We start from the raw sequence: 144179 nt of genomic DNA on the forward strand, positions 1-144179 counted from the left end.
ATTTACATTTACAAAGGTTGCACAGCTCGGAAACGGGCCATTTGGTCCTTGTTGGTATTTATTCCCCACATGAGCCTCTATCCACCCCTTCCCATACCGGAAATTTCTATTGGGAGCAGAATTGGTAGAATTGGGAATACTGGCCACAGGTCCCGTGAGCCTTCATCAGATTACGGCAGATCTTCTAATCCCTCTTCCACATTCCTCTGGTGAAAAATTGCCAACATGATTGTTTAATAAGGAATCCCCCCCCCGAGAAAAAATAATAATCATTGCATTGATAAAGCGCCTTATCACATCTTCGAGTCGTCTTAAAGCGCTTCACGGGATATACTGTAAAGTGTAGCGACTGGGTAATTTGTGGGCCCAATCCTGTAAATTGGGCCCCAATTCTACTGTTTCAGTTCCCTCGTTCATCACACGTCGTGAGTGACGCAGTTACAAAAGAAGTGGGGCGCAACCCCTGATCTCGTACGAATCAAATTGGTTCAGTTTTTCAAAGAAAACGAAAGGGTTTAATTCGACCTCTTTTAGCACATAATTAACAAACAATTCCCCCCTAGAAAACACACTATTTTCTTTCTTTCAGTCATATAACTCCTGAGCTTATCAGTCGCACGTGCTGTGTTAAACTCGAAGTGGGGGGTGGGGGTGGAATCTTTACAGCGTTTCTTAACGGATTTTTTCGATTCGGAATTCCGTTGATTCCCGGGAACCCTGCCCCGAGTCGATTTATTCTCGGATCAGACTTCCCTCGAGTCGGAGTGAGGTGTGTGATGTGATGCTATTGCCGTTTAGCCGAGTGTGTGAAGAGTCCAACCCCCACCCACCCACTTCCCCCTGTTTGGTTTCCTTAATGAAGAAACACCGCAAACTTGGTCCCATAGAAAGTGAGCTGGAAGGTGTGAATGCGACTCAGAAAAGACAAGTTAGAGTCGTATCTAACCTCTTCAAATCAACAGAAAAATCAGGGATTTCCAATGACTTGGGGATGAAATTCCACCTGGGTCTAGTTTTACTTTATTGACACAGCATTTTTCAGTGGCCAGAATTTGGCAACCGTTCATTTTGAAGCCAGTTTTCCGTGTAAGTTTCTTTTAAGAGCTACAGAAACCAGACTTCGAAGTTAAAGCCGATTTCTACATCTTGCCGCATTCTGGATGTTGTGAAATGGTACGTCAACTGAGTAAATTTCGACCCTATGACTTAATCGCAAAGAAAACAGTTTGCTTTTCTTGTTCTACGAAACGCCCTTCACGAAACCTTCTTGTATTTACAACCAAAGGAAACAGCTTGGGAACAGCAGGGGGGGAAAAATCTGCCTACAATTCAACGGTTGAGTCTGTCTGGAATAAAAACAGTTATACCATACCAATCACAATCAATGGTAAGTTATTGCACTCTGTAAATAACTGAGGCAACTGGCAAGTGAGGAAGGTAATCAGTGCTGGCTTCTTCTAACAGACATTGTCTATAATACCAGACACAGTTAACAGCAGAATCACTCTTGGTTTGCTAACTTCCCCTCCCTCCCTCTCCGTGCCCTTCCCCATATGTGCCACTCATGTTTAATCCATTTGCCCCTGTTAAGCCAGGAGGAATCTTGAATACCACAGAGGTTGCTGTCTGCCATCTGGGAACTTACTGAGGCTAAGCAGGTGGCCTTGAGTCATTTTGAGAACAAAAGCAGAACCTCTCTTCCCAATGGAAAGTGAACGGCAAGCAAGAGAAAACTGGAAATCAGATTGGACCATTAGACTTGTTCATCCAGAATCCGTGGATTAACCAAATCTCTCCACCACTCTCCTTTGTCTCGAAGGATCCTCTGCTCTCTTCTTAAGCCACGTGGCAACCCAAAACAGTTACACTCTATAATACTTCAATCTCCTTTATACAATACAAATGTCACCGTACAGTGTGTTTCACGTCGGGAGAACGCCTCAGCTTCGAAACTCGAAAGCCAGGCCCGGGGGGGGGGGGAGGGGGGGCGGAAGATGACCAAAAACGTGGGTCAAAGAGGTAAGTGACCTTTGAAAGTGGGAAGGAAGGGAGAGTGAGTAAGTCGCCAGTTTCAACCTTTGCAAGATCTACTGATCCAGCTCCCTTGTAGAGGTATCAATTGACCCAGATTTGGCTTCGTAGCGCCTGTTCCACTTATCCGAGTGGGAAAAAATAAGTCCAGCTCATGGCTTTGTGAATTTTGTATTTGTGTCCTCTAACCCTATGGTCCCAGTTCAAGTTAAACAAACTGCTGTTTAAATTAAATAATCAACCTCATCTGTACACATCTCTAAATAGCTGCATTGTGTCTCTTGTCCAGAAAAAAATAACTCCGATTGCCTAAATTTTCCTCTTTAAAACCTCAAAATGTTTTCATTATTGTTCTGTGAACCCCCGTCCGATGCCTCTATGTTCTTGGTTGAGGTAAAGTGCTCACAACGCTCTATGACTGACCTTGCCAGTGATCTGTATAATGTCACAAGGGAAAAAATGATCCTCAGAACTGATTTCCTCCAGTCTCCTCCTCGCCTGAAGACAATGGATTTGTTCCCTCTTGGTTGGGTGAGCTTCCATTTGCCTTTCTCCTTCACTGACGTCTGGGAGGCTTATTGGGGAGCTCCGACACTAGTTCCTGGGCTAACCATAGCCCATTTCCCGTCGAAGGAACTTGGAATTTCGTGGCGACTTCCCACCACGACAATTTGTTTTGAAGCCGAGTTAAATCCTCTGATTTCCCCAGTGAAGTGGCGCAACAGGAATCACTCTGGCCAACTAGCAGACAGCAAACCGCCAGGTTCAGGCAAATGCTTAACGTCCTCCACTCTAACCCAGAGAGGATTCCCAGGTCCTTGTCCCCCGACCTCATGGAGAACAAATGAGAAGATGGAGCTGGGGATAGTACTGTCTGAACCTCCTTCCTGGCTCATGGGTACATCTCGAGACTTTACATGAAAACCGCTCGAGTTATAAAACTGAAGATTTCCTCCCGTCCCTCACAGATAATCTTACAAACAATAAAATCCCACACCTCTGCAGAGCCGAGAGGAATGCTTGAGTCAGTGCTGCTGACTTTAGCTCACACAGTCGAGGAGAGGAGTCCTCCGCAATGTTCTCCGTTGCCAAAGCGAGACACAGTTACTGAATCACAACAGGAAAAGGAAGTGGGATGGTGAGGAGAGAAGAAAGAATAACTTTGATCTCATCGTCTTCCTGCTTCAGTCACGTCACACGAATGCTGTGTGTCCAATCCTCTGAGCAGCTCGCTCCATAGATGCTCTGTCTGTTCCTCAATCGTACACGTGTGTGTGTGTGTGTGTATGTGTTTCATCCAGTCAGTCTTCCCCTGTCCTCAGTGCTCAGACGCCACTGTGTAAATGATTGCTTTCAACAGCATCTTGCCTCGGCGTTTTCTTTTGTGTACTTTTGCGTGCTTGTGTGTGTGTGTATGTGTGTGCGAGCGTGCCTTTTGCGAGTTCACAGAATGCGTTCTGCCAGCGTCAAACCTGAACCCCTCGTCCGTGCATCTGTATAACCTGCGCCCGTAAAGTCTGAACGCTGCTCAGGATCTGTTTCTGGTGTTCGACACATGTAATCCCCAGACTCATTACGTCCCTGCAGGAGGAAATCAAACGGGATTTAGCGATGACGGCTCTCTAGCATTCATTCCCATTACCACTGGTACGAGCAGGCTCACCCGTTGATTGGATCAAAAGGCAAACTAAGTAAAATGATCATCGTGACATGATCAGTTTGTACAGATTCCTATTTCGACCGGCATCTCATGCATTAAATTACCTGCCACGGGGCTTTCTTGAAATCTCTTACAAATGACCAGAACTGAAAGGAGTGGAGCTCAGCGGAGGCTGATTTGGAGCTGGAAAGCTTTTTGGTTAAACGGTCCTTGCTGAGGTGACGGTTTTGATGGAGATGGATATGGCAACTGGACAGGTTGTGGAATGGAGAGGGATGGGGAGGGGGCGGTCAGGGGATGTGGAATGGGGCGGAAGGCAGGCTCGCTACTACATCTGCGGTGTTATATAAATGCAAGCTGTTATCTGTTTAACTCAATTTACCGAGCTGCAAGTAGGAACCCGGTTGTTAGTCCATTGGCAGATCGCACAAGCGGTGGTAATAATCCCTACTCCGCAAAAAAATTTGATCAATCAATCCACGACTGTTTGTGGGACGCTGCTGTGTGTAATTGGCTGCCACATTTCGCCCACAAGATGTACAGTCAATTCATTTGAGAAATTTTGTCAAATTCAAGGATTATTATTATTATTACTATTATCTGTCAAGGATGGAAACGCTCACATCACCCCCGAGATCCTCTAACTCTTTCCTACGTTACACATTACAAATGTCTCTCGCCATTTCTTCCAGTGCAGAAAAACTATTTAAAACAGGATTGCCGATAAGCCTCGAAACATCTCGAAGCATTTTGCCGTAACAACTGTCCGGTATTCTTTTTTAAAGCAACTGCAGCGTGCAGTTTGCTGACAGCAAAATCCCACAAACAGCCTTGAGGTGAAAGATCTATTTTATCTGGAGGGATTGTTGGTCAGGGCTCGAGGCAAAACTCCCTTCTCTAATAGTGTCCATGGGATCTTTAAATCCACCTGAAAAGGCAGAATGGGACCTTCGTTTAAGGAGTCATCCAAGGGACGACACTTCCAGTAATGCAAAGTTCCCCACAGTATTGCACTGGAGCATCAGCCTAGATTGGGAGCTCAAAATCTTGACGTGGGGCTTGAATTCACAAACTTCAGAATCAGAGGCCCTCGTTTAGCTGACAGATGAGCAGCTGAGAACCTTCCAAATGCAGGGTGAGATGCTAAGGCGGGTAACCTGGGGGGGAGGGGGGGGGGATCTGGCAATCGCTGAACCCAAAGGGGATTCGGAACCCCTAATGTTCTGCCTCCCCAGATTGACAGACACTTACTGCACGGTCATTCTGGCCACAGACTCCAGGTAACAGTAGCCGGCGGCTGTGAAGTTGTCCTTGTATCTGCCCATGTCGATGGCGTCCAACCACTCGCCCACCGAGTCGAAGGAAGGGAAAGCCGGGAAGCTCTGGTCCAGGAGAGGGATGTGCAGGTTCTGAGACCTGCTGATGATACAGCAAAAGACATTACTGTGGTTTGCGTAAAATCACAAGAGAGGTCCCTTCCTGATCCTAAACCACCAGCTCGGGTGCGGATCCCTGACTGACCAGCGCCTTGGGACGTCCTCTTGACATGAAAGGCGCAATCCAAATGTAATTTGTTGTTGTTGTTGGGATAAAGAAGGCCCTACAGGCCCGTTTGATCTCAACCCACAACACGCACCTTACCATCCTTACCCTCACACCATCAAGCTGTTGCTCAATTGAGCCCAGAGTCCTGGACTTCACCACTGTTAGAAAGGGAAAAGTGTATTTTGTTTGAGTTGCTACATAATTCCCCCATGTTGTAAAGGCTGCTGTTCACTTCCTGGTTTCTCTTCTTCCTCCATTTGCTGTGGGCCTTTTAAACTCTCACAGATGTGTGAGCAAGCAACGACACCAAGGGTTAGATACAGAGAGAAGCTACCTCCCTCTACACTGTCCATTCACACTCCCAGTTGAGCGACAACATGAGTTAGATGTAGAGCACAGCTCACTCGCTCGCTCGAGACTGTCCCCTAATTGTGTTAGTATAAATCTTTTCACTTCTCACACATCTCGTCCTTTAGCAACTCGCCTGTCGGTGGTTGCACTCTCTGTATCTGCACCAAGTAACAGGGTGAGAATATTGAAATTCCTCTCACAGAGCAGTCTCACAGACAACAGATAAGAGACCTTCATCCTGGCCTGGATTCAAGCCCTCATCCCAAAGGCAACTGTTCAAGGTTCCAACTGACTGTACCCACCAGTGAGCGATTCCAATGGATGTTATTCAATAAAGAGTCTCAATGGCTCTGTGCAAAAACACTCTCCGTCACTCTAATCAGCAGGAGCCCGCTTGCTCTGCCAGTGATGGCACCAGTCAATGCAATGTGACCAGAGAAACCTTTGTGGAACGTGAGTTAACACATGACAACTCAGAAACATACAAACCCATCAAAAATACACAGTTAATTCACTTTACAATACATTCTGTGAAGCCCTTTGAGACGTCTCAACGACGTGATGAGGTGCTATGTCAAAATGCAAGGATTATTATTGTAATAATAAAATTATCCGGCTAGCCTCGATTAAGCGAGCCAGATGGATGATGATTAGGCAAAGGCAATGGGACTTTAACAGTGAAAATTGCAGCCCGGCTGCTGTGCTTCTTTTATCACTAATAAATTTAATGCCATAAAAGTGAATTAACTCATTAACCCTCCCACTCTCACCGGTTTGCACCTCTGCGATAAGCAGAGGTACAAATTCCACTTCCCCCTCTCTCTCAGCTACCCCAACATTCCCCCTCACCCCATCAACTCACGCCTGTTTCATATCTCCCCCAAGCCCCACATCAGCAACTAAGCTTTCAGTCACTTTGTTCACATTCTCTGGAACCCTCCCTAAACTCCTTTGGCTCTCTCTCTCTCTCGCTGCTTGCAAACCCATCTGAAAACCTACCCCTATGTTTTGGGGGTTACCCAGGTGTCTGACATGTGCACCATACTTAAGATTATATAAGCCAAACTGAGATTCACCTACACATGGAATGGAGTGCGCACTCTCTCCCTGACGTACTTTGCTTACCTAATTCCGGGGAGTGTAAGGCACAGGATGGCAAGAACCAGGTCTTGGGGAACCCAGACCATGTGTTTGGGGGTATTTGCTGGAGTTTAACCAGTTAAAAATGCTTAGCTCACTGCCTCTCTTACCTCGTTCAAGACGCATTTCAAAACAAACCCCCCCTCCACCCCCACCCTCGACTCCGATCCCCAGCTCAGATGTCCGTTAAACTTTGTTGAGCACATCAAGATGCCCTCCTGATATGAAAGGTGCTGTAAACTGTGCTATAATAATAATAATTCTTGCATTTGATATAGTCTTATCACGCCTTTGAGACGTCTCAAAACCCTTCACAGAATATACTGTAAAGTGTAGTGACTGTGTATTTTGTGGGGGAAACAAAACTATAATGTATTGCGAATACTGTCAGACAAGATTCCCTCTGCTTGTCCATCTAGGACTCCTCCATCCTACTGCAGCCCCCTCTCACCACTCCATCTTCTCCCCGGCTACCCTGTTTGGGCCTGGCTCTGCCACCCCAATGTGCTCTTAGACATTTTGGGATGTAAAAGGGTCTGTTGTAAATTGTCGTTGTCGTGCAGTGTACCGCGCACGGTAAGCAAAGTCTGGAGGCCCTGCGTCTCCTGCTACCTGATGCTGGTGCTGGGGGTAGATTTCAGGTTCTCCGGGTTGCGGCCCATCTTGTTGAGGATACTGAGGATCTGAGCAAATTTTGGCCTGTCGGTGCGTTCCTTCTGCCAGCATTCGAGCATCAGCTGGTGGAGCCGGGACGGGCAGTTCATCGGGGCCGAGAGACGGAAGCCCTCCTCGACAGCCTTAATCACCTGCACAAAGCAAGGGCAGTGAGGGAATTACCAACTCACAGTGAGAGCAAGCGACCCTAATGCCCCGTGATCGATTAACAGAGCCGCAGTGATCAGTGCCACCCAATAAACTCTCCCCTCTGTGCAAGATTTTACATCTGGATACACGACGACAAGGACGCCCAATTATACAGATGAATCCAATTGCGCCACAATCAAAAGTAACTCGGCTCCTAGTATCACCGCACTAACGTTTGCGGTATTCCTTAAGCGTTCCTTACTTTATGTTGGTGTTGGTGTACTACTGCCACAATTAATGGTGTTCAGTGTGAACCAATATTCTGCGCTTGATACAGCAGACGCTGTTATATGATGACTGTCCATTCCTCCTCTTCCTCCCCCGCACCCCCGGAAACCTCCCATTTTCAAATTGACCTGCCGCCATCTTGGTTTCCAAGTGTTGAAGTAGTAGATCAGAAGAAGACCCCTTGGCCATCTGATTTCATGCCTCCAGAATACCCATCTGACCTCCCATCACAGCATCAAGCTGCTTTATAAGAACATAAGAACATAACATAAATGAGACCCAGTGTTCTGGCCTCAACCACCATTCCTGGCAACCTGTTCCAGTCGTTGATTGCCCTCCAGGGTAAAGAGAAACTTGCTGGTGAAATTGCGCTTTGCTATCCTGAACCTTTGTACTCTTGCTCTACTGTTATGGCACAAACTAAAGTACCGTTGTGGGTTTGCTTTTTTCAATCCCATTAAAAATGTTATACACCTCCATGAGATCCCCTCTGAGATGTCTTTGCTCACGACTGAAGAGTTCTGGCTTGTCTAATCATTGCTCGCAGCTCATTCCTCTAACACTGGAGTTTTGTTCTTTGCCCTTAGAGAGCGATGTAGGTTTGTATTTGGACTTGTTTTCTGGCCTGAATCTTTAAGCGAGCAGCAAAATTCCAGCTCATCCCCAGAAGGGGGTTGGGTGTGGAATCTCAGGACACTACAACCTAGTGGTGACTCATTGTGTTACAAGTTTGGTGTGATAGCTTAAACGCCACTTGTTGCTGCGTTAATTAAAGCCAACGTAAACATATAATCAGAGAACCATTCAGCACAGGAGGAACCCATTGAACCATTGTACCAGCTCTCTATAAAAGAGATTTCTTTAGTTCTACTCCTCGTCATTTACTTTTGTCTTTCCATCATCCTTCCCCTCCCCAAGCCCCCGACTCCCAGCCCCATCCCCAGCCCAACCACTACTGTAAAGGGCTTTAAGACTGCAACTCGATGCGAAAGGTGCCATATCAACGTCAATTGTTCTGTGTTCACCCGGTGCCAACTTAACGTTTCCGTTTTCCAATACTTGTCTTCAATATATTTCCAATATTTCTTTTAGAACGTTTTATTATACTTTTTTTAAAAAGATAGATGTCTACAGGGGTACAGGGAAAAAGGCAGGTTAATGGGACTGAATTTAAACACTGTTCTTTAAAAAGAGCCCGCACAGATACGATGGGCCCAAATGGCCTTCTTCTGGGCTGTAAGTATCTACAGTTCTACGGTCTTAAGATCTATCTTTTCACCTGGGCTCTCAGCCACCTTTCCAACCACCTCTCCCTCCCAAGCTCAGGCTTCCAGTCAGCTGTGGCATGTCCTGCTCCCGACATGAGAGGCGCTGGATGAATGCAGGTTGTTGTAAATCCCTTTTTAAAAGCTATTCTGGATCCTAACTGAGCCTCTGTGTTAACAAGAACAACTCCCAGTGTCTCACTGTGCTTTCTCTGTGGCTGAGGTTACAATCTCCCCACTTTGCTGGATGCTCAGTGCCATCTGAAGCGCTTCCACTCCCCCCCTCCACCGCACCCCTATCAACTCACATCTTGGTTGGACATGTCCCAGTACGGCCGCTCTCCGTAGGACATCATCTCCCACATGACTATGCCAAAGCTCCACACGTCACTGGCCGAGCTGTATCTGTGGTACTGAATGGCTTCTGGAGCTGCCCACAAGGCTGACGTCCTCCCACCCTATATCGGGAAGAGTTGGCAGAGAGACTGAAATGTTACATGGCTGAAAGATATCACTGAGCAGCAGATGGCAGAGACTGGCAGAGACTGGCAGAGGCGGGCGTCATGAGCTGTCCTTCCGGGATTTCTGGAGACACTTTAGTGCGATGGAGAATAAACACTTTTACCTCAACAACACATTAACAGGACACTTACTGTGAGCAAACTTTAACCTTTATTTGGTTCCTTGTCAATATTCTGTATCCTTTTACATTTCAAAATTGCTTGTTTCTTTAGCTCTCAGACACTGGGGAAACATTGTTTTGGAGGATGATTCAGTCGTCGAAGCTTATTTATTTAAGCTTATTGTTTAAATATATTTCATGGCTGTTTGTGAGACAAATGTGCTGTTCCGTTTGCCTACAAATACATAGTCATTCCATTTCACATTAATTCCGTGAATGTCCTTCCGATGTGATAAGGTGCTAAACCAAATGCAAGAATTATTATTATTATTATTAATTTAGCATTTATTAATGCAGGCAAATAGAAGAGGTGGTCACCTGCAAAATCCCTGTGCATTACAGGGAATTAAGCACTTTGAGACACCTCAACCATGTGATAAGGTGCTATATGAAAGGCTAGCGTTATTATCAAGGATAACAATTAATCCAGGCCAACAACATTTCACAAACAACACTGAGCTTAGTTTTGGAATTGGACTGGGACAAACTCAAACCCACCACCTGTGTACAGATTGCATTTCAATACTTCTCTGTTGTCAACAAGGAACAAGTGACTTGAGGATTCACAACTTTTAATTGAAGCGTCAAATTAATAGACGTACATTCCTTGCTAATAATGTACAGCGTAAAGTACCTTAGAAAAGTAGCACAATATTTACATTGCACCACTCTTGTCACCATTTGCATTAATCAGTGCTAATTATCTCACGTTACTGATGATAGTTAATAAACAGGGTGGTTGAGTGTTTTCCAGGGAAAGACAGCGAGGTGGAAGAGTTATATAGAATGAATAAATTAATTCTTGAATTTGACATAGCGCCTTTCACATCAGGAAGATGGCTCAAAGTACTTCACAGGATTTATTGTTAAGTGCAGTGACTGTGTATTTTATAGGCAAGCCCGACAGGCAATTTACACACAGGAGTGTCCTACAAACAGCTAGGAAGTGAATGACCAACTTTATCTGGGGGATTGTTGGCCAGGACAGTGGGAGAAATTCCATGCTTTTTTGTCAAGTAGTGCCAAGGGGTATTTAACATCTACCCGAACAGGCATAGAGACCCTCGGTTCATTGCTTTGACCCAAAGAGCGGCACCTCCAACAACATAGTGCTCCCTTCGGCGCTGCATTGAGGTGTCAGCCGAGACCACGCGAGTTCAAAGCCCCAAGTTGGAGCTTGAACCTCTAATCTTCTGACTCGGGGTGAGAGCGCTAACCGACTGAGTATTAGTATTATGCCGAATACTTTCCGGAATTGGGTGAGCAGGATGCGTCCCTCCAGGGAGAGAGAGAGTGCGCGCATTCCATTCCAGTAATCTATCTCTGGGATTCCTATGTGTAGGTGGGATGCGTGGAATTCTCAGCTCGGTTTGGATACTCTTGAGCACGGTGATGGGTTTCTGCATGTGTCAGACACCCGGCTGACCAAAAAGAAACTAGTCAACTGTGCCAGACTGAGACACAGACTTAACATAGACTGTGCAACATAGAATCAGCGCTGTTGGGTGTTGCTCTGCTCACCATAGTGGTGAACACCAGGTCCACTTTTTCGTCCTGGGATTGCCTGAAGCCGGCCACTTTGCACACCAGGTTGCTGTTGACCAGGATTTTGTGGGCGGCCAAGGTTTTGTGCACGTAGCCCATCTCCGAGAGATACTTCATGCCGGAGGCTATTCCGCACAGCATCTCGATCAGCTGCACAACTGTGAACTGGCCCTCGTGTTTCTACAGAGAAAAGGTGGCAGACATGGACAGGGATCAGGCATGGCTTTGTGTGACAGATTGAGGTCTGAAATTTCACCCAATCTTAGCCTGTAAGACTGTTAAAAATGAACATCAAAGACACATGGATAACACGGATGGTAAGAAAGATTAAAAAGCGTATAGGTCTATTGAATTTGCTTCTACTTCATCGCCTTCAGAACAACCACCCACACATCTCTTACTCTAACTGCCCAATGTGTGCTCTCCTGGAAGGAGCAAGAAACCAAGCAACACACTGTGTGGAATGGTGTATGATTCTTCAATCCAGTCTTAATTCAGAAACCCTTTTAAGAAATGCAGGAAACCAACTTAATTCTTTGAAGATTCTCTGTGACTTTACATTTGAAAACCAAATGGCCTTACCGGTTCATACAAATAGCCTCCCAGGCCAATTGTTTCCATAATAACTTGACCAATTATTTGCACAAGCCTCTAATTTGCAGTATTTCTGAGATACACCACAGTGAGCAGCGGTGGGAGCACCAGCTGGCCTTCATTTGATAACTTGGTTGCCCTGAGGCCAAACATAGCATCTCTAACTGGGATTAACTAATTCAGCCCAGCTCAGGGTCCAACTTGCCTTGTTCTGCTCTGTGATGGTCAGTTATTTGGCAAGATGAAGCTCCAGAGAAGTCAAGGGAGCCATTGGACTTGGGATACTGGAGGCCTTCTCCCCGTTTAACCTGCCATATATTCAGCAACAGCTTGCATTTACCCAGCCCTTCACACTGGATAACGTCTCGGAGCATTTCAAGTGGTAGGGTTGGGTGCCAAGCAAGGGAGAAAGGGAAAGTGACCATAAACAAGAGGTAGGTTTTAAGGTCTACTGACTTAAAGACAGATAGACAGATATTCCCTTCCTCGCCCAAAATTATCCTTAATTCATACTAATTGGCTGCTAGTCCCATTGTTGTCTATGGGATTTTTTCTACCTTGACATTTCTAATCAATTATACTTTGTAAAGAGCTTTAAGATGTTTTATTTTATTTAAAGGCACTGTATAAATTCAAATTAAATCATTTAATCAAATGGCATGAAAGGTATTTTTAAATAAAATGAAGGGAGCATTGAAGGAGCTCAGGCAACAGAAGAGAGTGTCAAGTTAAGACTTCAAAGTGCAAAGGCCTGAAACAGTACAAGAGGCTGAACTAAATTGATGCTTCAGTCAACGCAGAAGCAATGGGGTCAGAATCTGCTCGACACAATCTCCAGACAGTTCAGGGAACCATCGAAGTCCCAGATGTGATGAGTCAATGAGGTTTCAAGCGGATAAATATTTGAAACCACAAGATTAATAATTTATCAGTCGTCTTGCTTAAACTACGAGTTCAGTCTAGGTGTCAGACTGGGTTCCCTCTTCCTTCTGAAGGCATAAAGACTCTCCCGAAGGGAGAGGCAGGGAGCCATCATTGAACAAAGCTGATAACAGTCACGTTCATCCCATGGGTCTATGATGTGATTTGAATTAAACCGTGTCTGACAATAAATGGTCACCAGAGAGTTGCTGTGTTGATAATGAGAGCGTGCGATGTGGGAACTCTGGCCATGTGGGAATTAGGCAGTGAATCCCCAGTGAGCTGGTCACTGGTGGAGGCCATTCAGCTCGTCCAGCTTGTTCAGTCAGGACCTGCCCCTCACTCAGGACTGGCCCACATCCCACCCCCACACCATCCCACCCTAAACCAGGACTAGGCCAAATGGAATGAGACATCCGACTGAGTAGCCCAGATGTTGGGGCTGATTTGCGAAGTGTTTGCGTAATTTACACACTTGTGGAGCAGCCGAACTTTAAGGTCTAAATCTATTGTTTCGTTATGTTCAAACTTTGATGTCTCTGCTGAAGTACCTTAGCGATGGAAATCGACTAAGTGGGCTTATTTAAACACGATCGAGTCCAAATTTACTCTCAAATTTACTCTCACGTGGACAAAAGCTTACCCTTAAGAACGAGTCCAGCACTCCGTTTGCCATGTATTCAATGACAATCATCATGGGTTTACCTGTAAACAGCGAATCATTGTGTTAATAAAGTCACAACACACAGAGGCACACAAATGACAACAGAGTACAAGTTTGAATTTATATAGCGCCTGTCATGTAAAAGGGATGTTTCGAATCGCTTTGCAGGATTTACTCTAATGTGGAGTGACTGGACTGCGGGCATGATAAGGTGCTTTCTCTGAACTGGCTCCAAGGTGTCTTGGCCGTGGAATGTCAAATCTCTGTTGTGGTCTTGCTAGTCCAGTTCCTGAGCCAGGCAGAACCACAGTACTCTAGGGGACTGCTGATGACAACTCAGCCAGCTTGGCTTCTCTTCTTTGGGAGCGAAGGAGAGATAGTCAGACGTGGAACCGTCCAAAGGCAGAACGATTCACACGCCTTCTGTCAGTTTCAGAGTTTACCCTATTTACACATGCGGTTTACACGCCTGAGTTTACACAGTGAATCTGCACAGTGGTTGGCACATGTGTATTGCATGTGAGTTGGCTTGGGGTTCACACACGATGTATCATTGTGCTGAAACACTCACCTCTTATGAGAACCCCTTCCAGGCGGATGACATTTGAATGGTCGAACTGTCCCATGACGCTGGCTTCTGACAGGAAGACACGCTTCTGTTTGTCCGAGCAGCCGACCTTCAGTGTTTTGATGGCCACCAGGAGCTCCCGCTTGCTCGGCAGCTTGAGACAACCTCTGCAGACTTCACCAAACTCCCCTGCAAGAGACAGTGACACAGATATCAAACGGGACACCAGCCTTGGGAGTTGGGGGTGGGTGGGGGGAGAGGGAGACATCTGTTCTCCCCAGTGTAACTATGACGTACGTAACATGAAAACAAGCCACAGATGGGGAGCTCGATGGATGAAGCCTGTACAGGTGTTGAGGTGCAACATAATAGCCAGACATTGTGGAGGCAGGTGTGGAGCTGAACATCACACAAAATGTTCATTCTCCCCTTCCGCCCAATTGCTTTTCTATATAAAAAAAAAGTGGCTCTGAGGTTCAGACCGACAACCGTTCTCCAGTGCCAGTCTATGCCTGAATAGTACGGAGAGCTGCAGAGAACCCAGTAAAGCAGACAATCGGGTCTGCGAGTTTGTTTCTGCGGGTGGTAAAGAGCAAGCCATTACTGCTTCAGCTGGAGCGGAGAGGAAGGTTAAAATAAAATATTGTTCCCTGCAGGCTTTGCGCTCAGTCACCATCCCTGTAATCAGCCGATAGTCACCTCCCAAGCCACCTTTACACCAACAACAACTTAGAATTTATTATTACTGCATTTGCATGTTGGGACATCTCAAAGCGCTTGACACTGCTGCCTGGGCATATGAACTGGGGAAGGGGAGCCAAGGATGGTGGGGAGGGGAAAGATGACTGAAAAATGACAGTCAAAGAGGTGGGTTGTGAAATGTGCATTTATACACTTCAACTCCAGTCCATTACCTCCTCCAATAACTCGCTCTATTTTGATGCAGGAAAGGTCCAGTTCTTTGGCAAATAGGTGCACGGCTTGGACAGGATCCTCACAGGTCTCTGGATCGATGTAGGTTCTTCGGCTCGGGATCTTGACTGAAACAAAAAGGACGTTCATACCGAGGCCCAGGCAAGTCGCCATCGTCAACACACACCTAGACACAGCTGCCGTCCTTGGGAGGAGTTGTTAAACCAAGGTCCCATCTGTGCCTGTTCACGTAGACATTAAAGATCCCATGGAGCTATTGGAAAAGAGAAGGGACTTTCTCCCAGTATCCTAGCCAACAAGCCCAGAGTAAAATTTGATCTCCTGTTTATAATCTCTTTCTTGGGAATTCTCGCTCTCTTTCTCTATCTTGTTCTCTATCTTTTTTTCTTTCTTCAGGGAGGGAGAGAGAGAGAGAGAGAGAGAGAGAGAGAGAGAGAGAGAGAGAGAGAGAGAGAGAAGAGAAAGAAGAAAGAAAGAAAGAAAGAAAGAAAGAAAGAAAGAAAGAAAGAAAGAAAGAAAGAAAAAAAAAAAAAAAAAAAAAAAAAATAAATAAATAAAAAAAATAAATAAATAAATAAATAAATGAATGAATGAATGAATGAATGAATGAATGAATGAATGAATGAATGAATGAATGAATGAATGAAGGAAGGAAGGAAGGAAGGAAGGAAGAGAGAAAGAAAGAAAGAAAGAAAGAAAGAAAGAAAGAAAGAAAGAAAGAAAGAAAGAAAGAAAGAAAGAAAGAAAGAAAGAAAGAAAGAGAATAAAGGAAGGAAGGAAGGAAGAGTCAAAGAGTTAGAATGCTCAAGGAGAGATAGAATGACACAGGGAGAGGTCGAGAGAGAAAGGCACACGCAGAGAAAAAAAAATGCACAAGACAGCAGGATAAAGAGACATCAAAGGTTAGGGGCACAGTTGCTAGAGAGATTCAGAGAGAAACACGAGAGGAAAGGCAAGATAAAGATGTAAAAACTGTCACTTTCACAGAAGTGTTCATTAGGCAGTGATCAATGCTAAGCAAATCCTTTCAACTCAATTGATGTCAAATGGGCTGGCGAGCTCTCTCGGAGCATACACTGGGATTACTTGTAAAACCATCGTTTATAACCTCTTTTGCTCCACCATTAGCCTGGGAACGTCAAGTGCTGCTCACAGGCATTTTGTTAGGAATTCCAAGCTACACTGTTTATGGGCTGATCAATAAATGCAGCATAAAACCGTACACTGACTCACTTATCATAACCATCCCTAGTGTTTGCCTCACGCTGAATTCTTAACTTTGCATTTACTCTCATCCCTGGATATTTCTGTCGTGTTTGACTGAATTCATACCCTCAGAAAGAATTTTCCTTCAGAAAATGTAATATTTTAACACGGAGCACAATTTAGTGTGTACCATCAGCATTCCAAATGATAAAAACGATTATTTTAAATCAACAACAACTTTCAAAAGGGAATTGGCGAGGTACTTGAAGAGGACACATTTGCAAGGATGTGGGGAAAGAGCAAGGGATTGGGACTGATTGGGTAGCTCTTCCAAAGAGGCCGAATGACCTTGTTCTGTGCTGCAATATGCTATGATTCTATAAAATCCAGCACCCGGATTCCTGGACCTCATCCTCTCTCACGTCGGGGCAGGTGTGCGTAGGTCAGGGCAACAGGCGCGACGTTGTACGAAGGTGGACTAAGAGAAATCCAAATTGTTTTGCGTTTTCCCTCCTTTGTGGTTCAGTCGCTCGGAATAGGCAGACCTTTAACCCCCGCGCAATATTATCACCACCTTAAAGACAGACCTACATTGACCGCTTATTTCTCAGTGGTTGATATTAGTGCTCGCTCTCGGACTTTCTTTCTCTTCTTACAGGCAAAGCTATATCTCTGGTGCAGCTCTGCACCAGAATGCAGTCGGCAGGAATTGCAGTGGTGACACTCTCTTTGTTAAACACCCAAAAGGGCACCTGCTGGAGATTAATCAAGAGAGAGACAACACCTGCAGATGACCCGAGATAATAAACCAAGGTTTGACAGGTGTTTCCTCATTCCTGATATCTTGTAGTCTTTGATACCAGATTACCTGCCTGGTCAAGAGTGCAGCTGATAAAAAAGTATCACTAATCCCCATTCAGTGTCTAGGTGGAGAGTCTGTCTGAATGAATTCAGTGCAGTGTTTCAGATCACAAGATAAAGGGATTTAACAGTGTTCAGCCTTGGCTTTTCACTGAGGCTAGTGATAACTTTGGATAGAGATCAAACAATGGCCAGGGTGGGAATGGTGGAATAAAGACTATAAAATTAGTGGCTCCCTAAATTAGCACTCCTTAACAATGTCTCTGTTAAAACACTAAACCCACTGTGATACACTGACCGACCAGTGGAGAGGGGGGTGGGGAGTGCAGTGTCCAGCCACTCTGCCCTCAAGTTCTCAACCTTGATGACGAAGCAGCATTTTGTGGGCCAGGGAGAGAGTGTATTTTGTCGCTCACTTAAAGATCTAACCCACAGAGTAACACGACTGGAAGTAAAACCCCACCACACTCACTCAGGGCCGAGAAATGAGAAACTCCGACTTTCCTCTTCGAGGACGGAAATCCAAGATGGTGACGGATCGGTTTGGAAATCAGAGCGCTCGGGGGAGGGGAAGAGGGGGCCAGTTGGTGTAGCACAGCGCGTTGTGTGTGAAGCCAAGAATGTTGATCACATTAATCACCAGTAATGGTGGGGATAATTCACGCTGGTGTTAATTTGAAGAACATAAAAGAAATACCACAAATTTTAACACCAGATTCTGTAAACCCCAGGATCGGGGTTTGTAAGTGGGGGCGAATGGGGGGGGAATAACAAATAGTACCAGTGCCAATGCCCTTTGTAGCATCGCTTTTGCAAGAACCTTTGCCCGGCTCAGCTTGTAGCAGTCTCGTCTCGTGAGTTCAAGGCCACCATCAGGACTTTGACCTCATATAGTCTAGGCTGACAATCCAATGTATTGCTGGACCAGGGGAAGCTGTATTATGGAAGGTGCTGTCTTTTGGGTGAAAAGTTAAACTGACCCCCTCACCCACCTCGGGATTGTTCAGGTGGTTAGATAGATCCCAAGTCACCATTCGAAAAGAGAAGGGAGTTTCTCCTGGTGTCCTGGCCAACAATCCCACAGATAAAATCCGCCATTCTCTTCACAGGGTTACTGCTGTGTGCAAACTGGCCCTGTGTTCACCCACAAATACACAGTCACTGTACTTATAGTTTAATATTTGCATTTGATATAATGCCTTAGCACATTGTTAAGATGTGCTCCACAGGGTTCTCTGTAAAGTGGCTTGACTGTGTATTTTATAGGTGAACATGGCAGCCAATTTACGTACATCAATGTCCGACAAACAGCCATGAAGTGAGTGACCAATTTTTTTGGGGGGGATTTTTGGCCAGGACACTGATCTATCTTGGGTTTATCCTGTGAAGAGTTTTGAGATGTTCGTCTGATGTGAAAGGTTCTATATCAAAGGTAAGGATTAGTATTATGGTGGCTATGCAGTTGTCAATTCTGTTGTCTCTGGAGAGTTTGACTGCATAGCTTCACACCATGATAGCAGCCTTCAAAGGCTATAATTACATTCAAAACCACATCAACTATCGCTGCCCAGGAAGCATGTTATTAAAGCAACAGTAGAGTTCTAGTGATGGTGAAATTTAGCTTTTCTGTCTCTCTGCAAATAATAATAAATAACAATAATCTTTGCACGAATAACAACAAAATACTTTACAGGGAATTGTGGTAACACACAGTGACTGGGTATTTGCAGGCGAATACGATAATCACTTTGCATTTGCTGTTAAGGATTGTTCCTATTGTTACTTTGCACACAGTAATTTATCGCAAGGAGCCATAAAGTGAAATGACCGATTTTATCTGGAGGATTGTTGGCCAGGAAACTGGGAGAAGAAACTCCCTTCTCTTTTTCAACAGTGCTGTGGGATCTCTTAACATCCACCTGGACAGGCAAACAGGACCACGGTTTAACGTCTGATCTGATTTTCAGTAGAGATCCTACTTACAGTGAAAGTACAGCTCCTCATCACCATCTTGACTTGCCTTACTATAGCCACAGTGTCTGAAACAGAACAGAAGCAGCATTAAATACATGGTAACAGTCTACCTAATGGACCTAAAGCATTACAATACTGATCTCTAGACAGACTGGGCTTTAACTCAAGCCAATGGTTAACAACAACTTTTTTGTTGTGTGGTTATGAAGATGATGGAGTTAAGGATTAGAGGGTGGTCACTGCATGGACAGCTTCGACCATTAACAAAAGTAATCATTTATTATTAAAAGAAAAACTTAACAAAATGCAATCTCGGCCATTTGCAATTAGCTCTTAAATTGATTGTAGTTGGACCACAAAGATCACAAATGAGTCTGGTGCTATACCCCAACAGCAGAACAAGAGGACACTGGTTCAGAGGTGTAGAGGGCAATTTCAGATCCCAATTCACAGCTCTGTCTAACAGGTCAGGGCATTAATTACCTCCTCCATATGATGAATCCGAAGACCATAGACACAAGCACAATCAGGCCCGCCACAGAGACCACAGCGATGATCATCACCGGGTTCTGCTCACTGGAAACCATGGCAACTGGAAAAACAAAAAATAGAAAGTTACACATCCACCCACAGGCTTTAAACTGGTCCTGACACAGATTGCAGAGTCTACAATGGAAGTCAAATTGCTTGCTGTGTCTATACCAACTGTTCCGTCAGAATGCCTCAAAAATGTTTTATAAGGAATTGTCAAGGTTAATGACCCAGTATTTGTAGGAAATCCAATTTGTGATTAGCCTTGACAGGAATTTTGATCTGGGGGGATTGCTTGCCGGCTATCACGGAATCAAAGGAGATTATAGCGCAGATGGAGGTCATTTAGCCCATTGAGTTTGCACTGGCTCTCAGAGCAAGCTCTCATTCCATTCAATCCCACTGCCTTGCCCTATCCCCAATTCTCCTTCAAGCCTTTGACGTTCATATACACTCTACCTTCATAAAGCGCTCTGGGATGCTGCCCCGCGTGAAGGGTGCTACATAAATGCAAGTTGTTGTTGGCGTACCTCCCTCTTGAAACCCACAACGGAACTCTGCGCGGGACACCGGGAGAAACACCCTTCCTTTTTTGAATTGTGCCATGGGATCTTTACCGTTCACCCGAACAGACAGATAGATAGGACATCCCGATATACCTAGACATAGACAGTCACTACACTCGATGGCGATCACTTGTGAAAGACTCAGAGATGGTCTGACATTAATAGGAACTCTGTTTGGACGTTAGTTCTCCTTTATATTAATGACTAAAATAAAAATGTGTCATCTGTAATGGTAATGCTCTGTGAAAATTTATTTGAACACTTTGGCAGCGACAGTCAATGTTTTAATGAGCTAATTCCAAAGTTAAAATCAACTGAAACTTCAGGTATTTAATGTCCTGTTACAATTTATAAATTCTACAAGTGCCAGATCTTTTATTCTTTCAGCAGATTGCTTCATAAAGCAGATTTTAATAGCGCCTGGCTCTTCCGAACTCTGGCAATATTCAACAAGAATTGCAAGCTCGCCTCTGTGGAGCCCTGTTGGAACGCAGTAATAATAATAACCCTTGCATTTGATACAGGAACTTGTCATGTTAAGTCGCTGTATCAAATGCAAGGATTATTATTATTGAGGCATCTCAAAGCGCTTCACAGAATATACTGTATGGTGAATTGACTGTATATTTTGTGGGCGAAACACGGCAGCCAATTGCACACAGCAGCGTCCCACAAACTGTCATGGATTGAGTGACCACATTTTTTTTTGAAGGGATTATTAACCCCGGAAACCCCGATCCGCCAATCAACTAACAACCAGGTTCCTACTTACTGCGAGGCAAACAGAGGTGTGCGGAGTGAGGAAATTTGCCTTACATTTCGTCCTGCTGGGGAATCGAACCCGGGTCCTTTCGCTTGCGAGGTGAGTGCTCTAACCACTACGCTACACGACTCCACATGGTAAGTGTGCAGGGGAAGGGGATGGGGGGGAAATCAAAAAAATTCCAACCAGGGTCATAACCTTTTACATTCATCGCTCGCATTTTCACACATACTGCTAATGCATGACGAAAGCCGGGCAGCTTCCTGTACTAAAAAATGGTCGACTTGCAGGCCAACTGGGACGACATAAACATAAGCTAACCAACAGCAGATTTAACAGGGAGTTTAGGAGGAACCTCTTCACGCAGAGGGTGGCGAGATGGTGGAACTCGCTGCCGGAAGCTGTGGTTGAAGCAAATGTATTTTAGAGCAAACGTGATGCGTTCATGAGTAAGAAGGGAATAGGAGGTGTGTGGACTCACACGGATCATAAGCAGTATGCAGTGTGAATACTGGAAAAGGATGGCATGGAGATTAGGAAAATGTGCGCTGAATTCCCTTCGCGGCAAAGCCGATTAATTTGAGAAAGAAATTCAAACAAGCTTTGTAGAAACTTGAAAAAACTATTCTCTAACCTTTACACGGTGTCAAAGAAATCCACACAATGCGCTTGTCTGCACACTCTGCGGAGATTAAAGCTAACAAGGCTTTACATTGTCTTGATTTGCCTTGAAGCCTCCATTTGCAAAGTGAATTGCTTGCTGAAAGCCTTATTAAAATATGAGTTGATTTATTTCTCTTGTAATGGGCTGACGTCGGAGTGATATTGCTAATGTTTTAATCGGGTGTTTGCCACAGTTTCTGGGAATGGTTTGGGTGTTTTTCTGGGCAAACGATAAACAACCCAGCCAAGCCTATTTAGCCACACGCACCTCCCTAGACCTGACAACAGGTTTTGCCAAATTATAATCCTAGAAACAACAAAATAGCACAGGCTTAGGCCATAAATCGAGAAATATTCAATCAAGAAACATTTGTTTTTGGCCAACCAAGGTCTATATAGAGAGATATAGGAGAGGGTAGAATAGGAGGGGTGAAGACTCATGTGGAGTGCAAACAGTACGGAGTATAAATATTCTCTAATATCCTATACCACTGTTCCAATGTCTCATTCGACGGCAGAGTAGAGGAAATGGGTGGGGAGAGAAACTGAGCGATCAACAAGACGAGGGAAGCAGACCGACTGTTGGGTGGGAGGTGAAACAGGAGAGTATTTTGGGACACGACGGAAGGCAATGGGCCTTTGTCAGCTCTTTCCTCTCTGCGATTTGCCGAGCGGTAAAGAGATTGCTTTTTTTTTTGAGAGAAAAAATTGTTTTCCAACCTTTTCGATGAAAGGAAAGCTGACAATGACAGTGAGAGATTGCAAAGCTTCTGGGCTGTGCCATATGCAAACGGGTGGTAATGACAGAGTTAGGCTGTAATTGATGAATCTACATCCCATTCTCCCAGTATGAGTTCAGAAAGTATTTCATAACTCATGTTCATTTGTGCGTGTGCTGAAGTCAAGTTTCAACAACATTTCGTTAATATATTAATAATAATCCTTGCATTTGATACAGCGTCTTATCATATCATTGAGACGTCTCAAAAAGCGCTTCACAGAATATACTGTAAAGTGGATTGACTGTGTATTTTGTGGGTGAAACACGGCAGCCAATTGCTCACATCAACAACAACAACAAAATTACATTTATAGAGCGCCTTTCACATCGAGAGAACGTCCCAAGGCGCTGGACATCAGGGGTCTGGACCCGAGCATGGGGGAGGGGTGGGGTAGGGGTGAGGGAAGGCAGAGAGGTGGGAACGTGGGAAGGTGGACAGGCCTTGAAGGGGGCGAAGGAGGAAGCGAAGCAAAGGGACTGTGGGATGGAGTTCCAGAGTGTAGAGGCAGAGCGGCTGAAAGCCCGGCCACCAATGGTAGGATGGGTCGGGCGGGAGACATGGAGCAGGCCGGAGCCCGCTCAATGGAGGGAACGGGCAGGTGGGTAGGGAGTCAGTAGGTCAGAGAGGTAGGAGGGGACAAGGCCATGGATGGCCTTAAAGGTGAGGACGAGGACCTTGAACTCGATCCTCTGGGGGATGGGGAGCCAGTGGAGTTGGGCGAGGGTGGGAGTGATGGGGTCACGGAGCCTGGTGCGCGAGAGTACACGAGCTGCAGAGTTTTGGATGATCTGCACCTTGTGAAGGGAAGAGTTGGGAAGGCCGATGAGGAGGGAATTTCCATAATCGATGTAACAAATGTGCGGGTGAGGCAGGGGCAGAGTCTGGCAATGTTGCGGAGGTGGTGGTAGGCAGTGCCGATCATGGCGCGGATGTGGGGGAGAAAGAACAGTTCAGGGTCAAACAAGACACCCAGGTCCCTGACTGGCTTAGTGAGGTTGAGTTTGCAGCCGTGGAGGCCGATGCTGCCAGCGCCCGAGTTGCGGAGGGGCAGGCGCGAGCCAATCAGGAGGGCCTCGGACTTGCTGACATTCAGCTGGAGAAAGTTTTCCTTAGTCCAGGATTTGACGTGGGACAGGCAGTCGGTCAGGACGCCAGTAGTCCTGGCATTGAGGGTGGAGGCAGAGAGATAGAGTTGGGTGTCATCTGCATACATGTGGAAATTTACCCCATGTCTGCAGATTATGTCACCAAGGGGGAGCATATAGAGGGTGAAGAGGAGGGGATCCAGGACAGAGCCCTGAGGAACACCGCACGAGACGATGCGGGGGCTGGAGGAGAAGCAGTGTCTCACAAACAAACAAGCAAAAATATATACAAAAAGGAGTTACGTACATATACATCTATATTATGTAAATATATAAAAACACAGTCAATAAAATACATTTAAAATGTTAAAATACATTTGACTTTTAATTTTTGGGGGATTAAAAATTTTAGCGTGTCCAAATTAATTTTTGTAAAGAAAAAGTGTGTGTGTGGAGGGGAAATAGGAGAAAAGTGAGATGTAACAGATAGCTCTGCATTGTTAGAGGTGCCGTCCTTTGGATGAGATGTTAAACCGAGGTCCTCTCTGCCTGTTGAGGTGATGATAAATATTCTGTAGCACTGCTCAAAAATGGTAGAGCCCAGCATAGGCTGAATGGGCTCCTTCTGTGCTGTAAATTTCTTTGGTTCTTTGATTCTCGGGAGATTTCTCCTTTCAGAACATTTCAGATCATGTCACAATTCAAGTTGGCTTCCAGTATCACTTTGCACGCCGTTTAATTCACCTCGATTGTCTGCAATTACCCAAGCGCGCTGAGCATAACATTTAATTACCAGGAAAATGAACACCACTTAAGACTTTTTTTTTTTAATTAAATTATAATAGTAAAATCGTTTGCAGATCCCGACATTGAACTTTAGCGTGGAGTCATACTCCACTGCAAATAGGCAGCGCTGAGCTCCGAGATGTAATTCACAAATCTACTGAGAGAAAATGACAGACATGGTTCCCACCTAGAAATTCCACTTAGTCTTAACCTGCATCGCTCAATTTTGTCTTCAAATTTAGGATCATCCAGATCTGGGGACAATTATTAAACTATTAAATCCAGTCAACATTTGGAAGTCAGTTCTCCGCAGCTCTTAGAAACAGCTTTCAAAGTTCGCCTGAATTCAACAATTTACCACTGTTCTGTCCGATCTTAAATGTGACGGCTAAAATGTTTCCACAGGATAAGACTGGTTGACATTTCAGGCACCTCTTACGGGTTCAGAATAACGTGCGTTTGGATTTTTTTGGAGGTATTTGACACAGTGGCATGTGAGCGACTGCTCCAGAAGGTAAAATAGCAGCACACGGGAAGTGACATCGGTAGCGACCCAATGGCCAATTTGGCTTCCTGCCCGCCGGCCGTTCGCTTTTGAAGCAACGCCGGGGTCCACCCCCCAACTGCGCAGTAAGAGAAAGCGCGTTACAATGAAGAACATACTAACGGAGCTCTATTGGATGTTGACATCGAACAAAAAGGGTTTATATGAAGTTTCTACTTGCTGTTTCCTTTCAGTGTTACTTACGCTCCCCTAATGTTTGCACCTCAATGCTTGAACTGTAGCTCCCATAGTCTGAGAATGGAAAGGCTCGGATCTGAAACACGTAGACTGTCCCCGGCCTGAGATTATTCACGGTCACCGTTGTGGACGAGGTTTTGACCGTCGAATACGCCTGGTCACTCTCATCCTGCCGGAAAAATACACGTCAGCAGCAGCTCAGTCACTGTGACAACAGAAAAGGATGCATGCAATCAAGCGTCATAGAAACAGGAGTCGGCCATTCAGATCCTCCAGCCTGTTCCGCCATTCTATAAGATCATGGCTGATCTGTATCTCAAGTCCAATTACCCATCCTTGCCCTGTATCCCCTAATACCCAGCCTGACTTAGTTGGTAACAATCTCACTTCTGAGTCAGAAGGCAGTGGGTTTTTGTGCCCAAATCACAAGATTGGTTTGGTTGAAGAAAACCCTTTGCCAGAACACCCACTGTACTGCTTCCCCATCACAGCATTGAGCTGTTTTGAAGTGAGTCCTAGTGTCCTGACCACCATCACCCTCCCTGGAAAAGTGTTCCATTTCAGAACTGACAAACTTCCTGGTGTCTGTCCTGATATGACCCTTTGCAGCTCTCGACCTGTGTCCCCTTGTTCTATTTTAGAGGGTAGTGAGGGTAGAGGGTAGAGAGAGTGTGGAACTCACTGTCTAAAGTGGTGATTGAATCTAAAGAGGAAGCTAGGCCTAACAGTGACGGAGCCGGATGCCGAGCCGGAGGAGGGAGGAGGTGAGACCGTAAGCTCGGTCGAAGCGGAAGGTCTTCAATTGTGATCTAAAACAGGAGAAGGAGGGGGCAAGGTGGAGAGATTGTGGGAGAGAGTTCCAAGATTTATGTAAAAGGGGGAAAAGAATTTCACTATATCCACCAAAGGAATAGTTGAGCTGGGAATTCATTTCTCATTCACATTAATTGATTACAACTCCAATCCGGCAAGATTTATAGCTTTCGGTTACATTTTGCCAATACATCTACACCCGCTTCACAAATCGTGAGCATCTAGGGGACGTGATTCAGTAACTAGTTCGATAATTAAGTGATTTGGAATCTAATTTTCAAAAGCTACCAGCTAGCGTCAGCAGCAGGAATGTGGTGCAGCAGTTGACAAGGTGAACGCTTTATCGCTCAGAGCGCTGAAGTGTCGAGAGCGGTGCTCTTGATTGTTACTTACATTCAGAAAGATGCAAGAACAGTTTACCTTTGAAGTGTGACTGTAAGACTGATCTCCCCATGCTGCAGGGACTGAGCTGTGAGGAAGCACTGGATAATCTAAGCCATTTCAGCCATCGAAATAGATGCTTCCAAAGGGATCTTACTTGGTAACATTCACACCTCTGAGTCAGTAGATTGTGAGTTCCAACCCCATGAGAACTCGAGCTCACAGTCGAGACTAATGCTCGCGTTTGGTATTAGGGGGACACGGATATGAAGTAACCACTAACAATCTAACAGAGGGTTTAGGAGAGTATTGTGAGAAGCCCATACCATGTCAGAGCGATACAAGTAGTAATCAGCACCTTGCAACGTCCTCCTAATGTGGTATAATAATAAACAATCCTTGCATTTGATATAGCGCCTTATCACGTCTTGGAGATATCTCAAAGCGCTTCACAGGATGTACTATAAAGGGAACTGACTGCCTATTTGTGGGCGAAACTCAGCAGCCAAGTTGCGCACAGCAGCGTCTCACAAACAGTCGTGGATTGAGTGACCAAATTATTATTTTTTTTTCTTGAGGGATTATTATCAGGGGTGTGGAATAAGGAAAATTGGCCACGGTTTCGGCCTGCTGGGAATCGAACCCAGGTCTCTCGCTTGCGAGGCGAGTGCTCTAACCACTGAGCTACGGGACTCCAGAAGCGCGATACAATTATAATTTGTTGTTATTGTTGTACCCCAATTTTTCTGCCTGGCCCCTTTGCTCAGCTAACACTGGCACGCTGTGCTCTCCCAAACCCCACCAAGTCTTCAGCCACTATATCTCTAATCTACGGTGTAAATGTGGTGCATTGACTTCTGTGTTCCAACTGTAACTCCAAACCACTGACTGTCCAGTGCCTTGGGACATTGCCCCAACGTGAAAGGCTCTGTACAAATGTAATTTTGTTGTTGTTGTTATTGTATTGAAATGCTCCTTAATGGTCATTTCTTTGAACATTGATCTCCAGTTCTTATTATAGCTTTACCGATGATTCTTAATCGGAATAAGGGGATATCCACTCCACAGCCAGGAACGGCTGCACAGAGCGAACCTAACTCTCAGACGTTCTGTGCCTCTCAGAGAACGGACCGCACCTTTTTATAGAATTTGATCTCGTACTCGGTGCTGTTGCCGGTGGAGTAGTCGGGGTCCTGCCAGGTTAACTTGATGCTGTCCTGTTCGATGCGGTCTGTCTGGATGTCCGTGACCTGCGATAGTCCTGCCAACGAGAGCAGAGAAAAAGAGTATTGGAACACAAGGACGCAGGCGAGGTTTGGATGAGGAAGATCAGAGAACCATAGAACTTTACAGCACAGAAGGAGGCCATTCGACCTACTGTGCTGCTCTTTCAAAGAGCAATCATTTCAGTCCCATCTACCAACTTTACCCCCCCACCACTTCTGCAACTTATTAATTTTTAGACTTCGATCTACTTCCCTCTTGAAAGCTAATATGGATTCTGGCTTGCCGTCTGCTCCCGTCATGAGATTCCGCATCCTAACGACTCTGTGTGTAAATAAAACTCCTTCTAATCTCTCCCCTCCCCCACCCCACTTTGCTCCTTTTTTAATTATCTTAAATTGACGGCCTCTTGTCACAGACTCACCAACCAGTGGAATCATATCTCCCCATCGAGTCGATCAACACCCCTCATCATGTTAAAAGTCCTTAATCAGGTCTCGCCTCAACCTTCCCTGTTCCAGTGAAAACTGGCCCAGTCGCCGTTCATAGGCCAAACCACTCATCAACTTTATCATGAGAGTAAATCTCTTCTGCTCCTCTGACATTTTTCCTAACGTGGGGTGATCAGAACTGGGCACTATACCCCAGTCTAACGATTTATACAGATTATAAGTATCAACTTTTTGATTTTATGTGCTATGCCCCTATTTATAAAAGCTTGGATCCCACTGGATTTTTTCACAGCTCTGTCCACTTGCCTTCCTACCTTTAAAGATATCTCTTTCACGGTCTGATCCCATCGTTCCATGGAACCAAAACCTATTGTCTTGCCCACCACAGCAATTAGTCCAGTCTCCTCGCATCAACCATCCTTTTCTGCTTACCTGCCCAGCTGTGAATTCTCCTCCGCGTAAGGATAGGGAACCACAGCTAAAAACAAAAGTGGGTTGACCATTTTTAAACTCCGTAAAATAAGGCTCATTATCTTAGACACAGCTCATTGTGTTTAAAACAGCTGAAACTGCTTGATGTTTCAACGGATGTAAGAAATGAGGCGAATGATGGAGTCGTTTTTATGATCGATTGACTTGACTCGATTGATGCGATTGCCAAAGGAAATTTTTTTTCACGTTGCTGAGATGAAACAACCTGAGGAGATTGTCAGCTGCAGAACACTTCACCAACGTTTCTTACAGCAAAATAAAATTGCCCGTGCAAATTGGTCTTTTCTTGGCCGTTTGTGTGACGTTGATGTGTTCAAGTTGGCTGCCTCGTTACCCCATAAAGCACACAGTCACTGCACTTTACAATGTATCCTGTGAGGCATTTAGGACATCATTTTTTTTTTGTAGAACGTTCACAAGATCACAAGATTGGTTCAGATGAAGGAGGCCCTTCAGCCCATCCGATCTCATACCTCCAGAATACTGCTTTAATGTCCACCATCACAGCATCAAGTTGCTTTGGGTAAAATAAATCCTCCGGAATGTCTGTGTTAAAGAGCCTTCTCTGAGACTGACCTCATCTGCCAAGGCTCACACCTGAACAATGGCCACGCAGGTAGGGCGGAGGGCAACTCAACCCCTGTGGAACCGCACCCTTGCGAGAGGAGGCCAAACTGAGAGCAGAGAGGAGGGTGTCAGTGGGGAGAAAATGGGAAAATAAATGGACGCACTACTGGCTTTTTTAAAAAAAAACTAGGCTGAGTGATGTTATCTGACCAGCAATTCTGCGTGTGATTGGTTTCGGAGTGCAATTGTGCAATGGTACTCTGCCAGGAGCCTGCGAGGTGATGGAGAGGACAGTAACAGAGAGAGGTTTAGGCAGTGTAATTAACCAGACCAATGATCGTTACTGATGGAGCCATTCGCAGAGCGAGATTGAAACCAGCTTCACAGCAGATGCCTAAAAACCATCAGAAAAATCATTTATCTCCCCGCACCCCCCTTCCCCTCAACCCCCTTCACCAGCAAAAAAAAAGGGGGTTTTGAGGTTCTGAGTGTTAATTTGATGCTGCAAAAATTCCAATTATTCCAACATTTGAGCAATAGTGCCCACTTCGGACGGGAGATTGAACTATAAAGGGAGTCGGTTGGCACTGCACTGCATTTCACGAACACTTTATTTTGCGGCTTGGAACAAAGCGCACTTTTTAGGAGGTTATTTCACCAGCGATCTCACTTCACTCCCTTCAATCCCCGTTTCCAAGGGGAGATTTCCAGGTCACACAGTTTTATCACTTCAACCTCTTCTCCACGGTGAAATGGATTCACACCAACGCTTGGGTTTATCTCAAGAATTCACTGGAAAATAGGCCATTATCACCAAGGACTTCAAACTGGAGTCCCAGAAGTGAAGTGATAGTACTCCAGTGCATTGTGCCAAGCCTCCAAACTTTAAGTACTAACGGCACTCATTGCTGTTCGGGCAAAAGGAAGAAAGAAACGTTTCAAATACCCGGTCTGAAGATGGGATCTCGGAAAAGTTCACACGAACCTGAAGCAACCTGAAATGTAACTTCAAATGAAAAGAGGAACTTATCATTCCAGGAGTCTTCTTATCAGGAGTTCTCACATCTCCTCCATTGCTGACGTTGCCTCCTTCATCCCAAACATTTCCTTTCCCTGCAGTAATTCTCAACTTTCCATAAAGCTCGACTTTGACCAAGACTTGAATAGTGCCCCCAAATAGGTGATTGGGATGGGCGGGCGGGGGGGTGGTGTGGGTGGGGGTGACAGGTGGGGTATATCACATCTCTCCAGAATACCTGGATAGTACATGAGGAAAGGTTCATGGACAGGAATAGCATACACTGCTTTCACCTTCAATTCTCTTTGTTTGCACACTTTCTGGTATTTCAATGTCCCCTCCCGCCCCCTCACCGGGGCCACAGTTTCCTCTGAAATGCCCACTTATTCCTTCCAGCATAACGTCCCACATGTCGTTTCTCCTCTTGCTACTGGATCTTTAATGTAATGTCCGCCTGAACAGGCAAACAACACGTCCTTCTAAAGTCCACCTCCATCACTGCACCGGAGTCTCGGCCCAGACTGGGAGCTCAAAGTCCGGACGTGGACCTCAAACAACACACAACCTCCTGAGTGAGGGGCGAGAGTGCTACCAACTGAGCCAGGCTGATACCTCAGAATCGGATCACCTGCAGAGCTCCCTCCCTCTCACCCATCAGCCTCATTACGGATCCCTACTCCCTGCATATTGCTTCGTGCAACTGACTACCACGTTTTCGGCCCACCAAAACACACAGTCACTACACTTTACAGTATATTCTGTGAGGTGCTTTGAGACGTCTCCACAAGAGGATAAGACTCTGTCCCAAATGCAAGGATTATTATTATTATTCACTGTCTCTGCAGAAACCCCTCCCTCCCCACCTCCCAAACACTGACTGCCCCTCTTGCCTGTGCCTGTCGCAGGAGCTGAGCGACGCCCGCAGAAGGGACTATGATTAGACACGTCAGGAAGAACATGAAGCAGAAGCCATTGTAACAGCAGCAAGATCACCATCGCAACATCGATCACGGATTCAGAGTAAAATACATATGCTCTACACAGCGGAGAATTCAAAAGGCGGCAGCCTTTCCTGACCTACGTCTGGTCTGGTGATGTCAAAACAAAACCCACTTTGCATTACAACTATTTGATTAGATTCATTTCCCCAAATCTCATCCATATTGAATAAAAAAAAATCATCTCATCAGTGGCCACTTGTCTCTCTCTCTCTCTATCATTAATAATAATAATAATCCTTTTGTTTGATACAGCGCCTTGTCACGACTTTGAGAGTCTCAAAGCACTTCACAGAATATCCTGAGAAATGAATTGACGGTCTATTTTGTGGGAGAAAGGAGGCAGCACAGCAGCGTCCCGCAAACAGTTGTGGATTGAGCGACCAAATTATTGTTATTTTTTTCTGGTGCGTTATTTTCTTTTTTCTTTATTCTTGTGGGATAAGAATCGGGCGCTCTGTGATGGTGTCTTTCCTTGATGCAATTGCAGCCAAATTGCTTTGTTTCGGTTTGGATTCCGACAGAGCCAGTGAGCTGCGTCTTCACTTAACCTTCCCCGCCAGGTTGCACATCACAGCCCAGGACAGTTGTTTTAGTAAGAAGGTGCCATGTAAACACGACGTACATTGGGACCTGAACAGAGAGAGAGATAGTCAACAGAGCGAAAAAAAGTGCCCCAAAATAGAAAGAGCTGCCGTGATCTTGTAAAACAGTGGAGGAGTGATAGGTCTCTTCCTGATTTACTGTGGGTCTGGCTTCCTTAGTTGGTTAGCAATCACTCTTCCCTCTGAGCCAGAAGGTTGTGGGTTTAAGCTCCACGTCACAATTATGAGCTCACAGTCTAGGATGATGCTTCAGTGCGGTGCTAAGGGAGTATTACATTGGCAGAGGTGCCGTCCTTCGGATGAGACATTATTCTGGGGCGTGTCTGCCTGTTTAGATGGATGGTAAAGATCCTACGGCAGGAGAAAGGAATTTCACCCAGTGTCCTGGCCAATAATCCCCTGGATAAAATTGGTCACTGGTTTCATTCACTTCATGCTTTGAAGGTTACATAGAGGTTGAAGGCAAGCGATATTCCAGAGACGGTCAATGTTTGGATGAAAGGTTTGATAGGAAGCTAAAGGCTGAACAAAGAGTCACAGTGTGCATTGATTCAGTGAGATTGAGTAACTTAGCCATGTTACAGCTTTCATTGTTTAGAACATCTCAGATTATCCCTGACACAGGACTCTTGACTAAGGAAAGGTCTGAGACAACAACAACTTGCATTTTATGCACCGATCCTCACACAGGATAGCGTTCCAGAGCATACAAATGAGAATAAGTGAAAATAGACAGAGCAACTAAACAAGCCAGGCGGGAGCTAAATGGTTTCTGCAAGGAAACTTCACCTTTAATGCCATCCTTTATGGTCATTACGGTGAACACCTAATGCTTCAGGCTGCCTTCCATCAATTAATAAAGATTAATTGCATTTTATGTGACAATGTGGCATCTAAGTGCATTTCTGAATATCCTTCTCAGATGATCATGAAGCAGGAAATGTAGCATATCATCACCTAATTAACAACCTTGTCCTCTTGTGAAAATGGGAATAAGTAAAAATAGACACAGGAACAGATAGCAAAAGTGAAAGCACATTGTTTGAGTGTCTGTGAAACATCCGACTACTCAACAGAAGCGAGGTCTGTTGGTTGGTTCTGAAACTCGGGGGTCAAAGAATGAATGAACCGCGCACACACAAGGCACTTGCTCGCCCCTTTGAAAAGAACAAGGAGTTTCTGTCGGTGTCTTGGCTGGCAATCTATCAGATAAAATTAGTCGTTCACTTCATGGCTGTATGTGGGATGCTGCAGTGTGTAAATTGGCTGCTGTGTTTGCCCGCAAACGTACAGTCACTAATCTTTCACAGATAAAGAGAGAGAGAAACGCGCAAAGAAAGAGACAGAACACGTCACGTAAAGAGAGAGAGAAAAGGAAGCGAGAGTCAGAGATTGAAACAGACAGACAGCCAGACAGGGCGAGATTCAGAGAGAGAGAGAGAGAGAGCGCAAGAGAATTATACTCAGACCTAAAATTCACACTGTTTTAACAAACAGGCCCCAATGAATACTAGTAGTGTCACTCTTAACGGTAATGGAATCCATTTACTGACTGGAGGACACAAGACTTTTCCAACATAATCCCCTCCAGATTAGGTAACTTTGCAGAAAGGTAAAGTCATGTAGCATTTGTCCTTCAATACGTTTTAGTTAGTACGTCACAGCGACAGGTCAGTCTTTCATCCAAAGTTAGCTCCCTTTCATTTCTTCCACTGTTCAGCTTTCAGCCCACCTAAAGAAGTGGGTTCTGAAAGGAGGAAGATCAGACATCACAAGATCACAAGAGAGGTTTGGATGAAGAAGGGCTTTTGGCCCATTTGATTACCATCCTCCCACCACAGCATCAAGCTATTTTTTAAGTGAATCTCCTGGTCTCAACCACCCACTCCTTACAGCCATTAATTTCCTTGCAATGTATCTGCACTGAATTTCATTTCCCAGTCAACAACCTCTTCTGATCCCTCCAGCAGTGTCACCTACAAATGTAACTGTCTTACACTGAGTTCACGAATGCATTTACTCAGTTGACTGCAGCAGACTCTCTCCACTCCACACTGAAACTCAGATCACTCTAGTAATAACGTACTGTGCAGAGTGTTCTCAGCGGGCCATCCTCAAACTCCAGCTAACAGAACGTAAGAATTGGCTGCCGCGTTTCGCCCTCAAGCTATACAGTCAATTCGCAGTGGCAGTGTTTTCCGTGAAGCACTTTGAGGAGTCTTGGCAACGTGATGTGGAGTCCTGTAGCTCAGTGGTTAGAGCACTCGCTTTGCAAGCGAGAGAACTGAGTTCAATTCCAGGCAGAGGGCGAAACCTTGGGCAAGTTTCCTTACTCCACACAGAGCCTAATAATAATCCCTCCAAAACCAAAAACAATAATAAATTGGTCATTTTCAATCTACGACTGTTTGTGGGACATTGCTGTGCGCAATTGGCTGCCGCGTTCGCCCACAAATATACAGTCAATTCACTTTACAGTGTGTTCTGTGAAGCGCTTTGGGACGTCCTCCCGACGTGAAAAGCGCTATATCAAATGCAAGGATTATTATACGATTATTATTATTATCAAGTTCCACTGAGCTGCTTCTTACTCAAGAGTAACCAACTGTGCCAATATTGTTTCGTCCGCAAATCATAGTCAATTCACTTTATAGGCTATTCTGTGAAGTGCTTTGAGCCGTCTAGAAGATGTGATAAGGCGCATAATCGAATGCAAGGATTATTACTATTATTATAATACAATCACAGAGCAATTCACCTCACAGGCCGACTGGTTTGAAGTTGCTGGTGTTTGTCCAGAGAGAAACACGTCTCTGGCAATGACAATTCTAAGAAGTTCCAAAGGTTTATTCTGGAGATGACTGTTTCTGAGCTACCTTCCAGTCAGCTTGAGGCTCAGCTCACCTTCGGCCAGAAAAAGGCTGTTTGTGAGAAATCGCTGTGCGCAAACTGGCATCTCGCCCGCAAAATACACAGTCACTCCACTTCATAGTACAGCTGGTGAAGCTCTTTGAGATGTCTCGACGACATGATGAGGTGTTATATCCAATGCAAGGATGATTTTTTTAATTATAAGATTGAAACAGCAAAGTACACACCCATTGCTTTTCAAAAGCTATAGGGTCTTTGATGTCCACTTGAACAGGCAGATGAGACCTTGGTTTAACGTCTTGGTTTAACCCAAAGCACCGCTAACAATGCAGGGGAGGCGCATCCAGCAATGTATTGGAGTGTCAACTGGGTGGGGTTGTGGGAGCGATCAAGTGGGGTAGGGGAGGGAGTGGAGAAGAGGAAATTATTTAAGGGGAAAATTCCCCCGACGCCTGAGAGCAGTCAAGCAAGCTCAAGGCAAGGCCAACACAAGAGTATTGGGTAGCACATAGGAAAGCAGCACGTTCAAGAGTTAACGCTGCAGTGGAAAATGGGGATAACAGCTTCATGTCTAACAAGCTGGTTTTCAGCAGACGGAGCGAAACCCCTGGAGCGCTCAGTGATGTTCAGCACAGAACACGCCTCGCTTAATTCAGCAGCAGAACCCGATTTTGCATAAAACGTTGTGTACACCCAATAAATTGGCTTTTGCTCTAAATGTGGCAAAGTGTTTGCTGAAAAGTGCTATTGACGGCTGCACAAAAGCTTAGCAATTAAAAAAAAACCTGTGAGCACGGCTGGTAGATAATACACTTCAGCATTAAAGCAAACAGTCCAAGTGTACTTTTCAAGGTTGGGTTAAACACTGCTCTTTGCATAATTAAAACCTCTCATTGTTGAATAGTTTTTTTAAAGCTTTTTGGTTTGGTTGGTGCCAGGGTTCACCAGCGATATCACGTAGCAAGTTTTTATTGAACCCACCACTTGCTCCCACCCCTTCTTCCCCTCCTCACTTTCAAAGCCTGCTTTCAAGCTCGTCTCTTTTACCTGCTTTCGGTCAACTTTCTCCCCTCTCCCTCCTCCCCAACACTACCTTCTCAGGGCAATGCCAGGGATGGGCAACAAAGGGCAGCTAAGTGCCAGCTTCACCCAATTCCCGAGACAGACCAAAAGCAAACACAGTGCCAACAAATAGTTAAACTCCGAACAGCAGCACTCTCCCATCACACCAGTGTAACTGTTTCCTGCATCAGACATCCATATGGTCTCTCTGATGAACCTGCCAATTGAGTGCAGATTAACACTAAATTATGGACTGTTTTGTCCTGGGGACTCACGGCCAAAAAGGATTTAGACTCAGGCCGTCCAATCTCCTAAACCTCACGGTTAGCAGGGGGCAGGTTTACCTCATTGGATTCAAACCAGGTTCCACCACACACTACTGTAGTCAACAGTTTAAATTACAGTGGAGAATGTGAGCAGCGAAATAGCCCAATCAGTAGAAACTCCAGATAGTCTCACGGAATCGAAGCAATAATAAATACAATCCTTACATTTGATTTACATCAGGAGGACATCTCCATCGTTAATAGGATTTTACTGCAAAGTATAGTGAGGCGCATACTACAGCTAACTCGCGCACAATAATGTCTCCATAAACAGCCATTAAACGAATGATTCTATCAGGGGGATTGTTGGCCATTCTGAAGTGCAGAGATGTATACCCATTCTGAAGAGATTTCATAAGATCCTTTACGTGTCTGGTCTTGGCTTGTACCTAAGTCCTCAGTGTAAATAATCTAACTGTTCCAGGCTTTGCTTTGCACACGGTAAAAATGAACAATAAATTATTCCCTTTGAATGAAAGGCGGAACCTTTGCCAGAAGGGGTTTGAAATTGGTCACTTCAGAAAGGCTCGTGATGATTGATAACTGGCGTCAAAACAGAAATGGAATGATGCATCTAAATTAGAAATAATGTGACCCTCTGCAAGGCTGTGAGGTGTTCAATACACCGCAATTTATTGTTCAGTGGCTTCAATTAACAGAGCTCTGCTGTGGACCTAAAGCACCGGTGCACAGAAATCAGATACTAATCAAATCTGCTCTGTGTCTCTCCGTTATTAAAGGCGGCTGATGTTTCGAAATAATTTAGTCAACACTGAATATCGACAGACAGCAGTCATTGCATTGACGTCACATCGCCAGGTGCAGCTGACTTGTGTCACTGCTTAATTATCGTGCGCAGGTTGGCCACTGTGTTTGCCTGCAAAATACATGGTCACTACACTTTACAGTGTAGCGGAAAGTGAATCCCGTGCAGCGCTTTGAGATGTTCCACTGACGCGAAAGGAGCTCTACCAAATTGTTGTTACCCTAATTCAGATCCTGGTACACTGGTACACTGAAATCAGTGTGTGTCTCTGGTTTATAGATTTGTTTGCGTGTGTGCATGTTTGCAATGTGTGCGTGTGAGTCTGCAAGTGTGGGTGTGCGCGCGCGAGAGTCTGCGTTATGAGAGGGAGTTATATTATGTTTATGAGGAAGAGGGGAATAGAGAGATATAGGAGAGGGATGAGAGGGTTATCGGACACAGGAATGTTGGCTCGTGTAGAGGATGAATGTATTAGTTGGGACAAATGGCCTGTTTCCTTGCTCCATCACTCTATTAGACTCTATGAACCCAAAGCGCAATCGCACGCAAATTTATCCCCCTTTTTAATCTCTTTACTTGCCTGCATTGCAAGACATTATAACTGCAACTGGGTCAATAAAGGATGATTAAATACCGAGCAATTGATCTTATGACTTACAATTGTAATTGCTGCGTTTCTTCTTTTACTCACTTCAAGTGAGACATCAGATAAAATCGGGGGGTTCTGAACAATGTGAATGTCAATTTCCTTCTTCCTGCCGATCGTAGTGGGATAATAAATGATAACAATAATCCTTGCCTTCGATACAGCGCCTCATCACGTCTTTGAGACGTCTCAAAGTGCTTCACGGAATATACTGTAAAGTGAATTGAATGTATATTTTCTGGGCAAAACGTAGCAGCCAACTGCGCACGGCAGCGTCCCTGCAAACATTGGTGTGAGCAACTGAGCATTTGGCTGCCGTGTTCACTGTAGATACACAGTCACTACAGTTTACTGAAATTCCCCGAAAGCACTTTTGAAACCTATGCAACGCACGGGTTACTATCATTAATTAACGTCATCAAACTGGTCACTCACATTGCGGGACTAGATTGTCTATAAAATAGCTGCCACAGTACACACATGACAACGATGACAATCAGCTCGAGATTATGAGGCGCGACTAAAAAAAAAATCTTAATACCAATTTGATTTATATTTACACAACGCCTTTCACATTGGGAGGACGTCTTAAATCGCTTCACAGTGCTGGCTTGGTGGGTGGGGGTGGGGCGGAGAGAAAAGATGGCTGAAACCATTGCCAAAGAGGTAGGTTTTGAGATGTGCCTTGATGGAACAACAAGAACAACAACAACTTGGATTTATATAGTGCCCTCCATGGCGGACGGCGTCTCAGAGCGCTTTAGAGTAATGGATCCCGGGGCCGAGCCAGGGGGAGGGGGAGGAAGGTGACCAAAGGCGCGGTCGAAAAGAAAGGTCTTCAGCCGAGACCTGAAAATAGGAAGAGACTCGGGGCGTAGTGGCTGAAGGCACGGCCGCCGAGGGTGGAGCGGAGGACTCGGGGACGAGGAGGAGGCCAGACCCGGAGGATGGAAGGCAGGGAGAGAGTCAGTGAGTGAGGTGAACAGACTCTGGGCTCGAATCATAGTACAAATCGACGGCAGCCCATTGAGAGCTTTTGAATAACATGCAGTCGATTAGATCATATGTAGTTTTGCTCCCAACTGTATTTGCATGGACAGAACTCAATCGTCACCTCTGCTTAAAATGCACCATGTGCAATTCCTCACGAGTTTCGGCCTGGTCCCTTGCTAAATGGCTTGATTTCTGCCCGTGCCGTTTCCAAAGCAACCGGCCTCTCCTTCATTAAAATGAGTTTCAGCCGAACGAGAGCTATAAGGCTTTCCCCCGCCACTACGCCACATTTGGTAGATGCACAAAGCGTAAAGTTTGCTCCCATCGCAAGGCAAGGCTTCTCTCTCGGTGCCTCATGGACTCTTTTTGTCGCTGATTTACAAAAGTGGAGTGGAGACACGAAAGAGAAATCGAGAGGTTTTTATTGACCGTATACAAATGTTTAAATGGGTGCTGTGTTCAATAAGTAGAAACAGTAACAGGTGAAGAGGCTAAGCTGTTACCTGCCGTTATACAACAGCTCTCTTTAGCCAGACAGGTGGCAACAGTGCTGCCCGAAATCTCCACTCGTTGGATCAACTTCATTGCACAAATGAGAACCCCGGATTATGAGACTCTGTCTCTGCACGTCTGTCTGTCTGTGTGTGGGTGCGTCTCTATGTGTGTGTGCGCGTGGTCTCTCTCTCTGTCTGTATGTGTGTGCGTGTGTCTCGCTCTCTTTCTCTGTGGGTCTGTGAGTGCGTCTCTAGGTCTGTGCGTGTGCATACGTGTGTGTGTGTGAGAGCCGCTCTCTCTCTCTCTCTGTTTGTCTGTGTATGAGTGTATGTCTCTCTGTCTTTCACCCACAAAGTAGTCATATTCTCTGAAGCCATGATAAGGCACTATATCAAAAATGCAAGAATTATTATTATTATATTCACTTTGTGTGTGTGTGTGTGCGTGTGTGGTGTGTGTGTGTTGTGTGTGTATCTCTGTTTCTGACTGTACCTGCCAGCCTTGTGTCTGGCACATGCGGAAACCCATCACCGTGCTTAAGACTGACAGTTCCACATATATGTGCCTCCTCTACAGTACGTTGGAAACGTCCCTGTTTCTGGAACTGAATGCACACTCGCTCCCTAGAGGACACAGATTGGGAAGAGCAAAGGCTTGGGTACCTGGAATGGGCGTTGGGGTAACTACTGGCATTTAACCAGATAAAATCACATCCTTTGCCATTGAGAGCTGGGTCTGTCAAGCTTCCTGCTGTTTGCCCAGTGAGGACCACCCCATCGAATAAGGACCCAACTTGCAGGGTTGAGAGGAAACGAGTGGGAAAAATCACGACTCGGTCTTGAGAGATTGCAACCCAGATCTTATGGCGTTGTTGAACAAAGCCGGTTTTATACGTGGATGCATTTTGCTTGTTAAGTGGGCTGGACTGTTCAAATCAAATGTGCGTTATACACAACAGTAGCATTTAGGTTAGGACCTTTCAGCTCATTGATATTGTGCAAAGAGGTGGGACCATATATCATTCCAAAAGTGGGCAATATTACTTAATATTGCCCTGACACAGCTGTGTAGGGAGGAAGGGGGTGAGGGGAGGGGGAAGGAGGGGGAGAGGGAAGAGTGATCAAGCCAACCGCTCAAAGCTCATTTCTAAAATTAAAGCGCCACTGAAATTGTTTCCTGGGGAACAAGGAGGCTTTCTTGCGTTTAATTTAATTGCACCGTAAATTCTTTCGGAAAGTGCACGGAAATCATTCATCTCCATTAACCTTGGATGGAAATGGATTTCTATGCAAATTAATAAAAGAAACTGCACAGGAGCAGATAAGGTGGTAATATGGAGTTACAAACAGCCAATCTTTCATTCGGACAGATGTGGACCTTCTGCAATGATGTTTTGATGTGAAAGGCACTGTAGCAAATGTAAGGAGCATTACTATCGTTGAATTGAGTATTCACAACAGCAAAGCCAAAAATTGAGGACTTTTTAACACTTGAAAACTTCCTTCCATAAAACTTTCACCAGTGACTCCCTGGTGAACAGTGAAGTGTTTGCTGTACTGTACTTTAGGTGTGTGTCAGCCTGGCTCAGTCGGTAGCACTCTTGTTTCCAAGTCAAAAGGCTGTGGGTTCAAGCTCACATCAAGAATTTGAACTCATATAGTCCAGGCTGACCTGCCAGACAGTGCTATCAATTGCAAACGATGCGGTTTTAGCTGGTGAGACTCCAGCAGCCCCAACGCACACTCTGAGGTCCCCAATCTGGGCTCTAATCTAAGCTGACGTTCCATTGCTGTGCTGGGGGTAACTCTACAAAGTGAGACGTTTAAACCAAGGTCTTGTCGGCCTATTTAGATAGATGTTAAAACTCCTGCAGTACTGCACCAAAAGAGGAGGGACTCTCCCAGTATCCTGACCAACAATCCCCCAGATAAAAATGGTTATTTACTTTGTGACTGTTTGTGGGACATTGCTGCGCACACATTGTCTGCTGCGTTCCCCTTCGAAATACACAGTCACTCCACTTTACAGCGATTCCTGTGAAGCACTGTTGGATAATCTCCCAGATGAGACACAACGTACAAGGATTATTCCGGAGCACACACCGACTGTTTCTGTGACTGCCAACAAGAACAGTGAGCATTACAGACCCACAAATTAATTACCGAAAACAGCACTGTGCAATAAATGGCTTCTTAATTAAATCTCGGAAACGCACGGTGATGATATAATAGCGGGCGGGCTGGATGGCAAAACAATCAAAATCATTTAAAAGAATCAGATTGAAGTGGGTGTCACGTTTCCTCACACCCTGGAACGGGGTAAAGCAAGAGGATAGAAAGTAGAGTTCACCCGCCCACAGGATGGAACGAGGCTTATACTGATTGATGTAAACAGCTTGCTTTACAAGAAATAATATTTCTGTTGTATTTCGTAACATCAAGCCGTCTCATAGCCCCGAGAAAAGTACACAGTCACTCCACTTTACAGTATATCCTGTGAAGCGCTTTGAGACGTCTGAACAAAGTGCTGTATCAAATGCCAAGAATTACTGTTCAGTGTTGCACTGTTCTTTTCTGTACGACACGAAGGCAGCAGTCAGTGTTTCACAGTCAGTGTCCTGCCAACAATCCCCCGTCATGATAAATTGGTTGTTCACTTTGTGGCTGTTTGTGGGACAGTTGACTGCCATCCTACAAATGACACAGTCACTACGCTCCACAGCGATTCCCCCGTGGATTGTTTTGCGGGGTTTCGATGTTAGAGGCGTCGTAACAAGCGCAAGAATAGTTTATTGCTTGGCTGGATGAATGATGCTCGCTCTGTTTGGAAGCCCCCCCCCTCCCCTCAGTTTAACCCCGTTGGATTGAGGGATTGATGCTCTGTGTGGAGCGGCATTCAGAAAACCGTTCCGACCCAGGGGAGGTCGCGGGGAATTCAGAGCAGCAAACGTCTCATTTAACTGGCAATAACGCAAGGTCACTAACAGTGCGCGACACGGCTCCAGTCTGTGCACCAGCGCACGGCATCACGCGATCGTTCATCCATCACCATTCACAGCGCATCACCTTAATGCTCACCTCTCCCCGTGCTGCCTTGCTGCTCGCTCTGTCTTAGTCTCACCTCTATTCAGTCTCATCCATCATCCTCACTGATTTCGGACACCCTCCGTTCTGCACTGCTGGTTGCAAGGCCTATCTCTCTCTCTCTCTCTCCTCCCGCCCCCCCCATCCTCGAAGGAACGCTCTTGCTATCAGGAACGTGCTACGTATTAACTACTGCATTGTGATCAAATAATAATAATAAAAATTTTGTAATAAAAATAATTATTATTATTATTTGGTTATTTATTAATAATAATAACCCTGTTATTCGATTGCTCGCAGCAATTCACACAGCCAATGTAGCATTCTGGAGGAGGATTAATCGTACGATGGTGCTTTTGCCACAATAAAACAACTATATATATTCCGGGCAACAGCCGCCCTCCAAGGCAGCTCAACCCCATTCTGAGAAGACTCGAGATCTTCCTAGGGAAGTCTTGATTTCTGCTGAAGTGAGATTTACTCGAGGCGTGTCGGTCTGGCTTATCGGATCGTGCTCTCGGCTCTGAATCAGAAAGTCGTGGGTTCAAGCCCCACGTCGCGACGTTGAACTCATGTAGTCTTGGCATGCAATCTGTTGTCGGAGGTGCTGTCATTCGCATGAGACGTTAAATCGAGGTCCCATCTGCCTGTCCAGGTGGATGTTAAAGATCCCATGCAACTAAGGGGGATAATTGGCCAGGTGTCCTCACATCGTGGCTGCTTGTGGGACATTGCCGTGTGCAACTTGGACAAAATCATTTCCGCGCACGTGTAGACTCCTGACTTCCAACTCTCCGAGTGTCGCCAATGCTGCACTGAGCAACCTCTCTGTCTGCTGGCCTCCACAGTGGGCAGGGATATTGACTTATATTCACAGGGATATTCAAAAAAAAACCCCATCATAATTACACTTAGCCGGAAATTCCAGCTTGCAGGATCGGATCTCCCCGCTATTAGTCTGACTACCCTGGGTTTAAGTGTACACCCGGGAAATGCTTTATAAGGGCTGTATTGAATGCAAGGATTATTGTTATAACTCTGTGGCACTCTCCCCCAATCCCTCCGCCTTGCACCATCTCTCCGTTTTTTCAAGTCCTACCTGAAAACCTTCCTCTACGACTGTGCTCACGTGCTTACAGCCACCTCCCTCCGCCCCCCCACCCCAGGCTCGGAGTCAGGCTCCGCCACTGTTAAGCGCTCTGAGACGTTACCCTACGTGGAGGGCGCTATATAAGTCTAAGTTGTTGTTGTTATTACTACTTCAATACACAGAAAACCAAAATATTAACACTTGCTCAGAATTGCAGGAGGGAATCACATTTGCAAAAGGATTTGACGGTTAGGACTCGATGCACATTTCCGCCTCGAATGGTATGTTCAAAGGACAAATTTGTAAACGATGCAGGAATGTTCATCTTTTAGAGAATTCCCGGCTGTTATCGTCTGAATCCCGCAGAGACTGTTGATGAACGTGCTTCTTGCTTGAAATGTTCCATCAGATTACATGCATCACTTTCTGACCAGCAACACCCACGCAGAGATCAAAATTAAACCATCTGACCATTGGCAGCATTGAAAGCAGCACAGTGAGGGGCAATGGCAGAGACTGGAACTCCCTGGATAACAAGATCTCCATCGCCGATTAATACACACTAATGTGCTTTAATCATAATATATTAATAATAAATAATCCTCACATTTATTCTAGCGCCTTAAACGTCGGGAGGCCATCTTAAAGCACTTAAATGAAAAGACATCGTTCCATTTGATTACAGCACCTTATCATGTCTTTTCAAAAGGTCTCAAGGCGCTTCACAGAATATCCTGTAAAGTGAACTGATTGTATATGTTGTGGGCGAAACGCGACAGCCAATTTTGCACAGCAGCGTCCCCACAAACAGTCGTAGATTGAGGGACCAAATTATTATTAGGATTTTTTTTTCAGGAGGGATTATTAACCCCGGGAAAGCGTGAGTGATTGTATTTTTGTGGATGGACTTGGCAGACGATCAGCACATAGCAATGTCCCACAGACAGCCATGAAGTGAACGACTGATTTTTATTTGGGGGATTGTTGCCTTCTCTTCGCACTGCACTGGGGTGTCAGTACAGACTGTGAGTTCAATGTCTGGACGTGGAGGTTCGAACCTACAATCTTCTGACCCATCATCAATCTGTAGAGACTCCATAGACCCAGAGAAGTAGAAGGTCATTACCTAACCTTTTGTATTATTAATACACTGGGTTTAAGAGTTCTGTTGCATTTGAGTTGTACACTATTGGAGTTAGTAAAAACACATTTCATCGAGGAAGGACAGACCATGAACTGAGCTGACATTTTCCGTGACACTAAGCCAATAGCAAGTAGATTTCCTACTGATTTGAATAATTGATCATTATTGTAGTAGTTGAATGATCTGTGACATTGTTATAATACGCCGGGCATGAATATTGATCTTTCACTCAAGATCCATTAAAGATTTCCGGTCAATGTGAAGTAGTTATCAATACAGTTAATCAAATCCTAGTAAGGGGATGAACTGCCTCTGCTGGGGAAAGTGACTGACATCGGTCACAAAGTGTAGTGACTGAGTGGTCACGGGTTGCAGTGACTGTATAAAGAAGTGCAGTAATCCAGTGTGGAGTAAAGAAACTTGCCCAGTGTTTGGCCCTGCCGGGAATCGAACCCAGGTCTCTCGCTTGCGCTCTAACCACTGAGCTACAGGACTCCACTCTATCCTCCAAGAAACAAATAAGGATCAACCAGTGTAGCACACAGGAGTCCCATACATCATAGCCTACAGCACACCCCTCAGTACCTCCATACATCAGTGATGATTGCTTTCCTGAGCTCTGAAAATCCACATCTGCTTGAGCAGGTCTGGGTCAGGTTTGTTAAATGGATTTCCTAATAATTACAAGCACTAATTGTTCGCATAACTGGTAGCAATGCACCTAATGTGATTCATACCTTGGACAGAGGGACATGACAGTGAAAAATGAACTGGGGAGCATTATACAGATCCTGCGAGATGCTGTAAGTATTAATTTCAGGAGATGTTCTATTAGCCCGTCTATTAATGAAATTGGTACAAAACACACAATGGTGTCTGCTGTATGGAATGTCTAATCTTACTGGTGGTTTCCAAAGGTTCTCCAAACTGCAGACCACCTGTTAAACGTAATGTTCCTCCACCTCATCCCCTTCCTCGCTGCCTTCTACACCCCTAATCCCTGGATCTCCCTGCCTCAATCCCTCCACTGGATCAAACTCTTTACCTGTAGCAAAAAGGCAAATCAGGAAGAAAAGTAATTGGCTCGGACAAAGTTAACAACAAGGGAAAAACGCACAAGTTTGTGAAAGAGCAGCACCAAGGCCAAGATGTGTCCATCACTCCTCTGCATGAGGAAGAACAAAGAGAATCTTCCACCTGAAAGGTCACCAGATTTGAACACCATGACTAACACGCAAGAAAGAACACTGAACGAGGGGGTGAAAATCTCGAGATATTGCTCCATTTCCCACCCACTACAGGCCTTTGCTTTGCACCCTTGAAACCAAAAAGAGACAAATAGTGAGTGAAGCACCCAGTTAAAGAGACTTTTAATCCCTTAATCCCTTCTAATACTCCTCTAATTGGCAGTCAGGATTGAAGAGAATTACAACACGAAGGGAGGTCTCTGGTCAGACCGCACTGTCCACTGTCATCTCAGCACCAGTGTTACCAAGGCTGAATTGATCAGTCCCTAGGTATCATGATAATGGTAATGAATTAATAATTGTTGCATTTAATATAGCACCTCTTCCACAATGTTGAGGCATCTCAGCGAGTTTTGCAGGATTTACTGCAAAATGTAATGACTGTGTTTTGTTGGACACGGCAGCAGTCAATTAGCATACAGCAGAGTAGGACACCCGGGGAAAGTACATGGCACACACACAATGTACACGTACGTAACACACCTTTATAGACATAAAGACACTTGTACGCATACATACATACAAATTCTTGACACATACAGCATGCTTGCACATGCACATAGCATATGTGCGCATGCACGCACACGATCGCACACACACGAGTGACACGCAGCACTCACATACACACACGTAAACTGAACAAGTTAAACATCTCAATTCAGATGGTCTTCCATTGATTTCCTCAAAGCCTATTCCACACAAGCCCAAGTACAGATACATGCTCCTTCCATTCGGTCTTCCATTGATTCAGATGGTCGGAAAGTTCATCTGGGCCTCATTGATGGGAAGAGCTGATTGTATTATAAGAATCATACAATTAATTTGACAACTAAGAAAGCAAATACAAATTTCAGAGTTATGTTGTGATAATGTGCAAGAAAGCTCAGTATGTGCAAACCGAAAATTAGGTTTGTACACATAGAGGATGACCACAAAGTCTTATTTTTCAGCTACCCTATTATCGAACAAAAAAGCATAATTTCTTTAAGACTTCTTAGACATTATAATGGTATCACGAGTTTTTTTAATCACCCTGTAGAAAGTGGTTTTATCAGCACAGCAAAGCCAACAGAGATAGTGAAAGCTTCTTACTCTCACAATCAACACCACAGTAGCTTTTGTGAAGAGCATAATATATATCAGGCTGATAAGGATGGTACTTATTAGAGGAGATGTAGAAACAAAGGACAGGCACTAAAACAGTGAGAGTTTTGATTATAACTCGACCCATTTAAAGCCGGCAGGTTGGATTAGACCAAAGCCCTTCTTAATCTGCAATACAACAAAAACGGCCTTTCAGAGAGATCACATAAACCAATAAGAGATCATGTAAACCAATATTGCCGTCACTCAGTTTATCGGAAAAAGCCTTCCTCGCACCAGTCTCTGCAAAGTCAATCGAGCTCTCAAAATACACGGGACAATGCCATTCAAAGCAAAGGAACTGAAGAAACACTTGCATCTTGTAATAATAATCCTTGCATTTGACATAGCTCCTTATCACGTCTTTGAGTCATTTCAAAACGCTTCAGAGAATATACTGCAAAGTGAATTCACTGAACATTTCATGGGAGAATCTTATTAACATTATGAATAATGATAATCTTTCCTTTGAAACAGGGACTTATCACAGTGTCGAAACATCTCAAAGCACTTCACTGTAATGTGTAGCGACTGCAATTTGTTGGGAGACAATTTGCACACCGCAATGTCCCACAAACAGCCATGAAGTGGGGAGTAATCATATCTGGAGGATAGTTAGCCAGGACCCTGGGGGAAACTCAATTGCAGACCCAGGGTAGGGGGTGGTGTTGTGGAGGGGAGGGGAGGTGACCATAAGCACGGTCAAAAATGAAGGACGGTCTTCGGGTGTGAACTGAACAAGGGCAAGGGGGTGGGGGGTGCAAGACGGAGTGGTGGTGGCTTAAAGCTCGGCCACTGATTTCGTGGCGAGCGATGCGCAGAGGGAGTTAGCGGAACATGAGTAACTGGAAGACGTGTAGAACATGAGAGTGTGAACAAGAACTGTGACTTTCCCGCCCACCCGCCTCGGCACTTACCAGCCTGGCTGGTGATCACCGCCACTTCCGTGTACTTCCTGGGAGCGCGACTCAACTCAGAAACCCCGTTGACAGCCTCCACCCTGAAGGTGTAGTTCAGGTGCGGCAGGAGGTTGAGCACGGTGACGGTGGTGTCCGCCAGTCCCACCTGCTGGGGCACGAACCCCACTCGGCTGCCGCACGGCTCGCACTCGGTCAGCAACAGGGAACACCAGCTGCACAGGACCCTGTACATCACGTCCGTCCGCCCGCCGCTGTCCTTGGGGGCCGTCCAGTCTAGAATCACCGTGGACTGCCTCGTGGTGCAGACGAGATTCTGCGGAGCTGATGGTGGTCCTGTGTGGGGTGGGGGGGGGGGTAAGCGAGAGGACACGGTGTGAAGAGTAACATCACGCCTTTGTTGTGCGCGCGGAATCAGAATGTAGAATGAACCTTGTGGCGTCTATTTAATGAGTGCAAGTTACGGCTGTTGCTGCAGCGCTCGTTTGTTTAATGCTACGGACGGTTTTGATTCTTCTCTCCTTGTTGCTTAACTGTGTTTTTTTTAATCCTCCCCCGACTCATTTTGCGCTCCCCGCGAGTGTTTTGTGCTTTGCCTTCAATCCCGACACACTCCCAGATTTCACAAGAAAAAAAAACTTATAATAGAATTAATAATAATCCTTGCTACAGCACCTTCTTTGTCAGGAGGACATGCTTCACAGTGCAACGACTGTGTGTTTTGTAGGTGAATGTGGCAGCCAGTTTTGAGCGGTAATCAAATGTAAGGATTATTATTACTATTGTCATAATCCGTGATTGTATTTCGCATCAGGTACTGTAGTGTGAGGACATGCATTGTCCTAGAATGTATTCTTGTCACACACCACGATAATATAATATATAAGGTATAACGTAATACACATCTGCTTAACAGTACTTTCAATACGCTCACTCAAAACCAATCCTTGACATTTAGTAAAAATTTGATGAAATGCAAATAAGCACCGATACCATGACAATGGCGTTAAATCCTTTGTCCAAACACACAGCGTCCGTCAACAGCAAATGACAAGCCATTAACTTAGAAACTCAAGAGCGAGCTCAGAGGATCAGCATACACAACACTACCGAAATCCAACAGCCATTATAGGCTCAATCTTTGAAAGTCTCGTATGACCAAGAACCAGAGAAACTCAGGGCAGAGAAGGCCATTGGTCTCATTGTGTCGGTGTTGGAAACTCTCTGGGACCCTACCCTGTGTGAGGGATGCTATATAAATGCTAGTTGTTGCTGTGGTACTCCTTGAGGGAGAAATCTATTCAGTTCTGTTGACCAGCCTTTCCTAAACCCCTGCAAATTATTCCCCTTTAAATATCAATCCAGTTCCCGCTTTACCAATTCAGATCCTGCCTCAACCACTGCACTTGGCAGGAGTTCTACATCCTAACATTGTGTAAAAACATTGCTCCTCATCTCCCCCTTTTGCTAACTATCTTACACTGATGCCCTCGAGTCACTGACTGACCAACGCGGTAGTGATAATTTCTCCCCATCAACTCTAGTAAAATCCCTCATCATATCAAAGACTTCAATCAGGAATCCTTTCAACCTTCTCCGCACCTGCATAAATAGGCCCAGTTCTTCCCGTCTCTGCTCATAGGTCAAACCACTCATCCCCAGTATCATATAGTAAATCTCCCCTGCTTCTCTCTACGGCCCTGTTGTCTTGCCTAAAGTGGGTGACCAGTGCCTGAACACGATGCTCTAACTCTGGTCCATCTAACAGGCAGCACAAAGGAAAGAACAGCCAGTGACTTGCTTCTCAGTTGCTAAAGCACACGTGGTCTCATGACAGGTCCACCAGTACGGGTTGACCTGTGCCCGTCACAAGCAAGTTTGCTGATTAGCCACACCGCACTGTGGGCGCGCTGGGTTCCACTAACTACGGCCTACATTGGAGAAAATAATTGTCCCTCGTTCTTTTACCTCCCTACAAGAGTACTCGTGTGAGAAGGATAACTATTCATAACCCCTCAAAATCCCCGAGACTTGAAGATCCTCGCAACAGTTCTGTCAACAATAAATAGATCAAACCTCAATCCCTGGTTAATGAATGTATATTTCACTTTCTATCCCATTACCTAATGAGGTGATAGTGCATGATTGAGTATGCTGGGCTCGGCAATCCTGGACTAAGCTGACTGTACAGAGCATTGACGATTTACTGAGCGGGCCGGCCCTAATGTGTATACCAGCTCTGAAACAATTGATGGGAGTGAAAATGCGGCTGAGTTTTTAAATATTGCTGACAGAGGCAATGTTCTGCAAAGACCCGATAAATTTACAAGTGCATCATCCCACGAAAACACATTAACGTCTGCAATATATGCTCAGGATTTAGAGAGGTATTTTGCCCGAGTTTAATTTATTTTTTAGCGCTCAAACAATCTTTGCGTACACGTGGCCCCAAAAATTGCAAAGAGTCTGGGGCTGCTAGACCACTTGTCTTATAATTTAAGATCGCAAAGAACTGCAAAAAGAAATCCTTTAATTCAGTTTTAATTTTGAAGTCGGTTCCCTCCTTTATGGGCGTTTCGCCCACAAATACACAGTCACTCCACTTTACAATATATTCTGTGAAGCGCTTTGAGACGTCTCAAAGACGTCTTCACATGATAAGACACTGTATCAAATAATGATGATCCTTGAATTTGATATAACACCTTATCACGTCTTCGAGACATCTCAAAGCGCTTCACAGAATATACTGTAAAGTTAATTAACTGTATATTTTGTGGGTGGAATGCAAGGATCCTTCTTATTATTCTTTAAGAACATCGGGGGAAACAAAAACGTCCAAATTAAGATTGCATTTAAGAATTTTGCACAATGTCGTTTTGTCTTAAATTTTAAATCTAAATGGTTTCGTAGGCAAAGACCAAGTGGAATTTTGCAGCCAATGTAATTTATTGCCTCTGAATTTAAGGTTTCTTAATCCGATTTTCTTCCAAGTTTAAGAAAGTTAGGTTCAACTCTTATTATTAATAATAATTTGGCCCTCAATCCATGACTGTTTGTGGGAAACTGCTGTGTGCAATTGGCTGCCGAGATTCACCCACAAAATAAAAGAGTCAATTCACATTATAGTATATTCTGTGAAGTGCTTTGAGGCGTCTCGAAGACGTGATAAGGCGCTGTGTCAAATGCAAGGATTATATTATTATAAGTAGAGCTGACTTACTGGTGCAGGGGGCTGATGGTGGATCCAATGGCATCCTATAAAAGTCGTCCTCACAGGAGCACTGAGCAGATCCCTCGGTCTCTGTGTAACTGTGGTCAGGACACCAGGAGCACTGCAACTCTCGAGCTGACATCTTATAAGACCCTGGCCGACAAGCTGGAAAGAAAGTTCAGATTGTGAGGGTGAGATGTTCCCAAAATATTAATCATCATCATAATAATAATGGTATTTGAATAGAACAACGACAACAACCAATTGCATTTGTATAGCGCCTTTCACATTGGGTTGACGTCCTAAGGCGCTGGACTGTCAAGGATTTGTACTCGAGCTGTGCATTAGGATCAGGAGGGGTGGAGGGCACGGATGGCAGGGTGATCGCAGACAAGGTCGAAGAAGAGGGTCTTGAGACGGGCCTTGAAGGGGGCAAGGGAGGAGGTGAGGCGAAGGGACTGTGGGATAGGAGCCTAAAGGCCTTTCTGCCTCCATTAACGCTGTATCATGCGATCTAAAAATGCTTCACAGAATTTCACTGCAAAGTGCAGTGACTGGATATTTTAAAGGCAAACAAGGCGGCCAATTTGCACACAGTAGTGTCCCACGAGCAGCTATGAAATGAATGACCAATTTTGAAGGATTGAAGGGTTTGAGGATTTTAGCGCAGGACACAGAGAGAGAGAAACTCCCTTCTCTTTGTGAATAGTGACACAGGAGCTTTAATATCCACTGAAAACACACAGACAGAGCCTCAGTTTAAGGTCTCATCCAAAGGACTGGTGACAATCAGAGAAAAATAAAAGTCATGCACTTAATAGCCAAAGAAGATTTCCATAACTGTCAGGGCACTGAAATTGCCATTCACACCTAAAGAGTACAGGATAATTTTACCATTGGGGAAATTAGTTATTTTAATCCCCCAAAGAATGAACATTTCGTATCTGTGAAAAGTGATAAAAATGATAATTCACAAGTGGGAATTGGAAGGACTGCTGGCCCACAGTTTGTAAGAGGACACAATCTTTAAGAATTAATGACATGCCGATGATTTTTCCACGGGTAAGGATTAAATATTTCACACCTTAGAAAAAAAGACAATTCAATGTCGTCCCCACAGCAAATCTATCCTCGTGGACACCTGCCTGCTAGGTTCCATCACAACACAATGAAAGATTCCCATCTCACCAGAACAATTGATCCGTATTCCATTACTCGCTCAACCTTTGATCAATTACACCTTTGTGAGCGGAGATCTCCAATAAATCAGATGGAATATTGGTGCCGATGTTATTTAAGACTGTGCGATCAATTGCTGGACCTTGGGAGTCATGAGCAGTAGCCCAGAGTTTCAATCCAATACCTGTGATCACAAGGGGGGGAATTGGAAAAGGAAGCACCTGAGGCCCTTTCAGAAAATCCACCTTCCTTTCCTCCCGTTACAGCATCAAGATGTTTTTTCTCAAATAAGTCCCAGTGTCCTGGCCTCAACCACCCTTCCTGGCAACCTGTTCCACGCGTTAATTCATCCCTGGCATTTGCATTTTACTGGAGCGCTTCACAGTGGTGGAGAACGATGAAGGGTAGAAGTGACTGTAGGCACGGTCGAAGAGGAAGATCTTAAGGGGTGATCTGAAAATGAATATCGTGTGAAGGGTTTTGAGATGTCTCAATGATGTCATATCAAATGCAAGAATCATGATTATTATTGGTGACTAGCATCGCCAAAGGCTATGGGAGACATATTGAACAATAGGGAGGAGTGAGCCAGACTCAATGGTCAAATGAACCCCCTCCTGTGCTGAAAGGGAGTGAACAGGGTGGTAGGAGGTTAGGAGGTCAGAGAGATAGGGGGGAGCAAGACCGTGGAGGGCTCTGAAGGTGAGGACCAGGACCTTGAACTGTATCCTCTGTGTGATGGAAAGCCGGTGGAGTTGAGCAAGGATGGGAGTGATAGGGCCGTGGAGCCTAGTGTGGGAGAGGACACGGGCTGCAGAGTTCTGGATGATCTGCAGCCTGTAAAGGGAGGAGTTGGGGAGGCCGACAAGCAGTGAGTTTGCATAGTTGAGCCTCGTTGTAATGAAGGCGTGTATGAAGGTTTTGGTGGCCTGCGGTGGGAGACAGTGTCGGAGCCGGGCGACATTGCGGAGGTGGGGGAAAGCAGAGCGAGTCGTGGCGCAGATGTGGGGTAGAAAGGATAGTTGAAAGTCAAACAAGACCCCAAGGTTCCGGACTGGCTTAGCGAGGTGGAGTGTGCGACCATGGATGGTGATGCTCAGCTCGGGATAACAATCTCCCCCGCCACAAAAACAATGGGAATTCTCAGTACATACAAAGCAAATATCTATCCAAGCCATCCTAGACTTTACACAGCCCTGAAAGTGACCGAAACAACCATAGGAACAGGCTCGACCCATTGAGCTTGCTCCACCATTATATTAGTTCAAGGCAGCTCTTTGTTTCTCTAATCCCATTTTGCCCACGTTTTCTCCCGATCCCTTTAGTCCTTTTATATCCCTTGGATTTATCAAACTACCTTTTCAACACATCAATTGATTTGGCCTCCGTGACAGCACATGGTACATTTCACAACCTTCCTTCCGTGTGAAGAAATCTTCACATTGTTTAATATCCACCAGTCTCAATCTGATTCTAAGACTCCCGACCCTTTTTCCTGCATTAAATGCCACAGCAAGTAATAAAGGAGAAATCGGAGTGACTCCTGGATAGAACTGTGGAGAGCTGGTAGCAAAACGGCTGAAAACTCACCCGTTAATGTATTCAACATCTCTACAAAAAAAAATTAATCGCTGTGCTCGTGTGATACTGAATAAGTACTTTAATCTCTGTCTCTCTGTCAGTCATCAAACGAGTGTTATAATTATTATTGAACTACGAATGAAGGGCAATCAAAGCTCTTTAATGTTCACTAACCTGTTTTTGTTTTACAATCTCTCAATATCTGCTACAATGAATCTTGTTAAAATATTAAGATTCATCACAGAAGTTAATAGCACATTTGTAAGGGCAAATTTGAGGTGAGTGTTACTGATTGACAAAGATTTTAAAAGTACTAAAATAGATTGATATTAGTTTGAAGATCCGTGCAGCAGATTGTAGCAAAAGCTGCTTTTAGGCCTAAGTTCCAACGATTTTCACCAATTAAAACGATTTTCTCTTGAAATACAAGTTCTGCGCAGAATTGGGGAAACATTCTTTCAATTCAATGTTGCCGCTCACCCATAAAATACACTCGACAAAGAAAAATCCTGGGAAGCACATTGAGACATCTCCACGACAACAACAACTTTCATTTATATGGTGCCCTTCTCCTGGAGTTTGGAAGCTGTATTTTTCCGAGGTTCGCACAAAGAAACCGATTTCTCAAATTAACATGGGATTGACAATCAAAATGATCTTGGGGGGGGGGGGGGGGGGTGCGGGGGTCAGCCTGGCATTAGATTCATGTGGAAACCATCACCCTGCTTAAGAGTATCCAAACGAAACTAGAAATCCGTGCATCCCACCTACACATGGAAATCCCAGAGACAGATTGCTGGAATGGAATGCGCTCTCTCTACCTCGGAGGGATGCATTCTGCTTACCTAATTCCGGAAAGTATTAGGCGTAGGTTGGCAAGAGCTCAGGCTTGGGGACCCCAGAGCACGCGTTGGGGTAACTGTTGAACTCTAAGCAGCTAAAATCGCATCGCTTGTCCTTTGAACAAATCACAGGCTAACACAAGACGGAAGCTCAGGTCAAAAGTTTCTCAGTTCTGAAATACTTTGAAATTGCGAATTAGCATTACATACCTCTCATTTCTCATGACTAAAATCTTGCACATTAGTTGATGAGCCTTTGATAATGCAGGCGCCTCGCAGAGCAAAATTAATATAGGCACAAGCATTGGCTGCCAAATTGAAAGGTCGACTGATAAAGTCTAAGCCTCGGAATTTAATATCAGCAGATCATCGGATTATAAGTTCGTTAATATGCCTCATTTCCAGCCAGCATTGGCATCGAAAAGTCCCGAACCTCCTAGTGACAGCCTGCTCTTAGAAAAGAATGTAGGTGAGGACTGCGGTGAATGGGAAGATTGCAGCGATGCTATTATTGCAGAGAGTCAGCCTGGCTCAGTTGACAGCGCTCTCATCTGAGTCAGAAGGTTGAAGGGTTAAACCCCACGTAGGGATTTTGAACTCACAGTCTAGGCTGACAGTCCAGGGTAATGGTGGGGGAAGTGCTGCTTTGTCAAAGGTGCTTCAGATGAGATGTTAAGCTGAGGTCCCGTCTGTTGTCCTGTTCATGTGCCCTAAAGTCATGCCACACTCGCCCTTAAAACACAGACACGCTTGCACTTAAAGCATGTTCACGCTCACCCTTAAAACATGTGCACAGTCTCGCTGTCTGTGATTTACTGCAGTGCCCAGTTTATTCTCTGGCGCTTTTCATGCATGTTAAACCTCAGCTACTCAGTGATTAAGCGGCACATTAGATTTAAACACTAGAAGGAAATCTTTCGCACGGACTTGCTCCTTGAAATAGAAAATTAAGCCCACCTGAAATGAGCAGCGACATATGGCTAATAATCCAAAAGAACATACACAGCGCAACCATTCTGCCAAAGATTTAGCCGTGATAAAAATTGTTCTGCTCGTGGCACATTCTGCGGGCTTTAATCCAGGCAGGCTCCCTAAAAATAAATAAAACGTCCTTTTATAAATTGTAAACTGGAACATCTGCAGCAAGGCAAACTGCTACAGCCCTATTGTAGGACTCAGCAAAAGCACCGAACTTTCTTTTAAAAAAAAACCTGATTTCTGGTTCGTTTCTGCTCAGCCCGGACGACAAAGTGAGTGCCTGCGTTGGGCTGCCCTGTGCTCCAGCCGAGCCAATCGATCTGAACGGGACAAATCTTTGTGGCGTGACCATCACCGGGGACGCCGAATAAACACGGAACCGTGACCCCAAAGGAGTTGTCAAACCAGGCCCCGTGTCATGATCAGCTGGTGTTCGATCAAGGAGTGCACAACCTGCACAGAGCTTCAATTCACCCCCACTGGGAAGGGCGTCCTATAAATGCAAGCTGCTGTTGTTGTTGTTGTTGTTGTTTAACCCTTTCAGTAGTAAAATAAAACCTTTGCTGTATTTTCTGGTAGTCCTTGAACCTAATAAAAGAGGTTTATGATGATGACGATGATAATACTACTACTACTAATAATAATAATCTTTGCACTTGATGAAGTGTGAGATATAATGGTGAAGCGATTGACCAAAGAAAATGGCTGGAGTGAAAGACCAATGGGAACAAACAGAAAGCTGAAGTATAAAGAAATTGCAGATAGAAATTGACTGTGGCTGCGGGGTTTCTCTTGGCTGTTTTTTTCTTGGATGCTGCGTATGTCTCTGAGAGATAGGTGAGGCTCACTGATAGGCGTATTGACCTACTCCTATTCCCAGTTCTATTGTCCAATGCAACTTCCAACCCAATCTCTGCGACTCTCTCCAAGATTGCAAGCATCCAAACGGCTTAAACTTTGAGCAGCAGCTATTCTATTTCTCGGCCAGAACTTCCTGGGCTCGAGGAGATAATTGAAGTAGAGAAGGGAGCCGGTGATTTTCGCGTCTGACCGTTCTCGCTTACTGAAATGGCTGCGAGAGAGAATTACTCGCCGATTGCTGTCAATTGTGCCGTTTGTAGACCTTTTTGGGAGGTGGGAGGAAAAGCGAGGCTCTCTACAACGATTTTATTTCGTTTAGATCCTGTCCCATTGCAGTCAAGCTCATACCTTTTCCACTCTCACACAGGCGAGAATCCAGCTTTATCTCAGAGAACTGCCTGCCGTCGTGTGATATAATAATCCTTGGATTTGATATCCATCACATCCCTAAATGGCGAAATGTCTCACGGAAAATTGTTGTCAAGTGCACGGACTGTGTATCCGGCAGCCAACATCTGCTCATAGTACGATCTCGCGGATTTAACGACGACGACACATTGCATTTATCCAATGGTGAGAACGTGTCACCAGGGGCTGGACAATGAGGCGCCTGCCTGCCCCCCCAAGCTGCGGGTTAGGATCGGGGAGGGGTGGAAGACAAGTGGGGTGGAGGAGGGAAGTCGATCGAGGCCACAGTCGAAAAGGAAGGTCTTCAGATGGGGCCTTGAAGGAGGCAAGGGAGGGGGCGAGGTGGACAGGCTCCGGGATGGAGTTCCAGAGGGCGTGGGCAGAAAGGCTGAAAGCCTGACCAGCAATCGTGGAGCAGTTGAAGCTTTAACAGGTCGATTTAACGACAGATAGAGAGGGCAGGGGTTGGGGGACGAGTCAGAGGGATTGAGCCAGAGGGTTCCAGAGGTTAGGGATGTAGCGAGTGAAGGCTCGGAGGGGCAGGGGATGGGCAGCAAGTCTGTGTTAGCCGAGCTGACAATGCGGGCAGGGGAGTGGGGTGCGAGCAGATCAGAGAGATGGGGAGTTGCTGGGGCGTGAAGAGATTTATACACCTTGAAGTTAAAATGCAGCATTCCCCACTTTCCCCAGCGTATATCATATGATATTGATAATTATATCACATATATCTCAAATCTGCCTTGTTCTTCGTGACAGCAGCTGAAATACTCCCCCGTGCTGACTGCACCTCGTGACCCGTCGCGCAGTTTGCGTCAAACTCCAGTCTTCAAGTTAATAAGGGACAATAAAATAAAAGGGTATTTTTTTTCCCTAAAACACTGCCACTTCATTTCCAACCATTTTGCCCAAATTGCCATGTTCCCCTGCAAATCTCACTTCCGTATCTCCAGCGCCCAGCTCTCTGTGTTCAAAGATATGACAGCCACACAAACCGGGAGCGCTCACTGGAGATTAGGGGCAGGAAATCACAATGAATCAACAACAATTTGCACTGATATATAGCGCCCTCCACACTGGGCGGGGTCTCAGAGCTTAACAATGGCAGAGCCCGAGGCTGTGTCAGGGATGGGGGAAGGTGACCGTAGGCGCGAAAATGAAGGTCTGCAGGCGAGGGAGGGGGCGAGGCCAAGGGGTCGAGGGAGGGAGTTCCAATTTTTCGGGCGTAGTGGCTGAAGACATGGCCACCGATGGTGGAGCGGAGAATTTGGGGGACGCGGAGGAGGCCGGAGCCAGGAGAGCGGAGGCAGCGGGTACTGCTGTGGGGAGAGAGGAGGTTAGAGAGATTGGGGGGGGGGGGTGGGGGGGGGGCAAGGAATGGAGGGATTTAAACACTAGAGTGAGGATCTTGAAGTGGATCTACTCTGTGACAGGAGCCAGTGGAGTTTGGCAAGGACTGGAGTAATCGGGGTACAAAGTTTGAATCCCGACCTTCAACTGCCCACATTCGACGACGATAAACACTGCTTCTTGGGAAAAGAATAAAAATCCTCGCATTTTGATATAGCATCTTATCGGGCCATTGATCCATCTCAAAGTATTTCAAGTACAGTGACTGTAGTTTTTAGGCGAACCAATTTGCGCACAGCAACGTCCAATAAACAGTCATAAGGTGATTATTGCTATTGCACAAATTGGCTGCTGCGTTCGCCCACAAAACACAGTCACTACACTTTACAGTATATCCTGCAGAGTGCTTTGAGATGTTCCGCTGACGTGAAAGCTCGCGCGATAATTATAATAATCTTTGGATTTGACACAGCACATTCTCTCATCAGTGAGACGTCTCAAAACGCTTCACAGGATATGCAGCGCAGCGATCTGACTGCATTTATTTTTATTATCATGATTAAAAGGGAATGTAGAAGCATAGATGTGTAAGATTGACTACTGGTGTTCCCAAGATGACTGGGACACCCACCAACAAGCGACCAACAACTTCAGACGGAAATAGAACTTTACGTTGTGCTTTTTACTGCAGAGCAATTCAAGCAGTTGTGATGGTCAAAACCAGGAGTTAATGCTCAGCCCACTGGACTCGAAAAGAACTGGAATGGCTGCTCAAACACTGATGGAATAATTATAGCTGAAAACGCCACCTTTGAAATGACAAAGCTTCAACCCATTTTCTTAGGCAATATAAATGTGGTCATTTCATTGTTATTTTTATTCCAAGCTGCAAAGCTATTTCATGTCATACAAATAGAACAGCCAGTCACACCACACCGGCACAGCACCTCTCCTGAGCAGAAAATAACTCACTTATTGTTTTGTCATTTATGAGCAACTCTAGAGATTAGAAGAATTGCACTCTGAATTATGGAGATGTGAATTACTTCAGTAACTTGTAAAGAAATAAAACCTCCATGGCACGGATCTCAACTGTAAATCTCACAGTATAGAAAATGATATGAATGGAATTAGAAAATTATTTCAGACAACCCTTATTGATGTCTAAACATCACTAGATAACTTCAGAGGTTTGTAATATTTTTAGACATCTCCATTAATTACTATCTTTGTATTTTTTGCCCCAAAGTTATTACAGGATGCCTTCAAAGTGACTTCTTTACCCAGTCTGACAGTGAACAGCTACTTGACCTAAGATTAGTTTTTTTTTAAAAAAAACTCTTCTCTAATGGCATGCCCTAGTGTGATTACCTACTTAACATATAGATACTGAAAAACATCTTAGGTTAAATCCCTGGGTTGACCTGAATCAAATGATATCAATTGGGGGCATCAAGGGCACAAATTCTCAACGGAAATGATAATCAGCTTCTAACCATCAATAAGTAAGCAGGAACTCGGTTGCTAGTCAATTGGGGGATCGCTTTTCCAGGGGGTAATAATCCTTTTAAAAAAAATAATAATAATTTGGTTACTCAAATAATAATTTGGTACTGTTTGTGGCACCCTGCTGTGCGCAAAAGGCTGTCGTGTTTCGCCCACAAAAGATACAGTCAATCCAATTTACAGTATGTTCTGTGAAGCGCTTTGAGACGTCTCGAAGATGTGATGAGGCCCTATATCAAATTCAAGGTTTAAACCCCTACATTCACTCCCTCATATCCTGAATCGCTCAGACTCTCTCACACATTGCACACACTTGCTGATGCACACACTGATTTGCTCGCAGGCACATTCGCTTGCTCACATACTCACTTACTCAATGACACATTCTCGAACTCACGCACGCACTCTAGCTCAGTTGTTATTTTCAGAGTGTTATTGCTACAGTGATAACACATCTGCCCTCATGTCAGCTCACCAGGTAATGGCAGTCCATTCTCTGCTGCACTGATAGCAACAGAAGCAGACGCTTTAATGTAATAAATCTCCACATGCTGGGAACCCGAATTACATTAGAGATCGCGTAAGAATAGGAGGTAAAATTATTTGTCCGTAATTCTTCACTGAATATTTTTTATGTCAGGCGTCTCATCTGAAGGGCAGCAGTGTGGGATCATTTAACACACACACACACATGTCAGCCTGTAAAATAGTTGTCCGAATAATTTCACTGCAGTGATACTGTACAACCTACAACATGACAAGCAGCCTGTTCCATTAGCCTAGATACAACCACCCTGTAGCATCCTCAGTGATTCAAGAGCTTGTCAGGGCTCTTGTACCATTTTCCTTTGCTGATGGCAACAGAAAAGGTAATTAGATTGGTTTCTGGGAAGGGCTTACAGCAAATACAATGCCATAAACATTATAATGGGGTCTGACTCTACGGATGTCCAGATCACCATATTATAACACGTGCCAGTCAACCTGTCTAGATCAGCAGAGATCCCCCCCACCCCTAAACAACAACAGCAACAACAACTGTCCCATCTCCACACAACACAACTCTGTCCATTCAAAATTCCTGTGCGCGCGCACACACGCACACGCGCACGACACGCACACTTACGCATGAAATGCGCGTGTGCACCTTTACTAAGTACTAAATTAAAGTGTTAAAAAGAAGGCATAAAGAGTGTTAAGTATATTGATATCCGCTCTACGGGAAGCTGGTAGGAACATAATGTGCAGTAGGCCGAAGGAAAGCAACTAGCCAATAAAATGGTGAAGCCCTGGCCTGCAACTTCACGTTCTTTATTAAAATTGCAATTGTTTTCTTAGGCTTTAAGCCAAATGAGAGCCTGTTTGGGAAATTCCCGTTTGGGAGGATTTAAGCCACTGTGAGTCAAACAACCAACTGCCCCGGAACACCGGCCAACCGAACAAGTGTATCTTACCTAATTTCCTTTAACTTAACCTAAACGTCTGAGCATAAGGCACTTTGGGAATGGTGACCAAAGGCATGGTCAAAGAGATACGTTTTTAAGAGATAATTGGAGGCAGAGACTGAAAGTCCAAAGGCAAAGGGATTCGGGGAGTGAACAGCCACTCAGCAAGCACTAGCCTGCTTCATGATCCCTGCTCTGTCTGCCCCACCATCAGCAGGTGGCTCTGATATCCCCACAACTCGCTCCCTCCCTCGTCTCGTTAAAGGTCTGTCTCAAGATGTACTTAAGGGCTCTGGGACGCTACGATGGGTGAGGGGTGCTATATACGTGCAAGTTGTTGTTGTCGTACCTCTTTGACCGCACCTCCTGTCATCTTTCCCCCAAACTAATGTGAATTGCTTTGAATGAGTATTTTCTCTCCAGATCCCTTTGCCTTGGACTTGCTCTCTCTGCCTTCAAAACTCTCTTGGAAACGTATCTCTCCGACCATGCCTTGTGGTCAACAATCTCAACACTAGACACGATGACTTGGACTGCTGTGACCTCACAGAAGAGGGGTTCTTGCCCTGATATCACAGGCTAATGTTGAGCGATTCGGCAAGGCAGGGCATATGGGACTGTCGTTGACAGGCAGAAGAATTCCCTCTCCTCCATGTAATTAAATCCGAATAAAACTAACCTCAGCGGGTCCATTGTCCTATCTCAGTGTGCTGTGTTCAATCCATTCCAATTTCCTATTGCTGATAAGATCTCCTGTGGCGCATTGTAGTCCAACATCATCTCATTTCTTCATTGGCGAAACGTTCTGGAGAGTAAGGCTGAATTATGTCACCACAACACCTCTGATCAAATTAATTCACTTTGTTCATGCGAGTCGTTTCCAATTGACCTTATTTCTTGATCCAAGGGACAGAAAGAGGTCACTCGGGTATTTGGGCGATGGAGTTTGCCACCGAGGGACAAGTTCTGATCATTATATTCAGGTCTTTTTAAATACAGTGTGAATGCTGATGAGATGGTACAATACAATTACTCACTATATTGAACACTCTCAATCGAGTCCTTGTTTATTGCGCCACAGAAAGCAAATTCTAACTGTACCGGGCAATCATTTATGAAGCAGTTTAATAATCCTTGCATTTGATATAGCGCCTTATCACGTCTTCGAGGCGTCTCAAAGCGCTTCGCAGAATCTACTCCAAAGTGAATTGACACTGTATATTTTGTGGGTGAAATGCGGCAGCCAATTGCGCACAGCAGCGTCCCCACAAATAGTCGTGGATTGAGTGACCAAATTATTAGTATTTTGTTTTTTGAAGGGATTATTACCCCAGGAAAAACGATCTGCCAATAGACTAATACCCGGGTTCCTACTTACTGCTCGGTAAACTGAGGCATGTGGAGTGAGGAAACTTTTCCCCCTGCCGGGAATTTGTGCAGAATTCCTCACTCAAGGCACAGAGCAGACGGCTGAGCAGTTGGGATTTCTCCTGTTGTCCTGGCCAGCAATCCCCCAAGTGTTCATTCACTTTTGTGGCTCATGGAGGAAATTCCAAGCGCTCTGAGACACTGCCCTGCGAGGAGGGCGCTGCATAAGTGCAAATTGTTGTTGTTTTTGTTGTTGCTATTGCTGTGAGAGTGGCTGTGAACTCACACACAATAATTGGTTCAGCCGGAGAAGGTCCCTTAGGTCCATCTGATCTCTTCCTTCCAGAATCCCCACCCTAGCCTCCTTCCAATACAGCATCGAACCGTTTCATTTTTATTTAAATGAGTCCCGGTATCCTGGCCTCAACCACCCGTCCTGTCAACCAGAAACCTAGCGATTAAGAAAGGAAACTCAGAACCACCATTTGATAATTTGATAATAATAATCCTTGCATTTGATACAGCACCTTATTGTGTCTAATGTGCCACAGGATTTCACTGTAAAGTGTAGTGACTGGGTTTTGCAGGTGAACGTGCCACCAATTTACGCACAGAAATGTCCCACAAACAACCTAGAAGTGAATGACCAATTTTTTTTTGTTGGAAAAGATTGCTAGCCAGGACACTGGGAGAAAGTCCATTCCCTTTTCAAATAGTCCCGTGGTTTAACATCTTCTCTGAAGGACGGAGCCTCCGACAATGTAGTGCTCCTCACCCCACCCAGTCCACATTTATACAGCATTTTTCACATCAGGAGGAAGTTGAGTCAGTAACTTGATGCACTGACAAGAGTCTTGATACCCATTATAGTACAAAATAGCCGCTCACGTTTCGCCCACAAAACCTCCAGTCAGTTCACTTTCCTGTGAAGCGCTTTGAGACGTCTTGAAGACACGATAAGGCGCTGTATCAAATGCAAGAATTATTATTGTAACTCATAGTTTTCAGGACAGGAGATGCTGTGTGGAGTGAGGAGGGCGGTGGGAGTGGGGGGAGGGTGGTTGAGGAGACAAATAAGGACAATGTGTTCTCAGTATGTCAATGCATCTTTAGCTTGTTGCTTGAACACCCGGTTGCTTTTGTTCTGTTGATTCATTTATGCCAAGCAAAGTTTTTGAAACAATCTGAAACCCAGACACCAAACCCAGAGAATAAATCACAACTCCTAAAAGCACAAATACGCTGGGGGAAGGATTGTTACGGCCATTAAAAGTGAAATTAAAAAGGTGTCACTTTATTCTAGGGCTGAATATTGGTATTCGTGTTGTGGGAGGGATAATTCTAACGCTCTCACACACAGGCTTACACAGCGTCATGCTTAACTGGAGCTTCTCATTTCCAATGAAAGCTTTAATTTACTTCAAGCGAGTGAACATGATGAGTTTTTATTCATTGCCTAGCATGCATAAAGATTACACATTAAACAGTCACGCCAGCAATGCAGGGCAGAAGAACACTCGTTCACCTCCTTCGTGTCTCTGCACACACAAGGCACAGTTTCCTAACTTTGATCTTATTAAAATGATCAACGCAGGCATCAGAAAGCGGCAGCCAATTGCACACAGCAGTGTCCCACAAACAGTCGTGGATTGAAGTGACCGATTCATTATTATTATTTTTTTTGAAGGAATTATTATCCCCGGAAAAGCCATCTGCCAATCGACTTACAACCAGGTTCCAACCTACTGCTAGGTAAACAGAGGCGTGTGGAGTAAGGAACCATGACCAACGTTTCACCCTGTCTGGGAATTGAACCCAGGTCTCTCGTTTGCAAGGCGAGTGCTCTACCCACTGAGCTGCAGGACTCCTATTAATCCTTGCATTTGATACAGCTCCTTATCACATCATTGAGACTTCTCGAAGCGCTTCACAGGATATACTGTAACGTGGAGTGATTGTGTATTTTGTGGGCGAAACGAGATTCCAAGGTCCGAGAAAGAAAATTTCCCTCGTTCCTTTTTTCCCCCCACCGCAACGTTACCTGTTGTGAAGTCATTGGCTGGCATTTTTCACTGGTTTGTATTTCTCCGTCTGACTGAGTCCCAGAGAAATTAGAGAAAGGGAAGGTAGACTTCTACTGAAAAGCTGATCCCTCCATCTCTGGCCCCAACGTGCTTCTCAATCTGACAGCATCAAATTAGCAGCCATTCACAAAGGGCCGTTTTTCGGGATGTGACAAGACAGAAATGAGCCAATTCTTTACACCAAAGTGCCTCTGGTGCTAAACAGTGTACAGCTATTACTGTCAGGATAATTGAAACTATTCTAGAAAAACAGAGCAAAGTCAAAGGTCTTCAAATGGGATTTTCGGAAGCTGGTGGCAGTGGGTTTTTAACACGTGCAGTACTAGCAACAACAAAAAAACACCTTATATTTTACGCAGCTCATAACGCTTCACAGGATATACTGTAATGTGCAGTCGCTGTGTATTATGTGGGTGAATGCAGCAGCCATGTGCAATCCACGACTGTTTGTGGGACGCTGCTGTGTGTGATTGGCTGCCACGTTTCGCCTACAAAATATACAGTCAATTCACTTTACAGTATTTTCTGCGAAGCGCTTTGAGACACCTCGAAGATGTCAGCAAGGGTCGTGGACCCAAAACATTCACCCACTTTCCTTTCTCCATAGATGCTGCCTAACCTGCTGAGTGTTCCCAGCGATCTCTGTGTTTATCAGATTTCCAGCAGCTGCAGTATTTTGCGTTTTATTTATGTTATTTAACTATCCTCCCTCGAGCTCTCCACAAAGCACCGGCCTAACAAGACATCATTAAAATGTAATTTTTTTATCACAAACTCCGGGGCTCTGCTGTAATCAGCTACTTTCCAACAACGGGTACTTAATATTAAAACAATCTGGAAATCAAGACCACTTCTGCTACGAAGGGGAGGGAGAGAGAGAGACTGGAAGGGCTGAGACCATCTCTTCACAATAACCTCTGAAGTGGACAACAGGGTATAAATTTACGGGTTGTGTTAACCGTGCGTAAATAGGAAATAAAACTGCCCTGGAGTACGTCATTAACAACCACTGAAAATGATTATAGGTTATTCGAGAGACAGTACAGAGGATGATCTGTAGGTCGAAGACATGAACCATACGGGACAACTAGATAAACTGGGGCTCTTCAGACAAGTGTTCAATAAGTCTCGGAAGGGTCATTCTAGAGGTACATAAAATACCTTTAGATAACCAAGAACAGCAGGGCAAATGAGCTCAGGGTTGTGAAGGACACCTTTGAGACATTCTCTCTCTCTCTCCTGCAAATAGTACTTGATGTATTTTTCTAAATTGGGATTTCGGTCAATTAAAGCAGTGCATTGAGAGTTCACACAGCACCGCAACTGTGCTACATGTGACCCAGCAGCTGCTATTCCATCCCTGGTACAAGCCTTAAATTGATGGGGCAGATCCATCCATCCATCCGTTCTACAGGTGAGATGTTTAAACTGAGAGCCCGTTTTGTGCCTGTTCAGGTTAAAGATCCTATGGTACTATTCAAAAAGCGAAGGGAGCTTCTTCCGGTGTCCTGGCCAACAATCCCCCAAATAAAATCGGTCACTCGTTCCATGACTGTTTGTGGGACATTTCTGTGTGCAAACTGCCTGCTGCGTTTTACCCACAAAATACGTAGTCAATAAGCTTTACAGTAACAACAATAATAATAATCCTTGTATTTGATACGGCGCTTTTTCACATCTTCTAGACATCTCAGAGCGCTTCACAGAATATACTGTAAAGTGAATTGACTGTATATTTTGTGGACGAAACGCGGCAGCCAATTGCGCACAGCAGCGTCCCACAAACAGTCGTAGATTGAGTGAGAGATGCTTTAGCAAATGTAAGGATAATTCTTATTGCTGTTTGAACTCTTACTCTAGATACATTGTAAATGATCCGGCAATTTAAGCAGTTTAAATGATTAAATCGTCCAATTGAACAGGTACTGAAAGTTTATGAGCAATAGACTTGCCAACGTTTTCTCATTTTTTTTCCCCTCAGCCCAGGAAACTGACACACAAGGAAACCATTCACCGTATTTAAGAGCTTTGAAACCAGACAGAGTTCCACATATGTACGCCACCTCCACATGGAAATTTCTCTGTGTCTGGAATGAAATGTGCACTCTCTCCCTAGAGTGATGCTCACTGCTTACCTAATTCCAGAACGTATTAGGAGCAGATTGACGGGAGCGTGCGTTGGGGCAACTGCGGGGGTTTAAGCAGATTAAACCACTTAGATTGCTTTTGGATTCAGTCTGGCAAGCTTCCCGCTACTTGTCCAGCTAGAACCACCTTAGCCATTGGAGCTTCGGCTTCCAGAGTTAACAGGAGCGGAGTGGGAAGAATCCTTGCCTCCAGTATTGGCCAAAGTTGGTTGATAGATTATCAGCCTAAGCATCAGACATTGTAAAAGAGCTACAGCTATCAGTGAGCTCAATAATAACCATTATGCTCCCCAGCACGGACACAAAATAAATCACTGCTAATGGATTAAGTGAATGTCCTGCTCTGTTACAAGCGTCCTCAGTTAATCAGGTTGCCTTGAACGATTACCATTGAGCATCTTCCCCGATTCTTCCTTTTGCGATACATCTTCTAATTAAAAGAACATTTTCTTTGCCGTCGATACATCTGCATCGGATTTGTTATTTACTGATGCCATTTTTACTCAGAGAGCCATACCGATTTGCGCAATTCACAAATTCAATCCCAGGAGCAATTAAAGTAATTCAGGAAGACAAATAGGTAAATCACAGCTATGAAAACTGCAGGCAGCTGAAATAACGTCCTGTTGAGATTTGTGAACTATTTTAACTCACAACAACCCAAAATAATACACAGAGCAGTGAAAGCACATCTATAGATATCTAGCCACAGCGGTCTTCCAAAACATCAGCTCTAAACGCTCCCATTTCATTCAATTAGAAAGTAGTTGCGTCAGTTTGGCTCAGTTGGTAGCACTCTTGCCTCTGAGGCAGAAGGTTGTGGGCTCAAGCCTCAAGTTGGGACCTGACCTCACATAATCTAAGCTGGCGCTCCAGTGCAGTGCTGGGGGTGGGACGAGGGGTGTTGCATTGCCAGAGGTGCCGTCCTTCAAATGAGACATTAAACCAAAGTCCCATCTGCCATCTGTTCAGATAGATGTTAAAGATCCCATAGCACTATTTGAAAAGAGAAGGGAGTTTCTCCCAGTGTCCTGTCCAACAAGCCCCCGGATAAAATTAGTCGCTCACCATTTCAGGGCTGTTTGTGGGACATTGCTGTGCGCAACTACCCTGCGCGTTTGCCTACAAACACATAATCACACCATTTCACAGTAAATTCTGTGATGCGCTGTGTTGCGACATCTTTTCGACATGATAAGGCGCTATACCAAATGCAAGGATTATTGCAGTCGTGCAGGTTTCTAACTGAGGGAAGGTACACTGTGTGCTGGCAAGCAGATCACCGGTGTTTCTAAAGGAACTATTCTTTCAGTTGAACAGCGGACAAAATGCAATCCAGGATTCGCTGTGAACAGGTGATGGATGTAGAGCAATGGCAAAAGTGAATGAGTTCTGACGAACACGGGTAGAGTTTGAAGGTTAAGTGACAACTCCCTGTAATGTAGACAGGGCGACAATGCGAGCAGAGCTGTGTGTAAACTGGCAGCTTCGATAATGAACAAGGGCTTCATCTTGGTAGACGGCAAAAGACGATACGGCCAAAGACGGCAAAGGTAATTCCAGGAACTAAAAGCACAATTGCAAACCCACTGGCTCCACTCAAACCTCGACACGGTCAACAACAAGGAGGCAAATACGCTGTGTGTGAAGGGCAATGTCATGGCAGACACTAGGAAAGATTTCTTCACCCAGAAGAAAATAACAACTGGAACAGGAGACCAGAAAAGGTGGTCTTATTTACGAAATGCTTAATGCTGTTGATGATACAGAGACATTACACCTTACAGTGAGTTCTATGAAGCGCTTTGGGTTATTCTCCTGACATAAAAGGCTTTGTATCAAATATAAGAATTATTGCAAAGGTTATTATCATTACATTAGGCTGGTATTCCAGAAGGATGAAATCAAAAGAGTTTTCTTCAGCCAAATCTCCCTTTTGAGTTGGTGAATTAAGATCGCCATCAGGTTAGAGGGAGGTTTATTTTGACATTTTTTGGGGCATGTTCTTTCACTCTCTCCAGTTTACAAAAGGTAATAAATCATCCTTGAGGAGTTCTTTTTCAATGTAATAACAACAATAAAAACCCTTGCATTTAATACCCAGCCTTATCATTTCGTTGAGATGTCTCAAAGCACTTCACGGGATTTACTGTAAAGTGTAGTGACTGTGAAGGTCATCTATGAAGTACAGATGACACAATAGATTCTCGCACTGTGCTCATTGACGGCACCAGCCCTATGAGTCAGTCGTGTTGCTGAATTTGTAACATACAGGGTTCGTTTCCACTTGATGTAATGTCGCACTCAAAGTAATTATTACAAGCCTCAATCTTCAACATGCAATTTAATCTCAGTGTAATGGATTAGCAAGTGGTGGTTAAAGTGCAGGAAGCCAACAGAGAAATGCTGATACGACTAAGCCAAACTGCTTTAGACATGTACAAAACCCTGTCAGACATAACCAATATATCTGCTCCGAAATATGAACCTGCTGTGATTTCAGCAACCCTCAGAAGTTGTTCACTGTGAAGGAATCATACTGTATTTTATGTGTCCAGAATTGTGAGACACGTATTGGCTATAATAATAATAATCATCCTTCCATTTGAAACAGCGCCTTATCACGTCTTTGAAACGTCTCAAAGCGCTTCACAGGATATACTGTAAAGTGAATTGTCTGTATATTCTGTGGGCGAAACACAGCAGGGTCCCACAAACAGTCATGGATTGACTGACCAAATTATTATTATTATTTTTTTGAAGGAATCATTACCCCCAGAAACACGATCCGCCAATCGACAAACAACCGGGTTTCTACTTACTGCTAGATAAACAGAGGCGTGTAGAGTCAGGAAACTTGCAAAATGTTTCGCCCTGACGGGAATCAAACCCAAGTCTCTTTCTTGCGAGGCAAGTGCTCTAATCACTGAGCTATAGGACTCCACTATTGGACTACCTATAATTACATTCACATAAATATAGCTTACTATTTGTGCAATAAAGTGATTGCCTCCAGCGCAGTGCTGGGAGAGTGCACCGTTCTTTAGAAGAGTCCAAGCTCAAAGTCCCGACATGGGGCTTGAACCCACAATGTGAGGTGAGAGAGCTACCGACTGAGCCAGCGAATAAAACGGGAATTGTCTCTGGCAAGGCAAGAGAAGTTAATTTCCAGGAAGAAACATCAGCAGCAACAGCTAAAGGAAGACACACCGGGTTCAGCACAAGTCCAAGCAACAGTATGGGACAATCTGAATAAAAATGAGGCACAACACTGAAAAATAAGATAATAATAATAATCCCTGCATTTGATGCCTTATCTCATTGTTGAGATGTCCCATACGTATATCGATGTACATCTCACCTGGTGGAAATTACTCTCCCTTGATGCTTCACAAAATATACTGTAAAGTGGAGTGACTATGTATTTTGTAGCCAAACATCTCAGGCACTGTTCAAAAAGACGAGCGATTTTTTTTTCCCTGTGCCCTTGCCATCAATCTCCCACGTAAAGTTGGTTCATCTGCTTCATGGTTCTCAGTGGGACATTACACTGTGCAGACTGCCTCCTGCATTTGCCCATAAAAGTACAATCAATTCACTTTACAGTATATCCTGTAAAGAGCTTTGAGACTGGCTCCTGATGGAAAGATTATTCTTATTATTTTACAGCAAAGCTCTTTTTTATGTGATGGGTGATACGGCAGATACAAGAATTACTATTCATTACCAAATCACAAGACCTGTGGTGAATTTGCACATTAATCAATGTAACATTCAAAATATAAGACTTCACGAGCTTTAGAGAACCAAGTTTAATGCCTGCAATTTTCTGAGCAGTTTGCAGTAAAATTAACTATCATGCGGTAATTTATGTAGCAATAAGGTGGGTTCATAAATGGCAATGATTCCAGCCGTTAACGTACCTGCCAACACGTGTAACAAAGCACAACAGTAAATATCCCTCATTAATAAAGCTTCGCAGAAGGAGCGGAGACTAACTGGGTGATTAAGTGAAAATTATATTAGGACGAATGTGAAAGGAGTTGGATACTGCTGTACAGTCAACGCACATGTGGGGAATCAAAAGAAACATTACAAGCCTAATTAAGATCTCCTGCTGGGCCAGACATCCACCCTCCCCAACGCAAACCAGCAACCACCCCGCCCCCAACAGCTTACGTACATGTTCTCGAGTGACACTGGGCCCACAAAATATACAGTCAATTCACTTTACGGCATATTCTGTGAAGCGCTTTGAGACGTCTCAACGACGTGATAAGGCGCTGTATCAAATACAAGGATTATTATTATTGTTGTTATTATTATTATACCAGGATCAGGAATACTGGTCGTCAAACTCCACGCCCCAAAGTCTCCAGCGCATTAATTCAAAGCCCGATTCCAATGCTCTCATTTATGATACGGCAGGTCTCCAAATGTCAACCTTGCAATTCATTGGAATTCTTTGCGACGGCCAAAGCCATTTAGTTTCACAATGATGCAAACGGTGTCTATGAAGCGGAGGGATGCCAAGGGAAGCTGCGGTACTCACTGCCCTTGTCATGCTGTAGATATACTCCGAGGAGACGGGTCATACGTCCACAGTTTAGTTATTCAGCCCACACTCACTTAGGAGCAATTCACAGACACGGACGGAGACCACGACTGAGAACGAGCGAGCGAGCGAGCGAGCAAGACGGAGTTAGGGAGAAAGCGGGAGAGAATCGGAGAGGAGTGATAAAGGTAGAGAAAGAGTGAAGAGAGAGATTAGCAGAGAGAGTCCAAGAGGAGAAATTGTCACTATTTAGAAGCCTTTTGTGTAAGTTTCTTTTTTGAGAACTGCAGAAAAAGAATTGCCGCTTCAGATTTAAGACTGTGTTCGAATTCCGTGCGCTCTGAAATGCTAAGAAATTAGAGTTCGTTGTCAGAGTGGCGGCCTGGACAACATGAGATCCAAGCGCCGATGTCGGGTTTGAACCCGCAACCTTCTGACTCAGAAGAGAGAGTGCTCCCGACTGAGCCAGGCTGACACGTCACGAGGCAGCTGGCTTTGGATCATTCGAGTGTCTGATGCCCGCAACTCTTCAATCTGATTTTCCAACGAGGCACAAAACGGTTTATAAGTGGAAACGTTTGCCCTCCAACCGCACAAGCTCTCTGCATTCAGTGCGACCTGTGCTGCCGTAATGGGGACGACATCTAGCAATTATTAAGCACGACTTCCATTTGTGTCGCGTCTATGAACCGGGAATCAGTTTCATTTGACATTGATCTGAACACAGTTAATTTGCACTTGGGAACGCAGCAAGCTGTGCACCTGAATGCAAGGATCCAGCTTTTCCGAGTTCCCCTCAAGGCAACCTTGTCTAATGTCATTGGTGCATGTAATTTACTCGCTTCCCTTGCATAAAGGTGCGTCAAAAAATTATCTTAAAGGCAACGCTGGCAACAGATAATCACTGGGGAAAGATGCGTGGGGACAATTACTGTTTAAAACAGACACAATGCACATAGAATAGTGGCCCCGGATTTGAACTCAGCTATTTAATTATGTTTCACAGATCAAATAACATGAGACAAAAGAGGCCCTTGCTATGATTCAGGAACAATGCTTCTCATAGCCCTGCGTTATTACCTTATCTGTTTGTTCGTTTTTTTTCTCACCCTCCTCCTCCTCTCGCTACAATTATTGTTGTTAATAATTAATAATCAGCCTTGCCGCTGATACATCGCCTTTCAAGTCAAGAGGGCGTCTCAAAGTGCTTCGCGGGATATACTGTGAAGCGTGCCGACTGGCTTGTGTATTTTGTAGGCAACCACAGCGAATTTGCTCACATGTACTCCCACATGAGAGTATACGAACGAAGTTCAAACCAAGTGCCGTTCTCTGCTCCAAAACTGAAGGAGGGGCATAAGTGCCAATGCCAGAATTTCACGAGGGTGGAAAAGAAAGAGTCGTAGCACACAGCAAGTGCGGACTTGGCGATCAGCTTAGAGACGAGGGAAAGTTCCCTCTTCAATGCCTTCAGAAAGTATGTACTTTAACCTCAGAAAAACGACTGCATCGGTGTGGAATTTCCCTACAGCCAAAGCCTTCTGCTCCAGGGAGATGCTTGATTTTCCACCAAGCCTTCTTGTAACCTCTCCAAGCGAGACTGACAACTCAGCGCTAACATGCGGTGAAATTGTGAGTCAGGTTGTGTGCCCGCAGCCCATCGGGACCCAGACTTGAGATGGATCTGAAGTCATTGCACATGAGGGAACTGCTGCCATCGTCAACGAGAGATTGCCATCATTGCCTTGTCTGGATCTGATCCCAAGTCCCAGAGATGAAAGAATGTGTTCTGACTCACCACGCCTGGAGCTACCAGTCTCATCTTTTCAAATTAACCTCCGACATCACAAACACAATCCATCGACGCTCCTCGGGAGACAGCTAACTTCTGCCAATCTCCGCCCTGCACAGATGATCGATTTACAACTTTTTATTTTGGTGCAGGATATTGGGGGGGTGGGGGTGGGGGGGGGTGGGGGATGTGTGAGGGAGAGAGCCTGCAGAGGAGAAGTAGAGAAACTTGGAACTGTATATGATAGCATTTACATTTATATCGCGCTTTTCACGTCTCAAAGCACTTCACTTTGGGCATGCAAGGCAGGGAACGGAAGTATACCTCGATCATAATATAGCACCGTGACATTGGGAGGATATCTCAAAGCACTTCACGGGATATCCTGTGAAGTGTAGTGACTGTTTCAATTGAGCGACAGTCACAGAGGAAAGATATGACCCAGGGAACAACAGCAAATCAGTCTTCTTCCTATGTTACCCACTTCCTCTGGCTCCCTCCACTTGTCACTTCTCTAAGATGGTGCAGCTGCAATGAGGAACAACAACAACAAAATTACACATCGGGAGGACGTCCCAAGGCACTGAACAGTCAGGGATCAGGACTTGAGCGTGGGGTGGAGGGCAAGGCTGGGATGAGGGAGGGCAGAGAGGTAGAAGGGTGGCTGAAGGCACGGTCAAAAAGGAGAGTCTTGAGTCGTGCCTTGGCGGAGGCAAGGGAGGGAGCAAGGTGAAGGGATTAAAGGATGGAGTTCCAAAGGGTGGGGGCAGAGAGCCCGGCCTCCGATCGTAGGGCCGATCGGGTGGGAGACATCGAGCAGGCAGGAGCCTGCTGAGCAGAGGGAGCGGACAGGTTGATAGGGGTTCGCCTGGAAGGTGAGGACGAGGATTTTGAATTCTATCCTCTGAGGGATGGGGAGCCAGTGGAACCGGGCGAGGCTGGGGACGATGGGGTCACCGAGCCTGGTGCCGGAGAGGACACACGCTGCAGAGTTCTGGATGATCTGCAGCTTGTGGAGGGAAGAGTTGGGGAAGCCAACAAGGGCGGAGTTTCCGTAGTCGAGCCTTGAGGTGACAAATGCATGTATCAGGGTTTCGGTGGCCTGAGTGGTGAGGCAGTCACTCAGCAAAGGGGACGGACGGTGTGAGTGCGTGTGTAGTAAGACCAGATACCTGCCTCTCATCGTGCCTCACAGTAACCCTTTGCTTTGTTTTGAAAAATCTAAACCCGATTGAATTAAGCAAACAAATCACCACAAGCCATTTGGCCACTAAATTACTGAGTGACGAGGATTGAGAAACACATCCGACAGCTTCGCCTTGTGCCTGAGAGTTCTGCACTTGTTTCTCACTCAGCAATGACGGAAATCATCCAAAAAGCCTCCACTCCCCACATCGCTAACATCAACCTCAGACAGCAGCTTTCCATAGAAAACAATTCGCTCGTCACATTAGCGCATTTGTTCATGGCTGTACGCAATTACTGCTATAAATTTCAATCTCATTACTAACCAGATATTTACCCAGCATCTTTGAAGGAGTTAATTAACACAGCATTAACTGCTTGTTTTTTTTTTAATTCGTCTGATCTGCACAGCAATTATTCTCAGGGGGAGAATATCTTCTAATCTTTAGTCTTACTGGAGGCTAGCTAATTTTGTAGCCTTGTTCCTCTTGCTCTACACACAGTCTAAATTAGCCTGCTCACATCGACATTAACATGCCTCTTAGCACCGCAAAGTCAGGAGTATTCCCCACACCAATCTTTTCACAAATAAAATCAGCCACATTTCCTTTGTGGGTCTACCCTCAAGAGGCAAACAGAGGCAAATGTCTCTGCCTTTCACCTCTATCTGCCTCTTGACCCTCCCCCCCCCCATCCATCCATCCCGTTTAGCTGTTCAGGTGCAAGTTAAAGATCCATGATTCTATTTAAGAAGAGAAGGGAGTTTCCCCGGTGTCCTGGCCAACAATCCCCCTCAAATAGAATTGGTCAATTCAAGTCATACAACAATAACACCAACAACTTGCACTTCTTTAGCGTCTCAGAGGACTTAACAGTGGCGGAGCCTGATCCGCGCCGGGGTGCGAGGTGGCTGTAAGCACAGTCAAACAGGAAAGTTTTCAAGCGGGACTTGAAAAAGGGGAGAGGGGGGTAAGGAGGAGGGATCGAGGGAGAGTGGAGTTATTAGTGGAGTGTTCCAGAGTTTCGAGGCATTGTGGGTGAAAGCGCGATCTCCGATGGTGGGGCGGAGGGTGTGAGGGATGAGCAGGAGGCCGTTGGCAGTCGAGCAGAGGTGCCGGGTGGTGAACTGGGGAGTGAGGGGGTCGGAGATGTAGGGAAGTGCCAGGGAGTGAATGGCTTTGAACACGAATGTGAGGATGATCTTGAAGTTGATCCGTTCGGTGATGGGGAGCCAGTGGAGCCTGGGCCAGAACTGGTGAGATGTGGGCATGGAGTTTGGTTTGGATCAGTATGCTGGCGGCAGAGTTTTGATTGAGCTGGATCTTGTAAATGGTGGAGCTGGGAAGACCGGAGAGGAGTGAGATGGTATAATCCAAGCGGGAGGTGACAACCCATACACAAGAGTTTTGGCTGAATTTGGCGTAAGGTACAGTTGGAGGTGGGCAATGTGGCAGAGGTGGAAGAAGGGAGTCCTGGTCAGGGACCGGATGTGGGGGAGGAAGGACAGCCAGTGGTTGAACCAGACGCCTAGATTGCGCACTGGTTCGGTGAGTGTGAGGGAGAAGTCATGGCTGTTTGTGAAGACATGGCTGTCCATTGGAAATTGACTGGCAAGCTTGATTGCAAGTCTCCAGTCACTACAGTTCCCAGTAAATTCCGTGAAGCACTTTAAGTCCTGGTCCGCCACTGTCAAGCACTCTGAGACGTTACCCTGCGTGAGCGGTGCTATATAAATGCAAGTTTTGTTTTTGTTGTTGAGATGTCTTGACGATGTGAGGGGGTGTCGCATTAAATGTAAGCATTATTGCAAGATTTATTATGGATTCTCTTCCATGAACCCTCTCCAATGTATTGGTGTCCTTTTGAATTCACGATGCTCAAAGCTGTACATAATTGGCTTCAATGATGATATGTACACGGTTAAAGTAACTTGTCTCAATTTGTAATTGGACATTTTGAGATGAATGCGATTAGCCTCATTGTTAATAGTTTTCCATCCTTAAACTAACTGCTTAATTGGTCCAGATCCCTTGGAACATTATAGCCATCAATTAGCCTCATAGCTTAGTGTCATTGGCCCATTTTACATGATACGTAAAATCCTCATCATTATTTATGAACAGTAAGAGATCTATGACATATTCCTGCAGAACTTCACCGCTTCAACCACATTGTACCAAGCAGTACCCATCACCTTCACAGTTCTATTCCCAAGACAGCTTTAAACCCAAGCAGCTGTTTTCCCATTAATTGTGCAATCCTCGATCTTTCATGAAAGTCTGACAAATGGAACATTATCAACTGCCTTCTCCTAAATAATAACAATATTAATCCTTGCATGTGACATAGCGCCTGATCATGTCTTTGAGACGCCTCAAAGCGCTTCACAGAATATACTGTAAAGTGAATTAACTGTATATTTTGAATGTAGGTGAATCATAACCATCGGACAACTCTCAACCACTAACGGATCTGTTTCTCAAGCATTTTTCGTCCACAAAATACGGAGCCAATTAATTTTACAATATATTCTGTGAATCGCTTTGATACATCTCAACAACATGATAAGACTCTTTATCAAATGCAAGGACTATTATTATTAATCTGGGGTCCCCAAGCCATGACTCTCACCAAACTGAGTCCAATACAACAACAACTTGCATTTGTATAGTGCCATTCACTCGGGGCAGCGTCTCAGAGCATTTAAGACTTTCTGACCCAGAAAATAAAGTACTTCACTGATTTCCTGTAAAGTGCAGGGACTGTATAGATTTGTAGACAGATCAATTTTCACACAACAATAATGCTACAATAGATAATAATCCTTACATTTGGCTTAGCTTGTTAACCTCAGCAGTTACCCCAATGCTGAAGAGCCAAGTGGCCCCGTAAGACTTGGCTCTTGAACCCCTGTGGCTTGGCTCTTGTCAAACAGTGCTTAACAGTCTTAGGTAAAGCAAGACACATCCCTCCAGGGAAAGGGTGCATATACCATTCCAGACCCAGAGAAATTTCCATATGCAGGTGGCAAACTTATGCAGAACTCTCAGCCTAAGTTTGGATACTCTTAAGCATGGCGATCAGTTTCTGCATGTGTCAGACACTCAACTAACCACGTAAAGGAGATGGATTGGAACCCAGATCCAAGACGTGGAAAGAGCATTGTAAAGGTGGCAGTGCCACCCCACAATTCCCCTTTTTATTAAAAATAAACTGATCCATCTTTACTGAGAAATGACTAGCCTCGTTGGATCAGAAATTGATAGAGCCTCAGACAATGCTTAGCGGTCCTTTTAAAAGCAGAAAACTTAATCATATGAAATAAATTACTTCAAATATTTTACCTTGGAGAATATGAATTATTAAATGCAATACAAAGAAACGTGGAAACATTAGCAAACGCCTATTGGGACTCTATGTAAATTTCGAGTCAGACAGATGGTTACCTAAGGCTGGATGCCAAAGAAGCATTGCCTGTTGCAAATGCACATCACACAGAAAAACGTTCCCTTTCTAGTTAATAAGTTCCATGACTATATTTTAAGCAACTGAATCGAATACAGTACGAAAAGCTATAAAGCTAAAGTGCCTCGTTCTGGAATTTTGTCATCCTACAGTTAAACTCTTTCACAAAGATATCGAATTCTCACCTCCTACTTGTTAAACACTCGTACAGACCTCACGTGCAACTTCAGCTCGGTTATAATACGGTTCACTATAGCTCCACTGTAAAACACTGGCCCAAAGGTTTGATTACGGGAGCTCCCTCCTCCCTTCACAAGCTGCAGATCATCCAAAACTCTGCAGCTCGTTTATTCTCGCGCACCAGGCTTCGTGACCCCATCACTCCCACCCTCGCCCAACTCCACTGGCTCCCCATCCCTCAGAGGATCGAGTTCAAAATCCTTGTCCTCACCTTTAAGGCCATCCATAGCCTTGCCCCCTCCTACCTCTCTGACCTGGTGACTCCTTACCAACCTGCCCGCTCCCTCCGTTCATCAGGCTCCGCCTGCTCCATGTCTCCCGCCCGATCCGCCCTACCATCGGTGGCCGGGCTTTCAGTCTCTCTGCTCCCACACTCTGGAACTCCATCCTACGGTCCTTCACCTCGCTTCCTCCCTTGCCTCCTTCAAGGCCAGTCTCAAGACCCTTCTCTTCGACCGTGCCTTTGGTCTCCATCCCACCTCTCTGCCTTTCCTCACCCCTACACCACCCTTCTCCCATGCTCGGGCCCCGACATCTGACTGTTCAGCGCTTTGGGACGTCCTCTCGACGTGAAAGGCGCTCTATAATTGTAATTTTGTTGTTGTTGTTTCGTTTTGATTTTAAGGAAACTGATCTGCCAGGTTTCTGCAGGAAACCATCTTGCAACATAAACCAAATATAGCCAACACCAAGACACCACAACCACCTTGTCAGTTTAATGGGATTAAAGTGTGGATGATTGTTGCTCACCTTTTAGCTCCTGGTGAAAGACAACTACATGTTAAAGGTTTCAGAATTGATTTCATTGTGCCAGATCAACATTAAGAGACAAAGTTTGGGGGTCATATGCTTTTTGTAAATATCTAATAATAATAATTAAAGCCTTCAAAATCTTCACAATTAATTCTTGTGAAGTGTAGTGATCAGGCAGCGAATCTGTGCACAGTCAAGGCCTTACAAACATGAAATGGATGACTAACTTTACTTGAAGGATTATTGGCCAGGAGCCAAAGTAGTTTTATACAATCTAACATCCACGTGAACAGGCAGACTGGACCTTGATCTAACAGCTGATCTGAAGGACAGTGCCTCCAGCAATGCAGCACTGCCCCCAGCACAGCACCAAGTCAACCTAGACTGTGAGTTTAAAGTCCCGACCTGGGCCTTGGCTATATAGCGTTCTGACTCAAAGGCAAATGTGCTTCCAACTGAGCCAGGCTGACACATTAAAACCTCAGTAAATAGTTCACGTCTACTGTATTTTATTTATCCATTTACAATTACTGCTTAGTCACTTTCACAATACCTTGATGAGTTGGATCATCATTCTTTGATGGAAACGTATGCACAGAATAAATCAAGATGCTAATCAATACATCAAGCACTAGCATGGGATTCAATATTCATTCCTGTTCGTAGGACATTTAGAATAATCAAGTACGCACGTCAGCCAGACATCTGCCAAGGCTGTTACGTTTTACTACCCTCAACTCCTTAACCACCAGATGATTTTTCAAAGGAGGAAGGCACTTATTAAAGGCTTTTGTTTCATGCAGATGTGTATGAATAGAGCCATGAAATCTTGTTTATGAGTAGTGATTAGATAAATTTCAGCCTAAAACAGAGATGTCTCAGAGGGGGTATTGTGGAGATGTACTAGATTTACGTGAGACTGGGAAAGTAAATCGAGAACCATACTTTCAAATACACCAGAGAACACATGTTCAGTGCTATATCAGGACAGACACCGGGAAGTATTTCTTCACACAGAGGGCAATTAACAATTACTGGGAAGGGTGCTTGAGACCCGGACATTGGACTTATTTAAGAAACAGCTCAATGCTGTCATGCGAGAACGATAACAATATAACATAATCACATCCTTCAGATGAGATGTCAAACCAAAGTCCCGACTGCCTGCTCTGGTGAACGTTAAAGATTCCATGGTGCTGTTCAAAAAGAGAAGGGAGTTTCATTCTTGATGTCCTGGCCAACAATCTCCTGATATAAAATCAATCATTCATTTCATGGCTGTTTGTGGGATATTGCTATGCACAAATTGGCTGCCATGTTCAACTTACGAAATACAGTCAGCGCACTTTACAGTGAATCCTGTGAAGAACTTTGAGACTTCCTCCTGATGTGAAAGGCGCTTTATCAAATGCAACGATGATTTCTCTTATTTTGATCATGTTGCCGAAACCTCTCAAAAGAGATTCACAGGATTTACTGTGAAGTGGGGTGGCTGCGTATTTGTAGATGAACACGGCAACCAATTTGTGCATAACTAATACTAGAACACACTGGTATTGAAAGCACTGTCTGGCGAGCTTCCTACTGCTTGTCCAGCTAGGTCCATCTCACCTATTAGGGCTTTGGCTTGCAGTCACTAATGACTGGTCTGCTCCTTACGGTTACCGGGTATAACTGTAAGAACTAAGTTATGCACCAGTTAACAGATACATTTCCAGGATTGGCGATCAGACCTCTTGTAATTTCTATGTTTTGAGCTTTAATCGCATGTTATTATTTTCCTGACAGGGATAAATCTCATCGATAATTGCTGTGGTCACCCAAGCATTTAGGGTTGGTGATGCCACCCGTTTTCACAGCTGTGACGTGAGGACCTCTGGCAGCCGATGAGCCTGTCTGTGCCAGTTTTCGCCGGACTTTGAGAACCTGCAGCCCCAGTGATCAGTTACCCAGACAACAAAGCAGCAGAGTCCACAGCTAGACACCGTCTCCTCGTTCTCTGGCCGGGAGCACAAACCCCAGGCCTCCGAGAGCGCAAGTGTTGTTGCTGTAGCGAGGTCAGCGGGCACCGGAGGGAACAAGACCAGTGGGTAGCGGCAGGTGAGGTCAGGGTATAAAGGGATACAGGGTAACTTGACTTGAGGTACAGATCAGCCACGCTCTTATAAAATGGCGGAACAGGCTCGAATGTCTGGCTCGATAGCCTACTCCTGTTTTACGGTGAGCGGGTTTGGCGTTGGGAGTCGCGGCCACTTCAAAATCTCCCGCCCGAACCAACGGCCAAATCTCACTGCGTGACGTCAATTCCACGCGCCCGTTTTTTTTCCAAATGCAGCTTCAGCTCTAGTTTATTGCAACTTTCTCTCCAGCAGTTTTGCGGTTTGGGGCGGTGGGGGGTCAAGAGGAGAAAATAACAATGTCGTCCCACAGGCCCTCAGGTTCAGCTCCTAAAAGACACTTTTAAAAATCAGCTTTCAAGAGGGAACTAGATCAATATTTAAAATGAATAATAATAGTAACATATAATCCTTACATTTTCCGGAGGTAATAATTCCTTCAAAATAAATAAAAAGTAATTTGGTCACTCAATCCAGTGGGGCACTTGGCTGCTACATTTCACCTACAAAATATACAGTCAATATACACTTTGACTGTATATTGAGAGGTTATGCCTCTCAGGAAAGGCTGAACATACTTGGACTCTTTGCTCTTGAAAAAAGGAGAGTAAGGGGTGACCTGATTATGAAAGGTTTTGATAAGGTAGACACAGGGAACATGTTTCAACTTGTGGGGGAGACCAAAACCAGGGGCCATCAATATAAAATGTGGAGTCCTGTAGCTCAGTGGTTAGAGCACTCGCTTTGCAAGCGAGACACCTGGGTTCAATTCCTGGGCTAAACCTTAGGCAAGTTTCCTTACTCCACATACGCCTAATAATAATCCCTCCAAAAAACAAAACAATAATAAATTGGTCATTTCAATCCACGACTGTTTGTAGGACACTGCTGTGCGCAATTGGCTGCCGTGTTTCGCCCACAAATATACAGTCAATTCACTTTACAGTCTATTCTGTGAAGCGTTTTGAGATGGCGAGAAGACGTGAAAAGCACTATATCAAATGCAAGGATTATTATTATTATTATTAAAATAGTCACAAATAGATCAAATAGGGAAGTTAGAAGAAATGTTTTCACACAGAGAATAGCGGGAATGTGGCACATGCCACCACAAGGAGTTGTTGAGGCAAATAGAATGGGTGTATTTAAGGGAAAGCTAGATAGGTACATAGGTACATGAGGGAGAAAGGGATAGAAGATTATGCTTGAAGGCTGAGTTGAGGAAGGGCTTGAGGAGGCTCATGTGAAGATAAACACCGGCATAGACTAGTTGGGCCGAATGGCCTGTTTCGATGCTGTATATTCTAATGTATTCTAATGTATATTCTGTGAAGCACTTTGTGGCGTCTCGAAGATGGGATAATGCGCTCCATCAAATGCAAGGAATATTATTTTCGTCAGGAGGACGCCTCGAAGTGCTTCGCGGGATAGATTACAAAGTGGAATGACTGTTGTTTTTTGCAGGAGTATGAGAGAAAAGGCAAGTAAATGGGACTGAAAGGATCGTTCTTTCAAACAGCAACGCAGACACGATGGTCTGAATGGTCCTCCTCTGTGTTGTAAACGTCTACGGTTCTCGGGTTTGAAACTCATGTGTTGTGAACATGAGACTTGCTGCACTGACAAAAATAACGGCACAACCAAAAGGAAATGACGGAAACCGTCACATTCCTGCTCTCACTGTGCAAAGCTCTGATTTATTCAGCACAGTAAAGGTTAAGCCCCAATCCGTGGCACTGACAGGAAGACACCAGATGGCAATAATGAGTTTCAACAAACGCTCAACCCGGTCTGCTTTTCATTTCAACATCTGTGCTTTCCATAGCAAGCGAAAACAGAGAGAAAAGAGGATTCAGACACCGCGATTAGCATTCTAAAATTACACGTCTCCTACAAACCAAAGACACGCTTTAGAAGCCTTCATACATTCAACTGGGAGAGAAGAATAACGTATACAGACAGCTGGATTCATCTGAGAACATCTCCAGTTTCGGGAGACTCCAAGCACTTTGTACTTTTCCTGTTTGTGGATGTAAATTTATTGATCGCTGCTCCACAAACACACAGCTGTCAGCAAATCCGTGAACAGCTCAATTAATCTGGAACAGCAGGCGAAAACTGACCAAAACGCTCCAAATTCATTTCTGTGGGACTTACGTGGTTGTGTATCAAATATTAATAATAATAATCCTTGCATTTGATATAGCGCTTTTCATGTCTTCTCGACGTTTCAAAGCGCTTCACAGAATATACTGTAAAGTGAATTGACCGTATATTTGTGGGCGAAACGCGGCAGCCAATTGCGCACAGCAATGTCCCACAAACAGTCGTGGATTGAAAATGACCAATTTATTATTGTTTTTTTGTTTTGGAGGGATTATTATTAGGCTCTGTGTGGAGTAAGGAAACTTGCCCAAGTTTTCGCCCTGTCGGGAATTGAACCCAGGTGTCTCGCTTACAAGGCGAGTGCTCTAACCACTGAGCTGCAAGACTCCAAATAGGAAATAACAGAGCATTCAGGTGTCAGCCTGAGGTCCCATCTGCCTGTTCATTTGAAAAGAGAAGGGAGTTTCTCCCCGCGTTCTGGCCAACAATCCTCCAGATAAAATTGCTCATTCACTTCCTCGCTGTTGTTTGGATGTTGTTGCGCATTAATGACAGTCACATTGACCCACAAAATATGGTCACTCCACTGCACAGGCTTTGAGATATCCTTCAAGGAGAGAGTACACATTCCATTCCAATAAATATCCTGGGAATTTCCATTTATAGGTGAAATGCAATGGTTTGTATACTCTTAAGCATGGTGATGAACTTTCAGATGTGTTGGACACCTGGGTGACCCCAAAAACTTGCGCACATCAATGTGACTCAAACAGCTATACTCCACTATATAACCACAAACGACTAAGAGAGGGTACATCAAACAAGAGTGGATCAGGAAACTATACTGAATAAGGAATCATTTAACAGAGGTATAGGAGAGGGGGAAGGGGGGAAGTGGGACTGAACAGATCTCTGTTTCAAAGAGCAGCAAAGACACAATGGTCAAATGGCCTCCTTCTGCCCTGCAAATCTCTATCGTTGTAAGAGACCAAAGGTTCTTTGATGAAGCCATTTCAAGACCTGGATCACATCACAACAACAAGCCTTTTGGAAATCAAGCTGAAAGGAATATTTATGCTGATGTTCAACACATGTGCCATTTCCTCAGTAGACAGCCAGCTCGGGGAAGATAGGAAGGTTCTGAAGGGAGCTTCAGAACACATTTTGCATTTCAATAACTTCATTCACTCATGTGCAGGCATCACTCAGGGCCTGACCAGTAGTGATGTTAAGTACAATTGCTTTCCTTTAACTCGGTTATGGTTTGACAACCCGCTGTACACAGCTCGAAAGCCGTATGCGATATCCCAACAATCTTTCCCTCACCCCGTCGTTGCCATTCAAAAATACCTCAACTGAGGTCCCGTCTGCCTGTTCAGGCGTATGTTAAAGATCCCATGGCATTATCCAAAAAGAGAATGGAGTTTTTCTCTCTCCCGGTGTCCTGGCCAACAAATCCCCCAAATAAAATTGTGCACAACTGGCTGCTGTGTTTCACCCACAAAATACACAGTCAATCACTTTACAGTTTATCGTGCGAAATGCTTTGAGACGTCTCAAACACAAGGATTGCAGTATTTAGCAGGCCACCTCAGTCAGTGCAGAGAATGCAGTCTCCTCTGAGGATCTGGATACAGATGAAGACTAGCTGGAGAAAAGTTTTCTCTCGCTTGACAACTTTGTGATCCGAAATGAGATTATGAGTTGAATCACCCTCGTCTCACACTGGACAGCACAAAACTGCCCTCGAGTCAGCACTTAATTGGTACTCTTGCTCAAATGGATCACAAAAATGAGTCACATCAAGTCAAGCATCACAATTAGTGCAGTCAGCGGCAGTTCTACGAGGCAGAGCACAGCGCTCGTTTAAGCACAGCGACCCACCAGTGAACCTGACCCTGGGGAGCCTGACAAGATCACACCAAAATTGACATTGATGGACAAAAGTTGAAAAGTGTCCCATTCCCTCGCACCGAATTTTCTCTTCAAGAGCACAGCAGCTGACGTGAAGTCGATTTCTTCAAGATCCCTAACACTTGGTTGACAGAGGAACGGTCACTAACAGCCTGGCAATCACTTAGCCCTCAGTTAATAAAAAATGTCTTTTATCAAGCAATCTATATGTCTCTTGATCCTGCAGAACATTAATAAAAGTGAAGCCCAATTACTTCTCAAACCTTCATTATGAACCAATGCATTATGCAGTGGTCACCAGAACAGCGACTTCAACAGGGAGAATGTCTTTGGAACAAACCGACAAGGGCGACATTAATGAGTAAAATTCAAGAGAGAGACATGTACTGTATATAGATACACTTCTGTGCATCATCCTGGATTTCATTTCAATCAGCCGCACAGAACCAGATGATACACATTTAATTATTCTACAGTGCCATTTACGTAAAATCAAGCCTCTTAAAGCATTTTACAAAATGTAATTAGAAAAATCCTTACATTTGATATAACATCTTTCACGCGTGAAGGATCTCTTTCGTAGAGCTTCACAGGTTAAAGTGTACGTTGTCTTGTAGGTGAACTCAGCGGCCAAATTTGCACACGGCAATGTGCCACAAACAGTCGTGAAGTGAACAAGCGATTTTGTTTGGTGGTTTGTTGGCCAGGACACCAGGAGAAACTCACTTCTCTTTTCAAATAGCGCCACAGGATCTTTATCAGCTAGCAGAACAGCCAGATGGGGCTAACTGTTCGAATGTCACCTCGAACAATTAGCCCTCGCCCAGCACTGTATTGGAATGCCAGTCTGGACTGCGAGTCCAAAGTCCTGACGTAGCGCTTGAATCCAAAGCCTTCTGACTCAAGAGGCGAGAACGCTGCCAACTGAGCCAGGTTGCCAAACACTTTTGATGTATTGATCACACACACAGCCGGACCCACAGGAAGAAAACCCTCACGGAACCCTCTCGCTTACCTTCACACAATCCGTCTTTCTCCTCAAAGCCGGCGCTGCAAGTACATTTGCCGATGGGCACCAGCCACTCTCCCTCTGCGCTGCAGTGCATCCTTGGGGGATTGTTGACCTCCACTTCAGAATTGTTGACGCACGTCCCCCTCACTTCTACCAGGGTGGAGAAAGCCGCCTCAGCCACGGTGTCCGGGAAAACGGCCACACTCTGCAGCTTGGACAGGCAGATTTTGTAATAAACTCTGACCGAGACGAGAGCCACACAGGCCCCCACGTCCTGGAAGCCCAGATGGAATCCTCTCCTGTTGAGGTGTCCGATCTCCCTGACCTCCGTGTTGAGTTTCATCTTGCGCTCCCCGAGGTCTCCCTGCGTGAAGCTCTCGTCGGCTGCGATGGTGTCGATCTTCAGGTATTTGCCCTCCTTGATGTTTCTGCCCAGGTCCCGGTCCGTCTCCACGTAGTAAAGGTTGAACGTCTCCTTGCACGTTCCGACCACTCCCGGGATGCTGTTACAGTCCCTCAACGTGAACTTCAGTTCAATGAAGATCCTCTGTCCGTTTAGCCGTGCAATCCAACCAGTCTGAAGCCAGTTGTTTTGATTGGGAGCCATTACATTACAGACCTGGTAAGTTCGAATTGGCTTATAGTTCTCGTCCACTCCGCTGATTTCTTCCCACTGAAGAGGAGAAGGACAAAACAAATGTTATTCTCGAAAACAAAATCCGAGCAATTAGCATTCCTATCCGTGAAAGTGATCCAATTAGTTATCACTGGGTCGTCAGTCACACCCTCCCACCTGCTTCTGTCTGCTGAGGTCTAACCAGGCACAGGGCCAAGTGCTTGAGGTGAGAAGTAGATGGAAGATCACATTCAACAGCTTGTTATTCAGTGTCAGATATTATCAAATCCAACAGAGGCCAAGGAACGGTCATGCAATGAATTTTGCAGGGACTTGCAACACATGTACACCACCCATTCACACACTGCGCACACATTCACTCCAACTGCACACACTCGCCCACCATACACACACACCACACACACATGCCCTCTACACACACACACAAACATACACCATACACACACACGTGCCCTCTACACACACACACAAACATACACCATACACACACACATGCCCTCTACATGCACACACACCCTAACAGATGCACAACACCACAATACAAAAACACTACAAACATATAAATATATAATATATATATCTATATACACACACACACTCTGCATAATTTCTTTCGAAATTACAGGTGGTTTAGGGCAGCTTCTACCTAACCAATTGGACTTATACTCGGAAAACCTTGTGAAACTCAACAAGCTTGGTACCATTTGGTAACAGCAACCATGCTCAGAATTGCAAACTTTGTTATGCAAGCCAAGACACATTGTAAAAAGGTATTTGTTTAATAACTATACTTGTTTCCTGGCAACGGTGGGACTCAATACCTTTACGACCCAAGAGAGTCGTTTAATCAAACAGGATATTGCAGAAAACAGTTCTCTCCTTTAAGCACATCCTTAAGCACATTTAGCCACAGAACACACAGTCACATCACTTGGCTGTGTGTCCTGTGAAGCGCTTTGGGATGTCTCAGAGTGGTGATAAGGTGCTATATCAAATTCAAGGACGATTACTATTGTATTAGTATCCTTAAAGGTACAAAAATCAATGCAACTGCAGTTTAAAGCAGGGTAGACCAACTGTCGGCTCGAGGGGTAATTTAATCTGCGCTTTCCAAAACCCGTAATGTTATGTTATTGTTTCTGGAAGAAAAAGGCTAAAATATTGCTTATGCAGCCCGCAGATGTTTCTCAAATACGCTGTCCGGCTCTCAGCAGCCAAAAGGTTGCACAGCCCTGGTTTGAAGTTGCAATGGTATCAAGTAATATGAGAGTCAATAACTATATCAGATTATATCTGGAGTGAATAATGGAGAATGAGCAAATAATATCACCTCAGTTTTCTTTAAGCCTTAAAATTTAAGGTCACACCCTCTTGTGGAAAATATTCTTAAATTCTTTAAATTCTTAAACAGTCCCCCAGGAAGAACCGATCATTCAAATCTTCATTGCTGATTTGTGGGGACATTGCTGTGAGCAAAATGAACCTGTTCCAAGGGTTCTGATGGACTGAAAGGTTGTATTTCAGTACAGATCCCCAGTGTCTTGGCCAAGTTCCTCCCTCATCCAAATTCACAAATAAATAGATTAATTGTTAATTTATCACACTGCTGTTCAGCTGATGCAGAGCATTTGCTTACGTGCCAACACTCGCTACACTTCAAAGCAACTGGTTGACCTGATAAGGTGCTGTTTCCAATCCAAATATTATACTGTTATAATTAAGAGTGGCAGGTTAATTGGGTGAAGTAACAGTCCAAATTTAGCATCTCAGAATTGGTAATCAACTCAACTTGATTGGCATTGTTTGCCTAGAAGACCATAAGAGGAGTTATGTTAATACTGCCTCTGCAATGCAGAAAAATAATTAGCAATCGGTGATCAATAATCAATAGTGATGATTATTTCATTTGATATAATGCCTTATCAAGTCTCAAAGTGCTTCACAGGATACACTGTAAAGTGGATTGAATGCGTATTCTGGGAACAAAGAAAAATTGCACGATTGAAAAATTCTGCTGACCATGTATGCATTACTCATGACCTTAATTGTCACAGTGTAAAATAATTTCCTGAAATTTTTGTTCTGCGAAACAGTTTGGGTGGAATAAGACCCAGTGACCCTTAATCAGTGGGGACACAGGTTTAGAGTTGTGATGAAGGGCAATTTAAGGACAGGCATCAGGAAGTTTCTATTTACCAAAATGTAATTAACACTCAAAGAGGTTGCCAGGGAGAATGATTGAGGCCACAATTGTAGGGCTCATTTAAAGAGCAGTTTGATGCTGTGATGTGGGGACGGTGGGTATGTCGGAAGGATTAGATGGTCCAAAAGACCCTTCTTCATCTGATTTTTTCAATTAATCTTGTGATTATTCAATTAAAAACCCACCTGTCTCTCCAAGCGTAATAGTTCTGGCAGCAAGTTCTGGGATATCTGGGTAAAATTTGCAGCTATCCTCAGAATGATCCTCGTGTTAATTAAGACAAGGGATGCATTAAGAACACCTGCAAATTTATTCAATAGTTTATTCACAATGGTGGATGAAGGCAGAGGGATTTCCCTGCCCAATCTTTACACTCCTTACATGGAGTTAGATTGGCATTCTGATCGCCTACATTAGGAAACCATAGAAACTTACAGCACAGACCCATTGTGTCTGTGCTGCTCTTTTGAAGAATGATCCTTTCAATCACATTTACCTGCTCTTTTTCTATGGACCTTTAATTTAAACTGGCCTTATAAATTCCGAAATTCCACCCAGTCTTAGCCCGTGATACCATTTGCCATTGAATTTGAAATCATCTGCAAATAGGAGAAATCCTTAAAACCAGTTTTCTTTTGGCAGCCAGAATTCTGCATTTTTCTTTTAAGAACTGCCGAAAATCGTGACCGAATGTATGAATTGTCATTGATTTTTCAGCAAACTGGAAACATACAGACAAAAGGGATCTTACCGGGCTAAGAGAAGATGGAATTTCAGGCCTCAAAAGCTTATTTATCTTCTTACATTTTAAGCCAAAATTGTGTTATAGGTTAAAGGTTCATTTTCCACAGTTGTCGAGAAGAAGAGCCAAGGAAAGCCGAACCTTGCAATCAACCTCATGCTAAACAGTGACTGGTTTGCCTTTCCAGGTCCTGCCAACGAGCCAGGCTGGCTGTGTTATCATCAGCAGTGCCCTGGAGTACTGCAGACCCGCCTGGCTCAGGAACCAGACACTGAGACTGTCATGGAGGGTTGACTTGATTCCAAGCACATCACCTTGGACACAGTTCAGTTTCAAGGAGACCCTCCTACCTTGCCCCCACCTCCCCTTCCAAGGAGGAAGCGGTATCTCAAATGCAACAATCATTATTATTAATTTAGACGCGTTTATAAAGGTCATCCAAGGAAAATAAAGCAACTTACTCCGTCCGACGGGTGAGTCGTCCATCCCAGCTCGGCCTGTGACTCTTTAGAATTCAGCAAAATAACTAAAGAAAAATTAGTAAACGATTAGAATCAGTCTGAAATTCCACCTGGTCTCAGCCTGCGAGACCTTAATTGTCTAACAATTCAAGTCAGATTCATAGAAAGAAGGAGACCATTCGACCCATCAAGTCTTGTTAAAAACAAGAAACTCACGTCCAGATTACGATGGAGTTGAATGATTTTCCATAAGTTAGAATTGTGCTGTCGTGTTTTGCCTATGAAAGTCACAGTCACTACACTTTGAGCTCATACTCTGGACCAGGGGCTTCCAACTGTTCGTTCGCCCCTAGGTCAAAGAGACAAGAGAAAAGAGCGACAGAACTGCGTCAAGTTGTTGAGTCAAGTTGAAAACGAAGTCAGACGCACAAAGTATTTAGTGCATCTGGAAAAAAACTGAACTATCAACTTTAATGTTAAAACTGCAGTAAACAGCACTCTTGCCTCTTGTTTATATTGAGCATGCGCAAGAGGACTCCCAGCAGCGATCGAACCGTTTGGAGACCCTTACTCCAGGCCATCACTCCAATCTAGTGTGGTGGAGTGTTGCATTGTCGAAAGAAAAGTACTTTGAGGCCTCTCGACGACATGATAAGGCCCTTTATCAAACGGAAGGAACATTGATATAAGTGCCTGCCTTCGGACAAGATGTTAAAACCAAAGCTTTATAAACCAACTGGGTCGGGCGACTTTGCTATGTTCCGAATCGTCTGCTCCGTTTGCCTCTAAGCATACAGTCACTACACTAAGCAGTAATTCCTGAGCCCCTCCACCCACCGCATGAAGAGCACTATAGAAATGCAAACCGTTGTTGTCATTACTGTGAAGCACATTTCAACATTGCAGGCGGTGCAAGGATTAGTACACGTCGCCCTTTTTAAAAAAATAATGCTTTCATATATGAAAAAAAACTCACATATGAATTGTACTGAACGATCCTACTGGCCTCGGTGTAATTTACTCCCTCGCAGAATGAAAATGTCCAAGTACAGTACATGATCAAATACTGCTGCCCAGCAATTCTGTCAATCACTTAACATTCTTGTTAGAAAGGCCACTGAATCCCAAAGCAACTGCGAAACACTTATTTTACCCCACTGTGTTATCAGCCGCAGGCTTCAGAGGGCAACAGGCAGCCAAGGAAAGCCGAACCCTGCAATCAACCTCATACTAATTTGGCTCTTTCCGTCCAACAATATTCAGTTTCGCAATATTATCTGCAACTCAGGTCAGCGTCCTGGAACGAAGAAAGAAATGAAATGCCACGCTAAGGAGGAATTGGAAAAGAAAATCTCTTCCTGAGGGGGAGCGAAGGGAAATGGAAAACACATCCCGCCCAACTCACCTGCCTTGGCCTCTCTCTGCTACAGCAATAACAAGTTGCATTTATATAGCGCCTTTCAAGCCGGGGGGAATGTCCCAACTACAGCACCACATTGTCAGCCTGGCTCAGTTGGTAGCACTCTCAAATCTGGGTCAGACGGTTGCGGGTATAAGCCCTATGTTAGGAACTTTGAGCTGACAATCCCAACTGACCCTCTGTGAGTGCCCTGCATTGTTTGGAGTTGACGTTTTTCAGGTGAGAAGTTGCACTAAGGACTCATCTGCCTGGATTAGCCTATTGAAGAACCTATGACTCTATTTAATAATAATAATCCTTGCATTTGATATAGCGCTTTTCACGTCGGGAGGACGTCCCAAAGCGCTTCACAGAACATACTGCAAAGTGAATTGACTGTATATTTGTGGGCGAACGCAGCAGCCAATTGCGCACAGCAATGTCCCATAAACAGTCGTAGATTGAAAATGACCAATTTATTATTGTTTTTGGTTTTGGAGGGATTATTATTAGGCTCTGTGTGGAGTAAGGAAACTTGCCCAAGGTTTCGCCCTCTGCCTGGAATTGAACTCAGGTCTCTCACTTGCAAAGCGAGTGCTCTAACCACTGAGCTACAGGACTCCAGAAGGGAGTTTCTTTACCAGTGTCCTGGCCAACAAGCCCCCAGATATAAATGATCATTTACTTTCTGGCTGTAAGTGTATGCAAATTGGCTGCTGTGTTTACCTATCCAATACATAATCACTACACTTTACCGTAAGTCCTATGAAGCGCTTTGAGACATCCTTCCCACGTGAAAATGGTTGACTTCTGGATGATAAGGTCACCACTGTCATCACTTCCTGTCCACTACCCACGTAGGGACGTTAGCAGCAGTTCCCGCGTAGACAGTGACATCCGTTGCAACCTGACAGTCAGCGGCCATTTTGCAGTGAAAAAAATTTCCCCAAGTTGGAACGAAAAACTAAACGTGGATATTAACCGATCAAAATTAATAAGATATAAAAGACAGCCCCCCCAAAAAACAGCAAGCCCAAATTACACAATCCTCGTTGAAAGCTCAAAGGCTCAATGGGATGAATGGCACCTCTCACGTCTCACAACACACTGGAATCTGGTCTGGTAGAGAATGCACTGTTCAGCCAGCCAGCACATTGTGTTTTGCAATGAGATAAACATTTTAAAACTGATTTCAAAAATACTCACTGAGCACTTCTATCTTGATAAAAAAAAATATTTGATTTCCTCTCTCACACAGATGGTTTCCAATCATAAATCGAAATGCAATTGCTCTAGTGTTTCACAATGCAGTGATAGCTAAATCAGGCTGATATTTTCTTTTATGCACTGCTATGGTGCTGGTTTATTTTACTGCATCACGACTGAAAAGTTGTCATTTTTTTCAAAATAGACGTGACTCTTATTACTCGATCTATTTGGATTTTCATTACTTGGCTGTCTGCAGCTTCCTTAACTGTCATCTTTTACTGAGCGCCTCCACAGATAAGGGTTGCTATAGTTCAGCTCTCATTTCCAAAACTCACCACTTTACAATTCAATTACATCCGCGCACTCTCATCCACACATTTTCACAACCGGGCAACCCAATCCTGTTCCTCAATCCTCACTTGTCCATTCACATACAATAAAAATAATAATCCTTGCGTTTGAATATAGCGCCTTATCGTGGCTCAGACATTTCAAAGCGCTTCAGTGAATATATGGCAAAATTAATTGACTGTGTATTTTCTATAGAACAAAACGTGAAATCCTGCAGATGCTGGAAATCTGAAACGAAAGCAGGAATCGCTGGGAACACTCAGCAGGTCAGGCAGCATCTATGGGGAAAGGAAAGTGAGTCAATGTTTCGGGTCCACGACCCTTCGTCAGAACTGGGGCATGTTGGGAGGGAGAGGCTTTTAAGGGCTGACGGAGATGGGGGAGGCAGGGCAAGGAAGACAAGGGAGAAAATGGGGTAGAAGACAGGGGCTGATGGGTTAAAGAGGTGATAATGATGCAAAACAAAGGGGGGATTGCAACAAAACAGGGGAACGAGGTATTAATAATGCAAAACAAGGGGGGGGGGAAACATGTATACAAAATATGTATATTTTGTATATTTTGATATATTAATATCATGAGCCCTTCAGATATTGCATCTGTGAACCCCCCCCACTGGATTTTCTTTCTTCCAATTTGAGAGTGAGTATTTGCAGATATTTTAAGAGATAATCCCTCGATAAGATTGTTGCTCAGCTTTTTATGTATATAAAAAAGGAGGGGATTTCAGTCTTAAGATTGGTATCGTTTTTAGTGGGGTTCGGTTGGCCAATTTGTAGATCAATCCTAGAGAGACAGATTTGATGACAAATGTAACAGATGAGAGATGACGTTCCTTCCTCTGTCCATGTTTATCTTCTTCCTTGGCAATCCTCGGGGGAAAAGCGGTTGCGGTGCTTAACACCTTATTATTTGCAGATATTAAAGGTGTCAGGTCCTGTCCCCTTAATCCCTACTCCCCACTTCCCACCCTCTATCTTGCACCCTCACTCCCAATCCTCTCTCAAAAGCTTCCTGCTTTGACTGCCTTTTCAATCTCAACCCACTGTGTCCCATCTCCCTCAGTGATCCACGCTGTCCCTGTAAAAAGCTCCAAGCTATTGACCTGCACAAAAGGCGCTCTATAAATGCAAGTTATTATCGTTGCTTCACCAAATAAGCTTAGTTAGGAAACTAATCTTTGAACATAATGAATACAATTTACACCAGTGTTATTGAAGCACAATCTGCCCAGTCAGCGGCGCAGGGAGAAAGTGGAGGGAATAAAACAATGAGAAGCCGAACGCAGCTTGTTACGCCTTCTCTTTAAATGGCAAGTCATTGTTAAGCTATCTGAGAAGCTAAGGATTGTATTCTCAAGGGATTCTATGTTGAGATGGTTTGCATTTTCCAGCGCTAAGCCTCCCCACATTGCATGCCTCTCGCACCGCTCTGCCCACTTTTCCGTTTCATAGTTATTGGTTTCTTTGTCTTTCTCGAGAGAAATATTCTGTTCTGGATTTGTTTCTTTGACTTGATCTTGAATTCTTTTCAGTAACCCAACATTTTTGCCTGTCAGATTTGGGCTTCCGTCGGTGGTCACATTCCCCAATTTTTTCCACTCCACTCCCTTTTAAGATACGCTTATTTACAGCCTCCAAAAAGTCTTCTCCAGTTGTCGTATCTTTCATTGACTGCATTGATGCGAATTCTTCTGTGAGCTCAAAATGTTTGTTGATACCACGAATAAAAATTATCAACTGAGCTGTGTCTTTGACATCACAACTCTCATCGAGTGCCAGTGAAAAACATGCAAAAGTGCTTACTTTATTTTGTAACTGCAGATACAGGTTCTCAGAGATATCCTCTACACGTCTCACAATAGTTCCCCTTGACAAGCTAATGTTCTCGAACTGGTTTTTCTTGTCTGAGCATAAAATTGAGGCAAAGTCAACCATACATTCCTTTATAAATTCTCCTTCACAGAATGGTTTGCTGTTCTTGGAGATTTTGTGCGCAATCACATAACTCACTCTTGTAATTTCATCCTGGGGCGCAAATTGTTTTGTGAAAATGCTTTGCTCTTTTTGCATTCGAACAACCATCTCATCAACTTTTTTTTCCTATTTCTTCGGCAGGAATGTTCTTATATTGGCAAGTGTGTTTGCTCTCAAAATGGAGATTCAAGTTGTAGTCTTTGAGCACTGCCACGCTTTCTTTGCAAATTAACCACACAGCTTTTCCACCCACAGTGGTTAAAAAAAAATATTTTGCCCACCCTTAGTCTAGAGTCAAACTACAGATTAGAGAGTTTATTATGCAACAGGGAAACTTTGCTACTGATTTAAAGTGGGAAAAAAGTCACATGAATTTGTCCCACAGAAGTGCCTCCTCTGAGATCCAAAATGCACTAAATGCCAAAGAGGATTCATGTGGCATGTTAGCTAAGTATATCTATTCCAGCTGTTTTGCTACATATAAAACATCTGTGCAAAATCATTTCACTATTCAGCTGTTCTAACAAATCATGTACATCAACCGCATAATTTACAATATTATGCAGAACATGAAAAGCCAAGTAAATAATCAAATTTTAAATGCATCAAGGTTTAAATCTGCATCTTAAAATCTAATCGAAATCTCCCCATTGTCACGTCATTATTAGCACCATAACAGCATTTGGTCCCTGAGCAGTCAATAGCCATGTCTTTAAGCTCACACAGTATTCAGTGGAAAGCATATATGATTAAGGACATACTGACCCCCAGATATTTATATTAAAGGCCGAAAACGCTCAAAGCGCTTGTTTTTGGATTCATAAATGGAATTTCATAATAATCCTCATAATAATTTGATAATAATAAATTTGAAATCGCACCTTTCACGTCGGGAAAATATCTCAGAATGCTTCGCAGAATATATTGTGAAACGTGGTGACTGTGTTTTTGTAGGGGAACCCGGCAGCCAATTTGCACACAGCAATGTTCAACAAAAGGCCATGAAGAGAATGATCCATTTTATTTAGGGATTGTCAGTCAGGACACCAAGCGAAGCTCCTTTTTTACCAAATAGAGTGTTGGGATCTTTAATGTCCCCCTGAACAGGCAGTCAGGGACTCAATTTAACCTCATCTGAAGGGCAGCACCTCAAAACGATGCAACACATCCCCAGCCAGGCCTCAGTGGGAAACAGACATACATTAGGACTCATATAGTCAGTGACTAGAGGGCATCAAATTAAGATAGCTAGAAAACGAGGAGGTTAGGAGAATTTTTTCATGCACACAGTTAGGGTGTGGAATGCCCTGATGGGAGCAGTGGGTGAACCTGAATCCACGTTAGTGTTCAGAAGAGAAGAAGATAACTACCTAAACAAGGGTGTGGGGAAAGGGCGGGTAAATGGAACTGAAAGGATTGCTCTTAAAAGAGTCAACACAGACAAGATGAGTGGAATAGCCTTTTTCTGTGCTGTAAATTTCTGTGGTTCTAAGAGAAAGTGGTTTGTCCCTAAATGTTCACGCAAAAGGCTGAAATTGTACATGAAATGCCTCACAGAGATTTTGCTCACAAAATTGCCTTTGGACTCGTCAAGGCAATTTCATAATACGCAAACACTTAACACGAAATTGCAATCGATGAGCAAATGAATATCAGGAGACCAAATGGTGTAATCGTGATGGCACTTTGACTGGTAGTTACCATTAAGTTTTACTTTACAATTTAAATTTATTTGAACAAGTGATTGCTTACAAAACATGTAGTCATTCCACTTTACAGTAAATCCCGAGAAGCGCTTTGAGACTATGGCTGAATAATAATATTCCTTATTACTCTTCAAGACATCTGAAAGGACTTCACAGAATATACTGTAAAGTGTATTGACTGTATATTTTGTGGGCGAATGTGGACAGAATGCATTCAGCAGGAGCTGCAGTCTCTCTCTCTCTCAGCCCGGTCAACTGATCTCACGCTAAGTGGTGCGTGAGAGAGTCTGGTTTGACACACTGCTCTCTGCACTGCCCATGTGGTGTGGACCAGCGTGCTCCTCTTAGTGCCTCCGAACAGTCTGCTCCCTATCAGCAAGTCACCAGGAGGAGGACAAAGCAGACCTGCCCTTGCTCCAGCCTGGAAATCCGCCTCTCCTCAGTCCGACGGGTCCACACGAACGTAATCGGGAAGAGCAAGAAAGGAGGAAAAGTGGAAAACAAAAAGGAGAATTGAAAAAGCCAAGCTATTAAACCCCCCCAGATTAAAAATATTGAGCCCTGCTTGTAAATCCCAAATGTTACTAAAATTAAAGGTGTGAAAGACACCCACGCAAGCATCTGTTCAAGCGGTGTAATGTACATTTAACTTGAGGCGCTGAGCAAAATGACTGGAACGCATGCAAAGTGCATTTTATCCACACTTAGCCACAAATCCCAGCCGGCAAATTGAAATTTTATCGAATATAAAATCCAATAGTTTCCCAGTAATAATAAAAAGCACTCATTAGTATTTCTCCATTATGAATGCATTAGTAAAATCTGATTTAATTTTGCCTTCAACGTGGAAATAATCACCTTGAAAAGCCGGCAGAACAGTCACCAATTTAACAGGAATTCAGATGGTTATCGGTTGACCAAATTGAGTCAAATCGCAGTTTGTTTCAGGATTAATTTATTGCAATACGAAGTCTGTTTGGCTTTCAGATTTATTAAAAAAATTCAATTTGTAGGATAACGCGACTTTGAAATCACATTGGGGAATTTTTTTTTTAAGATTGAGGTTAACTCATGGCACGGCAGCTTGCTCTGCAAACTCAATTGAATGCAAAGGTTTGTCACCCCCCAGTTAACGGTTTTGCATGGAGTGGAATATTTTGTATCCGAGTCCTAGGATTAGCCTAAAGGCAAAGTCAATCTTTGCCTTCAGGCTAATTGTGGAGTCCTGTAGCACATTGGTTAGAATACTTGTCTCGCAAGCCAGAGGACCTGAGTTCGATTCCCAGGCTGGGCGAAATGTTAGGCAAGTTTTCTTACTCCACAGACACATGCACACGACACTGTTTACCTAGCCTTAAGTAGAAATCCAGTTGTTAGTCGGTTGGCGGACTGCTCTTCTGGGGGTAATAAACCCTTCAAAAAAAAATAATAATAATAATTTGGTCACTCAATCCACGACTGTTTTGGGACTGCTGGCGCAATTGGCTACTGCCTTTCGCCCACACAATGTACAGTCAATCTACTTTAAAATATATTCTCTGAGGTGTTTTGAGACATCTCAACGACGTGAAAAGGCGCTATATCAAATGCAAGGATTATTGTTATAATATTATTATCAGGGCTGCTCGTTGTTGCAGATTCTGGTCACTCTCTGCAACGAAATTCAGTCCTAACCTCTTCTGCCCTACTGTCCTCTTGTATTTCCTCGCTGTTTAGACATTACGTTGATCAATGAATAATGCAGAAGATCAGGTTAGCATGCTGTTCAGGGAGAGCAACGGGTGAGTAACTTTAGGGTGAATTAGTGGTGGGTGAAGACTTCTTTACATTGGGGATTTGGAGGGCAGCAATTCTCTATTATATTGGATTACTACTTACACAGCACAAAATCTTTGTAGTTTATTGAACAAATTATTAATGAGCCAACTGTAAAGGGTTGAGACTGAATTTTGTACGTTTTCCCTCTACATGCATCTCAGATATCATTGTGCGATGCCCCACACTTCACGTTGCTCCAAGCAAGAGTTTTACAAAAAAAAAGCAAAATCCATATTCAGAATCCTGAAAAGAAGTTCTCCGGAAATCCGGGATTTAGAATTACGAAAGGCAATCTGCAAAATAACAGCCACGCCACTCGAGGATTGAAAAGATATAATTCACCCCGTTTCTATTTTATTATTTACAGGAAACTGGGATCTTCCCACTCGGCTTTCTGTTATGCAAACAAGCCAAAGCCCTAATGGTCCTAGCTGGATAAGCAGCGGAAAGCTTGCCAGGCTGCATTCATAATGGCAGGCTATGCTGTTTCAGCTGGTTCAACTCCAGCAACTACTCCAATACATCTGGTATCCCTAAGCCTTGGCACTCGCCAACCTGGGTCGATAACTCTCTGGAGTTCGGTGAGCAGGGAATGAGTGTACATTCCATTCCCAACACGGGGGGGGGGATTTCCATGTGAAGGTGCCATACGTAATGTGGAACTCTCAGTCTGGTTTGGATACTCTTAAGCACTGTGATGGGTTTCCGCGTATGCTGAAACACCCGGCTGACCAAAAAAATAAAAGGGAAAGTATAAACAAGCCAGGTTGGTTTCAAGGACAGTCACTGGTGCATTACCTAAAGCAAGCTACAGATATTATTCCCTCCTGAGATATTCCCGACTAGGATAAAGAATGCAGAATGAAACCCAGGTTTTCCGTGACAGTGGGGAACGTGTTGAGTCAGAACAATGGCCATGTCACATAAATGACTATTGGAAGTTTGTACACAATGTAGGGAAATGGTGACTCATTGACCGTATCACTCCACCATCTCACAGGAGACGTTTTGTGGAGCTTATTAGCTGGAAAATTAACGTGCAATCAATTTAGCATTGTTGTGGTCCCCGTTCAACAGATCTAATGTAACTCCAGTCTGGGACAGAAATTTGGAACTCTATTAATAACGTTTTACACAATTACAAAGCCAGAGGGTTGAGTCAAGAAAGAATTTGGACTTACACCCTGGGATATAGGACTTTGCACATTGGTACACACCCGATCCTGCACAAACACACGTATACATTGATCTCTTTACATCAATCAGAAGCAGGAAGCCTGGCTGGTTTGACTCCTTCTTGAGCCCTCGCTGGGGTACTGAAAGGAAACTGCAGCTCCCTGAATGAGATCAGCCAACTTGACAAAGCCCCAGGGAATTCAACCCTGCAACCTCTAGTCCATGTGGCCTGTTTCTGCACCAGGTGCTGTCAATAATAATAATAATCCTCACATTTGATATAGCGCCTTATCAGGTCTTCTAGACGTCTCAAAGCGCTTCAGAGAATATACTGTAAAGTGAATTGACTGTATGTTTTGTGGGCGAAACTCAGCAACCAATTGATCACAGTAGAGTCCCACAAACAGTCGTGGATTGAGTGACCAAATTAGTATTACTGTTTTTTTTAATCACTATATCCATTAGACATCTGGGAAAATTCTTTAAAAGAATGTAATACAGCACGTTTTAAAAGTTACATAGAACTTTGTGGTGGGAGACGACTGAAAACTAATTATTGGTCAACTACGGTGTGTTGGGAGTTTGCTGGTTGGAAGTGCCAATGAAGTGAAACTAGAAAAAGAATCAATCCTACAGGATTGATTAAAACGTACGGGAAAAGGCACTGCCACATCGCACGTCGCACAAGGTACCAGTCTCTACTGCACCAGCTGCAAGTCAGCCGGTTGGCTAATGGGTCAATCTCAGGATCTCTCTTCATTATTCATCTTTTTACAGTCCAGTAAACCCAATGCACAATTACTGTAAGAGACAAACGAGAGGCCATCTGGAGCAAGGGCGAGTCAGACACACCTGATCTTTTCTGATGGTTTGCCAATGACACTGTCCAATTTATAATAATAAATAACATCATCAACAAACTGCATTTATATATCACCGCACCAACCCCCCCCACGCAGAGTAGCGTCCCAGAGCGCTTGAGAGTGGCGGAGCACAACACTGAGCCGGGGCGAGGTGACCATAAGCACGGTCGAAGAGGAAAGCACGAACTAAAGATGGGGAAGGGGGAGGAAGAAGATATATTAAAGCGCTTCACAGTACTTATTTTTAACTGTGATGTGTCTGAGGGTAAACACTGTGACCGATTTGTCCCACAAAGTTTTTTAAAAAAAAAAGTCACGTACACAGCTGTTGGTTTTTCTAGGGTCCCCAGAGCCAAGAACAAAACAAAATGTCCTATTTCCACACCGTCCTCTGGAAGAGTGGTGAAGATGCCAGTGCTCATCACTCCCTACTATACCGCCTTCTTGTGGAGAATTTAAATAACTTCATTCCACACGTTGCTTTTTGAAAGAAGACTATTAACCCAACAAGACCAGACCCACTCCCCCACATACCATACAAGACCAGACTGATCATGGACTTCATTTCGGGTGAAAAACTCATTCAAGGTCAACCAAGTAATACTTCCCGCAACTCTAGTAATCTCAGGAATCAGAGAGAAATGTATGACGCAGCAGAAGGCCATTTGACCCACTATATTCCCTGGCTCTTTCTTCATACCTTATAATGTGCTTTATGTAACCTATCTCCTTTCGTTCACCTCAGTCTGTGCCCATTCCTGCCAGGAATCTAGTACTGTTCCCGAGCAGATCCAGGTCCAGTTTCCCTTTGAAGGAGTCGATCGACATAGCCTGAACTGCTTTTGTTTGGAGTCAATACCAAGTTAGCAGCTGTTTGGTGGGGGAGGAAAAAAAGTCTTCTGATCTCTAGAAGCCTGAGGTTTTACCATTTAACAGTGATGCCCTCCAGTTCCGCTCTCATGCTCAAAGTCAAATAGCCTGAATTTGTCATCTCAGGACACTGCCTTGTACTCAGCGAGAGCACGAGATGGGAGGAAACCCGCTGTGCACATTTATTGCAGATAGCACTTCAATCGCTGCTTATAAGTAAAGCTTTGCCAGGGAGCAAACGCCGCATTGAAAAGGCAACGGCGTTATTGTCAGACTCTCACTTGTCTTTGTTTGCACTTCCAAGAGTCAACACAATCATCAGCACCAAAACTGTGGAACCCAGAGACATAAGCATTCAAATTATTTGTCACTAATCGGAACAAAACTGAGTTGTAATAATAACTACAGCAATAATAATAATAATTCTTGCATTTGATGTCTCAAATTGCTTCACAGGACATATTGCGATGTGTAGTGACTGAGTATTTTGTGGGCGAACACAGCAGCCAGTTTGCAATGTCCCATAATAATCTTTGCATTTGATATAGCGCCTTAGCACATCTTCGAGACGTCTCAAAGCGCCTCACAGAATATACTGTAAAGTGAATTGACTGTATATTTTGTGGGTCAAACACGGCAGACAATTGCGCACAGCAGCGTCCCACATAATCAGCCATGAAGTTAATAAATATATTTTATTCGGGAGACTTTTGGCCAGGACATCAGGAGAAACACCCATCTCTTTTTAAATTCTGCCAAGGGATCTTTAACAGATAGGACTTTGGTTTAACATCTCGTCTCGTGGCATCTCAGCACTGCATTGGAGTATCAGCCTCGACTTAAATCCTGTATGTTTTAGACAAATGTTTGAGCCTAGGACCTTGCCCTTCATGCAATTAGCGCTAGTAGCATACGTAACTTGTATTTACGCAGCAACTCTCTTTTGAAAATAAAAAGAGTCTCAAAGCACTTTTTTTAAAACAGGATTAATCAGAAATTAAATCAATGTTGTTTTTTGTTGACAACCTCGACAGCTAATCTACGCCAGCAACATACCACAGTCAACAATGAGGCGAGCGAGATGAGCAACTGATTAATTTGAATTTGAGGGCAAATTTCAGAATACGCAGGGCGTTATGAAGCAGGATAAAGACTTCACGTTTCTTTGAAATAGACAGTAGGTCGGCCTCCTGAATTGAAGGCAAGACTGAACCGAAAATGAATAACAGACTAGAATGATCACCTGGAGATAAGGAACAAAAGAATGTGCAATATAAAGGCAAAACTGACAGCAGTGAAATTTAACGGAAGAAATGGACTGAAATGATTGTCCTTAGAGGAGCGATGGAACTGGGCACATTCAATGGCATCACGTGAACCACTCTTGACTACCTCTACAGATCCCAATTCTACTGCAGATCTCATTGGCCTCAGCTTTCTTACAGTGACAATGCTGTAATATGTGGTTGAGACTAAAATATGATACAAGTTACAGAAAGGTACTGTAGCAGGAAACAAACCCCACCCCCACCGCCCCCACTCCACCCTACAAACTCAGATGCTTGGTATCCAGTCAGCCATGTCGAGCACTTTGAGATGTCCTCCCAACGTGAAATGCACTGTATAAATATAAGTGTGTTGCATTGCATTTGGCCATCAAGCTCACTCCACTACCGACCATCTTATGGTCCACCCCCTCCTCCCAAGTTCTATCTCCCTTAAGATGTTTACATCCAACTGTATCTGCCTCCACTCTCGACTCCAGGACCACTTGACTCATCAAGTCCTGGATGAGAGCTAACTTTCTTCAGTTGAACGTCAGCAAGACCGAGGCCCTCCTGATTGGCTCCCGTCAGCACCTCCTCACCTCAGGCGCTGACAGCATTACCATCCATGGATGCACACTCCACCTTGCTAAGCCGTGCCTTCACCTCCCCTCTCGACTATCTACCCCCTCCTCACTCCCTCCCTTCCCTCCCCTCACTCTGACCATTTCCCCCCCAAGGCTCGGGTCCCGACCCAACTGTCCAGTGCCTTGGGACGTCCTCCCGACGTGAAAGGCGCTATATAAATGCAATCTTGTGGTTGTTGTTGTATGCCAGTCCGGAACCTTGGGGTTTTGTTTGACCCTCAACTAAATTTTCTACCCCACATCTGCACCATGACCCGCTCTGCCTTCCCCCACCTCTGCAACATCACCGGCTCCGACACTGTCTCACACCACAAGCCGCCGAAACCTTCATACTCGCATTCACAACATCCAGGCTTGACTATGCAAACTCCTTGTTTGTTTGCCTCCCCAACTCCACGGGCTGCAGATCATCCAGAACTCTGCAGCCCGTGTCCTCTACCTCACCAGGTTCCGCCACCCTATCACCCCCATCCTTGCCCGACTCCACTGGCTTACCATCACACAGAGGATGCAGTTCAAGATCCTGGTCCTCACCTTCAAAGCCCTCCATGGCTTTGCTCCACCCTACCTCTGCAACCCCCTAACCCCCTACCATTCTGCCCGCTCCCTCCGCACAGCGGGCTCCGGCCTGCTTCACGTTCCCCTGCCTCTTTTGCCCCACCATTGGTGGGTGGGCAGACCTTCAGCCACTCCTCCCCCACCCTCTAGAACCCCATCCCGCATTTGCTCCATCTCGCCCCCTCCTTTGCCTCCTTCAAGCCCCATCTCAAGACCGTCCTCTTTGACCGTGCTTTCGATCACCCTGCTTCCCCCCCTGTCCTCCACCCTCCCCAATCCTGACCCCCAGTTCGGGTCCGAAACACTGACTGTCCAGCACCTTGGGACTTCCTCCTGACCTGAAGGATGCTTTACAAATGTAATTTTCTTGTTGTTGTACTCCCCAAGTACCTGTATCTATCTATTTTTCTCTCTTAAATACCTCAACCAATTACTGTGGCTTTCGGGTGCCATGCATTCCAAATTTGTATTATTCTCTGTGAGAAGAAATCCATCCTTATCTTGGTTCTAGGCTGTGTTCCCAATGTTAAGGCTGGGTCCTCTGGCACAGAGTCTAATGGATTCAACAGAGGAGGAAATCACTCAATACGTACGTTTTTCAAATCCTTCCATAATTCTAAACACCTCCATTGCATTTGAACTTGCCACACAGTCAAAACATCTGAAAGTGCTTCACATGATTTAATTAGAGTGTAGGCACTGTGTATTTTGTAGACAATGCAGGAACCTGTAATGCCTCACAAACAGCCTTGAAGTGAATGACCGATTATTGGCCAGAACATTGGTAGAGTCTCCCTTTCCTGTTCAAATCATGCCATGGGATCTTTAACGTCCACCCAAACAGGGCACAGACAGAACGTCTCATCCAAAGGACAGCATCTCTGACAACGCAGAAATCCTGGGTGACGGACTGGACCTTGAGCTCAATGTCCCAATGTTGACAAATGAAGTCACTATACTTCACAGAAAACTTTGCTGAAGACATTGCCAACACTGCAGATGCTATGTCAAATACAAGGACGATTAAATGCAGTATTTATTTTAGCTGTAGAAGTCTTTGGACTGCTCATATCTGTTGTGAAGTCTTCTTAATACATTCTTCTGAAATCTGCACAAACCATCCCAATAAATATGTATAAGACCGGTGTCATTTACATGTGTGTGCATGCCATGCAGATAAGCAAAGTGGCTGCTTAATTAAAGCAGATGGACGATGGAGGAATAATGTGCATCAATTAATGACAGTGCAATGTTTTTGATTAGAAGATGATTAGAAGCTTGTTACAAAGCAGGCATGGCCCCACCCCAGCCATTGGCAATACAGAAAGAACGTGCTTGTTTTTTTAATTTAAAAAAAAGGCTTTGAAAATCGGGGTCAACAACAACAGCAAAAAAAATCATTCGCTCCATTCTTATTAATACGCTGAAAATAAACTTGAGGAATATGAGAAATAAGCCCTCGTTTCTGGAGAAATTACTTCAATGTTGAAGCATTTAATGCCATTTATTGTTTGCTCTCGCAGTAAATCTACAACGCAGTAGGAGGCTGCACTTGTGGAAAATTGGTTTGCAGCTTACAGGCTCATCAAAACACCCGCATGGACTTCAGCATAACAGCTCGACCAAAGCAACAACAAGGAACATTTGTACAGCGCCTTTCGTATTGGGAGGATGTCTCAAAGTGCTTTGAGCTGAGGGGTAGGTGGGGGGGGGTGGGGAGGTGTGGATGCTGTTGTTGTGGTTAACCTCAATCCCATGGTACGATTTGAAGAGGGAAGGGAGATCCTCTCAATGTTCTGGCCAGTAACTCGATCATTCACTTCAAGGCTATTGGAGGGACATTACCCAGGTTTGTCTCAAAGCCAGTCGTGAAGGTGGGGAGGGAAGGGAAACGGGAGAATTGAGGTGAGGTGTCCTCAAAAGGTCCTCTGGACCGTCTGATCTCATGCTTCCAGAATCACCACTCAACCAATCGTCCTCCCATCACAGCAGTGAGCTGTCCCTTCAATCGTGCGTACATGCATTGGAGATGGGCAGGTTCAGAGCCACAAGTGTTTAAGTTGCAATAACCTAGTCCCCCAAAGTCAGGTCCAGGTGCTGAGCAGATTGTGATTACTGACTTTAAAGTCCTGTAGCTCAGTGGTTAGAGCACTCGCCTTGCAACCGAGACACTCGGGTTCAATTCCCGGTAGGGTGAAACCTTGGGCAAGTTTCCTTACTCCACACGCCTAATAATAATCCCTCCAAAACAAAGCAATAATAAATTAGGCATTCTTAATCCATGACTGTTTGTGGGACACTGCTGTGCGCAATTGGCTGCCGCGTTTCGTCCACAAATATACGGTCAATTCACTTTACAGTCTATTCTGTGAAGCGCTTTGAGACGTCGAGAAGACGTGATAAGGTGCTATATCAAATGCAAAGATTATTATTATATTATTATTAAAAAGCTACAATGGAGCGGGTAACAATCAGACAAGCCTCCTCCTCTTGCACTCCTCCCAGAGGTCAGTTAGAAAGCAGCAATAGGGGAGGTAATGCCTGGAATGGGGTGGGGGGGGGAGCTTTTTAAAAAAAAACGCGACTAAAGCTAATCGCTCCCTATCAAATCATAGTGTTAGGGTTACAATCAATGAACAATGAACAGCAGTTCCCAGGGAAAAGGGAAAAGTACGTGAGAGACAGGAGGGGGGGGATGATTTTATAACAACAAAAGAACACAGACACCATGGGTCGAATGGTCTTCTTCTGTGCTGTAAATGGCTCTAAGCTAAGCATATGAACAAGTACGGATCACCGTACTGCAGGACACTGGTACCTAACCTAACAGCAGGGCCAAGCAACCCAGTTGTATCTCAGTTATCCCAAGGCACTATTCGTAACAACAAGGGATCATAGATTCGTAGGAAGTACAGTGAAGCTCTTCTTAAGTAGCCCCCCCCAAACCCCTCAGTCACTTTCATTCTGCCCCAATCGCAAGATAGTCGTACCTGCAGAGTTCTGGAGTCCTTTTGTAAGGACCTTTGCTGCCTCCTTTGACCATTCGACCCATTGCGAGTTCAGGGCATTAATATACACGAGGAACGGGAGAGGTCCCAGGAAAGAGACACCTCACTTAATATCTCTCCCCATTTCTGTGAAGCGCTTTGAGACGTCCTCCTGGTGTGTAATTTCAATATCAAAATGCAAGGATTATTGTTATTTATTATTATTATAATAATAAGAGATTGAGCTGGGGAACAACGCCCTACACCTATTCATTTCGGCTGAATGAGCTTTGAAGGAAAGGGAGATGAACTTGTATAAAATGCACAGTGTCTGGTAAACCCTGACAAGACATCATGCAATAAAACTGCTTAATAACTTCTTGCGATGGTACATCAAGGACAAGGCACCATTGCTGGCAGCAGCAAACACTGCTGAAAATATTCATATTAAAACAAAGGTGGCGGGGAATTCAAGGTTATCCAAATTGGAGGGGGGTGAGGGAGAGCGGCAAGTAATATTAAACAGGTAGGGTCCACATAGTTCAGATATTCCAGCCTTATATTTACCCACAGACGGGCACAACCCCCCCCCCCCCACGCACACACACACATACACAAAACCATATAGACACACACAAACACCCTGACACCCTGTTGGACAATTGGAGGTTTTAATCCTTTGGTGAACTACAGCTTCCAATCTGTGGGATACAGACAAAGGGGCGGTTCATACATTTTTCTTGACCTTAAGCTCGCAGGAGAACCATGAATATGGAACACAACAAAACAGTCAAGCCAATATCAAAACACATTTTCTCTGCACACAAAATCGCACAGACGCATACAAAGCAACAAACTGTAACACACAAAGCAACACGCACACACACACACACGCGCGCGCAGGAACACAGACAAAACCCCACGCACAAACACCATTTTTAAGCAGGGAAGGTTTTTCAATTGTTATAACATAACATTGAATGTGTTTCACAGATAATTACAGTCAATTACAGTAACTGTTTTGCTGTTGACAATCATATTCATCCCCTAAAGTCCAACGAACAGCCACGAGACAAATTTCCAATCAATCTGGATAGTTGTTGCCCAGGATACTGTTGGCTCGAAGATTGTTATAGGAACATTAACATCCCCTGAATAGGGAGAGGGGACCTCGGCAGACATCTCACCTAGAGATGGCTGACAATGGAGCACTGCCCCAGCTCCGTTAGTCTAGACTGTGAACACAAGCCCCAAGGTCAAAATCCTCCTCGCTTGTAACACTCAGTTAATAAATCTTCCATTTTAACCTAGCGCCTGATCACATCATCGAGACATCTCAAAGCGTTTCATAGGATTTTGCTGTAAAGTGTAGTGACTGTGTATTTGTGACCAAATACAGCAGTCAATTTGCACAGAGTAACATTCCCCAAAAAAACAGCCATGATGTGAATGACCAATTTTATCTGGTGGATTGTTGTTGGTCAGGACACAGGGAGAAACTCCCATGGGATCTCTGAAGTCCACCTGAACAGGCAAACGGGACCCCCAACAATACAGCATACCTTCAATGAAGCATCACCCTCGACCATGTGAGTTCAAAGCCCCGACCTGGGGTTTGAACCCACAACCTTCTGGTGAGGTGAGAGTCCTGCCGGTGAAGCCAGACTGACACAAAACATATAACAACAAGCGTATTGCTTGTAGTAATGTTGCCAGCTAATTTGTTGATCCTTGTGAACTGCAGGATGCTGCCTAGGGATTCTTTAGCAGATAGCGGCAATCGCTTCTTCAAACCTCACCATACGTCTTGGTTAAGATGCTGACAGTTTAAATTTTAGGCATTAACCCTGTGTTTCAATGTCAACTGAAAGTAGCAGCTAGATTGTTAGCGGTGATTTATTGCAGCGGAGACTTGAAATTCCACCTCGCATTCGCCTGCAAGACCTCCTAGCCTTAGATTGCGGAAGATTCATGAATTCGCTCTTAATCTCTCAGCGCGACTCGGTCGGTTGCACATTCGTCTTCGGAGGTTGTGGGTTCAAGCCCCCTGAGCTCACAGTCTAGGCTGATGTTCCATTGCAGTGCTGGGGGTGGGGTGGTGGGGGAGAGAGCGCCTTATTGTCGGGGTATGTGCGTCAGGGGAAATCTTAGGCAGACAATGGCAATGGGTTTCAGTGTTTGTCCTTGTTCAGCAGATGCAAATTCGACTGAATTCTCCGGAACCATCGATATCAACCACGTAATAAAATAAACAAATACAATGCTATTTGACCCTTTGCATAAATGTCAGTGTTGGCTCTATCAACAAACACAGGCTATTTCAATCACATCTCATGAAACTCAGGTCATTTGTGGGCAGGGATTTTTTTTCCCCTCCAACTCAACTCCTGTTGAGACTGCAAGCTGCGCAACCTCTCAACGGCAAGCTATGCGGTTTCAGCTGATTAAACTCCAGCAGTTACCCCAATGCACACTTTGGAGTCCCCAAGCCTTGCTGTAGCACATCTGCACCTAATACTCTCCGGAATTAGGTAAGCAGCGTGCACTTCTCCAGGAGAGAATGCGCATTCCACTCTAAACGCAGGACTTTGCACGTGCAGGTGGCATACATACTGTGGAATGATTCTCAGTGTGGATTGGATACTCTCAAGCACAGGAATGGGTTTCCGTTTTTTTCTTAGACCACCCAATGACCAAAATTTAATACCAAACAGTCACTCGCTATTTGGCTGTCATGAGACATTAGTTTGCAAATTGCCTGCCGTGTTCACCCACAGACGCACGGTCACTGCACTTCACAGTAAAATCCTGCAAAGCTCTTTAAGACGTCTCGGTGATGTGACAAGGCGCAATATCACATCAAGAATTAATAAATGTTACGATGATGAAGATGATGATGACCTCTGCAATCTCCTCCAGTCTCCGTCTCCTGCAAACTACAACAGCAACAACTTGTACTTATATAGCGCCCTCCACGCAGGGTAGCGTCTCAGTTCTGCCAGCTTGCACCTACTGTACATCCCTCACCCATTCTAACCCTCCTTCAGAAACCAAACCTTCAGCCCCTACATCCCTGCTCTCACATCACGCTCTCTCAGTCTCCAAAACTCTTTCAGATTCCAGCTCTTTGACAGTACCTTCTTTCACCTTCCTCCTCTCCCCTTCCTCCCTGCCTTGCTCAGCGCCCCACACTGTTTGTACGAAGCATTTTGAGACCATTCCCCCCACCCCACCCCACCCCACGTGAAAGGCGCTATACAAGAGCGAGTTGCTCTTGGCATTAGTGTTGCAAGAGGAAAGCTGTTCCTGATGTGTTAGCAGTTCTCACCGTAACTTGTTGCAGTATCGCAGTGCAGCAGCTGAAAACACACAAAACCAGTTGGAGCAGAAACCGAGGTCTCTGTGGATCTCGAAGGATTCATTCAATTTATGAAAATAACTCTCTTGACGCCACAACTTTCTGATCACCCCAAGCAGAAATATTACAGGCAATGCCAATGCCTTGATCTGCACAGCGAACTCAAAAGCTCTCAGCACAACTTGAGCTGAAACGGTGGGTCTCACCAGTCACCACTAGCCACCGGCAACCACATGTCAAAGAAAGTCAAATAGCCTGAAAAACTGTGCAATAATTTTAGTTTGGGATACATTTCAAGGGCTTAAGGTTGGTTTAAGGATTACTTCTTGCTTGAGCATCACATATCAGGTGCTGTGTTATAACAATAATAAACCCTACTTTTGATACAATGCCAAACAGCTCAAAGCACTTTACAGGATTTACTATAAAGTTTAGTGACTGGTTATTTTGTCAGCGAACACAGCAGCCAATTTCCGCACAGCAACGTCCCACAAACATCTATGAAGCGATTGATCAATTTTATCTGGGACACACGCATACACGAGCACAGAAGCACACACAGGCACACATACACAGATTTAAATTATGTTTGTAAATAAAGTGTTCATTAATAATATTAATAATCCTTGCATTTGATATAGCGACTTAACGCGCGTCTTCGAGATGTTTCAAAGCGCTTCATGGAATATACCGCAAAGTGAATTGACTGTACATTTTGTGGGTGAAACAAAAGAAACCTTCCACCAACACATCTTTACACAGCGTAAAGCAGGCAGAGAGTCACCTGGTGTTAACGTAATCGCATGCCCCGCTGCATAAAAATGTTTAAAACCACAGTGCTCAGAAACAGCAGCAACAATGTAATAAACCCACAGAGCAAGACAGGCAATTGCAGCAGGCGAGCTATTAAAGGGGAGAAATTCCCTTGCCCCCCCACCGGTCACATTGGGGATTGATCGCTGCAATCCAACGCCGCTAGGACCACAGAGATCCTCTGAGCAAAGCTGGAGAGAACCGCACAGAATGTTTCGTATGGTTTTTCGAACCGCAAGAGCAATAACAATTGCATAATAAGCATGTGTGCAAAGTCAAATTACTGCAGCGTGAACCAGACACAGAGCAGGGCAGCAACACACAGGGAGGGAGGGGACATGAATGCCGAGCACAGGGACAAGTGCAGCATGAGATTAATACAGCGAACTACCCAGTGGTGTCTATGCCGCTGGGACCAGGAATGGAGAGGAGGCAAACCTGTACAGAGAATAAGAGCCAGTGGAGGTGGACAGGGGTGTGTGGGTGCGCGTGTGTGGGGAGGGGCGAGGGGAGCGAAGAACAGGAAGGGGGGTGGGGAGGAGACTATGCGAATATTTTGGGGACATTATTGCTTCTTCCCCTCTAAGTCAATACTTTAGCGTGTATCGGGCCAGTAGAACAAGAGGTCATAGGTTTAGAGTTGTAAAGGAGCAATTTCGGGACAGACGCCAAGAAAGATAATCAACGACTGGAACAGGTTGCTGGGGAGGGACAATTTTCTTTATACTACCAAGCAGAGGCCATTCAATCCATCGAGTCTGTTCCACAAGTTTTAACCCCAATTCCCTGCCCTTTCACCAAACCTCTTAATAACCAACACAAACCAAGTCTCTGTCCATCTCTCTTTTAGACATCCATATTGATTTAACCTTCACAGCTTTCTGTCTGCAACACGCAACTGGCGTCAAGCAATTTCCTGTCCCTCAATCTGATCGTAGATTTCCCCGCAAACGAAGTCTCGGGGTGATGTAGGGGTGCGTGGGGTTGGGGATTCCCTAGAGCAAGCCCGGTTTACAGCGCTCCTGGCAGTTCCACCGTTCCAGCTGTTTTTAAACAGTAAATAATCCTTGCATTTCAGAAGGCGTCTGTAAAGCACTTCACAGGGAATTGCTGTCAAATGCAGCGAGTGTATATTTTGCAGGTGAACGAGACAGCCAATTTGCACACAGCAATGTCCCTCAAACAGCCAGGAAGTGAGCCAGGATACCAGGAGAAACTCCCTTCTTTTTTTTCCCCCCAATGGTGTCGTGCGTTCTTTAATGTCCATTATATATATCCTCACGCAGGGAAGTGTACCAAAGCCCTTGACAGTGGTGGAGTATGACACCGAGCCAGGCGGTAGGCACAGTCGAATAGGAAGGTCTTCAGGTGTGACCTGAAGATGGGGAAGGGAGGGGCAAGGCTGAGGGATAGAGGAAGAGTGTTTTCATACCTGAAAATACACAGACTGAATCTTGTTTTACCACAATCTGAAGGATGGCACCTCTAATAATGCAATGCTACCCCAGAAACACATCGATATACAACTATGAGCTCAAAGTCCTCACGTGGGGCTTGAACTCACAACCTTCTGACCCAGAGGCAAGAGCGCTATGACTGAGCCAGTTTGACACGTCTAAACATTCACTGGAAACATTACTGCTGACAATGCAGTGCTCTCCCAAATGCGTCAGCTTAGACTGAGCTCAACATCCCAACACGGGGTTTGAACCCACAACCTTCTGACCCAGAGGTGAGAGCGCTGAGCCGAGCTGACACAAGGACATGAAGATCTAAGGGCATGAAGGACGTGAGAACACATTCAATGAGCAGGACAACACAGGTGAGTGATGGTTAACATTTCCAAAAAAATACTAATCGCCTCCCACAGGTCTCTGCAACGTGTTCCGTTTACACCATAATTAAAAATCAATAAAGCAGAAAAGTTTTAACAACAAAAAAGTAGGTCACGCTTTTGGGATTTAGCTTTTGGAGGTCGTGAGAGACAAACCAGATCGTTTGGTACTTTTGTTTTTCAGTATATCGACGCTATACTTTGAACTCATTCACATTCATTCTCAAATCAAACAGACGATCAGAGTGAAATATGAGAGACATCTTACTGGAAGTGACATCTTCATGTTTGCTGCAAACATCCATCCTTTTGAAACCATTCCAGTCACACGCGCGCATTCTCTCGCACACGCTCCTGAGCACTCTCGGCCCTGAACCAGAAGGTTGTGGGTTCAAACCTCACGTGGGGACTTTAAGCTCAGTCTAGGCTGACTGCATCGTTGGATGTGCTACATCCTTCGAATGAGATGTTAAACCGAGGTCTCACCTACGCGTTCAGGTGACATTAAAGATCCCATGGTACAATTTGAAAAGAGAAGGGAGTTTCTCTGCTCCCCATGTCCTAGACAACAATCCCCCAGATAAAACTGCTCTCACTTCACAGCAGTCTGTGGGATGCTCCACTGCTCAAATTGGTCGCTGGCTTCGCCCACGGATTGCACAGTCACCTCTCTTCACATTGAATTATGTGAAGCACTTTCAAACGTCCTCCTGGTGTGAAAGGCACTGCGTAAATGTTAACTGTATGGCAGTCACGGCATTCATCTGACCACATATCCATTAAACAGTTGTTTTCACCAATATTCTGTCTTTCTCCCACTCAACCCCAAAACATGTCCCTTTTATGATGTTATTTCCATTTCTCGCAATGGATTATTTTGCTTTGAGTGACACAATTGATACTGACACAAACGATGCTGACACAAATGATGTAGACTGTAATTCAAGGCACTCCAGCAAACAACTGTCAGTGAATAAGCTTTTAATGTTGATTTGAAGTCCAGGATTGATTTGAGTCCGAAAATGTTCAATGCTACAAGGCTACATTTCCAGCAATCCTCCCCCACTGCCCCTTCATCATGGCCTGATTCTGCAACCTATATTTAAGCACCTTGGCAACAGGTGCCAAAACATTAATATGAAGAAATCTGGTGTTCTGCACTCTGTGCTTAGTGTTGCACTGCTGTTCGCTGAGTTCAGTGTGGAATAAATAAAGCACGAAAGACACAAAAAGGAAATTCAAACACATTTCCTGCCGCACTCCTATAAGCTCTGTGACGTCCTCCTGACGTGAAGAGCGCTACACAAATTTGTTGTTGTCCACTCACAGAACACAGGAGTGTTCCACCTGGGTCTAGATTTGAACTATTTATGCTGCGTTTATGTTGGCATATTTTTGAAATTAGCCTCGGTTTTGAAGCTGGTTTTGTGCGGTTTACAAAAAACTTGCAGAAAATCGACCTTAAAACGTAATTATTTAATAATAATACTTGCATTTGATGCAGCGACCATCACATCGTCCAAGCATCCTAAAGTGCTTCCCAGGGTTTACTGTAAAGTGTAGTGACTGTATTTGTAGGTAAACGCGACAGCTGATTTAGTGCACAGCGATATTTCACACTGGAAACAGACAGCCTCGTACAATAAACTCACACATTGTCGCAAACAAACTAAGTTGGGAATGATTTTGTTTGACTGGACGTTGAAAGTGTTGCTGACAGTAAGTCAACAAGTAGAGCCGTGCAGGGGCTGAAACACACACACACACACAGGCGAAGTATAAATCAAACAAGAGAAAGCACACACAAGAGCAACATCAAACCCAAGCTGATGCCTCTCAGAGACCCAGAATCTTTCTTTCACAAGTCAAACACGATCTGTTTTCACCCTGATCATTTCTGATGTCTCTATTACGAATAACAATCGTTGCATTTGAGGTGGCACCTTATCACGCCGACATCCGAAAGCACTGGATTTACCATAAAGTCTAGTGACTGTGTATTTTGTAGGTAAATGCGGCAGCCAATTTATACACAGCAAACAGCCATGAAGTGAATGCCCAAGTTTATTTGGGGGATTATTGGTCAGAACAGCAGGAGAAACTCCCTCCTCTTTTAGAGCTTTAGAGTCCACCTGAACAGGCAGACCAGCAAATCAGTTCAATGTCTCGTCCAAATTACGGTACATCTGACAATGCAGCACTCCCCCAGCACTGAGCTGGAGCATCAGCCTAGACTGTGCGCTCAAGGTATCAACGCGGGGTTTGAACGCGCAACTGTGCGACTTAGACGGGAGATTTCTACCGACTGAGACGGTCTGACACGTTACATTGATAGAGGGATGTGCACACACAGCGTGTAATACTTTTGCCAACTGTGCTCGTTGATGCAGATTATGACCCCAAGCAAGATTTATGGCTTGAAATACAAAGAAACACACACAAATAAATTACGTTATACATATGAAAATCACTTCACACCCGAGCACCTCCCTACCACTCCGACCTGCTCGCCACTCACTCCTCTATCCACTCCCTTCGCTCAGCTGGCATGCCCCAATCGGTGGCCGTGCTTGCAGTTACTACACCACCAAAGCTCAGAACTCTTTGCCTCAACCCCTCTGCCTTGCCCCCTTCTTGACCGTCTTCACATCGCACTTGGAAAATCTTGCTCTTTGACTGAGCCTACAGCCATCTGGCTTCTCTCCCCCTCTCTGTCACAAGCTCTCCGAGACACTGGCGTTGCTGTTAAAGACGATGTACCTTTCACATACACTATACTCACAAAATACACAGTCACACTACTTTACAGTAAATCCTGTGAAGCACTTTGAGACGTCTCGACGACGTGACAAGGCGCTATATCAAATCCACGGATATTAACGTACAACACACATAGAGAGAATTATATAAACTGCTTTACACGCTCAAAAAAACAGTAGGAACCTCAATAAAAATAATCTGCAACGTGCTGCCGTTTGAACTTTTTAAAAAAAAATTCAGCAAAAATGAAGACATTCTGAAATGTGTTCAAATTTTCAGGTGGATATCTTCAAAGTTAGTCGATTTGGAGATTTATCAACCTGCACCCCCCCTCCCCCCCCCCACCCCCCACCCAACATAAAACAAAAAGCTTTTGTTTCTTTCATTAGCAGATTTTGGAGGGGAAATGTTAAATTTCAGATTAAAAATAAATTGTTTGCTCACTTCATGGCTGTTTGTGGGACATTATAAATTGGCTGCCGCCTTTGCCTATACGCGTACGGTCACCACACTGTACAATAAAACCTGTGAAGCGCTTTGAGACGTCTCAACGACGTGATTAGGTGCTATATCAAACACAAGTTTTATTATCGTTATTATAGGAGCATTTTCACGGGCCGTTGGGTGAAAGAAGAGAACATCAGAGGAATTCAAATTAGCCTTTTTTTTTCGTTTTCATAACAAACAGCGGTTTGTAATATAATATCTCTCTCTCCTCTCAGAAAAGTTACTGCCTCTGAGGAGGAAAATGACCAGACTGCGGAACTGACACCAAGTGTAATTGAAACAATAACTAGCCCCGTCTCCAGGGCCCATTCATCTCGGGGTTCATTTCAGATTGAACACAGATTGATAGCAGCTATTTACAATAAATGGTCAGCTTCCATCCTCTGAAGCGATCAGACTGAGAGAGAGATAGCACTAGACACAGAGAGAGAGTGGGGTATGCATGGTGGGGCTGACACACAAATTGTAAGCAAGGGCACGGTTGAATTTGTAGTAAAGAAGAAGTCTAGCGATGTTGCTGCTTTTACAACAAGATTGCTTTGCTACCAAGGCACTGGGCGCACTTTGCTATTTATACAAAGCACACATACTGTGTGTAAAAATAACAAGGGCGTCAATAAGAGCACCTGCCATCGGCTCTGTTCATCTGCCAGGTTTCTTTTTATGGGTGATCGGAGACAAAGAGCGAGCAATTTACGAGTGTACATTTCAATGTGATGCAAGGCGACCTCTCGCCAGGAGAAGACGGGAGCGAAGTTTGCTTATTTTAACCCAATGGTAAACAACATCTGGAAAACACCTTGGCTTCCACATTCCCTCACTCGCTCACTCGCTCGCTCAGCCACTGCGAATTAGTTTCCACAACAGTTAACCAGGACTCAATTGGCTCAAAGCATAGAGAGAGGCAGAGATGCAGACAGAGAGACAGCGAAAGAGACAGATGCAGAGAGACGGAGACAGAGAAATACACAGAGAGATAGAAAAAGGTATTTTTCTCTTTAATACTAAATTTCTTTCTGTTGAAGCATTGGAAGGAAATTGATAATTACAATTGAAACCTGATCTATTAAAAATAACACATCCCACCCACTCCCTTTACAGTATCCCCCACCTCCCCCAGCACGACAAGAGGATGCACAATAATTCAATTGTAAAATACTAATAAATAGAAATCACTTTGCAATTCTACACCCCTTTCGATTTCCCTCCTTATCCCCCCCCCACCACCACCAAACCCCCACAACACACACAAAAAAATGCTACCCATTTAAGCAATAATTCTAATTTATTGGGAGAGAAAACTGCCAAAAATACTGCTGCTCTCAAACTGTCCGAGGATGCAATTCAGTTCAGAAGAGGGTTAAAAACACAAGAGGTTAAAATGTACTTTTTTTAAAAAAATATATATATTTATCAGTCTCACACCTCTCTGGGTGGTAAACTGGTCAAAGAGACAAACCTTATTGAGGCAGAGGGTGAGGTCAATGAATAGCACCAGGTTTGGCTGCAAAAATAAATCAACCTCACTCCTCACCCCAATTTAAATAAATATTTCAAGTGCAGTATTAGGAAGAAATTAATTTCTCCCCTATTATCTGCCCTGCTTTACCTGAACTTTTCCTCTCCACCCCCTCCCCACCCCCTCCACCCCTCTCTAACACACACAAAACACATTTCATCCTCATTTTATTATTCCCAGTTTATTTCCAATAGGAATCTGTTCAGTCTTTCTCTACACAATATACACACACATATAGGTGTATTATATGCCCTGAACTTTTCCTCTTCCCCACCACCCCCTCTGTCTCTCTCTCTCTCTCTCTCTATAACACACACAAAGCACATTTCATCCTCATTTTATTATTCCCAGTTTATTTCCAATAGGAATGTGTCCACTTTCAGTCTGTGTGGATATGTCTCTCTCTCTCTCTCTCTCTCTTTCTCTCACCTTCATCAGCAGCGCACAGGAGAAAGTTCAGGATGATGAGCTGGCAGGGATGCAGAGCAATGCTGGGGAGAAAAGTCATTTTAAATTCCTTTTAAATTCCACGCTGTGTCTCTCTCTCTCTCTCTCTCCCAGTTCTGCTCACTTTAAGCTCTCCCTGTGTAGTGCTGGTCCTTTGGTCAGTCACCTCTGGCTCACAAGCAAGTTCCCCACCTCTTGATGTTATTCTTATTCCTCTCTCAATCACTCACACACTTCTGGTCTGGTCTGTCTGTCTGGTCCTGTCTCTCTCTCTCTCTCTCTCTCTGTGTGTCTGTCTGTCTCTGATTATTCCAGCTCGAATAAGACTAAGGACCAACAGTCAAAAGTGTCCTGGAGAGATGGAGCTTGAAAGCCAGAATGACAGCAAAATGTCCAATCCCAGTGTGCAGGGGGTGTGAGCAAGGACTGTGCATGTCGAGATGCAAAGAGAGACGAGTCCAATCTCCAGAAGGGAAAGGGAATGAAAGGCTGTGGCAAACAGCACAGCTTTACCAACAAGGGATGGATTGAGCCAACACTATGTTCAACAGGAATAGTCTCCCAGCACTATAAATCCAGCCACCCCTGGAGCATATTGATGATTATTATTACTATCATTGCTATTATCCTTCTCCCATTAAAGGCACTCATTTCAGTTCCATCAAGCTAATTTACTCCCATGCCTCCTTCAAGCACTGAAGCATTGTTAAGGAAACCTATGTACCTTTATTTTTTTTTCAATTGCATATAAATGTCAGGAGATTGCGACACCCTTTTAATAATTAAAGAGGCAATTACGATTTATATGCAGCCCCGGATCTGATAGGAATGTCTGAGGCTTGATATCGATATCAAGAAATATGTTAGAAATATGCTACCAATATCATAGAAAGGAGCTTTGCTTAATCGTAATAATAAATAATAAATTATAATAATAACCTGCATTTAAATTGTGCCTTACATGTGAAAAAAAAACACCTCAAACACGGCTTTGTACAATGTATTTGATTAGAAATGAAACTGAATTGTTTTATAGGCAAACACGCTAAACAGAGATGAGTAGAGAGTTACTTTTGTAATCCAGTCACATATTGTCACATATTAAATGCAATAATAATCCTTGCATTTAATGTGGCACCAAATCACGTCATCGAAGCATCTCAAAGAACCCCACAGAATTTTTACTGTAAAGTGTAATGATTGTGTATTTGTAGGTGCATCTGTTGACTCGAATCAATTTCATCCTTAACTTCATAATTGACAGCAGGTGTTTTCTTCCCACTGACATATGCTTTATTTATTCAAACTAGACTGATCACCATTTCCCTCTCTCTCACTCAAATCGCTCAATTGCTGCTGCATTTAATAGTCCATCCTTTCACTCTTTCCATCAGCCCTGAGCTCTCTTCACTCTTCCCACTTTGTCCTTTCTCCGCATCAATAATCTCCTCCGCTCTCCCATCCACTCTTTTACTGTTCGCTCCCACTTTACTTTGATTGACTTGCTTCAGACTGCACACCCAAAGCGCACACGGCCTTCATTCCTCTCACAATGCAATGGCTAAATCACTGAGCCTTAATCTCCTCCCTGCCCTTCATGATAATATTGTTCCTTTCAATACCTCAGTGACAAAGCTCCGCCATGTCTTCTGTTAATCTAAGTGATAGCTACTACCTCTTACCTTCATTTGATCAGCCAGGCTAAACTGGTCACACTATCGTGTCTGGGGCAGAAGGTTTGGGGTTTAAACCCCACATCAGGGCTTGAGCTCTCAGTCTAGGTCTTTGTCGGAGATTTCATCCTTTAGGTGAGACATTAAACCAAGGTTCTGTCTGTCAATTCAGCTGGATATTAGAGATTATACGACAATATTTGAATAGCTTTTCCTTGTGTTCTCTAAATTAATTGGTCATTCAACTGTTTGAAGGACCTTACAAGTTAAGTGGTTGCCGTGGTTTGTCTACAAAAACAGTCCGTTCACAGCAGTAATTACCTGCAAAGTGTTTCAACACAGGTGTTATAATGGTTCAACATATATTTCTTTCATTTTCATTCTTTCTCTTTCTTCCCACTTTCAATCCTTCTTCACCTAAAAATGTAATTCATATTGTATTAACATTCTCAACCTTTTATGAACACTGTATTCGAGTCTCTCAGTTATGTATTCAAATCCGGTGAACCTCTTCCTCTCAACAAGCTTCAGCTCATCAGAACTGGAGTAATCACATCTCCGAATATACTATGAAGTGAATTGACTGTATATTTTGTGGGTGAAACACAGGACTCAGATCTATCTATTTCAGAAACTGGACTACCAAAACAGAGTTGATCCGATTCTGACAATCCATTGCTCAGAATGGACTGAAACTCCCCATCACATAACAGAAGAAACAATCAAATGTTCAAACCAACAACAACAACAACAAAATTACATTTGTATAGCGCCTTTCACATCGGGAGGATGTCCCAAGGCGCTGGACGGACAGAGTTATGGACCCGAGCTGAGAGTCGGGGTGGGGGACGGGGGAGGGCAGGTGGGGAAGCAGGGAGATCAAAAGCACAGTCAAAGAGGAGGGTCTTGAGGTGGGTCTTGAAGGTGGCGAGGGAGGGGGTGAGATGGAGGGACTGCGGGATGGAGTTCTAAAGGATGGGGGCAAAGTGGCAGAAGGCCGCCCGCCGATAGTGAGACGAGCAAGGCGGGGGACGTGAAGCAGGCCCACTGAGCGGAGGGAGCAAACAGGGTGGTAGGCGGTTAGAAGTCGGAGAGATAGGGGGGAGCAAGGCCATAATAATAATAATAATAATCCTTGCATTTGATATAGCGCTTTTCACGTCGGAAGGACGTCCCAAAGCGCTTCACAGAACACACTGTAAAGTGAATTGACTGTATATTTGTGGGCGAACGCGGCGGCCAATTGCGCACAGCAATGTCCCACAAACAGTCGTAGATTGAAAATTTATTATTGTTTTTGGTTTTGGAGGGATTATTATTAGGCTCTGTGTGGAGTAAGGAAACTTGCCCAAGGTTTCGCCCTCTGCCTGGAATTGAACTCAGCTCTCTCACTTTCAAAGCGAGTGCTCTAACCACTGAGCTACAGGACTCCATGGAGGGCTTTGAAGGTGAGGACCACGACCTTGAACTGTATCCTCTGTGTGATGGGAAGCCAATGGAGTTGAGCAAGGATGGGGGTGATAGGGTCACGGAGCCTAGTGCGGGCTGCAGAGTTCTGGATGATCTGCAACCTATGGAGGGAGGAATTGGGTAGGCCGACAAGCAGTGAGTTTGCATAGTGGAGCCTCGATGTAATGAAGGCGTGTATGAGAGTTTCTGCGGCCTGCGGTGTGAGACAGTGTCAGAGCCGGGCGACATTGCGGAGGTGGGGGAAGGCAGAGCAGGTCATGGCGCAGATGTGGGGTAGAAAGAATAGTTGAGAGTCAACCAAGTTCCGGGCTGGCTCAGCAAGGTGGAGTGTGCAACCATGGATAGTGACGCTATCAGCGCCTGAGGTAAGAAGCCAATCAGGAGAGCCTCGGTCTTGTTGACGGTCAACTGAAGAAAGTTGGCTCTCATCCAGGACTTGATGTCTGACAGACACTCCGTCAGCAGTAGCAGCAGCAAGTCACAAACATCCTGAGAAACGCTCTGGATCTTCAAACTCTCCCTGAATGCAATCTTTAAAAATTGAACAGATTGATACAACTGACGTCAGAATGGACATTAATGCGCGGCCAAACCTGGAGACAAGGCACGGCACGGAGCCCTGGCTCTTTTGTCACTCGCTGCTGCTGCTGGTTTGAACATTTGATCATTTCCTCTGTTGTGAACTGGTAAATTTCAGTACATTCTGAGCAATAGCTATGGAGCCCTGGCTGTGTGCTGTCTGCCCACTGTGATAATGAGCGTTCCACTATCCAGTAGCACTCACACTCCAGTTCATTTATCCAGACCCAGGTGCTGGGAGATAGGGTGAATCATTTCACCCTCTCCTTGCAGCAGTGAAAGTGTTCTTTCAGTGCTGCAGTCAGGCCTCGGTTGCAATTGTGCACAATTGGCTGCCGAGTTTCACGTACAAACACAGTCAATCCACTTTACAGTATATTCTGTGAAGCGATTTGAGTCGTCTAACCTATGTGATAAGTTGCTATGTTAAATGCAGCTGATTATTATTATTATTATTTAGTCGAGCACCCGTAGAGAAGTGAAATTTAAACTTGATTCAATGGTCAGTGCATCCAGTGTTTTACATAGATCTCTCCTCATTGTGGAACTGAATCTATCGGAACATTCGTAGAACTAAATGTTAGTGTAAGACTAACGCTGTGCAGTGCTAATTTGCTTGACGTGTTGTTAGCTGCAGAAATGCAATGTTAACAATGACAAGTCACTCCTACGAAACAAGCAGAAGCTCTGCCAGGAAGTCATGACAATCTTTCTCCAATGTAAAAGGCTTATGATTCATTGACACCTCCAGTGCCGTGAGTGAGCGAGCGAGCGAGCAAGTGAGCGAGTGAGTGGCATTGATCTTTCGCAGAAGTCAAGGAACTCCTGAAACTTGTCATCTTTTAATTCTATACATATTACCCTGTAAGACAATGCTCTTATTATACTCTCTCCTGTAGTGCACATCAATAATAATCCTTACATTTGATGTAGCCGCTTTATATGAAGTCGTTCAAATGTCTTAGATCGCTTCAGGATGTGGCTTTAATGTGTTTTTTGGGGACACCACCTGAACCCCTGGATTAAATTCTTAGTCCAGATCATTCAGAAGCTTTTCGATGAACCTCTCAGACATTCTGAGGTGAATTCATGAACAAGGCAGCTGCTATTGACCAGAAAACGTTCCGGGCAGAATTTAATTTGTTCACAAGTTTCTGAGTCACAAAGTACTGTATAAAATAGGTTGCGAAGAAAAAGGCAGGGGATTGGGACTAAACAGATAATATAATAATAATAATCCTTACATTTGGCATGGTGCTTTACACTTTGTCCCAAATGCTTAACAGAATATATACTGTAAATTTAGTGCAGTGACTGTGTGTTTTGTGGCAGCCCATTCTGTACGCAGCAATGTCTCACAAACAGCCATGAAATTTCAAGCCCTAACGTGGGGGGGCTTGAACCCACAACCTTCTGACTCAGAGGCGACAATGCTACCGACTGAGCCAGGATGATCAAGATAGCATTATAGAGAACAGTGTGGTCCGATTGGCCTTCTTCTGTGCTGAAATTTCTCTAAGTCTATGATTCTAGGCCTGAGAGCAGCCTTTTTTCCCCTGTACGCCTTGCAAATCATTCCTTTTTTTAGACATCTATCTATCCACATCCTAAACCTCTGCATAATATCATTCCTCATAATTGATGCCCCCTCAAAACTGACTCACCAACCAGTGGAAATAATTTCTCCCTAACGTCTGGAAGAAAACTCATCATTTTAAAGATCTCTATCATGTCTCCTCCCATCCTTCTCTGTTTGAGTGAAAATAGACTCATTTCCTCCAGTCTTTGCTTATAGGTCAAACCACTCATCCCTAGTGTCATTCTTGTAAATCGTCTCTGCACCCTCTCTGTGACTCTAACAATTTTCTTGAATGGGTGACTAAAATTGGATAAAATTGGATATTCTAACTGTGATCTATCTAACTACATGTCACCTCTTTTCATATGGTTTGCCCATATTTATAAAACCTTCATAGCTTTATCCACCTTTAAAATATATGACTGTTTGTGGGACACTGCCCCGTTTCACTCACAAATATACAGTCAATTCAGTTTACAGTATATTCTGTGAAGTGCTTTGAGACATCTAGAAGACGTGATAGGGTCCTATATCAACTGCAAGGATTATTATTATATGTTTGTTAACACCTTGGGCTCCTTCCTCCTTTTTAAAATGTTATCATTTAGCATTTGCTATCTCTCTTTATTCTTCCCCTCGAAAATCTATAACCTCGCACTTTTCTGCCTTAAATTTCATCTGCCCTCTCTCTGCCCAATCTAATAGTTTGTCCATGTTCCCCTGAAGTTGCTTATAATCTTCTTCACTGACAGCTACACGTTCTGTTTTTGTGTCTTCAGCAAACTTAATAATTGGGCACTTTTTCATGTAAGGTGATAAGATTGAGTTGGATGAAGAAGACTGACTATTCGGCCCATCTGACCTCATAGTTCCAAAACATCCATCCTACCAACCTCCCTTAATCTAGATCATTCATATAGATGGAGAAGAGCAGAGATCCACAAATATCACAGACATCTGGAGGACACCACTGTATACAGCTCTCCATTCCAAATAACCACAATCAACAACAAATTACATTTGTACAGCACCTTTCACGTCGGGAGGACATCCCAAGGAGCTAGACAGTCAAGGAATTGGACCCGAGCTGGGGGCTGAGATCATAATGGGTGGAGCGCAGAGTGAGTAGAGTCCTTACCAAAGGTGCACTCAAAGAGGAGGGTCTCGAGATGGGCTTTGAAGGAGGCAAGGGAGACGGCGCATGAAGGGATTGTGGGATGGAGTTCCAAAGGCTGAAGGCCTGACCACCCCAGTCTCTGTTCCATATCCTTTAACCACATTTTTATTCACACCTTTCCATTACAACCTTATGTCTTTTTAACAAGCCTCTTATGTGTCACCTTATCAAAAACCTTCTGACAATCCATATACACTGCATCCACAGTATTACCTTAAACAATTCTCTTGGTTATTTCATCAAAGAACTCAATAAGCTTTGTCAAGTAAGACCCAACTTTAACAAATCCATGCTGAGTGCCTTAAATCAACCTGTGTCTTACTAAGTGAATGTTAATATTCTCTAGTACTGTGGGCTGTGAATGTTTGCCCAGTGTGGGTGTCAAGATGATTTAGCTTTGGCCTGAATTATGAATTTCTGCTTCAACTGTGGGTTTAGCTCAGAAAATTCATGTCCTAATGACCCTCTGTGTAAAAGCGATTTCTCTCCTGACCTCTCCCTTTATATTTTCTGTTAACGATTTTAAATTTCAATCTTAATGACTCCAATTGAGAGTGTCAATTTGCTGCTCATGATTGGGAGCAGCAAATGGAGCACAGAAATCCTTGTATATCTTGTGCCAAATAATTCACTCTGTGGTGGGTTGAGCCTGGAGGTTAGTTAAGGTTTTGCAATGCTCAAGAGAGGGTATCTGACTGGCACCAAGGTAGGAGCCCTCCAGGTTTATTTGGCTTGAGATCACAAGGTTAGTTTAAATGAAAAAGGCCCTTCAGTTTATCTGCTCTTGTCCTCCATATAAACCCACCTTGTCCTTCCATCATGTCAGCCAGCTGTTTATTAAAGCAAAATAAGCACTTTTTAACCGTTATTTGAGAAAAATGTTATAATCCCTATAATTATTTTAAGCATATTACCCCCGATCTCCCCGCCATCCACCCCACTCCCTCCCAACCATACTGCTAAACTGAACCAATGTTGGTGAACTGGTCAAATATTTGACTCAACAACAACAGCTTGCATTTATTTAGCGCCCTACATGTGGGGTAGCATCCCGGAGCGCTTCACAGTGGCAGAGTCTGATATTCTCCTTAGATTCCCATTGTACGCGTGGAACAAAATGTTTATTAACTTTAACAAACTGCTCCCCATGTCAGGACAATTAGTTTCACTTGTACGCTTATCGATTTACAAACTCAACACTTGCGATGCTCTCAGAACCTGGGGGCGCATGTTTTATTCATTTTGTGCTCATGCACCGCAAACGTACACAACCGAACACGGCTGAATCTTTCCCACATCCCTACTGAAAACATATGCAAAGATGGGATGAGAACTTGTATTTTGAAAGCGCCTCATCACAACGCATCGAATGCAATTACTGTCGAGTTCAAAGACCATCTTTGCAGCAGAATGTGGTAGTCGTTTTGCATCAACATGGTCTCACAGACAGCCATGAGGTGAATGGCCAATTAGTCTGTTGACCAAGATGTCTGAAGAAACTCTTTTCTCTTTATCAATAATGCAGTGGGTTCTTTAGCAGGCGAGATGGAACCTGGTTCACAATAATAATCCTAATAATCCTGCCATTTGATATACCACCTCATCACTTTGTTGAGACGTTTCAAAGCTCGTCGCAGAATATGTTGTACAGTATATTGACTGTGTATTTTGTGGGCTGAAATTCTTGCTCAGGTTCACAAATGGATTCACTTACACTCACGATTCATTTGCCTTATCGAATGCGTTTTCAACTTCGCTTGACTCGTGCGGTAGCTTGTGTGAACATTTGCCCGTTGTTTCAACTGTAAATTAAAGGTCAGGTGGAGAGTATGCACAGAAGGATTTATATCTTTCTCAAGTAAAACGAGTAATCGGTCGCCACCCAGAAGAGAAACCACTCTGCATTTCTGAGGTTAAACATTCCGGGTCAACTTGCTGGTCGTCCACAGCTGAGCCCCATCATACCCTCCTCCGATTACCACACACCAACTATCCTGCAGGAGGCCACCAGACACTCACTCAAAGGATACAGTTAAAAATCCTGGTCCTCACCTTCAAAGCCCTCCCCAGCCTTGCTCCTTCCTGCCTCTGTGACCTCCTATGCCCCTACCAAGCCAACCGCTCCCTCCATCAGTGGGGTCCAGCCTGGTTCATGTCTCCATCCTTGCCTGCCCCATCATTGGGCGGGCCTTCTGCCTCTCTACCTCCACACGTTGAAACTCCATCCCACAGTCCCTCTGCCTCGCCCTCGCCTCTTTCAAGTCCCATCTCAAGACCCTCCTCCTCGACAGTCCCTTTGGTCACCCTCCCACCCCTACCCTCCCTGCCCTTCACCCCTCCTGATCCCAACCTCCAGCCTGGGTACAGATCCCTGACTGTCCAGCACCTTGAGACAGCCTCCTGATGTGGAAGGCGCCGTGTAAATGTAATTTGCTGTTGTTGTTGATCAGGATAAGGATCCCTGGTTGGTATCCATAATCTCTGACTTGCGGCCATGAAGCTAGTTGTAGCGCCACCTAGTGCCTTCTGCAACTCACGTCAGGTAATCCATGGCACCTTAATAACCTGTGTGGATCAGCAACTCACTGTATAATAATGTAATAATAATGCTTGCATTTGATGTAACGCCTCATCACATTGATTGTCGAGACGTCTCAAAGCGCTTCACAGGATATGCTGTAAAGTGAATTCACTGTGTATTCTGTGGGGGAAACACGGCAATCGATTGCGTACAGCAGTGTCCCACAAACAGTCGTGGATTGAATGACTAAATTTTGTTTTGAGGGCTTATTACTCCAGAAAGCGATCTGCCAATCAACTAACAACCGGGTACCTACTTACTATTTGGTAAACAGTGGTGAGTGGAGTAAGGTTGCCTAAGGTTTCACCATGAGCTATTGAAGGAGTCAATTTTACATTTAATTTAAAATGGTGTGAGTTATTTATAAATGCACAGCGGCAAATCCATTATATTTGGTAAATGAAGCAGAAAAGCCCAGCGTACTGGACCACTTTGCTCCATTAAACAAATGGGAAATTGGGACAGATTGGTACGGGTTACCGGAAGATCTGTTGGAAAAGAGGGAGAAAATGAACCGTAAAGGCAGCCTCACTTCACCCCCAGATATTGGGGGAAATGAGTGGAAGCTAAATTAAATCTCCTTATGGCTACACACCCTAAATCTTGATTCTTCCTAATTGTCTCATCTCAGGTGATCAGGCACCATCAGAGACACCAAGCATGATTACACGCGCTCTCTTTTAAGTTGCTCAGAGGTTTTTCAAGATGGATTGGAACTAATTTGCTGCTTATATTGTTCTCTGATACTTGTAGCATTCAAATCTGCAAGGAATTTGCGAAATTATATCTCCACTTCTCCCTGAACAAACCCTGTGAACCAATGTTTCAGCAAACGAAACGATGGACCTGGTGGTGTAATTGCCTGATCTATCAGAACGTATCCTCGGGGAATGATTTCCAGTCACCTTGGAACCCATGAATAAAGGAAGAACGTTCATTTTCATAGAGCTTTATCACGTCGAAACAAAAATTTGCGCTTATGTAGTAGCTTGCACGTAGGGAGAAGGTCTCAAAGAGCTTTACAGAGCAGAGTGTAAGACTGACATGTTTACACTGTCAACTGAGGCCATTGTTTTTATAGGTAAATGCAGTAGCCATTTTGTGCGTGGCAAAGAGAATGGCCAATGAATCTGTCGGGTTGTTGGCTTGTACGCCAGGAGAAATTCCCTTCTCTTTTCGTGGGATCTTTAATGTCACCTCAGTAAAACAGGCAGACGTGAGCTCGGTTCAACCACGCTGCAATAAGTCCACGTTTTACGTATCATCTTGCAAATATCTGCGAAAACCTTCAAAAACCTTCTGAAAAATCCGTTTAATCTCGTTCGCTGGTTCCATTGCTGTTTAAATTCAGACAGCCTACCATGTGCACCAGAGATTTTCACCCCAGTTGGAGGGAGATCGGTAAAGTAACATCCTTCCCAAGTCAGATGGAAAACCCACACGCAGTCACTGCACTTTACGGTATAATCGGTGAAGCACTTCGAAACATTTCGTCGACATGACATGATAAGGCGCTACATCAAATGCAAGGATTATTATTATTATAATGACCTCACGTTCCATCTCAAAGAGTAATTCTTTAAATACATTTAGTCCAAATATTCGTAGTCCAGGCTGATGCTCCAAGCAACAGTGTGGAAACACAGCACTGTTAGAGACGCTGTCCTTTGGAAGAGATGTTAAACTAAGGATCCTGGTTAATTAGGTGGACGGATATCAAACAGGAGTTTCTCCTGGTGTCCTGGCCATCACTGCTCCAGATAAATTCACCCCACGGCTGTTGTGACACCACGCTGTGTGCAAATTGGCTGCTTTGACAAGGGTTATTGTTATAAAAAATCGTGCTCTTATACACTGCTATACTGTGGGGGATAATTTGCGGTTTGGTAAACAACCCGTGCGTAAAATTCTGCATCATTTGTTAACGTATGTAAACACATTCAATTGCCCTTAGTAATGTAATCAACAACCAATGAAATGTTTCAGGTGATAGTGAAACGGTTCCATAATTAAGGGCACCTGCAATTCCTTCTGTCCATGTGTGATTTGATATACTTAAGCCACATTACAAATTCGACCCCAGTATCTCCATCTCTCCCTAACCTGGACTTCAAATGCACTAATAATAGCATTTAGTCAGAGTGAGGGGCCAACGATTCAGAAATCAGGTGCTCCCTAACCATTTACTATAAATGGTCCTTGCATTTGATACCGTGCCTTATGACACTGTTAAAACGTCTCAAATTACTACACAGGATTCCTTACTCTAAATTGTGGTGCATTTTGTAGATGAAACACGGCAGCCAATTTACACATAGCAACGTTTCCCAAACAGCCAATGAAGGGAATGACCGATATTACTTGAGAGATTTTTGGGCCAGGACACCAGGAGAAACTCTTCTTTTAGGCTAGTGCCATGTGACAGCCACTTGAACGGGCAGGAACTCAGTTTTAGCATCTCATTTGAATGATGGCACTCCAACAATCCAGCGCTGTACTAAACACTGTCTGGTGTGAATAAATGCAAGTTGTTGTTGTTGTTTTGTCTGCTTGGACTAGGAGCTCGAAGTCCCAATGTGACTTAAACCCATAACCTTCTGACCTAGAAGTGAAAATGCTATGAATTGGGCCAGGCTGAGACCTGTTTGGGAATCTCAGCGTTTGACAATGGATGTGTTTGGGATTAACCCTAATTTAAAGGAGAAACAGCCATTTGGAGGCCTGTAGCGTATTGGTTAGAGCGCTCGTCTCGCAAGAGAGAGGACCCGTGTTCAATTCCCGGGCAGGGCAAAACCTTAAGTAAGTTCCCTTACTCCACACACCTCTGTTTACCACCAATAAGTAGGAAACTGGTTGTTAGTCGATTGGTAGATCGCTTTTCCGGGGTAATAAACCTTCAAAAAAATATTCGGTCACGCAATCCACAACGGTTTGTGGAACATTGCTATGTACAATTGGCTACCACATTTCAAACCCAGGCCCTCTCCCTTACAAAATTCCCTTTGTAGTATATTCTGTGAAGTGCTTTGAGATTTATCAACAACTTGATAAGGCACCATATCAAATGCAAGGATATTATTGTAATGAAACGGAAATAAGATGGTGAAATAATGAGTCAAGACAATACAATTCACAAACCATCAGCTCACCTTACACTGCCCAACATCAAATATCTTTGAATGAAGTTTCAGATCTGTTTTCCATTCATGAATAATAAATTTGTCGCATTGTCTGTCAACGTAAAACTTTCTAAGAAGTTACAAATTATGCAAACTTATGTAAACTTGCCCCAGGGTATGTGATGGTAAAAAAAAGTCTCTGGATTGACTTCAAAGTCTTAGTCCCTTCCACTCCAGTTAAAACTGAGAGCAGTTTAGAATCTTGAGTCACTGCATTTAAGCAGCAGAGGGAGTGAAACCTGGTTGTTAGTCGATTGGCAGATCGCTTTTCCGGGGGTAATAAGCCCACTCTCCCTCAATCCCGCCGCCTTGACCCCTCTCTCCCCTTTTTCAAGTCCCACCTGAAAACCTTCCTCTTCGACCGGTTTACGGCCACCTTCCCGCTCCCCCCCACATCGGCTCGGAGTCAGGCTCCGCTACCCTGCGTGGAGGGCGCTATATAAGTGCAAGTTGTTGTTGTGGACACGTGGGTACTGAATAGGCAAAGCAAAGATCATTAACAATTATGTGCTGTTATGTTGCAGCACTGAAAAGGGGTTGTTTGACATAGAATTATCTCAGCAAGTAATAACTTACAATTCATTTGCATTTACACAACTTGCATTTATATTGCATATATTATATAAATTATAGTTCTTTGAGCACTTAGCTTGAGCACTTAGCTTAGCTCAGAGCTTGATCCTGAACCAGAGAGACAACTGAGGTGACTGTAAGCATGGTCGAAGAGGAAGGTCTTCAGGTGTGATCAAAAGGCGGACAAGGAGGGGACAAGGCGGAGGGATTGAGGCAGAGAGTTCCTGAGTCTTGGAGCACAGTGGCTGCTGATGGTGGAGCGGATGGGACAAGGGACATGCAGGAGGCTAGAGCCAGATTGTTGGCCAGGACACAGAGAAAATCTCTCTTTTCCAATAGCACCACCAGATCTTTAACATGCTCCTGAATAGGCAGGTGGGACCTCGGTTTGATGTCTCCTCTGAAGCACGGCACCTCTGATGATGCAGCGTTCCCCAGCACTGTACTGTCAGCCCAGACTGTACTCTATGAGGCTCAAGTCCAATTGTGGAGTGTTGGCCAGGACATCTGGAGGAACTCCCTCGTCTTTCAAACGATTTTCCTTCATGGCAGCTTTCAATACAGCAACAAGAAGCAGAGCATTAGCCATCTGGAAGGGTGGGGAATACGACTGTGTTTATGGACATTATAAAGTCGGTAAGAAATTGTTCATTAAAGACCAAAACCTGGAATCAGCAGCAGACAAATTGCATCCAGCAGCACTTAAGGAAATGAGTGGAGAAGTGAGTGACGCTGTAGCAGGAATTTATAGTGATTCACCCAGAACCATGTTATTGATCTGAGCCTGTAAAGGAGCTAATGTGATCCTTGTGGGGGGAGGGGGAAAAAATCAGAAACCTGGCTGGTTTGAGTAATTTCTGGGCTGTTAGCTGGATATCCGAGATAAATAATGCTAATAGTAATGCCTTATCATGTCATTGAGATGTCTCAAAGCGCTTCACAGGATATACCATAAAGTTGTATGACTGTGCTTATTTTCTGGGTGAACAGGGCAGTCAATTTGCGCAACATCCCACAGACAGCTCTGGAGACGGAAGAAAAATCCTGGAGAACAACAACAACAACTTGCATTTATATAGCGCCCTTCAAGCGGGCTAGAGTCCCCGAGGGCTTATAAAGGATGCAATTCTGGCATAACGTACAAGACGAGGTCAACACAGGCTTATACACAGGCTTGAGGATAATGTACAAGAATGCCTATAAAAGACACAGCCACTACACTTTATAGTAAATCCCACGAAGCACTTTGAGACATTTTCCTGACGCTGTATAAATGTAAACCCTGTTGTATATTGGCTGCTGATCTCATTGCTGTGCGAGGGACATTGCTGGTGCAAATTGGCTGTTCATGTCCACAAGAGCGTTCACTTCCTTTCAAATTAATCTCATTCTGTAAAGTGCTCTGTAATGTGATGACTCTTTGTGATGATAAGAGCTACATAATTGTAAGTTGTGTGAGGCAGAGAGTGTGAGTATGAATGGAGTGCTGGAGGTGTGCTGTATTCTCAGAGGTGCCGTCCTTAGGGTGAGACATTAAACCAAGGTCCCGGCTGCCTGTTCAGGTGAGTGCTAAAAATCCCACGACACAACTCAACAAGAGAAAGCGAGTTTCTCCAAGTGTCCCGGAGAAATAATGGGAAATTCACTTCATACCTGTTTGTGATGAGACATTGCTGTGCGCAAATGAATACCACGTTCAAGCTACAAATACCCGGTCACTAAACTTTACAGTAAGACAGTGAAGTGCTTTGAGACATTTTAACCTGGTAAGTGCTGCATCAAATGCAAGGAGTTGTTGACATTTGCCATGGTCATCCCTCACCTTGATTTCCCTTCTGCATGTGTGGTATCATCATTGGCCGGGCACGGAGTCACTACACCTCTAAGCTCTGGAACTCCCTGCTTCAATCCTTCCTCCTCGCCTCCTCTTTATCTGTTTTTAAATCCCACCTTAAGACCTTCCTCTTCGACCGCACCAGTTGTCACACTTCTCCTTCGCTTGGGGTCCAACCCCCACTTCCGTAAAATACTCTGAGACTTACACCGAGGACTGTTAAGAACCACGAGGTTCCATTTGCGCTTCTCAATTTCTTTTCTGCTCCCAAAAACTGAGCGCTTTTGAAGCAACTAACCCAAGAAACTGTCGTTCTGTCGGCACCGAGCAATGAGAGTACAGAAACTTAGCGATCGCAATGGGGTTCAGAGAAAAGGAAAACCTATTTAGACCCAGATCTCACTAAAGGGCGGTCAATCTCAGCATGGGTACAAAAAACAAATGCAATATAGATCTATTCTGAGCAGGAAAGAACAGCATGTGTGCCATTATATATGGCCCAAGTGTAGTTCAATGCCATCACAGATATAAAACATTTACAGCTGTAAATGTCTTTCCCCTCTCCAAGGCTGAACCTTTACAATAAGGCAATTAGGTGCATTCGCTGCCTCTTAAACATGGACCAACCAATAAATGTTGAGTCAGTCAGTCAGCATAAATCCAAGATTTTTAACTAGAGAAATACTTAACCCTTTATCTTTCTGACCAGTAAAAGATCTTAACTCCACACCCAAATTCTCAGAGGAGCCGTCCTTAGGATGAGACATTAAACCAAGGTCCTGGCTGCCTGTCGCATACTTAAACAGTTCCTTGCCTATACAGCGCCTTATCACATCGTCGAAATATCTCAAAGTGCTTCACGGGATTTTATTGTAAATTGTAGTGACTGTGTATTTGTAGGCAAACTGATGTTTGCACACAACAAAGTCTCACCACATGGGAACCTGAAGTGAATGGCCAATTTTATCGAAATGAATGTTTCGAATAGTGTCTTGGGATTTTTTAACATCCACCTGAAAAGGCACAGATGGGACCTCGGTTTAACATATCATACCAAGTACGGCACCTCTAATAATGTGCTCCTACAGCCCTGTACTTGACTGCGAGCTTACAGTCCTAACATAGGACTTGAACCCACAACCTTCCGACTCAGAGGACCCACAACCTACCAACTGAGTCAGGCTAACAGCATGGTTCTATAAAACTATCATATTTACAATGAATACACCTATAACATCAAAAGGTTTTAAAGTGCTGCACAAGCAATTACTGAGTGTAATTACTGTTATTTGTAGATAAGCACAACAGCCAATTTGTGCACTGCAACATTCCACAAACAGCCATGAAGCGAATCATCGTCTTCTTCTACGCAAAGACACCATATAAGACCAAGTGGTTGCTGTTATTCGGAGGAATTTAGACAGACAGTTACAGATAGCGAGAATGTCTCAAGCGTTTAGAGAAAGAGCGCGATCTCGAGCAGTTCAGGGGGATGAGGTAGGCAGTGGCCAAAAGACAACGGATGCTTTTTTAAACAGGTTATGAAAGTGGGAGGGTGGGAGGGAGGTGGAGGAATTTAGACAGACAGTTACAGATAGCGAGAGCTAAGTGGCTGAAGTTTCACCAACTGATGGTGGGCTTGAGTTGATGGAGAGGCAGGAGTGGGAGGCAGGCACGATAGCAGGAGATTGCAGAGATAGGGAGTTTAAGCAGATCAAAGGGAACATTAATCTCTTTGTTACATCGTCAGTGAATGTTAAGTCCCTGCTGCAATACATTTGCAATAACACTTTGCTTGGCTCAGTAGGTAGCTCAGTTGGTGTTCCAGCAATGATACTCTTACTCTTCAGATGACTGCAGGAGCATTAGGATATCCGGACAGCTTGTCATTTAAACGTCAACGGCTACAGAAAAGCAGCTTGTCTCAGTCTGACACTGTGACCCATCCAGTAAACTAATAAGCACGTCACATTGTGAGGAGAACGCAACTGAGTTTAGGGTCATCATCACTACAAGCACTTTATTTTTTTGTGGATTAAACGTTACCCGAATTCGCAACTTAAAAAGACCGGCGTCTAAATTGCAAAGGAGCTTCATTTCGCTTCTCGTCAATCTTGAAACGTCAGTCGTGACATCTCCTATCCAATCCTGAAATTCCTGTACAGGAGAATGAGAGGTTGGCAGTGTAAACGACACTCGCGCCAGGCCACAGCAAATGTCACAGCATCGGAGAAAGTGCAGGAAAAGCTGCAACAATCAGAGTACCAGGCACTCAGGAAAAAGAAAGGAACAGCAGAGGAAACAAGAGGAAGCCATTCAGCCCATTGAGCCTGTTCCACCACTGTATTAGTTCATGGCAGATCTTTAAGACCCACTTCCATGTTTATATACTGAAACAAACTCCCTTCTCTTTTCAACCAGCACCATGAAATCTTTAAACATCCACCGTAACATTCAGACGAGACATCGGTTTAACATCTCATCCGAGGTGCAGCATCTCCAACACTGCAGTTCGCCCCAGCATTGTAGGAACTGTCAGCCGAGACAACGTGAATTCAAAGTCCCAGCCTGGGGCTTGAATCCATAAAATTCTGAGGTGCGGGTTGAAGTCCCAGGCGTGAGTGCTACTGACTGAGCCAGGCTGAATCCATTTGATAGTAGCCTCGAGACAGAAGGGGATTGATAAGTCACACAGGTGCTCCACAAAGATATCTTGAGGGCAATAAAGCAGCCATGTGGAATCCCAACAACAACAAATTACATTTGTATACAGTCTTTCATGTCTGGAGGACATCTGAAGGTGCTGGGAAGGACTTCCTAAAGGGATGGGGGGAATTTGCAATAACCTTATTGCTATTAGCCCTTCGAGACACTATCTGTGTGAAGGGCGCTATATAATTGTGAGTTGTTGTGGCTAAGATGCTGCATGTGGCACAACATTAACAAAGGTACAAGTATCAATGTAACAACTGATGCTCTCTGGTTTGCTCAGGGGAGGAGAAGGCAGAAACTGGAACGCAAACCAATACAGGCCAAACGCACACAGACCCAGCTCTTTGTGGGACCTTTTATGGCGCTGTCCACGGCCACTTTTCAGGCAGTGAATGTTGACGTACCTGATCCGTAAACCGGTTTGTCATCACGGGCAAAGAAATTGATTGACATCGGTTTGTCGAAGTATTTCGGGAAGCAGCCACAGAGGCCTCCGAATGGTGGGCGCGAAGTCGGAAAGAGAGGAGCGGACACTTTAAAACGGGGACGACGGCAACTTGGCAAAGACCGTAGGAGACTTTGGGCAGGTCTTGGCAGGTTAGTGGAGCGGCCAAGATTTGTGGTCAGTCGTGCTCAGTAGAGAAAAATGTGAGGTGGTGCATTTTAGGGAACTGAATTATATCCTGAGTTGCAGAATTCTCAATGGAGTGGAAGAACAGAGGGATCTGAGGATATATATATATATATAGTTTGTTAAAAGTAACATTGCAGATATATGTCATTAAAGGGCAAACAAGGGGTTCTGTGATTTATATAGAGGGACAATGAGTACAAAGTAAGGAAGTGTTGATAGATGAGTACAAATATTATTGGCCATTTTGGGGCTCTGTTATACAGAGGACATTAGAGGTGATGGGAGAGGGAAGATAAGGTTCACAAGGATGTTATTGGTGATTAATGGATGTAGTTCCAAGGAGAGGTTAGAATCGAAGGAGTAGAGAAGGTTGACGGGTGATACAATCACGGTGTTTACAATAATGAAACTGCTCATCGTGAGAAACTCATACAATTGGGCAGGATTCAAGGACAAGATGGCGTGAAATCAGGGCTGTGATCTAGGGAGCAACAGAGGTTGAAGGGTTGTCTCTTCCCAAAGGGTGGTCAGGGTGTGGCTTGATTTGTGAGAGCGACTGCTGAAGCAGAATCGATTGGGGGCATTTAAAAAATGATCTTCGGAGGGGACGATATTAGAGGAGACGAGGAAAGAACAGGTACTTGGGAATTAATGGACCTCTCCCACACTTGTGTTGCACATTTCGCTCTAGTTCTAACTCACTTTAATTAAGAGAGGAGCAAAGCTGAGTGCTTGAGCGGAAACAAAATGGCATTTGGCCGATTCGGTAACCGTGAAACAATTCACTCTCCCAATCTGTGACACCCATAAGGTAATAGCAGGCTTCACCTCATGAATATTAACGAGGCACAAGTGCTTAATGAATTATTATTATCCTATTGCTGTTTGTAACCAGGAAGCCAACTACTCTGGGGAATGCAAATAATTAAGCTTTCAACTGTGATAGCACTGCGGGTCTTGGCCCAGACATAAATTTACAAAAGGGAATGGAAAAGCTTGTCATTTGACCTTTAATCATAGTTATTTGTGTGATCCATCAAGCGTGGAAAAAGCTACTTTGCGCCTGAAAGATGACCTTTAAAATTGTAGCACTCTAATATGACACAGCTCACATATTGTAATATATGGGATCTCACTTAGCAACCCCCGAGGGCTACAACAACAGGCTGGCATTTAATATTTATTCCATGGATCGTATTACCGTGGTTTACTGAGAGGTATTTACGTTCCAGATCAAGATGTTCCACTGGGACGGTTCATTCCAACACCTGATGTAAAATTACTCCAGGAATTAACTTTACTTTGTAAAGAGTCGGGTTCTGCTCATAAATTAAAGGCGCAAAGTGGTCAACAAGGAGAGGCTGATGCTGTAATGACCATGTCACACAGTCCTGCCATCAGGTCCGCCAATTTTCTCTCCTTGGCAGGATCTGTATTGGCTTTGTAGAGGAAACGAGGTAGATACTTAAAATGATGCAGTGGAGACTCATGTATTATTATATTACTGGTATAGACTAGCTGGGCCGAATGGCTTGTTTCTGTGCTGTAAGGTTCTAGTCAATTCTATGAGTAGTTTGCCAGGGTTGGGGCAAAAGGCAGGTAAAAGGAATCGAATGGATTGCTCTTTGAAAGAGCCGGCACAGACACAGGGAATAAACAATGAAATAAACAAATAACCAACCAATAAATAAATGATGACCTGCTTCTGTGCGGTACGTTTCCACACTCTGGTTATGACACCAGCACTTAGTGTGTCACAGAACTCCTCTGGAAAATAAAGTATGTTGTTGCCAAGAAAGATTGGACAGGATGGAGCTCTCCTGTCCAGATGTGAGATTGAGAAAATTGAGATTTGAGGGCCCCAGAATCCTACCCCATGTGAAGGGTGCAAGTTGTTGTTGTCGGTTAAGATTATGAAAGCATTTGATAAGGGAGATAGATGTTGGAAAGACTGTTTCTATTTGTTGGTGAGTCCCAAACTAGAGGGTATCAATATGACACAGCCACTGACAGATCTAATAGAGAGATAAAGAGTGAGGTGGGAAGGCAATACTCAAATGTGGTTCATGCAAAAAGCATCAACGTAATATAAAGTTACATTTGGTTGGGGGTGGGGGGGGCCTTTCACAACGAGTGAAAGGAGAATACATGAAGGAGAATGGAATAAAGGAGTGTAGGTGAGGGGAACAAGAGGGGTGCAGGTTCAATAAACACCAGCACGGATTAGTTGGGTCAAATTACATTACAGTGAGTCCTGTAAAGCGCCTTGAGTTATTCCTGAACTCTGTTCTCTGTAACGCAATGTATTTAATCGTAACAGCTTTAACATAGAATTTGTTTCATGCAACAAGATATATTTTGTTTGATTCAGTTGGCTCTGTACAGTGGACGGTTCCTCAGCGGTGAACTTGAGGAATAAATCATAGGGCAAAAAAAATGTTTGTTGCAAATAGAAAAAGCTCTAATGGACTTAGTGTCTTAATGTTTCCAGATGGTCGTCTTGGTTTGTTCATTAGCTCCAGAAGATGGAGTGCAGTGTAAGCCCTAGGTACAATTCATTTTTGATGCTTGCTTTCTGTAAGCCGTTTAAACAGACGGTGGCTGAGCAGTGGTGGCAATGTAGAGTTATATGGTCCTTTATACTAATTTCTTAACAGAACAACTGCTATCCAGCAACAGCTATCGAAGCATACGTTCACCCACCCTGTTGAAATATAAATCTTGTTAAATTCCCGTCAAGCACTTTGAGACGTCCTCCCAACCTGAAAGGCGCAGTATAAAATGGGAGGATCCTATTATTATTCATTTGCATTCCAATTTAATATCTTTCAAATAATTTCTACAAAGCACCTTTAATGGATATTACACCCTAATAGATGAAGCTCATTTTACAATCTCAATAATGTAATTAAAGTTACGTATTTCATCACTATTGCACACTTGGTCTTATTATATCTGCCTACAAGTGGGACAGAGTGAATGTGAGGGATTTATTATGTTCAAAATAATGTAATATATTTAACTTTAAAGCCACTATGTCAGACTGCAGAATGAAATCATCAGGCAAGTAATAATAATACCAATACTCTTTGCATTTGATGCAGTGCCTTATCACGTCGTTGAAATATCAAAACTCTTCATACAACTTACTACGAAGTGTAGTGATTGTGCATTAGTAAGCAAATATAGCAGCAATCTGCAGGCAGTCATGTATTTGCACAAACAGCCGTGAAGTGACTGACCGATTTTGTCTGGGGGTTTGTTGCCTAGGACGCCAGGAAAAAAAAACTCTTCTTTTCAAATAGTGCTATGGATTCTTTAACATCTATCTGAAAAGGTAGATTAATGTTTCATTCGAAGAACCGTATCTCTGACAATGTTGCGCTCACCCAGCACTGTACTGGATTGTCAACTTAGCGTCTAAATCTAAACTATGCCTAGAATGAGGTCAAGATCCCGACGTGAGGTTTGAACGCACAGCATTACGACTCAGAGTTGAGAGCGTCACAAACAGAGACACAATGAGACACCGAAGGTGAGGCAGTTATCTCCGTCAATCATTGGAAATGTTTTCTATTGTTTTGAGAAGGGAAAGAAGTTTGAAGGAATATTTGCACTCATGAAGGCGAGTTTATGTCAGTATTGAGAAATTAAATATTGTTCCAAATCTTCTATCCAGTCACAGTATCAAGCACTTCAAGCCAAGTATAGAACTTCTTCAACGCAATAATGAGAGGTGTTCAATGCCTGTATCAGCCATGCGAAGGGAAATTGGGAACTTTAGTCCTAAATTGCGCAAAATTATGGCCAGTTTTGTGGAATTGAGCTGAAACTATTGCAATTTGACTTCACTTTAGACACTTGCAAACAGCATGCACAGAGTTACTTTAGAAGTCTTAGGATACAGCTTCTCCAATCACTGAAAAACAGTCCAAGTGCACCAGACAAAAACAGATGCATGGTCACCAGAGGGAGGGAGGGAGGGAGGGAGGGAGGGAGGGAGGGGGATAATGGGAGAGTGTGGAAGAGGGGGGGGGGGGATGAGAGGAAGGAGGGAAGTTGCATTTTTGGAGCACCTTATCATTGATCACTGGGAGAAACTCCCTTCTTTTTTCGAACACTGCCACGCGATCTTTAACATCCGCCTGAGCAGGCAGACAGGACCTCGGTTTAACGTCTCATCCAAGGACGGGACCTCCGACAATCCAGTTTGGGAGGAGAGCATGAGAGTGTGAGAGTTTCCTATGAAACCCAATGATGAAGTCATTGAGACTGAGGATTTTTCTATTATTCTTCATCACTCGTTAAATATTCCATTTGCCTCAGTGAGTGAGCGAGGCTTGTAGCGGGTTCTTTGTTTTGGGAAATCGGACACACGAGCTGGCTCCTTATTCTCCACAAACAGTCGTCCGCTGTTCTCCAGGGAACGGTTGTATCACTAAAGCTCATTTTATCCCAACAACTCCAGCTGTTGTTTCAAATTGCTCCAGGTAAGAGTCAGATTAACGCTAAGCCGTCTCCATTTACCGCTCAGTGCCCAGCAGGGAAGGCAGCAGAACAGACCCAGAGGGAATTACTCTCGTTCGTGTCCATGTATCAAGTACAATACAGGAGAAAAAGGGAAATGTTTCTACAGTGGAATGAATCCAACCTCAGATTAGTCCCGGTCGCCTATGAAAATTCACATTTGATTCAGATCTGCTGATGGTCTTTTCTTAACCACCAACATCTCTTTGTCCATCTTCTAACTACGACAACTGTTTAACATTGATAATAATAATAATACAATTTTTGTATTTGACACAATGCCTTATCATGTCATCGAGATATCTCAAAGTGCTTCACAGGATTGACTGTGCAATGCAAGTTGTTGTTGTCGTCGTCGCAGTTGTAGTGCAGGAGAGGATATGAGATTCAAAGTTCTGAACGGCTTGTGGAGGGAAGGATCGGGAAGTGCGTTTCAGTTATAGGCTCTGTATCCGAGGCGAATGCAAAAGTAGGTTTTGCATTGTCTGTGGCAGGAGCTAGCTCGATGAGCTGAATAGCATTTCTCATTCCACCCTCCCTTAATGAATTCAAGTGCTGTTCATTCCCAGTTGTGACATTAACTGAAATCTGAAATGATTTCACAGAGATGTATGGTGTCACCAGGTGTGGTATAAGCTGCGATTTGCACTGCATTACACATGATATATGTTGGAGACTCGAAAATGGTATTAAATCAGTTCTAGTATTTAGCTTCCAATGCAAGCAGGTTTATCAGATCAGGGACACTGAGCTCAACCACTGAGCGACCCAAATTAAAATCAACCGCGTCAGAGAAATTGTGAGGCAGGTGAAAATCTACCGATTACTGAACCTCTTAAGAGTTGCCTCTGCAAATCTGGAGTCCAAAATGTCTCCTGTTCTTAGGCTCCTCCCTTCATGTCCTCACACCTCCCTACCTTTCCGACTTGCTCTCCACCACCCGCTGCCTTCGCTCGGCCAGCTCCCGCCTCTTGCTCATCCTTCACCCTCTTCCTCTCCACCATCGGCAACCGTGCTTTCGGTCACTAGGCCCCGAAGCTCTGGAACTCTCTCCCCCAATCCCTCCACCTTATCCCCTCCCTCCCCACTTTCAAATCCCGCCTAAAGACCTTCCTTTTTGATCATGCTTACAGTCACCTCCCCCTCCCTCTCCTCCTGGCTTGTGGTCAGCTTCTAAATGTTTTCCAAAATTCAGCCCCACGTTGGGAGTTTGAGTTCACATTTGGGGCTGTTGCACCCTTGCAGCGTAGGGGGGACTACCCCATTTTCTGAGCCGCCGTCTTAGGCCTGACGTTAAACCAAGGTCCCTCTGCCTGCTCAGGTGGACACTAAAGATTCCAATGTAATACTTGAAAAGAGATGGGAAATATAAATCAAAAAATATACTTTGGTCACATTTAACATACGTGGTATCATTGGGATTCAATGTCTCGAGGGTCTCCGAGTATTGCAATTCTTTCTGCCTGAGATCTCACTCGAGCGTAAGTAATAATTCTACCCATATAACAGCTCTGAGATGGGATTACGCAGTCAGCAGCTGAGTCCACTAAAGTCTTTAATGCTCTTCATAAAATGGTCATTTCACATTTTAACGTTCATCACGACAGCCTCATTCAATAGCAATGACAGCACTGAAACTCCAGCCGCTCGACATGATGTCTCTCTTTCTGATTGAATTGCAACTGGACTGCTGTCTGAGGTGACTGGCCATCACCGGCTTTAACCCAAACAGTTTCTGTTAAAGGAGAATGCCATCGGTCCCACTGCACAGATTCTCGTGAGACAAGTACCGTGCTCCCATCCATCGGATGGAGGGATAAGCAACATCCTGTGCCTGTCCTCCCGACCTGAAAGGTGCTAATATATGTGTAAATTATATTATATTGAACCACTTTCATGGAAAGGTTCGGATAAAGGAGGTCCAAGCTCTTCAACTCATTTGATCTCATCTTTCCAGGACACCCACCTTACTCGTTTGCATTGCAACAACAACAACAAATTACATTTGTATAACGCCTTTCACATCAGGAAGCACGTCTCAAGGTGCTGGATCGTCAGGGATCCGCACCCAACTGGGGGTTGGGATCAGGAGGGGTGGAGGGTGGGGAGGGTAGGGGTAGGAGGGTGACCAAAGGCACGGTTGAAGAGGAGGGTCTTGAGATGAGTCTTGAAGGAGACAAGGGAAGGAGAGAGGTAGAGGGACTGTGGGATGGAGTTCCAGAGGGTTTGGGGCAGCATCATGTTGTTTCTTAACTGCCCTGGCCTCCAACACTGTCTGGTGTATGTTCTAAAGTTGCCCTTCAAAGTCCTGAACCTGTATCTGAAGGGACTGCTCTGGGATTACTTTATCAATCCCATTCAAAATAGTATTAGGATAGGCCAAAGGGTCTTCTTCATCTGAACTAATATTGTGATCTTGTAACGATTCATCCGAAGAACAGCATCTCCAATAATGCAGCATTCCCCCCAGCTCTGAATTGGAGTGTCAGCCTAGACAGTGAACCCAAAGCTCATTAAGAAACGTCGCAAAAATAAAAAAACCACAAAGTTATTGAGGACACCGAGTAATTCACAACTGCTTGGATCTCCATTCGTCCTTCGGAAGCGACGTTAAACTAAGGTCAGGTCCCTATTGCCAGTTCAAGTGGATGTTACAGATCCCCTGATGCTATTTGAAACCAGAAAGGATTTTCTTCTGGTGTCCTGGCTGACAATTCCCTCGATAAAATTGGTCATTATAAATAATAATAATCCTTGCATTTGTTACAGCACCTTATCACGACTTCTAGATGTCTCAAAACGCTTCACAGTATATACTGTAAAGTGAATTGACTTGTGTGTTTTTTTCATGGATGCTTGTGGGGCACTGCTGTGTGCACATTGGCTGTTGTGTTTACCCACAAAACACAGTCGCTGCACTTTACGGCATATCCTATGAGGCGCTTTGAGACGTCTTCCCTACTCGAGAGGAAACTATACCGAATGTAAGGAATATGATTATTATTATTATAGATTCTGCTGTACACGTTACATACCAGGACACTGAGCACTGCAGATTGCTGTAAACAGCTTGCACAGCACAAACATACTTGTGGGATTGAAGAGGGACGGGGAAAGAGCTGCCATCCTTATTTAATTTCACTGCGTGGTTCAGGTGACTCTAATTTCATCAAATGCATTTCCTACAGAGTCACTGATTCTGGGCTGTTTTTTTTAAAAAAAAGTGTGCTGCTTTTCTTTCGGGCTAAACTTTATAGAGGAATATATGGCGTTAGATACACTTTAGCTCAATCTCCTGCCTGGCATGATGAGAAATGGCACCTCGAGGGGATTATATTTTTGATACAGCACCTAAATAATAATGATAATAATAACAATCATAATCCTTGCATTTCATATAGCACTGTATCACATCATTGAGACATCTCAAAGTATATGCTGTAAAGTGGATTGACATGTACTTTGTGGGTGAAACATGACAGCACAGCAGTGTCTCACAAACAGTCGTGACTAAATTATTAACTTTTTTAAATAATTTTTTTGGAGGGATTATTACCCTCAGAAAGTGATCTGCCAATTGACTAATAACCGGGTTCCTAATTAGTTCTAGGTAACCCGAGAGTAAGGAAATTAGCCTAAGGTTTCGCCGTGTTCGGGAATCGAACCCGGGTCCTTTCGCTCGCGAGCCGAGTGCTCTAACCTATACACCGCAGGACCCCGTAGGCCTTTCACATTTGAGGATGTCTAAAAGCGTTTCACAGGATTTGCTTAGAGTGTAGTGACTGTGTATTTTACAGGCCTGTGAGGAGTGCTGTATGTACGTTGTTAGTTCCTGTTGTTTTCGCTGTGCGATGTACAAGGCTGTTTTCATCTGAGCCGCAGTTACAGGGAAGGTTTGCGCTTGAGCGAGTTGACACCAGGGAAGAGGAAACCAATTGCTAATGAGCTACACTGATAGCAGACATACAGCAATGAGATGAATGTCCTCATAGCTGAGCTGCAACATAACTGGAGAGGAAAAGACGGACAACATTGATTTTACTTGAAAAACCACAGCGAGACACAGGGACTAGCCATCCAAACTGAATACGAATATGACATCCTCAGTCTCTGTGTCCGATCATCTTTCCCCCACGATCATCTGTCTAACTACAATACCATCCCAGGGAGTAA

At 44.4% G+C, this 144179-nt stretch overlaps 1 protein-coding gene across 1 annotated transcript; it reads right to left on the reverse strand.

The window, feature by feature from the left end:
• Positions 1 to 3217: 3217 nt before the first annotated feature.
• On the reverse strand, positions 3218 to 117519 carry LOC103179586 (ephrin type-A receptor 7). Its single transcript, XM_042338464.1, has 17 exons — positions 117471 to 117519; positions 89426 to 89490; positions 85386 to 86055; positions 50507 to 50662; positions 47284 to 47619; positions 27281 to 27405; positions 24957 to 25119; positions 19516 to 19666; positions 19042 to 19097; positions 14973 to 15098; positions 14062 to 14247; positions 13470 to 13531; positions 11288 to 11491; positions 9393 to 9542; positions 7340 to 7533; positions 4943 to 5110; positions 3218 to 3612 (listed from the first exon to the last, which is right to left on the reverse strand). The coding sequence occupies exons 3-17, from the start codon at positions 85987 to 85989 to the stop codon at positions 3498 to 3500; spliced, it is 2796 nt and encodes a 931-aa protein (XP_042194398.1). The 5' UTR covers positions 85990 to 86055; positions 89426 to 89490; positions 117471 to 117519; the 3' UTR covers positions 3218 to 3497.
• Positions 117520 to 144179: the final 26660 nt, after the last annotated feature.

Source organism: Callorhinchus milii, unplaced genomic scaffold (genome assembly GCF_018977255.1).
Source record: "Callorhinchus milii isolate IMCB2004 unplaced genomic scaffold, IMCB_Cmil_1.0 Scaffold10, whole genome shotgun sequence".
Taxonomy (NCBI): Eukaryota; Metazoa; Chordata; class Chondrichthyes; order Chimaeriformes; family Callorhinchidae; genus Callorhinchus; species Callorhinchus milii.

What these genes read in the sequence shown, in the direction of transcription:
- LOC103179586 (XM_042338464.1), bottom strand. Translation starts at nt 85,989, where the DNA reads ATGGCTCCCAATCAAAACAACTGGCTTCAGACTGGTTGGATTGCACGG. An exon ending in ACCATCAGCCCCCTGCACCA is followed by an intron (nt 47,620 to 50,506) that starts GTAAGTCAGCTC and finishes CACCCCACACAG; the next exon opens with GACCACCATCAGCTCCGCAG. An exon ending in TGAGGAGCTGTACTTTCACT is followed by an intron (nt 15,099 to 19,041) that starts GTAAGTAGGATC and finishes TTTTTGTTTCAG; the next exon opens with TCAAGATCCCGAGCCGAAGA.